At 65.9% G+C, this 135,344-nt stretch overlaps 4 protein-coding genes across 6 annotated transcripts in view; 3 read left to right on the plus strand and 1 right to left on the minus strand.

The window, feature by feature from the left end:
- Nucleotides 1-6,826: 6,826 nt before the first annotated feature.
- Nucleotides 6,827-35,215, minus strand: KCP (kielin cysteine rich BMP regulator). 2 transcript variants are annotated; one of them, XM_089777962.1, is made up of 23 exons: nucleotides 34,996-35,215; nucleotides 32,144-32,226; nucleotides 31,904-31,997; nucleotides 30,908-30,978; nucleotides 29,577-29,661; nucleotides 20,694-20,776; nucleotides 19,781-19,954; nucleotides 19,019-19,112; nucleotides 18,606-18,688; nucleotides 17,998-18,091; nucleotides 16,898-16,980; nucleotides 16,588-16,708; nucleotides 14,986-15,068; nucleotides 14,450-14,549; nucleotides 13,693-13,781; nucleotides 13,278-13,380; nucleotides 12,681-12,823; nucleotides 12,245-12,417; nucleotides 11,900-12,011; nucleotides 10,923-11,024; nucleotides 10,545-10,709; nucleotides 9,153-9,453; nucleotides 6,827-7,532 (listed from the first exon to the last, which is right to left on the minus strand). In XM_089777962.1, the coding sequence occupies exons 1-23, from the start codon at nucleotides 35,105-35,107 to the stop codon at nucleotides 7,315-7,317; spliced, it is 2,766 nt and encodes a 921-aa protein (XP_089634088.1). In that variant the 5' UTR covers nucleotides 35,108-35,215; the 3' UTR covers nucleotides 6,827-7,314. The 2 variants fall into 2 exon arrangements, with proteins under 2 accessions (XP_089634088.1, XP_089634089.1); XM_089777963.1 differs by lacking the exons at nucleotides 19,781-19,954; nucleotides 20,694-20,776; nucleotides 31,904-31,997; nucleotides 32,144-32,226; nucleotides 34,996-35,215 and having other exon boundaries at nucleotides 30,908-31,371.
- Nucleotides 35,216-40,974: 5,759 nt separating this feature from the next.
- LOC142827995 (protocadherin-15-like) lies at nucleotides 40,975-107,959 on the plus strand. Of its 2 annotated transcripts, XM_075924982.2 has the most exons (16): nucleotides 40,975-41,195; nucleotides 73,434-73,559; nucleotides 74,251-74,465; nucleotides 76,406-76,465; nucleotides 80,486-80,578; nucleotides 81,446-81,532; nucleotides 82,094-82,204; nucleotides 87,112-87,282; nucleotides 87,368-87,458; nucleotides 90,922-91,028; nucleotides 91,116-91,316; nucleotides 92,269-92,400; nucleotides 92,982-93,060; nucleotides 93,323-93,516; nucleotides 100,797-100,817; nucleotides 106,033-107,959. In XM_075924982.2, the coding sequence occupies exons 2-16, from the start codon at nucleotides 73,496-73,498 to the stop codon at nucleotides 106,885-106,887; spliced, it is 2,481 nt and encodes an 826-aa protein (XP_075781097.2). In that variant the 5' UTR covers nucleotides 40,975-41,195; nucleotides 73,434-73,495; the 3' UTR covers nucleotides 106,888-107,959. The 2 variants fall into 2 exon arrangements, with proteins under 2 accessions (XP_075781097.2, XP_089634090.1); XM_089777964.1 differs by lacking the exon at nucleotides 100,797-100,817.
- Nucleotides 107,960-116,610: 8,651 nt separating this feature from the next.
- On the plus strand, nucleotides 116,611-121,554 carry LOC102445223 (tubulin alpha chain-like). The gene is made up of 4 exons (XM_075924990.2): nucleotides 116,611-116,629; nucleotides 116,753-116,975; nucleotides 118,268-118,416; nucleotides 119,410-121,554. The coding sequence occupies exons 2-4, from the start codon at nucleotides 116,795-116,797 to the stop codon at nucleotides 120,385-120,387; spliced, it is 1,308 nt and encodes a 435-aa protein (XP_075781105.2). The 5' UTR covers nucleotides 116,611-116,629; nucleotides 116,753-116,794; the 3' UTR covers nucleotides 120,388-121,554.
- A 10,261-nt stretch (nucleotides 121,555-131,815) lies between these two features.
- The window catches only part of LOC102446572 (tubulin alpha chain-like), a 7,032-nt gene continuing 3,503 nt past the window's right edge, over nucleotides 131,816-135,344 (plus strand). The window contains exons 1-2 of the mRNA XM_075925021.2: nucleotides 131,816-131,834; nucleotides 135,166-135,344. The exon at nucleotides 135,166-135,344 is cut by the window's right edge and continues 44 nt beyond it. Of these exons, the coding sequence (XP_075781136.1) occupies nucleotides 131,832-131,834; nucleotides 135,166-135,344 (182 nt within the window). The 5' untranslated portion in view covers nucleotides 131,816-131,831. The remainder of the gene's footprint in view (nucleotides 131,835-135,165) is intronic.

A 135,344-nucleotide genomic window follows, 5' to 3' on the forward strand; every position in this document is an offset into this window, starting at 1 on the left:
GCCGTTATGGGACGGTGCAATGAACCTACACCACACTGTTGCAACCGCTGTTCTACGTCTGCCCCAACGTGGGCGTGGCGTGGGGGGGGGGCTGTCTGCTCTGTATCTCGGGGTCCCCCTGCGCTGCGCGATTCCCACTGACTCGCCCACGTGGTGCGGCAGTGTCAGTACCTGGTCGCTGTGCGTGGGCTGTAGGCCGTGACTGACCCCTACTGGCCCTGCCTGTGCGCACGGCCCGGCAGGGGGGCCGCCTAAGTCAGGCAGGCAAAGACCCAAAGCCAGTGTAGACAGCAGAGATTTCTTTTCCGCAAAAAAGCCTCGATCGCGAAAATGACGATTGGGGCTTTTTTTGCGGAAAACCGCGACTAGATTGGCCACGGACGCTTTTCCACAAAAAGTGCGTTTCCGGAAAAGCGTCCTGCCAATGTAAACGCGCTTTTCCGAAAATACTTTTAACGGAAAACTTTTCCGTTAATAGCATTTCCGAAAATCATGCCAGTGTAGACGTAGCCGAAGGGAACAGCCTGGGCTGAGGGGCGATGGGCCCCTAACCCCAGGCGTCCGTGGCATCCGGGGCCTGGCTCCTGTACCCACGTCCCGTCTGTGCTGGACCCTGGAGGAGCCATAACCCCTCTGTTCTACCGGCTGGCAGAGTCCGGGGTGCAGGGTTTGGGGGACCCCGACTTGCCGCCACAGTGGGCCAAGCGGGGCGTCTCTGGTGCCGTTTCCGCCGCTCCTGCGCCAGTGGGATCGGCGGGTGGGACGCCCTGTTCTTGTATTTCTAACGTTTGCTCCTGGCAGACCCCGGCCACGGGCTTCCCTCCACGTGGGCAAGGGGGGCAAAGGGCCCGGGGGCCCCTCCGACTCTGTCCTCAGGCCAGCTCCGCACGTCTGGCCCCTCTCTGCAGGGAAGGGCCCTTTCCTTTAGCAACAAGCCCTTCCATGGCAGAGGCGAAAGGGCCGGCCCAGCGCGCTCTGTGGGGCCAGAGCTGGGGTGTAAATTGCCCTGGGGCTGGGGCTGCGCCCTTGGGCCTGGGAGAACCTCTTGGGAGGTGGGGGATGGGTTATAACCTCTCCCCTGTGTAAGGGGGGTTGGGGGGGCAGCGAGCACTGGGGTGTCTGAGGGGAGGTGGGGGATGGGTTATAACCTCTCCCCTGTGTGAGGGGGGGCTGGGGGGGCAGCGAGCACTGGGGTGTCTGAGGGGAGGTGGGGGATGGGTTATAACCTCTCCCCTGTATGAGGGGGAGCTGGGGGGTACAGGGAGCACTGGGGTGTCTGAGGGGAGGTGGGGGGATGGGTTATAACCTCTCCCCTGTGTGAGGGGGGGCTGGGGGGCAGGGAGCACTGGGGTGTCTGAGGGGAGGTGGGGGATGGGTTATAACCTCTCCCCTGTGTGAGGGGGGGCTGGGGGGGCAGGGAGCACTGGGGTGTGTGAGGGGAGGTGGGGGATGGGTTATAACCTCTCCCCTGTATGAGGGGTAGCTGGGGGGTACAGGGAGCACTGGGGTGTGTGAGGGGAGGGGGGATGGGTTATAACCTCTCCCTTGTGTGAGGGGGAGCTGGGGGGCACAGGGAGCTCTGGGGTGTCTGAGGGGAGGTGGGGGATGGGTTATAACCTCTCCCCTGTATGAGGGGGAGCTGGGGGGTACAGGGAGCACTGGGGTGTCTGAGGGGAGGTGGGGGGATGGGTTATAACCTCTCCCCTGTGTAAGGGGGAGCTGGGGGGGCACAGGGAGCTCTGGGGTGTCTGAGGGGAGGTGGGGGATGGGTTATAACCTCTCCCCTGTGTGAGGGGGGCCTGGGGGGCAGGGAGCACTGGGGTGTGTGAGGGGAGGGGGGATGGGTTATAACCTCTCCCCTGTATGAGGGGGAGCTGGGGGGTACAGGGAGCACTGGGGTGTGTGAGGGGAGGGGGGGATGGGTTATAACCTCTCCCCTGTATGAGGGGGAGCTGGGGGGTACAGGGAGCACTGGGGTGTCTGAGGGGAGGTGGGGGATGGGTTATAACCTCTCCCCTGTATGAGGGGGAGCTGGGGGGTACAGGGAGCACTGGGGTGTGTGAGGGGAGGGGGGGATGGGTTATAACCTCTCCCCTGTGTGAGGGGGAGCTGGGGGGCACAGGGAGCTCTGGGGTGTCTGAGGGGAGGTGGGGGGATGGGTTATAACCTCTCCCCTGTGTAAGGGGGAGCTGGGGGGGCACAGGGAGCTCTGGGGTGTCTGAGGGGAGGTGGGGGATGGGTTATAACCTCCCCCCTGTGTAAGGGGGGTTTGGGGGGGCAGGGGAGCACTGGGGTGTCTGAGGGGAGGTGGGGGATGGGTGATAACCTCTCCCCTGTGTGAGGGGGGCTGGGGGGCACAGGGAGCACTGGGGTGTCTGAGGGGAGGAGGGGGATGGGTTATAACCTCTCCCCTGTGTGAGGGGGGCTGGGGGGCACAGGGAGCACTGGGGTGTCTGAGGGGAGGTGGGGGATGGGTTATAACCTCTCCCCTGTGTAAGGGGGGGCTGGGGGGGCAGGGAGCACTGGGGTGTCTGAGGGGAGGTGGGGGATGGGTTATAACCTCTCCCCTGGGTAAGGGGGGCTGGGGGGCACAGGGAGCACTGGGGTGTCTGAGGGGAGGAGGGGGATGGGTTATAACCTCTCCCCTGTGTGAGGGGGGGCTGGGGGGGCACAGGGAGCGCTGGGGTGTCTGAGGGGAGGAGGGGGATGGGTTATAACCTCTCCCCTGTGTGAGGGGGGGCTGGGGGGGCAGGGAGCACTGGGGTGTCTGAGGGGAGGTGGGGGATGGGTTATAACCTCCCCCCTGTGTGAGGGGGGGCTGGGGGGCAGGGAGCACTGGGGTGTCTGAGGGGAGGTGGGGGATGGGTTATAACCTCCCCTGTGTGAGGGGTGCTGGGTGGGCAGGGAGTGCTGGGGTGTTTGAGGGGAGGTGGGGGGTGGGTGATAACCTCTCCCCTGTGTAAGGTGGGGCTGGGGGGGGCACAGGGGTGTGTGAGGGGAGGTGGGGGATGGGTTATAACCTCCCCCCTGTGTAAGGGGGGGCTGGGGGGCACAGGGGTGTCTGAGGGGAGGTGGGGGATGGGTTATAACCTCCCCCCTGTGTAAGGGGGGGCTGGGGGGCACTGGGGTGTCTGAGGGGAGGTGGGGGTGGGTTATAACCTCCCCCCTGTGTAAGGGGCGTTTGGGGGGGCAGGGAGCTCTGGGGTGTGTGAGGGGAGGTGGGGGGTGGGTGATAACCTCTCCCCTGTGTGAGGGGGGGCACAGGGAGCTCTGGGGTGTCTGAGGGGAGGCGGGGGGTGGGTGATAACCTCCCCCCTGTGTAAGGGGGCGCTGGGGGGCAGGGAGCTCTGGGGTGTGTGAGGGGAGGTGGGGGGTGGGCGATAACCTCACCTGGGTAAGGAGGGGACCAGGCTGGGGGAGGGCGCGCTGGGCTGCCCGAGGGGGTTGTGTGTGGGACTCCTGGCTGGCCAGGGAGGGGAACAGCCGCGCTCCGGGTCCCTGGCTCCGGGCCTGCTGGCGACGGCCCCCCAGGCTGGGGCTGGAAGTGGCCCCGTCTCTAAGCAGTTCACCCCGATCTGCCCCTCTCCGAGGTGCCCCGGAAACGGCCTGTACTAGAGGAGTGGGAGACGCTGGGGAACCGAGCAGGGGTGGGGGGGGGGGCAGGGGGCCGCTCAGCCCTGGGAGCCACGGAGCCGTGCAGGGGTGGGTGGGTGGGGAGGGGGCCGGCCCACGCTGCCGCTCAGCCCTGGGAGCCACGGAGCCGTGCAGGGGTGGGTGGGTGGGGAGGGGGCCGGCTCACGCTGCCGCTCAGCCCTGGGAGCCACGGAGCCGTGCAGGGGTGGGTGGGTGGGGAGGGGGCCGGCCCACGCTGCCGCTCAGCCCTGGGAGCCACGGAGCCGTGCAGGGGTGGGTGGGTGGGGAGGGGGCCGGCCCACGCTGCCGCTCAGCCCTGGGAGCCACGGAGCCGTGCAGGGGTGGGTGGGTGGGGAGGGGGCCGGCCCACGCTGCCGCTCAGCCCTGAGAGCCACGGAGCCGTGCAGGGGTGGGTGGGTGGGGAGGGGGCCGGCCCACGCTGCCGCTCAGCCCTGGGAGCCACGGAGCCGTGCAGGGGTGGGTGGGTGGGGAGGGGGCCGGCCCACGCTGCCGCTCAGCCCTGGGAGCCACGGAGCCGTGCAGGGGTGGGTGGGTGGGGAGGGGGCCGGCCCACGCTGCCGCTCAGCCCTGGGAGCCACGGAGCCGTGCAGGGGTGGGTGGGTGGGGAGGGGGCCGGCCCACGCTGCCGCTCAGCCCTGGGAGCCACGGAGCCGTGCAGGGGTGGGTGGGTGGGGAGGGGGCCGGCCCACGCTGCCGCTCAGCCCTGGGAGCCACGGAGCCGTGCAGGGGTGGGTGGGTGGGGAGGGGGCCGGCCCACGCTGCCGCTCAGCCCTGGGAGCCACGGAGCCGTGCAGGGGTGGGTGGGTGGGGAGGGGGCCGGCCCACGCTGCCGCTCAGCCCTGGGAGCCACGGAGCCGTGCAGGGGTGGGTGGGTGGGGAGGGGGCCGGCCCACGCTGCCGCTCAGCCCTGGGAGCCACGGAGCCGTGCAGGGGTGGGTGGGTGGGGAGGGGGCCGGCCCACGCTGCCGCTCAGCCCTGGGAGCCACGGAGCCGTGCAGGGGTGGGTGGGTGGGGAGGGGGCCGGCCCACGCTGCCGCTCAGCTCTGGGAGCCACGGAGCCGTGCAGGGGTGGGTGGGTGGGGAGGGGGCCGGCTCACGCTGCCGCTCAGCCCTGGGAGCCACGGAGCCGTGCAGGGCTGGCGCAAGGGGGCAGCCACGGCTGGGCCCTGGCACGGACCCCAGGGCAGTGGGAAGCCGGCGCTCAGCCCGTGCCAGGCAGGGGGGCTCTGTGATGGGGGCCCGGCCCCCAGCCACTGGTGGACACGTGGACAGGCCACGTGACGACGGGCGCTGCCCCCTCTGCACAGGGCTCGGTTCAGCAGCCTGGGCAGCCCCTGGACCCGCCACAGGGGGCTGCCCCTTTCCTCTGGGCCCGCCTGCCCCACAGGCCCGCGCCCCACAGGCCGCCCCAGCCCAGCTCACCTGCACCCGCTGTCGGTGCCGTCGTCCCGCCGCCAGCAGCGTGTCCAGCAGCATCTCCAGCAGCCGCCGTCCTGGGGGGGACGATGGTGCCAGTAGCCCCCGTGACCCACGGCACCAGCCAGCTGCCCAGCCCAGCCCCCCACCAGGGAAGAGCAGCCCAGGCTGCCCCACATGGAACCCGCTGCCCCCGCAGAGCAGCTCCCCCCCCCAACACAACACCCGGGGGTGCCCCAGGCATGCAGCACACAGCCCTGTCCCCCTGGCCAGCAACGGGCTGCAGGGCCCTCCCACGTGGCAGCTGCCCAGATGCAGAGGTGATGGGCACTGAGAGCTGGACAGGCTGCGTGGGGCTGGTCTCACCTGGCACGTGGCCCCCCAAGACAGGATCCCCCTCCCCACCTGGCACCGGGTCCATCTTGGGCAGCGAGTGATCAGCCAGCCTTGGCGGGGGAGGCAGGGTCAAGACCCCAGGACTCCCTGTGTCCGGCACTCCTGGCCCCCGTTCAATGGCCGGGATGGGGTCACGATGGGCCCCCAGAGCTCAGCTCTGGGGGGGGCTGACCCAGGGAGGGACCCCATGGCTGGGAGCTGCCCCAGGCTGGCAGTGGGCTAAGGAGGCCCCCCAGACGGGCAGTGCCTGTGTCCCCTGCTGGGCAGTGATGCACCCAAACTGTGGCCATGAGGAACCAGCCCGGAGCAGGCACTGTGCTTCCCTGTGCCCATCACCCTAGCCTCTGGGCCAGGCCTGGAGGCAGCGGGGGCCTGGGGCGGGGGGATTCTACCTGGTAGCTCCTGGCGACCGAGTGCCTGGTTCCCTGGCTGTGGGCAGCTCCTCAATTATACATGGGCAGCCGGGGTTGGGTTCCCGACACCTGAGCCGCTGTGTGTGGGGGGGGGCTGGGCAGAGGGGCCGGCTCCCTCCCCGTCCCTACATGCGGCTCAGCGGGGCAGGCCAGGGGATCCGACTCACAGCCTGTCCGTTGTGCTGGGGGACGCCAGGCCCCAGGGAGGCCCCCGGGAGTGGGACATGACCCCGCGTCTCTGGTGCTCATGACAGGCCGCCTGCCCCGGCGCGATGGGCCCAGGTTGGCACAGAGCTCTGAGCCTGGCACGCGGGCGATGGCGACGTTGCTCCGAGGGGCTTGGCTTTGTCGGTGCCAGCCTGCAGGCAGCCTCCCGGCCCCGAGGGAAAGGGGGTGATGGAGAGGAAGGGGGGGGTTACAGAGTGGCTGACAAGCCACCATCCAGGCAGGGTGCCCACAGGCCGCCAGGGACACCCACGGACCCGTGGCAGGCGGGCACTGCTCGCCGCCTCACAGCAGCCCGGCCTAGCTTCAGCGTTGGGGGTCAGAGCCGAGCAATACGCGGCCCTGGGCGTGGGCCTTTGGGATCCGCAGGACCGGTCCCGGGGTCCCTGGTTGAAAACCCCCCCAGTCCTGTGAGCCGCAGTGCTGAGGGAACCGCTGGTGTGTTCACGCGCGTGGTGCACGGTGCTGGGCTGATGTGGTGCCTGTTGGGGCCTTTTCACAGGCCTGGCTCTCAGCGGTTCGCCTGCCACGGATATCCCCTCGTGTCCCACGAGCCCACGGCGCTTACACCCCCTGCCCCCGTGCAAGCAGGCCCAGGCAGGGCGGGTCTGGTCACCGCCCTCGCTGCGTGGGCCAGTCTCCCTGCATGGGGAGGCCTGGGCAGCCCAGAGGCCCAGGGGATGGGCCACCCCCCAGCCAGAAGTCAAGGCCTAGACACTTGCCCCTGGGTACGGCTTTTATTGCTGTGGGCGTGGCTGGCCCAGCCGCCACCGCTCTACTGAATACACCGGCCTGCGCCCCATCAGAGGGGGGCGCAGAGGCAGTGCAGTCAACACCTGGTACCTCTCCGGGCCAGGGGGGCACCCGGAGCCCCCCACCCCGGCACAGAGCTCAGCTTCCGGGTGCTGAGCAGGGCTCACATGGGTGCCAGCCTGCGGGCCCAGCAACAGGGGTTCAGGGGCAGCCAGGAGGCCAGGCATGAGGGTGAGGGGCCTGGCCTGCTTCCTCCAGAGGCACTGTGGGGAGAGGGCTCGGCCGGGGGCCCGGTGGGGGGATGCGGGGAGGACAAGGGGAGACAGGGCTTTGCCCCCACCCGTGGCCGGGGGGTGTCTGGACGGTGCCAGGCTCCCGGTGGCTGTGGGGGGCAGGCAGGGCCAGGCGCCCCACGGCCGGGGGGGGTCCAGACTCCCCACGGGGTTAACGCCCGGGTTCAGCGGTTGCCATGGACGACGCGGGGGCAGGCCCGGGGCAGGATGCAGCGGGCATCGTGCTCCACCAGCCCGGCGGGGCACTGGCACCCGGGCACGCAGGCCTTGGAGCAGCGCGACGCGACGGCCCCCAGCGGCTCCTCCTGGTTGTAGCACGTCCTGGGGCAGGGCGGGCCGCACTCGGCGAAGACGTAGCCTCGGTCCTGGGGGCAGCCCACGGCTGGGGGGAGACGGGGGAGTCAGGGCCCGGAGCTGGGGGGAAGAGGGGGAGGGCGGGGACCGACCCCAGCACCCCGGGCTCAGCCCCAGAGTGAGAAGCCACCGCTCCCCCCATGCCCATGGGGCTGCCTCAGTTTATCCAGGGGCCTGCACCTGCCCCTTGCTTCTCCCCATCTGAGCCAGCACAGAGCCTGTCCCGCAGGAACCCCCCGGACCAACAGCCCACTACCCGGCAGCACAGGGAGGACGGGAAAGGGCTGGACCCCCCCGCCCAGCAACCCACCCCCCGGCAGCATGGGGAGGATGGGGCAGGACCGGACCCCCCCGCCCAGCAACCCACCCCCCGGCAGCATGGGGAGGATGGGGCAGGACCGGACCCCCCCGCCCAGCAACCCACCCCCCGGCAGCATGGGGAGGATGGGGCAGGGCCAGACACCCCCACCCAGCAACCCACCCCCCGGCAGCATGGGGAGGACGGGGCAGGGCCGCCCCGCTCCAGCCCAGCAGCCCACCCCCCGGTAGCATGGGGAGGATGGGGCAGGGCCAGACACCCCCCACCCAGCAACCCACCCCCCGGCAGCATGGGGAGGATGGGGCAGGACCGGACCCCCCCACCCAGCAACCCACCCCCCGGCAGCATGGGGAGGATGGGGCAGGACCGGACCCCCCCGCCCAGCAACCCACCCCCCGGTAGCATGGGGAGGATGGGGCAGGACCGGACCCCCCCGCCCAGCAACCCACCCCCCGGCAGCATGGGGAGGATGGGGCAGGGCCAGACACCCCCACCCAGCAACCCACCCCCCGGCAGCATGGGGAGGACGGGGCAGGGCCGCCCCGCTCCAGCCCAGCAGCCCACCCCCCCAGTAGCATGGGGAGGATGGAGCAGGACCGCCTCCCCCCCCAGCCCAGCAACCCACCCCCCAGTAGCATGGGGAGGACGGGGCAGGGCCAGACCTCCCCCCAGCCCAGCAGCCCACCCCCCAGTAGCATGGGGAGGACGGGGCAGGGCCAGACCTCCCCCCAGCCCAGCAGCCCACCCCCCAGTAGCATGGGGAGGACGGGGCAGGGCCAGACCCCCCCCCAGCCCAGCAGCCCACCCCCCAGTAGCATGGGGAGGACGGGGCAGGGCCAGACCCCCCCCCAGCCCAGCAGCCCACCCCCCAGTAGCATGGGGAGGACGGGGCAGGGCCAGACCCCCCCCCAGCCCAGCAGCCCGCCCCCGCAGTAGCATGGGGAGGACGGGGCAGGACCAGACCCCCCCCAGCCGAGCAGCCCGCCCCCCCAGTAGCATGGGGAGGACGGGGCAGGGCTGCCCCCCCAGCCCAGCAGCCCGCCCCCGGTAGCATGGGGAGGACGGGACAGGACCAGACCCCCCCCAGCCCAGCAGCCCGCCCCCCCGGTAGCATGGGGAGGACGGGGCAGGACCAGACCCCCCCCAGCCCAGCAGCCCACCCCCCGGTAGCATGGGGAGGACGGGGCAGGACCAGACCCCCCCCAGCCCAGCAGCCCACCCCCCGGTAGCATGGGGAGGACAGGGCAGGGCCGCCCCGCTCCAGCCCAGCAGCCCGCCCCCCCAGTAGCATGGGGAGGACGGGGCAGGGCCGGCCCCCCAGCCACTCACCGCAGAGCGTGGGCGAACGCCAGTGCAGGGCCAGCCCGGCGCGGCGGCACAGGGCGGCGTAGGCCTCCAGCGCGGCGCACAGGCCCTCCTCGGCGCCAGCCCCACAGGCGCACAGGTCGTAGACGCAGGCGGCGAAGAAGGGCTCCGGGGGCACCAGGGGGTGGCAGGGCTGGAAGGGCCCCGCCGTCAGCACCTTGCAGCGGGCGTTGGCCTCCTTGCGGGCCCGGTAGCCGGCCTCCTTGCAGGGGTCCACGTCCCGCCCCTCGGCACACGGCCCGCCCGTGCCATTGCGGCTCCGCACCTGCCCAGGAGACACCGTCAGCGCGGGCAGGGGGCATCGCCTGCCCGCCCCCACCCTGGAGCTCCCCATGGGCTGTGGGGAGTGGAAGTAGGGGCTGGGAGGCCAGCGCCCCAGGGTGGCACTAGGGGGCGCTCTCCTGTGCTGGCCCCTACGCCTTGGCAGGGCACTAGGGGGCGCTGTGCTGCAGGGCGCAGCAGGGGGCGCTCTCCTGTGCTGGCCCCTACGCCTTGGCTGGGCACTAGGGGGCGCTGTGCTGCAGGGGTCAATGGGGGGGTAGGGGCCTGGCCGGAGGGGTGGGGAGGGAGCTGGCTGGGGTCAATGGGGGGGTAGCGGCCGGAGGGGTGGGGAGGGAGCTGGCTGGGGTCAATGGGGGGCAGGGGCCGGAGGGGTGGGGAGGGAGCTGGTTGGGGTTAATGGGGGGGGTAGGGGCCGGAGGGGTGGGGAGGGAGCTGGCTGGGGTCAATGGGGGGTAGGGGCCAGAGGGGTGGGGAGGGAGCTGGCTGGGGTCAATGGGGGGTAGGGGCCGGAGGGGTGGGGAGGGAGCTGGCTGGGGGTCAATGGGGGGGTTAGGGGCCTGGCCGGAGGGGTGGGGAGGGAGCTGGCTGGGGTCAATGGGGGGGTAGGGGCCTGGCCGGAGAGGTGGGGAGAGAGCTGGCTGGGGTCAATGGGGGGGTAGGGGCCTGGCCGGAGGGGTGGGGAGGGAGCTGGCTGGGGTCAATGGGGGGTAGGGGCCGGAGGGGTGGGGAGGGAGCTGGCTGGGGTCAATGGGGGGGGTAGGGGCCTGGCCGGAGGGGTGGGGAGGGAGCTGGCTGGCGATAATGGGGGGGTAGCGGCCGGAGGGGTGGGGAGGGAGCTGGCTGGCGATAATGGGGGGGTAGCGGCCGGAGGGGTGGGGAGGGAGCTGGCTGGGGTCAATGGGGGGGGGGGGCGTAGGGGCCTGGCTGGAGGGGTGGGGAGGGAGCTGGCTGGGGTCAATGGGGGGGTTAGGGGCCGGAGGGGTGGGGAGGGAGCTGGCTGGGGTCAATGGGGGGCAGGGGCCAGGCCGGGGGGCAGCCGCAGGGCCTGGCTCTCTGCCACCAGCCCCCCCTCACCCTCCAGCTGTTGCCGAAGGCGGCCTCGGAGCGGGCCAGCTGCCCCGCGGGCAGGCGGGTGTCGTCCTCCGGGAGCCCGTTGAAGTTGCCGCACAGGCCACAGGTGCGGCCTCGGTAGGTGCCGGGCACGCTGAGCTCCAGGTGCGAGCGCCCGCTCCACAGGACCTGGGGGGAGAGGGCGGATGGGCAGGGCCCCCAGCGTGCGGGCACAGAGCCCAGCCAGCCACCAGGCACCGAGACCTGCACAGGTGCCCATCACCCTGGCATCTGGCCATTCCCCTGGCCAGGCCAGCGCCGGCTGTGGCTCTGCAGGGAAGGCCTGCCATGCCACGCCCCCCCAGACAGCGACAGGGCGGGGGCCCCAGTCCCGGCGGTTACCTTCACCCCGAGGCGGGTGCTGAGCAGGACGGCGCGGGCCTGGCGCTCCACGTAGAGGTGCGGCTCCCGGAGGAAGGGCAGCGCCACTGCCCGGCCGTCCACCTGGCGGGGGGAGGCAGGGCTGAGAGGCTGGGGTGTGTTTGCCCCGAGCTCTGGGCCCGGGCAGGGGGCCCCTGGGGGCCGGGGCTTTGCCGAGTCGGGTGACGCTGCGCGGGAGCCGGTGGGAAGTTTGTCATTGAGGGACCTAACCTCCATGAATCTAGGCAGGGGGCCGTGGACAGGGGGCCGGGAAGGGGTTGCCGTGGGCAGGGGGCCATGGACAGGGGGCCGGGAAGGGGTTGCCATGGGTAAGGGGCTGGGAAGGGGTTGCCGTGGGCAGGGGGCCGTGGGCAGGGGGCCGGGAAGGGGTTGCCGTGGGCAGGGGGCCGTGGGCAGGGGGCCGGGAAGGGGTTGCCGTGGGCAGGGGGCCGTGGGCAGGGGGCCGGGAAGGGGTTGCCATGGGCAGGGGGCCGTGGGCAGGGAAGGGGTCGCTGACTCGTCCTGACATGGGAGGCGACCTGTAAGCTGGCAGCTAGTTCCCTCCCTGCTCAGAGCCTGCCCCAGGCCCCGTGCGCTCCGCCCAGCCTCCCTAGGACCGCACCCGGGCCCTGCGTACCCCCAGCCAGCCTGGGCCCCAGGCCCCGTGCGCTCCGCTCAGCCTCCCTAGGACTGCACCCGGGCCCTGCGTACCCCCAGCCAGCCTGGGCCCCAGGCCCCGTGCGCTCCGCCCAGCCTCCCTAGGACCGCACCCGGGCCCTGCGTACCCCCAGCCAGCCTGGGCCCCAGGCCCCGTGCGCTCCGCCCAGCCTCCCTAGGACGGCACCCGGGCCCTGCGTACCCCCAGCCAGCCTGGGCCCCAGGCCCGGTTCTGCCCCAGGCAGCGGGGGAAGAGGCTCAGGGGCCGTGGGCATCCGACCCGGCCAAGGTTTCCATCGCACCTTGACCAGCCAGTCCTGCAGCAGCTGCACCACAGTGTCCCCCATCCGCACCGTCACGTCCTTGGTCCAGGCCACGCCCGGGCGGCCACGGTCCTCATTGGTCACATGGATGCTGGGGGCAGGAGACGGGCAGGAGTCAGTAGGCCGGGCGCCGGGGGGAGACTTTCCCCACTAGGCCAGGGACACAGCTAGGATAGGACCCAGGAGTCCTGGCTCTCAGACTTTTTCTGCTCTACCCACTAGGACCCACTCCCCTCCCAGAGCTGGGACCGAACCCAGGAATCCTGGCCCCCAGCTCTTACTCCTGGGCCGCCCTCCCCCCGCGTCTGCCGTGCCCCCTCTCACCTGAAGTCCCCGCCCTGGCAGTCCTGGGCCAGGACGTAGGTGCAGGTGCCCTGGAAGTGCAGCAGCCGCCCGTCGAAGGTGCGGTAGTGCGGGTCGCCGAAGGCCAGGCAGGTGGCGGGGCGGGGCAGGCAGCGAGGGCAGCAGGTGCCCGGCACCAGCGTGGGCATCTCGTCCTGGCCAGAGGGGGCCGTTAAGGAAACCCAGGTGCCCCGTACTGGCTGCCCCCTTCCATCCGCCTGCCTGCCCCCAGCATGGCCATGGGGCGCCGTGGGCCCGCTCCCGGCGCAATAAAACCGACTTTCCCGGCCTGGACCGTGCCCTGATAGGCTGCTCCAAGGACACTAGCGCCCCCCATGGGCCGGAGAGGCAGGTCCGACCAGCGTGGAGGCGGAGCCAGCTGCCAGCCCGGGAGGGGAGGGGCCTCGCCGGGACTCACCGCGGCGCAGGCGGCCGGGGGGCAGCGCTGGCTCCGGCAGTGCACCTCCCCGGAGACGCAGGAGCAGGTCGTGCAGGCGTCCACCGGCCAGTGCGCGCCGGCCTGGTACCGCTGGCCCTGGTAGGAGCAGGAGCCGTCCGGGTCTGGGGCAGAGGATGGAGCCAGCAGTGTGGGGAGCCCCCAGGACCTCAGGACGGTGGCCAGGGCCAGGCAGGATCTGACAAGGTGGCAGGCCAGGCACGGTGCCCGGTCTGCCCACCCTGCTCCGCTTAGATGGCGCGGGAACACAGAAGGCGCCACTGGCTGCTGTGGAGTGTGTGGAGGGCCCCTTCCCCAGCTCTGTGCCTCAGTTTCCCCACTCCGTGCCTCAGTTTCCCCACACTGGCCAGCCTCACGCAGCCGAAGGTGCCAGTCTGTGCACAGCCTGTTTAACCTCCGTCTCAGGGGCCCCCGCTGCAATGCTGGGCCGCCCTCTGGGATCTGCCAGCCAGGGGTTGGCGCCGTGCTGGACACCCCCCTCGTGCCCTAGCCTGGCGTCTCTGAACCCCTGGCCCCTGGGGTCCTGAGCCCAGCGAGCCTGCCGGGAAGAGCTCCTACCTTGGCACTGGTAGCAGCACGAGCCGGGCATCCGCACCCTCCGCAGGCCGCCCTGGCACTGGACGGGCGCGCACTCCGCGATGTGGCACTCCACGTGGCCCCGCTGCGTGGCAGAGACACCGGAGCGGAGTCGCACCCGCCCTCGGGCCGGGCACGGCCCCCTGGTCTGCGCCCCCCGGGCCAGGTGCCACGTGGCCCCGCCAGAGACCCCGGCTTCCCCTCCAGTGTCCATAGGGGGCCCCAAGCAAAGCCCCTCTCTGCCCGGCCCCTGGGAAATCGCAGTGCTGGCTGGCGAGAGAGGGAGGGACACAGACATGCCAGGCCGGGACGGGGGGGGGGGGGGGAGGGGAGCCCCAGGGCAAGACACGCTGAGCCAGGGGTGGGGGCTGGGGGCGCTGGGGGCGCTGGGCCTCACACTGCAGGTGCAGCTGATGCAGTTGTCCTCACTGTCGGTCCAGCTCTCCCCGTCCGCCACACGGCGCTCGCCAGCCTCTATCACGCACCCTGCAAGGGCGGGGGGGGGGGGTCAGCCGCTGCCCCCAGACCTCCCTGCGACCAGGGAGGGAGCAGCATGGTTCCCAGGGAGCCCCACGATGGGCTGGGGGGAGGGTGCGGAGCAATGCTCCCTGTAAGCGCTTCCATCCATGTGTGGAATATTTTTTTTCTACGTGTACTGAAGCATGTGCGGCTGTGCACCGCCAGGAGAAACAAAAAGCCCAGCTAGGGGCGCTCTGGGGGCGCTCTGCCAATCAGCCGGGCGGCCTTGGAATCTCCCCCGAGCGGCCGCCCACGTGCCCAACTTACAGGGACCACTGGTGCTGACTGGTTCCTCGTTGTCACTAGGCTTCAGAGTTATCGGCCCGGGATGGGCAGGGCTCAGAGCTAGCGCTGCGCTGGCGGTCTGCAGGGTGCCTGGACAGACCGCACGGGGGTTCACCCAGCTCCCCTTGGCTCAGCCAGCGTCCCTGCCCTGGGCCCCCCTGGGCCTGGCCTGGGCTATCCCAGAAGGGGAGGCTGCCCAGCTCCGAGCACCCCAGCTGCAGGGCTCCATGCCCAGCTGGTGCTGCCTAGAGCACAGGGATCCCCAGATCCCAACCTCCCACTGCTCGGTGCCCCGCCCCCCAGCAAAGCGTGCCCATCGGCGCGGCGTCTGGGCACTGGCCATACGTCACCGTCGCAGACGGGGCAGCAGGCGCCCTGGGGGGTGAACTGCTCGGCCGGCGGGCAGCTGAGCGGCGGGCAGCCCTGGCGCACGCACACCCAGGTGAGATCCTGCAAGGAGAGGTGAGGGGGCTGGGATGCAGCCAGGGCGTGTGCGCCCGCCTGGCACCCGGCCGCGACACGAGCACACGCCCGCACAGGCACACGGGACGGGCCCTGGCCCACTCCCTCCACACACACGGGGGGCGGCCGTGTGCCTGGAACTGCCTCCCCGATTTTCTCTTGCTGCCGGCAAGGCAAAGGAAGCCTGGGGGGCCAGATAGTCAGCCAGATGGGGCTTGGAGAGGAGGCGAATGGCTTGTTCTATGCTGCCCTGCCCCGCCCCAGAGGTGGCTGCATGGTGGGGCCGAGCAAGGCATCCTGGGCTGCGAAGGGCTGAGAGCAGGTCTGGGGCTTTCCTCCCCGAGGTGCAGGGGCGGGGGGCTGATCACACACCGGGGCCAAGGCTGCTGCCCGGTGAAGGGACGGAGTTGCCCAGGCCTTGTACCTGGCACCGGCAGGTGTGACAGGGGTCGTCAGCCGCTGGCAGCTCCCTCCCGGCCAGCTCGGCCGTGCACTGGGTCAAGGCCTCTGCAAGCACAAAGGTAGCGGGGCGGGGATGGGGGGTGAGATGTGACAGCCCCACCCCGCCCCGCCCCACCCCACCCTGCCTGCCTGGGGGGGCCAGCACCAGACGACTGCGACAGGAACGGACCAGTAGTCCCGTGATCACTCGCTTGTTACAGTCACTGGTTGCTTTGTTGTGCTGTGTGCCGTTCCTACTGTCCTATGCTGCCCTGCAGTGACGCTGTGTGTCCGTGCCTCAGTTTCCCTGGGCACTGCAGCACGAGGAGGGGGAGGCCAGGCATGACTCACTGGGGAAGTCTGTTCAGTCTCTCACGGCAGCCAATTACACCTCGGGCCTGGAAGCAGGACAAGGCAGGAGACGGGGCAGCTTGGGGCGGGGGGAGAAGGGAGCCTAGTTGGCTTGGGGGGCCGGGGCAGGGGCCCTGGGCTGGGGTTCTGGGCCCCCCTTTCCCAGAGGTGGATGGTACTGGCTGCTCCTGGTTCCTGTGACAAGGCATCTGGGTGACGCTGGGTCCCTGGGAACCCACACACCTTCTGTTCTACCTGCCGGCTGAATCTCACCCCTGGGTGCGGGTGGGGGTGCAGGGCCGGGGACTCCCCCACACTCCCTGACACCAACCAGTGAAACGCAGCCCAGCCCTGGCCTCGCACAGCAGGGGGCGCTATGGGGAGGGTTTCCTGGCTATTCCAGTCCAGCCCAGTCCAGCAGGGGGCGCTATGGGGAGGGTTTCCCGGCTATTCCAGTCCAGCCCAGTCCAGCAGGGGGCGCTATGGGGAGGGTTTCCAGGCTATTCCAGTCCAGCCCAGTCCAGCAGGGGGCGCTATGGGGAGGGTTTCCAGGCTATTCCAGTCCAGCCCAGTCCAGCAGGGGGCGCTATGGGGAGGGTTTCCAGGCTATTCCAGTCCAGCCCAGTCCAGCAGGGGGCGCTATGGGGAGGGTTTCCAGGCTATTCCAGTCCAGCCCAGTCCAGCAGGGGGCGCTATGGGGAGGGTTTCCTGGCTATTCCAGTCCAGCAGGGGGCGCTATGGGGAGGGTTTCCTGGCTATTCCAGTCCAGCAGGGGGCGCTATGGGGAGGGTTTCCAGGCTATTCCAGTCCAGCCCAGTCCAGCAGGGGGCGCTATGGGGAGGGTTTCCAGGCTATTCCAGTCCAGCCCAGTCCAGCAGGGGGCGCTATGGGGAGGGTTTCCTGGCTATTCCAGTCCAGCAGGGGGCGCTATGGGGAGGGTTTCCCGGCTATTCCAGTCCAGCCCAGTCCAGCAGGGGCCGCTGTAGGGCAATGGGGGGGGCGGGAATTCCGGGCTGGTCCAGCCTGGCGCTGCTAGTGCAGGATATTGTGGGGGGTGGGGCATGGGCAGGATGTTCCGGGGCAATGCCCGCCCCATGCCGTGCCCTGGTGGAGTGGCCCTGCCAGTAAGGGGCACAGTGGGGGTGTGGGGCTGGGGCAGGGTGTTCCGGGGCAATGCCCTCCCCATGCAGTGCCCTGGCAGACCGGCCCCGGCCCGCGCCAGCAGGGTACTCACGGGCACAGGTGGCGCAGCACTGGTTCTCCCCGGGAGGCTGGACCTGGCTCCGGGGGCAGCCCACCAGGCTGGGGCACGGCCTGCGGTAGCAGCGCACCTGCGGCCCCCCGAACTCCAGCAGCTGCAACAAACGGCAGCAGCCAGGCCGGTTACCGTCCTGCCTCCCACCCCCCCGGTCTTCCCCCCGCAGCCCAGGAATGGACTAATCCTCCCCCAGGTGGGGAGCAGCCCCCCAAAGCCCCGGCGCCCCCAGGCAAGAGGCCCTGAAGAGCCCCTCCGGGGGGGAGGGGAGCAGTGTCCCCCCGCTTACCTCACAGGTGCAGATCTCGCAGGGGTCCAGCGAGGGCTGGAAGGTCTCCCCGGGGCGGTATGGCCGGCCCTGCACCACGCAGCCTGCGGAGAAAACCCACTCAGAGCACTGCGGGGGGGCCTGCTCCCCGAGCCTGGCTCCCACCCCCTCCACTAACCACTAGCCCCCGCTCCCCTCCCAGAGCCAGAACCCAGGAGTCCTGGCTCCCACCCCCTCCACTCTAACCACTAGCCCCCGCTCCCCTCCCAGAGCCAGAACCCAGGAGTCCTGGCTCCCACCCCCTCCACTAACCACTAGCCCCCGCTCCCCTCCCAGAGCCAGAACCCAGGAGTCCTGGCTCCCACCCCTTCCACTCTAACCACTAGCCCCCGCTCCCCTCCCAGAGCCAGAACCCAGGAGTCCTGGCTCCCACCCCTTCCACTCTAACCACTAGCCCCCGCTCCCCTCCCAGAGCCAGAACCCAGGAGTCCTGGCTCCCACCCCCTCCACTCTAACCACTAGCCCCCGCTCCCCTCCCAGAGCCAGAACCCAGGAGTCCTGGCTCCCACCCCCTCCACTCTAACCACTAGCCCCCGATCCCCTCCCAGAGCCAGAACCCAGGAGTCCTGGCTCCCACCCCCTCCACTCTAACCACTAGCCCCCGCTCCCTTCCCAGAGCCAGAACCCAGGAGTCCTGGCTCCCACCCCTTCCACTCTAACCACTAGCCCCCGCTCCCCTGCCAGAGCCAGGGACAGAACCCAGGACCAGACGCTTGGGGGGAGGGGCAGGTCTCCGGCCTGTGCTGAGCGGGGGCAGAGGTTCTGGTCCAACCTCTGGCTCTACGATGCCGCAGCCCCCTGCCCACCGTGCCCCCTCCGGCGTGGGCACCCACCTGTCGGGCATGCGGCCTGCGGGCACCGGGTGAGCAGGGGGTGAGGCTCACGCCGCCGCCACGGTCCTTCCCGCAGGCCGTCCGGCCCCCCGGGCACTAGTCACCCCATATGGACCCACGGGAGTCGCCCGCCCTCCAGGGAGGGAAACGGGCCATTGCTTGGGGGCGGAGTTATGCAGATGACCTCTCTTAAAGGGGCAGGCGCACGGCCCGGGGCGCAGGAGGTACCTTGGCAGCGGGGGCAGCAGTCCCCGGGCTCCGTCACCCGGTGGGCGCAGGTCAGCGGGGGGCAGGGGGCCGTCACGCAACGCACCTCCCCGCCCTGGGAGGAGAGCAGCACAGCTGTCAGCAGCGGGGGAGGGGTCTGATGCCCGCCCCCACCTGGGCACCGGTGACCCAAACCAGCCCCACCCCCAAGCATCAGGGGGTATCTGTCCCCTCCCCAGAGCCAGTTCCCTCTGCCCCTAACGCTGCCCACACTCGGTGGCAGGCCCAAGCAGACCGGGGGGGGGGGGGGACCGGCGGGGGGCAGCGAGGCCCCGGGAGTGAGGGGGGGGCAACAGGGAACACTGGACACAGGGGGATCCACTCTGTCACCCTCCCCCCCTCCCCCCCACTGTGTTCCCCTCCAGCCCTCCCACCCCCGCTCCTTTGCCTCCTCCCCTCCCCTCTGTGCCACCCCCCCCCCCACCCCGCCCCAGCCCCATGGCTCAGGGGGTCTCGGAGCGGGCCCAGCCTGTGTGGGGTGCCCCCCTTGCTGCCCCCTGCCCAGCACTGGGGAGGAGTCGGGGGGCCAGCTGGGGGCCCGGAAACAGGGGGATTCTAGGGGGTCTCACCACACAGGAGCACCGCTGGCAGGGGTCTGTCGGGGACGGCCAGTGTGAGCCCTCGGGGTGCTCCTGCCCCCCGTGCCGGCACTCTGAGAGAGGGGGGGGGTCAGAGCCCTCCTGGCCTGCCACCCCCGGCCCACTGCCCCGGACAGCACCCGCCCCTTTGCTTCCCTGTCCCCTTGGCTGTGCCCTCCTCCAGCCCCCCCTCCCGCTGTGCCCCCCTTCTCCCGTGCCTTTGCCTCCCGACCCCACTCCTGCTGTGCCCCTCCTCCGGCCCTCCCCCCCCCGTACCCCTCCCCTCACACCTTTGCCTCCCCACCCCCTCCCCCCCACTGTGCCCCCTGCCGGTGTGGGGAATAGGTGCCAAGCCCAGAGGCCTGGGTGCTGGGCACAGCCCCACGAGGCAGCGGTCTCCTCACCTGGACACTGGGGGCAGCAGCGGCCCGGGCGCTGGACGGGGCTGGCGCAGGGGGCCGGGGGGCAGAGGCCGGGCACACACGTCACCCTGCCATCCTGCGGGATGAGAGCTGGTGGCATCACACCCAGCCGGGCCAGGGCCGGGGAGGGACGGACACCCCCTGGAGCCAGCAGCCCACCCCCTGGGCCCCCCGCGCAGAGGAAGTCGGTGCCAGGACTGTGAGCCCCCTCCCTGTGCGCCACTGGGCTCCTCCCCAGAGCTAGCTGCTGTCCCGAGGGGCGCAGGGAGCCCCCGGGCCCAGCCCCCCGACCGGCAGGGAGGAGAGTCAGGGGGCGACAGGGACGCAGCGTAGCACAGACGTGTCAGCGCAGGAGCGGCCAGCACTGTCCTGGGGGGGGGGGGGCGCCCCTAGAGCCCTGCCCCTCCCCCTGCACCCCCAAGCCAGCCCAGACACACACACTCTCAGCAGTCCGGCCCCTGCTTCCTGGGTGTCACCTGTTCCCCCCCACCTCAGCCATCTGGTGCAGAGCCCAGGGAAACTGAGGCACGCCCGGGGGTTACTGCAGGGTCGTGGAACGCACATGCCTCGGAACAAAGGGGTAAGCCCCGCTGGGCACAACTGTGTGGGGACCGCTCACCAGGCAGGGGCAGAGCCTGGGGAAACTGAGGCACGCACGGGGTTTACTACAGGGCCGTGGAACGCACACGCCATGGAACAAGGGGGGTAAGCCCCGCTGGGCATGGCTGCGTGGGCAGCGCTCACCAGGCAGGCGCAGCGGCGGCAGGCGGCGCGGGGGTCAGGGAACCGCTCTCCGTTGCCGCACGCTCGCCCGTGGAAGCTGCAGCCATCGCATGTGGGGCAGTCGCAGGGGCCGGCGGCTGGGTGGGGGCAGGTCACCTCGGGGCAGGGCAGGGGCTCGCAGGACACCTCTCCCCGCTGCAAAAGAGGGCACTGCATGTACCCAGCCTCCCCCCCGGCTCCCTGTGCCCCCTGGGACGGTACCCAGCCCCCCCGGCTCCCTGTGCCCCTGGGGCGGTACCCAGCCCCCCCCGGCTCACTGTGCCCCCTGGGGCGGTACCCAGCCCCCCCGGCTCCCTGTGCCCCCTGGGGCGGTACCCAGCCCCCCCGGCTCCCTGTGCCCCTGGGGCGGTTCCCAGCCTCCCCCCCCCCCCCGGCTCCCTGTGCCCCCTGGGGCGGTACCCAGCCCCCCCGGCTCCCTGTGCCCCTGGGGCGGTTCCCAGCCTCCCCGCCCCCCCCGGCTCCCTGTGCCCCCTGGGGCGGTACCCAGCCCCCCCGGCTCCCTGTGCCCCCTGGGGCGGTTCCCAGCCTCCCCGCCCCCCCCGGCTCCCTGTGCCCCCTGGGGCGGTACCCAGCCCCCCCGGCTCCCTGTGCCCCCTGGGGCGGTACCCAGCCCCCCCGGCTCCCTGTGCCCCCTGGGGCGGTACCCAGCCCCCCCCGGCTCCCTGTGCCCCCTGGGGCGGTACCCAGCCCCCCCGGCTCCCTGTGCCCCCTGGGGCGGTTCCCAGCCCCCCCCGGCTCCCTGTGCCCCCTGGGACGGTACCCAGCCCCCCCGGCTCCCTGTGCCCCCTGGGGCGGTACCCAGCCCCCCCGGCTCCCTGTGCCCCCTGGGGCTGTGCCCATCGGCCCTGCCCTACCCCCGCTCGTGGGCACGTACCAGGCAGCGACACTGCTCGCAGCGCCTGCCGGGGGCTGGGAAGGTCTCTCCTTCCGCGGGGTCCCGGCCCTGGAAGTGGCAGCCTGGCACGAGGGGAGGGGAGGGACTGAGTGGGGGAGACCAGCCCCTGGCACTGTGACCCCCAGCGCCACATTCCCCCCAGTCGGACCCCCCCAGATCCCGAGTCACACCCCCTGCCAGGAGCCCCCTGGCACCCGCTGATCCCAACTCCTGCCCCCAGCCCCTGCCCCCACCTCCGGCTCCGCTCTGGGGCAGGCCGGCCCCCCCACGGGCACGGGGACTGGCCAAGCCAGCCCAGCCCGTCAGTACCCAGCCGGGCCCTGCAGCACCCGCGGGCAGTGGAAACGGAGCTGCCAACCGGCTCCCACCCCATGGATCTGCCCAGGGCTGGGCCAGCAGAGGCTGTGGGTCGGGAGCGAGGGGCACTGGGGGCTGTGGGTCGGGAGGGAGGGGCACTGGGGGCTGCGGGTCACGAGCGAGGGGCACTGGGGGCTGCCGGTCGGGAGCGAGGGGCACTGGGGGTCGGGAGCGAGGGGCACTGGGGGCTGTGGGTTGGGAGCGAGGGGCACTGGGGGCTGCCGGTCGGGAGCAAGGGGCACTGGGGGTCGGGAGCGAGGGGCACAGGGGGCTGTGGGTCGGGAGCGAGGGGCACTGGGGGCTGTGGGTCGGGAGTGAGGGGCACTGGGGGTCGGGAGCGAGGGGCACGGGGGGCTGCGGGTCGGGAGCGAGGGGCACTGGGGGCTGGGGGTCGGGAGCGAGGGGCACTGGGGACTGGGGGTCGGGAGCGAGGGGCACGGGGGGCTGCGGGTCGGGAGCGAGGGGCACTGGGGGCTGGGGGTCGGGAGCGAGGGGCACTGGGGGCTGGGGGTCGGGAGCGAGAGGCACTGGGGGTCGGGAGCGAGGGGCACGGGGGACTGGGGGTCGGGAGCGAGGGGCACGGGGGACTGGGGGTCGGGAGCGAGGGGCACGGGGGACTGGGGGTCGGGAGCGAGGGGCACGGGGGACTGGGGGTCGGGAGCGAGGGGCACGGGGGGCTGTGGGTCGGGAGCGAGGGGCATTGGGGGCTGCGGGTCGGGAGCGAGGGGCACGGGGGGTCGGGAGCGAGGGGCACGGGGGGCTGCGGGTCGGGAGCGAGGGGCACTGGGGGCTGTGGGTCGGGAGCGAGGGGCACTGGGGGTCGGGAGCGAGGGGCACGGGGGGCTGTGGGTCGGGAGCGAGAGGCACTGGGGGTCGGGAGCGAGGGGCACTGGGGGCTGCCGGTCGGGAGCGAGAGGCACTGGGGGTCGGGAGCGAGGGGCACTGGGGGCTGCCGGTCGGGAGCGAGAGGCACTGGGGGTCGGGAGCGAGGGGCACGGGGGGCTGTGGGTCGGGAGCGAGGGGCACTGGGGGTTGGGAGCGAGGGGCATTGGGGGCTGCGGGTCGGGAGCGAGGGGCACTGGGGGCTGCGGGTCGGGAGCGAGGGGCACGGGGGGCTGCGGGTCGGGAGCGAGGGGCATTGGGGGCTGCGGGTCGGGAGCGAGGGGCACTGGGGGCTGGGGGTCGGGAGCGAGAGGCACTGGGGGGCTGCGGGTCGGGAGCGAGGGGCACGGGGGGCTGCGGGTCGGGAGCGAGGGGCATTGGGGGCTGCGGGTCGGGAGCGAGGGGCACTGGGGGTCGGGAGCGAGGGGCACTGGGGGTTGGGAGCGAGGGGCACTGGGGGGCTGCGGGTCGGGAGCGAGGGGCATTGGGGGCTGCGGGTCGGGAGCGAGGGGCACTGGGGGTCGGGAGCGAGGGGCACTGCGGGTCGGGAGCGAGGGGCATTGGGGGCTGCGGGTCGGGAGCGAGGGGCACTGGGGGTTGGGAGCGAGGGGCACTGGGGGTCGGGAGCGAGGGGCACTGGGGGTCGGGAGCGAGGGGCACTGGGGGCTGCGGGTCGGGAGCGAGGGGCACGGGGGGCTGCGGGTCGGGAGCGAGGGGCACTGGGGGTTGGGAGCGAGGGGCATTGGGGGCTGCGGGTCGGGAGCGAGGGGCACTGGGGGCTGCGGGTCGGGAGCGAGGGGCACTGGGGGTCGGGAGCGAGGGGCATTGGGGGCTGCGGGTCGGGAGCGAGGGGCACTGGGGGCTGCGGGTCGGGAGCGAGGGGCACTGGGGGTCGGGAGCGAGGGGCACGGGGGGCTGTGGGTCGGGAGCGAGGGGCATTGGGGGCTGCGGGTCGGGAGCGAGGGGCACTGGGGGCTGCGGGTCGGGAGCGAGGGGCATTGGGGGCTGTGGGTCGGGAGTGAGGGGCATTGGGGGCTGTGGGTCGGGAGCGAGCGGCACGGGGGGCTGTGGGTCGGGAGCGAGGGGCACTGGGGGCTGCGGGTCGGGAGCGAGGGGCACGGGGGGCTGTGGGTCGGGAGCGAGGGGCACGGGGGGCTGTGGGTCGGGAGCGAGGGGCACGGGGGGCTGTGGGTCGGGAGCGAGGGGCATTGGGGGCTGCGGGTCGGGAGCGAGGGGCGCTGGGGGTCGGGAGCGAGAGGCACTGGGGGGCTGCGGGTCGGGAGCGAGGGGCACGGGGGGCTGGGGGTCGGGAGCGAGAGGCACTGGGGGGGCTGCGGGTCGGGAGCGAGGGGCATTGGGGGCTGCGGGTCGGGAGCGAGGGGCACTGGGGGTCGGGAGCGAGGGGCACTGGGGGTTGGGAGCGAGGGGCACTGGGGGGCTGCGGGTCGGGAGCGAGGGGCACTGGGGGCTGCGGGTCGGGAGCGAGGGGCATTGGGGGCTGCGGGTCGGGAGCGAGGGGCACTGGGGGTCGGGAGCGAGGGGCACTGCGGGTCGGGAGCGAGGGGCATTGGGGGCTGCGGGTCGGGAGCGAGGGGCACTGGGGGTTGGGAGCGAGGGGCACTGGGGGTCGGGAGCGAGGGGCACTGGGGGCTGCGGGTCGGGAGCGAGGGGCACTGGGGGCTGCGGGTCGGGAGCGAGGGGCACTGGGGGTCGGGAGCGAGGGGCACTGGGGGCTGTGGGTCGGGAGCGAGGGGCACTGGGGGCTGCGGGTCGGGAGCGAGGGGCATGGGGGGCTGTGGGTCGGGAGCGAGGGGCAATGGGGGCTGCGGGTCGGGAGCGAGGGGCATTGGGGGCTGCGGGTCGCGAGCGAGGGGCACTGGGGGCTGCGGGTCGGGAGCGAGGGGCATGGGGGGCTGTGGGTCGGGAGCGAGGGGCATGGGGGGCTGTGGGTCGCGAGCGAGGGGCACTGGGGGCTGTGGGTCGGGAGCGAGGGGCATTGGGGGCTGCGGGTCGGGAGCGAGGGGCATTGGGGGCTGGGGGTCGGGAGCGAGAGGCACTGGGGGTCGGGAGCGAGAGGCACTGGGGGTCGGGAGCGAGGGGCATTGGGGGCTGGGGGTCGGGAGCGAGAGGCACTGGGGGTCGGGAGCGAGAGGCACTGGGGGTCGGGAGCGAGGGGCATTGGGGGCTGCGGGTCGGGAGCGAGGGGCACTGGGGGTCGGGAGCGAGGGGCACTGGGGGTTGGGAGCGAGGGGCACTGGGGGGCTGCGGGTCGGGAGCGAGGGGCACTGGGGGCTGCGGGTCGGGAGCGAGGGGCATTGGGGGCTGCGGGTCGGGAGCGAGGGGCACTGGGGGTCGGGAGCGAGGGGCACTGCGGGTCGGGAGCGAGGGGCATTGGGGGCTGCGGGTCGGGAGCGAGGGGCACTGGGGGTCGGGAGCGAGGGGCACTGGGGGTCGGGAGCGAGGGGCACTGGGGGCTGCGGGTCGGGAGCGAGGGGCACTGGGGGCTGTGGGTCGGGAGCGAGGGGCATTGGGGGCTGTGGGTCGGGAGCGAGGGGCACTGGGGGCTGCGGGTCGGGAGCGAGGGGCACTGGGTGCTGCGGGTCGGGAGCGAGGGGCATGGGGGGCTGTGGGTCGCGAGCGAGGGGCATTGGGGGCTGCGGGTCGGGAGCGAGGGGCACTGGGGGCTGTGGGTCGGGAGCGAGGGGCATTGGGGGCTGCGGGTCGGGAGCGAGGGGCACGGGGGGCTGCGGGTCGGGAGCGAGGGGCACTGGGGGTTGGGAGCGAGGGGCACTGGGGGTCGGGAGCGAGGGGCACTGGGGGCTGCGGGTCGGGAGCGAGGGGCACTGGGGGTCGGGAGCGAGGGGCACTGGGGGCTGTGGGTCGGGAGCGAGGGGCATGGGGGGCTGCGGGTCGGGAGCGAGGGGCATTGGGGGCTGTGGGTCGGGAGCGAGGGGCACTGGGGGCTGCGGGTCGGGAGCGAGGGGCACTGGGGGCTGCGGGTCGGGAGCGAGGGGCATTGGGGGCTGTGGGTCGGGAGCGAGGGGCAATGGGGGCTGTGGGTCGGGAGCGAGGGGCACTGGGGGCTGCGGGTCGGGAGCGAGGGGCATTGGGGGCTGCGGGTCGGGAGCGAGGGGCATTGGGGGCTGGGGGTCGGGAGCGAGAGGCACTGGGGGTCGGGAGCGAGGGGCATTGGGGGCTGCGGGTCGGGAGCGAGAGGCACTGGGGGTCGGGAGCGAGGGGCATTGGGGTCTGCGGGTCGGGAGCGAGGGGCATTGGGGGCTGGGGGTCGGGAGCGAGAGGCACTGGGGGTCGGGAGCGAGGGGCATTGGGGGCTGCGGGTCGGGAGCGAGGGGCACTGGGGGGCTGTGGGTCGGGAGCGAGGGGCACTGGGGGTTGGGAGCGAGGGGCACTGGGGGCTGCGGGTCGGGAGCGAGGGGCACTGGGGGCTGTGGGTCGGGAGCGAGGGGCACTGGGGGGCTGTGGGTCGGGAGCGAGGGGCACTGGGGGCTGCGGGTCGGGAGCGAGGGGCACTGGGGGCTGCGGGTCGGGAGCGAGGGGCACTGGGGGCTGTGGGTCGGGAGCGAGGGGCACTGGGGGCTGCGGGTCGGGAGCGAGAGGCACTGGGGGTCGGGAGCGAGGGGCATTGGGGGCTGCGGGTCGGGAGCGAGAGGCACTGGGGGTCGGGAGCGAGGGGCATTGGGGTCTGCGGGTCGGGAGCGAGGGGCATTGGGGGCTGGGGGTCGGGAGCGAGAGGCACTGGGGGTCGGGAGCGAGGGGCATTGGGGGCTGCGGGTCGGGAGCGAGGGGCACTGGGGGGCTGTGGGTCGGGAGCGAGGGGCACTGGGGGTTGGGAGCGAGGGGCACTGGGGGCTGCGGGTCGGGAGCGAGGGGCACTGGGGGGCTGCGGGTCGGGAGCGAGGGGCATTGGGGGCTGGGGGTCGGGAGCGAGGGGCATTGGGGGCTGCGGGTCGGGAGCGAGGGGCATTGGGGGCTGGGGGTCGGGAGCGAGGGGCACTGGGGGTTGGGAGCGAGGGGCACTGGGGGGCTGCGGGTCGGGAGCGAGGGGCACTGGGGGGCTGCGGGTCGGGAGCGAGGGGCACTGGGGGGCTGTGGGTCGGGAGCGAGGGGCACTGGGGGTTGGGAGCGAGGGGCACTGGGGGCTGCGGGTCGGGAGCGAGGGGCACTGGGGGCTGCGGGTCGGGAGCGAGGGGCACTGGGGGGCTGCGGGTCGGGAGCGAGGGGCATTGGGGGCTGGGGGTCGGGAGCGAGGGGCACTGGGGGTTGGGAGCGAGGGGCACTGGGGGGCTGCGGGTCGGGAGCGAGGGGCACTGGGGGCTGCGGGTCGGGAGCGAGGGGCACTGGGGGGCTGCGGGTCGGGAGCGAGGGGCACTGTGGGTCGGGAGCGAGGGGCACTGGGGGCTGTGGGTCGCGAGCGAGGGGCACTGGGGGGCTGTGGGTCGCGAGCGAGGGGCACTGGAGGCTGTGGGTCGCGAGTGAGGGGCACTGGGGGGCTGTGGGTCGCGAGCGAGGGGCACTGGGGGCTGCGGGTCGGGAGCGAGGGGCACTGGGGGCTGCGGGTCGGGAGCGAGGGGCACTGGGGGCTGTGGGTCGCGAGCGAGGGGCACTGGGGGGCTGTGGGTCGGGAGCGAGGGGCACTGGGGGGCTGCGGGTCGGGAGCGAGGGGCACTGTGGGTCGGGAGCGAGGGGCACTGGGGGCTGTGGGTCGGGAGCGAGGGGCACTGGGGGCTGTGGGTCGCGAGCGAGGGGCACTGGGGGGCTGTGGGTCGGGAGCGAGGGGCACTGGGGGGCTGCGGGTCGGGAGCGAGGGGCACTGTGGGTCGGGAGCGAGGGGCACTGGGGGCTGTGGGTCGGGAGCGAGGGGCACTGGGGGCTGCGGGTCGGGAGCGAGGGGCACTGGGGGCTGCGGGTCGGGAGCGAGGGGCACTGGGGGGCTGGGGGTCGGGAGCGAGGGGCATTGGGGGCTGGGGGTCGGGAGCGAGGGGCACTGGGGGTTGGGAGCGAGGGGCACTGGGGGGCTGCGGGTCGGGAGCGAGGGGCACTGGGGGCTGCGGGTCGGGAGCGAGGGGCACTGTGGGTCGGGAGCGAGGGGCACTGGGGGCTGTGGGTCGGGAGCGAGGGGCACTGGGGGGCTGTGGGTCGGGAGCGAGGGGCACTGGGGGTTGGGAGCGAGGGGCACTGGGGGCTGTGGGTCGGGAGCGAGGGACACTGGGGGGCTGCGGGTCGGGAGCGAGGGGCACTGGGGGTTGGGAGCGAGGGGCATTGGGGGCTGCGGGTCGGGAGCGAGGGGCACTGGGGGGCTGCGGGTCGGGAGCGAGGGGCATTGGGGGCTGGGGGTCGGGAGCGAGGGGCACTGGGGGCTGCGGGTCGGGAGCGAGGGGCACTGGGGGCTGTGGGTCGCGAGCGAGGGGCACTGGGGGCTGCGGGTCGGGAGCGAGGGGCACTGGGGGCTGTGGGTCGGGAGCGAGGGGCACTGGGGGGCTGTGGGTCGGGAGCGAGGGGCACTGGGGGGCTGCGGGTCGGGAGCGAGGGGCACTGTGGGTCGGGAGCGAGGGGCATTGGGGGCTGCGGGTCGGGAGCGAGGGGCACGGGGGGCTGCGGGTCGGGAGCGAGGGGCACTGGGGGTTGGGAGCGAGGGGCACTGGGGGTCGGGAGCGAGGGGCACTGGGGGCTGCGGGTCGGGAGCGAGGGGCACTGGGGGTCGGGAGCGAGGGGCACTGGGGGCTGTGGGTCGGGAGCGAGGGGCATGGGGGGCTGCGGGTCGGGAGCGAGGGGCATTGGGGGCTGTGGGTCGGGAGCGAGGGGCACTGGGGGCTGCGGGTCGGGAGCGAGGGGCACTGGGGGCTGCGGGTCGGGAGCGAGGGGCATTGGGGGCTGTGGGTCGGGAGCGAGGGGCAATGGGGGCTGTGGGTCGGGAGCGAGGGGCACTGGGGGCTGCGGGTCGGGAGCGAGGGGCATTGGGGGCTGCGGGTCGGGAGCGAGGGGCATTGGGGGCTGGGGGTCGGGAGCGAGAGGCACTGGGGGTCGGGAGCGAGGGGCATTGGGGGCTGCGGGTCGGGAGCGAGAGGCACTGGGGGTCGGGAGCGAGGGGCATTGGGGTCTGCGGGTCGGGAGCGAGGGGCATTGGGGGCTGGGGGTCGGGAGCGAGAGGCACTGGGGGTCGGGAGCGAGGGGCATTGGGGGCTGCGGGTCGGGAGCGAGGGGCACTGGGGGGCTGTGGGTCGGGAGCGAGGGGCACTGGGGGTTGGGAGCGAGGGGCACTGGGGGCTGCGGGTCGGGAGCGAGGGGCACTGGGGGCTGTGGGTCGGGAGCGAGGGGCACTGGGGGGCTGTGGGTCGGGAGCGAGGGGCACTGGGGGCTGCGGGTCGGGAGCGAGGGGCACTGGGGGCTGTGGGTCGCGAGCGAGGGGCACTGGGGGGCTGTGGGTCGGGAGCGAGGGGCACTGGGGGGCTGTGGGTCGGGAGCGAGGGGTACTGGGGGCTGTGGGTCGCGAGCGAGGGGCACTGGGGGGCTGTGGGTCGGGAGCGAGGGGCACTGGGGGCTGCGGGTCGGGAGCGAGGGGCACTGGGGGCTGTGGGTCGCGAGTGAGGGGCACTGGGGGGCTGTGGGTCGGGAGCGAGGGGCACTGGGGGCTGCGGGTCGGGAGCGAGGGGCACTGGGGGCTGTGGGTCGCGAGCGAGGGGCACTGGGGGGCTGTGGGTCGGGAGCGAGGGGCACTGGGGGGCTGCGGGTCGGGAGCGAGGGGCACTGGGGGCTGTGGGTCGCGAGCGAGGGGCACTGGGGGGCTGTGGGTCGGGAGCGAGGGGCACTGGGGGGCTGTGGGTCGGGAGCGAGGGGCACTGGGGGCTGTGGGTCGCGAGCGAGGGGCACTGGGGGGCTGTGGGTCGGGAGCGAGGGGCACTGGGGGGCTGCGGGTCGGGAGCGAGGGGCACTGTGGGTCGGGAGCGAGGGGCACTGGGGGCTGTGGGTCGCGAGCGAGGGGCACTGGGGGGCTGTGGGTCGCGAGCGAGAGGCACCAGCAGAGATCAAAGCCAGGCAGGCAGGAGGCCATGGGGATGGGCTCACCCTGCCCTGGGCTGTGGTGGGGGAGGTTTTCAAGGCAGCAGTGGGGTCGGTGAGGGGGGGACGTCCGGGGGGCTCACGGGGCTGTCACCGCCCAGACTCCCCGGAGAGGGGGGACCAGCAGGGATCGGGGCTCCTGCCTCCTGGGCACAGCACCCGCCAGGCAGTAGGACGGAGCCGGGCGGGGCAGCGCGGCGACACCCCACATTGCTCTTCTGCGGGGAGAGACGCGGGTCCCAGCCCGGCACCGCCCGGCTCCCGCCCCCACCCCCGCTCTAATCACTAGACCCCACTCCCCTCCCGGAGCCCGGGCTCCCAGCCCCCCCTCTACCGCCGGCTGTGCTCAGGGCCTTCCGGGGGCCAGCCCCTCACCCTTCCTGGGCAGGGAATGGGGCGTGGGTGTCCCGGTGACACCGTGGCGCGAGGCCCAAGCGCTGGGCACGGCCACGGGGGGGGGGGGGGGACCAAGCTGGGAGCGAATCCTGCCAGGGTAAGGTGGGGGCAAGGCACCGGGAGCCCCCCTCCCCCCCGCAGCACACTCACCCGAACAGCGCTGGCCAGGACACATCGCCAGGGGGGAGCAGCTGGTCGGGGGGCAGGTGACGGGCGAGCACCGCACGGTGCCATCCTGCAGGCAGGGGGCTGGTCACTGCCGAGTGCCCGCGCCCCACCCACGCCCCCCTCCCCCCTGGGGCACGCAGAGCCCCCCCAGCCCTCCCCGGTCCCCCCAGCCTGGGGCGATGGCTGCTACCAGCAAAGGGCTGCGCCAGGCAGGACCAGGGGACTTGGCACGGGACAAACTCCACCCTGGGACGCGCCGTGACCGGCCAGGGGGTCCCTGCTCGGCGCCGAGGAGGCGAAAGGCCCTGCCAAGCCGCGGGCAGACCCCACACGTGGCTCACGCGGGGCCGGAGCCCCACAGGGCGTGGAGGCCAGGAAGGCGGGCGCAGGCCCTGGGGGAGGCTCCGGGGGACGCTGGCCAGGCAGGGCCCTGGGGGGAGGCTCCGGGGGACGCTGGCCAGGCAGGGCCCTGGGGGAGGCTCCGGGGGACGCTGGCCAGGCAGGGCCCTGGGGGAGGCTCCGGGGGACGCTGGCCAGGCAGGGCCCTGGGGGAGGCTCCGGGGGACGCTGGCCAGGCAGGGCCCTGGGGGGAGGCTCCGGGGGACGCTGGCCAGGCAGGGCCCTGGGGGGAGGCTCCGGGGGACGCTGGCCAGGCAGGGCCCTGGGGGAGGCTCCGGGGGACGCTGGCCAGGCAGGGCCCTGGGGGAGGCTCCGGGGGACGCTGGCCAGGCAGGGCCCTGGGGGAGGCTCCGGGGGACGCTGGCCAGGCAGGGCCCTGGGGGAGGCTCCGGGGGACGCTGGCCAGGCAGGGCCCTGGGGGAGGCTCCGGGGGACGCTGGCCAGGCAGGGCCCTGGGGGAGGCTCCGGGGGACGCTGGCCAGGCAGGGCTCCCGCGGCGGGGGGAAGGGGGACCCCGCTGGGATGGGCTGGGCATGGTAAGCGCAGCCCCCGCACCTGGGGTGAGGCACGTGGGGCAGAATCAACCGTCAGGGCACCCCGGCCCCTGGCACGGCCCCTGGGGAGCAGGGATGCCACGGGCACCCCCCAGACTCCCCTGCAAACGGCAGCCTGGGCTGCCCCTCCCCCCCGGCATCATGGGCAGGACCCCCCGCCCAGCTACCTGCCCCTCCCCCAGCCCCACTCCGCGTGGGCACTGCCCCATCCCCTCCCCCTCCCCCCCAGCAGCACCCCATACCCACATCCTCCTTCGGGCCCTGCTCCATCCCCTCCTGAGGTCACTGCCCCGTCCCCTCCCCCTCCTTAGGGTAGCATCCCTCCGCCCCCCCGGCCGTGCCCCTCCCCAGCCCACTCACCACGGGCAGCACCCCCTGGCTCTCAGGACGGGCGCCGGGCAGGCCGTGGGTTCGCACAACACGTTCCCGCTCTGCATGACACAGGCCCCCCTGTTAGCAGCCCCCGCCCCCACCTGCCCCCCACCCTGGGCTCAGCCCCACAGGGAGAGGCCCCTGCCCCCCCATCCGCAGCCAGAGGGGTCTCTCCGCCGGCCAGCGGAGCAGAAGGGGTCTCGCTTCTCGGGTACAGCGCCGGCGCGACGCTCACCTACGAGCCAGGGCAGACGGCCTCGCCCTCTTGGGGGGAGGGGCTCACTGGCCCCTGGCCCCCCTCTGCTTTCCCCACGCTTCCCTCCACCCAGACTGCCCCAGCCCCCCGCAAGCTGTCCCCCAGCCCCCAGGAGGCCGCGCCCCGGCTATGTTCAGATTCCTTCGCCTAGCCCAGGGGCCATGGTCTACGAGCCCCCCTCAGGGTTCCCCCCCAGCTGGGCCCTGCACACACACACACACTGCCCCTTTCCCTCGCTGCCCCCCCCCCACAGAGTCTCTGCAGAGCAGCATAGGGTCTCAAAACAGACAGCCCCCCCACTACGTCATAGCCCCCTCCGGGGGCAGATACGATCCAAGGGGCCCAGCCTGTGGGGAGAGAGCGGTGCAGCCTGGGGGCGCCCGCCCACCCCCCCTCCGGCCGGGCACACAGAGCCTCCCCCGCAGGGCCAGGGGCCCCCGGGAAGGGAGTTGGAGCCGCCCACCGGCCAGGGCAGGCAATGAGTTTGCTGGGCCTCAGCCCAGTGGCCATGTCACCCCCTGCCCCCTGGCAGCCTCCACGCAGAGACCACAGAGCCCCTCGGGGACCCCCGGACAGGGGAGGCTCATGGGACAGACCCACTTCCCCATCGAGCCTGCCCCGCCCCCCCGCCACACGTTCCCCTTGACTCCACCCTCCATGGTGCACAGACACCCCCCCCCCCACCTCTCTGCCCCGGCGCTCCCTGCCCCCATGGGGGCCCCACTCACCGTCACAGATGGGGCAGCAGGTGCCCGGGCGGGGGCTGGCAGGATGCCGGCAGAGCCTGGCACATTGCCTCTTCCTGCACACGGCACGACCCTCCTGTGGGGCAGAGGGGGGTCAGGGCTTCCCGGGGCTGCTTATGAGTAACGGAGTGGGTGGAGCTGTGCCAGGCTGGGGAGGAGCCGGGGGCGGAGCTTGGGCCTGGGGGCGGGGCAGGGGCATGGCACAGGGGGGCGTGGCCTTACCAAGCACCAGCAGCTCCAGCAGGGGTCTACACGTGGGGCCCACTCCTCACCGCGCTCTCGCCGGGCGGCGCCATCCGCACGGCCTGGGTGGGAGAGAACCGGCATGAAAACCCAGGACACGGACCCGAGCCAGTGGGGCCAGGGGGAGCCCAGCCCGGGAGTGAGGGGCACCCAGGGCGGGTGGGGGTTTCCCGCTTGCAGCCAGCAGCCGGGCGCAGAGCAACCGTCCTGCCACCGGGACTAGAGCCGCCCTCACAGGCTCCAAGCCAAGGAGGCAGAGGGGCACCGATCCGGGCCAGCCTGGCTGCCTGGCACAGCGCCCCCTACAGGAGCCCGGGCTCAGGCAGGGCCCCGTCCCCTCTCACCTGGGCACTGGGGCCCATCCCGGCGCAGCGCGGGCGCCGTCCTCCTGCCACGTCCCCTCCCCGGTGCACACCAGCCGCCGGCACCTGTAGCTCTCCAGGGGCTCCCCGCGGGCCAGCCGCTCCCAGCTCTGCGCCAGACAGCGGGAGCCATGAGCTGGGGGGGGGGGCGGGAGCCAGAACGCCTGGGTTCCAGCCCAGCTCCGGGAGGGGAGTAGGGTCTAGTGGTTAGAGCAGAGTGGGGGTGGAGCCAGGACTCCTGGCAGTGCCGCCTTGGCCTGCCAGCCCCCCCTTTGCCCGCGGGCGTTGGCACCAATGGGCCGGCTAACTGCTCGCTCTGCGGATTGCCTCCTGCCCCCCGCAGGGCGGCCCCGGGCCCTACCTGGGCTCTGACCCCGTCCAGCGTGGCACCGAGTCCCCCGGCCAGCTCCTCCAGCTGCCACACTCTGTGCTCCAGGGCGCCCGGGCCGGGCTGCCCCATGCTGGGGGGGAGCTCGGGCTCACGGGGCTGCTGCTGGGAGCTGTGGATGTGGGTGAGGGCTGGAGCCAGGGGGGGCCCTTGGTCAAAGGGGGGCTCGGCCGGGTACCGCTCCTCTGCCAGGATGTAGGGCCCGGGGGAGGGATCTGGAAGACACCGCAGGCAGGCAGGGGGTGTCAATCACACTAGGGCGGGCACCCGCCCGGCCCCTGCCCGGCCCGGCTCTGTGCTACCCATGGCTGCCCGGGGCCCGGATGGGAGCCGTTTGCTGGGTGCTTGGGGAGCCTGCGACTGGCACATCTCCCTGGCTCGGCTGAACGCCTGGCACCGTGCTGCCCCACACCTGCCCCAACGACTCCAGGAGCCCGGCCCCGGGATCCTGGGGGGGAGCAGCTTGGGGGGGCACTGGGGTAAAGGGGGCCCCCTGCTCCATGTCTCCCGGCTGTCACTGCTCCCCCCCCCCCCCTGCTCATCACCTCCTCCAGGCGGTTCCCAGCAGCCACCAGGGCCCCGGGGAGACCGCTGGCGCACTGCCCTGCCCTCTGCTGGATGGAGGCGGAGCTGCCCTGCTGGGTGTCATGGGCTCTAGATTGCTAGGGCTTAGTGGGGATTCTCCTCCCGGAGGAGGCCTTCTGTCTGGGAAGCGGGACCGGTAATGGTGCCTGCTGGCAGGCTGGGCAACACCGGGCCAGGGCTGGCGACATCCCCAGACAGCGGCAGGGAAGGGGGGGGGGCAATCCCTTTCCCCCAGACCTCAGACATCACCTGCACACAGCTGGGGGGGGGGGGCGGCTGATACTCTGGGGCCCTTCCCCCAGGCACCCCTCCCTCATTACCCGCTCACACATGGCATGCACCCCCCAGCTCCCTAGGGCACCCTCACCCAGCGCCAGCCCATCCACCAAAGTGGGGGGGGGGGCACACAGATGGAGCCAGAGGCTGTTAACCCCCCCACATACCCCAGCCTCCATGGGGGCAGTGGAGCAGAGCCTGTACCCAGCAATTCGTGCCGGAGGCCTGGTGTCAGCCTCGCTTGTTAGCAGATGGGGCCAGGGCAGCTGTTGCTCCAGCTGCCAAGGCTGGAATAGAGGCCAGCGGCAGGAGATTGGGGAGGGAGGGGCCCGAGGGCTGGGGGAAAGGGGGTACAGAGACAGCACAGGGAGCTGCTGGCGGGTCACAGGAAAACTGGCCCCGTGGGGTTTGCAGACGAAACCTTGCTCTCTCCTCTACTAATCAGCACCCCTCCAGGCAGGAGACCCTACAATAACAAACCAGCATGGGCCTCTCTATCCACCAGCATACACAGCCCAGTGGGCAAGAGACCCTACACTAACAAACCACCTCCACTGCCCCCCCATTCAGCCTCATGGTCCTTGCCACGCTCTCTGCCCGACTGTGCCACGGTTCCCGACGGCTGCTGAGCCGTGCCCAAGGCAGCCAACTGCGGTCAGTCCCCCAGGCGCTGTAGCTGCAGGAAACCGCAGGGGCCTCCGGGGAGCAAAGTGTGGTCCAGCAGGCCCAAGCTCCTGGCTCCCACAAGGCTCACAACTAGGGCTGATCCTGGTTGGCGCCAGGCCTCTGGCATCCAGCGGCAGGGAGTTCCACAGGCCGGCTGGCCACTGCGGAAATCAGCATTAAAATCTTCTAGGGATGGAGATTCCATCCGCCTCCCTAGGGAACCCAGCCCAGCGCTTCCCCACCCTCCTAGGGAAATAGTTTTTCCTAATCTCCAACCTAGGCCTCCCCCACTGTAACTTGAGCCCATTGCTCCTTGTTCTGCCATCTGCCCCCACTGAGAACAGCCTCTCGCCAGCCTCTTTGAACCCCCCTTCCGGGTGTTCAAGGCTGCTCTCAACCCCCCCACCCCCTCCGCCCTTCTCTTCTGCAGACTAAACAAGCCCCCTCCGCGGCCAGTGCAAACGGCAGCTCAGGGCCAGGTCCTTCCAGAGACCCGACCCCCCTGGCAAGCCAAGGAATCCCTCGGCCCGGCCGTCGGAGCGGGGCTCACTCACCGTTCTCGCCGAAGTGGAGCGGGGGCAGGTCGGGGCCTGGCTCGCCGCCCGGCGGGGCCTGCAGGGACAGCGCCACCAGCCCGAGCCAAAAGGCCAGGGGTAGCCGCGCCATGGGCACAGCACTCGGGGCGCAGGGCGGCCGGATCGGGGCCGGGGGTCCCGCCCGGGAAAGTTCCGCTCCGGGGGAAGCGCGGGGCGCACGGGGTGGAGGGGCGCACGGGGCGGCGCAGGGCGCACGGGGTGGAGGGGCGCACGGGGCGGCGCAGGGCGCACGGGGTGGAGGGGCGCACGGGGCGGCGCAGGGCGCACGGGGTAGAAGGGCGCACGGGGTAGAGGGGCGCAGGGCGCACGGGGTGGAGGGGCGCGGGGCGCACTGGGAGGGAGAAATCCGAGTCACCCCGCACAGCGGAGCCGGGCTCTGCCTTCTCCCAGAGCTGGAGCCGCCTCGTACCGCTTCTGTCCCGTCTGGGGGCAGAGGCGGGGCGGGGGGGCCGCGGGTGCGCTCCAGACTCCGTGCGCCCCTCGGCGCTTGGCGACGGGACCCTCCTCTGGGGGCCGGAGCGAAAACCCGGACCGGAGCAGGCGGGAGCGCGGAAGGGACCCGCAGAGCTGGGCAAAGGGCAGCGGCCCCAGCTCTTGCGCAAATCCTCCAAGCCCGGGGGCCCCGGCTGGCTGCCCGGGGGCGGGGCGGTTAGTTAGCAGGGCCAAATGTCCAGTTTCCTCGGCCTGTCGATGGCGGGGGAGGGGGCTGCGCCAGTCACACCTGGGGCTCTGCAGACAATCACTGTTTGCCTCCCACCTACCTACCGTGAGGCACAGAGGGGGAAACTGAGGCACGCGCGGGAAACTGAGGCACGCGCCATTCCCTCCAACACTCCAGACAATTCCCATTCCCTCTCAGGCCAGGATGGGAGGAGTGACTGGGCCACGATGAGGCCACCTCTCCCCCCTCCCGCAGCTGGCCATGGGGAAGGGAGGGGTAAACACACTAGCCCCATAAATCTGTGGTCCGGCACTCCCCACCCAGCAGGGAGCAGGATCAGGGTCGGGGGGCTTGGCCCTGCTGGGCCCCCCTCCGTGCACTGGGGGGTTGCCTCCTGGCTAGTGCTCCCCGCAGGAATTGGGGTGGGGCTGCGCTGCGGCGACCCCCTGCCCCCGGCAGGGAGTGTGGTCTGGGGCCGGGGCTTGCCCTGGGTGGCCCTGGATCCTCAGTGCAGGGCCACTCAGCCCACCCTTGGCTACATCTTGCCTCAGCGGAAAGGAAACTCCTCTATGACAGCTGAGACTGGGAGATCTCTGGGGTCCGCTATCCCTGTGTCTGTGCAGCGCCTGGCACAAGGGGGCCCTGACCCCCTGGAACCCGCTTACCTGCAAGGCCCTGGGATGGGGGCGGGGTGTGAACACTGAGCTGTGTATGGGGGGAGTGGCCCTTCAGAGCCCCACCACCTCTGTGGCTGAGCTATGGGGTGGAGATGGCAGGGGCCAGTAGCCACTGTACTCACTGGTCAGTTCTCTGTGGCTAATACCCCTCCCCCCATCTCAATTTACTCCAGAAGTGAGAAAGATGGCCTGGTGAGAACAGAGCACTGAGCACGCCTGTGACTCGATTTCCCCATGTGCCCGATGGGGCTAGCAATACGGTAACAACGTGATGGCAGACCTGCATGGGGTCGGTGGGGCAGACTTGGGTCCTCCTGACCCGACCCTTCCGGGGCCCCTTGCTGAGCTAACGGAGAATCTCCAGCAGCAGTAGAGGGCTTAGGACACAGCGGAGCTTTTCTGATTGCAGCCACCAGAGGGCAGCAGGGCGCATGCCTATAAGGGCGGTGGCCGCCATGCCAGGAGCCTAGGGGAGAAAGGGTGACGCCAGTCCCCTGGCGGGACGCGGAAACTAGACAAGCTGCAAACGAGACATACAATGTGAGCAGCGAGGAATTCACCCCGGAGCTGCATAGCAGAGACAGGTTGGGCCCCGTTGCTGACTGCTGGAAATGTTGCTCTAAATGATCTGCCCTGGGATTTGCTGGGGGCCCCATGTCTGGCCTGGGGGGGGTCTGGGGGTCAGAGTCACTGATCACTTGGGGGCCTGCTAGCCTTGAACGCCCCTGCCAAAGCCTTTTCCCCACACTGCACAGAGCCGGCCACACAGTGGACATCAGCCGTGTCCACCCACAGGGGAAACTGAGGCACGGGAGGGGGTGTGCCTTACTCAGGGCCACCTCACCCGTCCGTGGGATGCTCCCGCTCTCGGCGGCGCCTTGAGCGACAGGCAGGGATTGAACCGGGCCACCCCGGCTAGCAGAGCTCGCCTTGGCCGGCAGGGGCTGGGCCGCACAGGGTCACTCTCTGTCAGCAGCTCTCCCCACTAGCCCCCACTTCCCGTGGCCCCCTGCCAGGCTCTGCCCCCCCCGAGCCGCACGGTGAGCGCTCACCTGTTCACCTCCCCGCCGGCTCGCCCACTAACCCCCCGCTGGTCCCCTTGATCCCACCGCCCCGGCCCTGCAGCTGCCGGGAGCCCTAATCCGCTTTGTCCTCAAAGCGCATTAGCCAGGATCAGGGCTAGTCAGAATGGACACAGCTACTAATGCGCTCCCCCCCCCCACCTGGGGTCAAGCCGGCTGCCCCCCGCCACAGATCCACCCCCCCCCCCGCCGAGGTGTGAACGCCAGGCGTGCGCACGGGGGCAGGGACCCCCCAGACCCGAGCGGCTCCCGCAGGGACCCCGGCCTGAGCCCTGCGGCTCTGTCGCCCCCAGAGTTCAGCCACGGTGCCCTTCAGGGGCGCTCCGGATCCGTGGCCGCCCCTCTCCGCAGGGCGGGGTACACTGCCCCACACGGACAGCCGGCAGGGGGCAATCCCAGCTTGCCGGCACCTCCCCCCCCCAGCCCTGGAGCCAGCTGGGACACTGGGGCCTCGTGGGGTCCTGAGCCAGAATCAGCATCTCCTCACTCACTGCATCTTGTTCCCCCCCCCGAGCAGCCCCCCAAGTGCCCCAGAGCCGCCCCCCGGGCCGGGAAGGAGCGGCTGACTCTGGGGGAAGCTCCGGGGAGGTGACGGGGACACAATGGGGAGCCGGTGACTCCGGGCACCTTCCCTCTTGCCCCACCCACTGACCAGGCTTGGGGGGCAGGCTGCACCCCGCAGAGAGAGGCCCCGTCTGACCTGCCCGTACCACGCCTCTTGCCCCCCTGCCTGGGCCCTGCCATGGGGGGGGGCATCCGGCTGAGCCCCCAGATGCTAAAGCACCAGAGCTGGGGGGATCCCGTGGGTGTTGGGGTGTCTCAGCTGGTGGCCTGAAGGGGTCAGGAAGGAACATCAGGTGGGAGGTGGGAATCCCTAGCCCCCCCACCAGGTCAGAAGTCTGCAGTTGGGGGGGGCAGTGGAGGGGATCAGACTTCCAAAGTGTCAAACCCCCCCCCCCCCCCATTGGGCGCTGCGCTCATCTGACCCTAACTCAGGGCCGGGAACCTTTTCTGCTTCGGGGCCGCTGACCCACAGCACAATCCGTCGGGGGCCGCGCACAAGTGAGGAGCAAAAGTGGGCAGGACTGAGACTGGGGCCCCATCTGAGAAGGAGAAAGACCCCCCCCACATTCCCCTCGCACACCAGAGCCTGGGGGGGCTAGTAGATTTTTGGGTGCTCCGGCCCTGCGGGGGGGAAGGATCGGGGGGGGGGTGAAGCACCAGCACGGGCTCCCCAATCCTGGAGGAGGAGCCCTAAGCCTCAGGGGCTGGATCCAGGCAAACTGGGGGCCACATGCAGCCCCCGGACCTGAGGCCCCCACCTCGGCTTTACGGGTCCCAATAAAAGTAGGGGTGTTAAATATCGGTTAACTGAATAGTCGAGTGGCCTCAGGAATTCAACTAGTCTATAGTCCCCGGCATGGGCAGCCCGACTGATGGGGCTTTGCTGGCCCTGCTCTGGCCGTAGAGACGGTCCAGCCCGGTGCCCCCTGCCCTGTGGGGCTCACCAGTTGCTGGTTACGTGGGGGGCCCGGCGGGGTGAACGCCGAGCTGTGCCCGGGGCGGGATTTCGAGCTGCTGGTGGTGCCAGGGAGGCCGATTTGCCTCAAGGCTACGCCAGGAAGAAATAGGGTTCAAATGGCCCCATTCCCTGCCCCATTGCTACCTGGGAAAGGGGGAGAGAAATCCCCCCCCAGGTTCCTGAGATTGCTGGGGGGGGGGGGGCTAGGGCTTGCCCCCTGCGGCAGGACACAGCTGTGCAGCTGGGGGAGCCTGGTCTGTGGGAATGGCTCCTTTAAGGGGTCTGGCTCTGCGCAGACACCAGGGGTATCCTGCATGGCCCTGTCCTACACCCGCAGGCAAGGGGAGTAAACCCACCAGGGGAAGCCAGGAGGGAGCGCTCACGGGCGGGATTTCGGTAGGACCTACACAAACCACGGCCAGCTCTTCCCGGCTGTGCCTCTCACAGCGGAGGGGTGGGAGTTTCAGGCCTGAAGGAGCCGGAACAAAGTCACGTCTGGGCCCCCCCAGCAACCCCCGGCCCAGCTGTACCATCTTCTGGGGTGGGGGGAAGAGTTCCCGCAGCCCTTTGCCACCCTGGCCCCCTCCAGGGGCCAGACGTTTATTCTGCCCCATTTTACAAGGGGGGGAATAGGGGAGAGTTGCCTGCGTGTATTGAGGTGGAGCCTAGAATGGAGCCCAGGAGTCGTGGCGCCTGCCTCCCCTCTAACCACTAGACCCTACTGCCCACCCAGAGCTGGGGATAGAACCCAGCAGCCCTGGCGCCCAGCCCTGCTGCTCTAACCACTAGACCCCACTCTCCCCAGCCCAAGTCAGGGATAGAACCCAGCAGCCCTGGCTCCCAGCCCTGCTGCTCTAACCACTAGACCCCACTCTCCCCAGCCCAAGTCAGGGATAGAACCCAGCAGCCCTGGCTCCCAGCCTTGCTGCTCTAACCACTAGACCCCACTCTCCCCAGCCCAAGTCAGGGATAGAACCCAGCAGTCCTGGCTCCCAGCCCTGCTGCTCTAACCACTAGACCCCACTCTCCCCAGCCCAAGTCAGGGATAGAACCCAGCAGCCCTGGCTCCCAGCCCTGCTGCTCTAACCACTAGACCCCACTCCCCCCAGCCCAAGTCAGGGATAGAACCCAGCAGCCCTGGCTCCCAGCCCTGCTGCTCTAACCACTAGACCCCACTCTCCCCAGCCCAAGTCAGGGATAGAACCCAGCAGTCCTGGCTCCCAGCCCTGCTGCTCTAACCACTAGACCCCACTCTCCCCAGCCCAAGTCAGGGATAGAACCCAGCAGTCCTGGCTCCCAGCCCTGCTGCTCTAACCACTAGACTCCACTCCCCCCAGCCCAAGTCAGGGATAGAACCCAGCAGCCCTGGCTCCCAGCCCTGCTGCTCTAACCACTAGACCCCACTCCCCCCAGCCCAAGTCAGGGATAGAACCCAGCAGCCCTGGCTCCCAGCCCTGCTGCTCTAACCACTAGACCCCACTCTCCCCAGCCCAAGTCAGGGATAGAACCCAGCAGCCCTGGCTCCCAGCCCTGCTGCTCTAACCACTAGACCCCACTCCCCCCAGCCCAAGTCAGGGATAGAACCCAGCAGCCCTGGCTCCCAGCCCTGCTGCTCTAACCACTAGACCCCACTCCCCCCAGCCCAAGTCAGGGATAGAACCCAGCAGCCCTGGCTCCCAGCTGTGCTGCTCTAACCACTAGACCCCACTCCCCCCAGCCCAAGTCAGGGATAGAACCCAGCAGCCCTGGCTCCCAGCCTTGCTGCTCTAGCCACTAGCCCCAGCTGCCTCTCGGCCCAGCCCGCTCCCGGCCCTGCAGGGAGGCGGCGAGGTGCCGCGCGCTGTCCCGCACCCCGCAGCGGCCTGGCGCTGAGGCGCCGGAGCCGGCACATGATGCAAAAGGGATCAAGCCGTCAGTGTCGGGCGAAGCCGAATCCAATTATGGGCCTTAGGGGAGGGGCCAGAGCCGCCCGCCCACCCGCCCAGGCCCCACAGGGTTAACGCCCGGGCTCTGAGCGGTGGCAGCTGGCCCCCGGCGTGATCCTGTCTCTGCCCGGCGCCGCCGATGCCGGGCGTGGGGCGGCGTGGGGCAGCGGCACCCCGGAGCTGGGGGGAGGCGATGGCAGCATGAGGCCCAGCAGCCGGTGGGGGCGCCTGGCTCCCCGCCGTGGGGCGGCGTGTTAGGCAGGAGGTGCCACGTGGGACCCGCGCCCTCAGGTAAGGCGCTCGGGGCTCGTGGGGGGGGGGGCGTGGGGGCCGGTCCCCCTCCCCCTGCCTGCCCGCCCTGCCCCCCATTGCCAGCCGGGCTCCCTGTGCCTGCTGGTCCTTCCCACACTGGCACCGGGACTCCGGTGTGGGCATCGGGGGGGGGGGGTTCTCAGCCCTGGGAGCAGGGGGAGGGCACGGCTGCTGGATGTATGTGTGGGGGGGGGGGACTAGGGGGCCAGGACGCTTGGGCTCTTCTCCTGCCTGCTCCCCCTTTCTGTGCTGCAGCATGGCAGCCCTGTGCCCGCCCGGAGGGTGCCTGCTGGTGTGGAGCCCTTCTGCAGAGGGGTTGGGGGGGGGTCGCTGCTCTGGGGTGTGGGGGATGGGCAGGGTGGGGGGCCCTGCTCTGAGCAGCTGGCGAATGGGGGAGGGGCTGGAGTGAGAGGCTGGGGACGTGCCCCTCTTGTGAGTCCACAGTCCTGCTCCTTTTGGGGGGGGGGCGGCCTGAAAACAGAGCCCCGGCAGGCACTGGAGGGGGGGGTGTCTCCCCACCTCAGGGGCTAAGCCCCAATTCTCACCTAGAGGCTAGTGGTCAGAGCAGGGGGGTGTGCAGCCTAGTGGTTAGAGTGGGAGTGGCAGCAGAGTCCAGTGGTTAGAGCAGGAGGAGGCCAGTGGTCAGGACTCCTGGTTTCTATCCCCAGCACTGGGGGGGGGGGGGTCCCCGCTGTGAGCTGGGACCTCCGGCCCCCCTCTCTGGCCCTTGTGCAGCGCTGCCAGAGCTCTCAGCCTGCTCCCCTCCCTGCAGCTCCCTGGTGCCCCGCTTGCTGGACATGGATCGGGGCGTCTTGCTGACCCCACCGTCCCCCCCTTGTGTCTGGGGTGCCCTGTGCTGGTTCCTGGGGTCAGCGCCCCCTAAGGGTGTGACTGGCTGCGTGGAGGCAACTGGCCTGCATGTCTGTCCCCTCAAACCTGAGCACAGCCTGCTCCCCTGGGGCTAAGGGAGCGGCTCCCTTTGCTGGTAGCAGTAGTAGGCTCTTATCCCCTTATGGCTCCTACGTCCCAACCAAAGACTCGCACTGGAGCAGTCCCAGGGAATTTTGGCTCCGGATCCACCCAACACGGCCCGTTTCCCCATGGGAAGGGCAGTAGCTCCTCACGGGACGCCCGTTAACTGAAGGAACTCAGTGCTGCAGGATGGTCCGCCGGCTGCTGGCCCTGCAGGACAGCGTGTGGGGGGAGCCATTCACCCGGCTCCGAATATCCTCTGCACTGAGACTGGCCGGGAGGAGAGCGACCGGGGCTCTTGCTTTGTGTGCACTAAGCTGATGGGCAGATGGGGTGGAAAAGGAATCCCCCTTCCCCACGATTAACACGGCTAAAGCCCACGCACGGGGGGAGGGGAGGGCATCTGGCACTGTCGGAGCCAGGCTCGGGGGCCCGGGGCCATCTGGCCTCACCTGGGCTGTGTGACTCCCAGCGGGAGAGCCCCGGCGCAGGAAGCAGCTGGCATCCCAATGGGCCCCGGGCATCCCCGATTCCACCCATGCCGAGGGGAGCTCAGATGCCGCGCAGGGCAGGGCCAGGGTGGGGACCCCAGCCGTCTTTCCCCCAGCCCCCCTGGTCTCAGGCAGGGGAGGGCTCGGGCCCTTTTTCCCTCCGATCTCCCTGCTCTCTGACCACCCAGCTGGCACTTTGCTGGTCACCCAGCTCCGCTCGCTCTCGGGACAGCTGGCCCTTTAAATCTAGGGGGAGGCAGCCTGGGAGGAGTGGGGGGGCGCGGGGGAGGGGGCTGTGACTAGCACAATCTCCCCCTCCCTGGGCCTGGCCCCGCTGGCACAGCCCAGTTCTGCCAGGGCGGGCGCAGTGCCCGCTGGGCAGCACGAGCAATTGCTCCCCTAGCAGGGGCCGCGCCAGCCCCCAGGAGACAACGCCCCGCTCGCCAGCTGCGTTTCCTGGTCCCCGGGGCGGTTGTGCTGCGGGGTGTGGATGGTGGAGCTCCGTGCCTCAGTTTCCCCCTCGACCCACAACTAGCTGGGCTGCGGTGGCGCCCTGGGTGGGACCCCAGCAATGGATAATGGAGAGCTCGATGGGCCGGATCCTTCGTTCCTGCCCCTTCCCGGACTGGTCTGCTCCGTGCCTGGCCTCTTGTGCAGGCGTTTGCCCCCGTGCAAAGGGAGCGTGAAACACCCCTAGATCACCACTGCGCTGGTGCACATGACTGCAAGGAGCCACCCACTGAGGCTGGAGCGTGTCTCCTGCGTTGCAGATGCCACGGAGGCGGGGGGCCTGGCTCCTCCGAGCTGGGATTGGCTTGTGACGGCTTTGGGGGCTGAGTGTTGTTGTGGGTTTGCACGGTGCCTGGTACAACGGGACTTCTTGGCGCTGGGAGAGACAGCCGTACCGCGCAGCCCAACGGTCCATCGAGCTCAGTAGCTTGCCTCTGATAACAGCCAAGGCCAGACTCTCGGTCGGGGGTGGGGGTGGGAGGGCGACTGGAACAGGGCGATTTTGAGACCCACTCCGTTGTCCCTCCTTGCTTATGGCAGTCGGAGGTTTGAGCTCACCTCCAGCACAGGGCTGCGTCCCTGCTTATCCTAGCTAACACCGTGGATGGACCCGTCCCTGTCACTTATTCTGATCCCTGCACTAAATCCTGCAGCGAGGAGTTCCACAGGTTCGCTGGGCAGTGTGCAAACAAGTCTTTCCCCTGGCTGGTATTAACGCTGCCCGGGGAGCCCAGAGTTTGGTACTGTGGGAAGCAGTAATGAACCCGTCTCTGGGACAGGAAGAAAAGTGGGGGGCACGGTTCAGATGGGAGGCCCTGGAGAATTTACAGTTTGGGGAGGGGGATGTCCCCAGCTCCCCCGGCGGCTGCTGTTAGCCATTGGGATGGTTTCTGCTCTAGCCTCCGGCCCGGGCCCTGGGTTTGGCTCTGGCTTCAGGCCTGTAACAAGCAGACAAGGATCTCTCGGCTTCTCGGCTCTGCCGCGGGAAACAAAGGCCACGGGCGTGAGAAGTGGGCAGCTCATCCCGGAGCCGGGCTGCCGTTCTGGACGCTGGCCAGGCGGGCCGAGGAGACGCGGGGCAGGCTGGGACTGGTGCCGGGTGACTCCGGGCGGAGGTCGGCTGTGACCTCGTGTGCCCTGCGGTTCTGCGCTGGGCACCCGGATGGGCCTTGGTGCCCGGGTCAGAGCTCCTAGTGCCCGCTGGGCGCTCTAGGTGCCGGAGCGACGAGCGGGCAGCAGTGTGCGATCCGTGGCCTCCGCCCTCTTGCACAAGGCCTTGGGGCACAGTGCCCCCGACACTCGCTGCTGCGGCTTCTGCCTGAAGCTGACGCGCCTGGAGGATAACGGGCTACTGCCGCTACCCGTTCCTGGAGCTCCGCCCGTGAGCCCAGCCCATGCGGAAGGGCCCAAGTTCAAAGCCTGTTCGCGGCTCCTGCCTTTCGGGTCTGCCCTTCACCACGCCGCAGGCCCGCTCCTCCTGTGGACGGGGGGCATGGAAGGACCCTACCCCCCGCCCAGCCAGCTGGTCCCTCCCTTCCCCCTCCTGACTCGCTTTCCCCCTGGGCTGCCTCTGTGGCCGTTTCCCGGGGAACGGCTGCCCCTCGGGGCCCGGTCAGAAGTGGGGGCCGTGGGAGGGAAGGAGGGGTGCAGGCTGTGGGGCGGCTCATCCTTCGTACGTCCCCAGCACACACCAGAGGGCACTTGGTCCCACGCCGGTTCGGGCCCTGCCTCTGAGCGACGCCTGGCCCGCTCCTGGTGGGGTTTCTGTGGGGAGCTCAGGCCTGGACCGCAGGTGGGTTGGTGGCCAGGGGACACGGCTACCCCCCCCCCGGGTCCCTGGGATATGGGCGCAGGGCTGGAAAGTCCCGGCCCCAAGCCTCTGGGGAGCCACAGAGGGGCTGAGCCTTCAGCCTGGGGCGCCAGGCCACATCAGCCAACGGAGCCGGCCTCTCCCGGCGAGGCTCAGCCCACGCCTGGCCCGTGAGCCCTGCCCAGCCCCGGCTGACGCTGGAGCCGCCGGCGACATACACGGTCGGACAGAGGAGATCCCGGAGCGGCCCCTGACCTGAGAAAACCACCAGGGAGGGATGCACGGGGCCCAGAGGCACCCGGAGCCGGGGGGGGGGAGCAGAAGGGGCAGAGAAGGGCACCCATGGGTGCGCTGATGGGGGGGGGCATCTCACAGGCAGCTGCTGGGCCCACAGAGCCCGGCCCGGACAGGACCCGGTTCCTCCCCCAGGCTTGGTGAGCAGAGGAGCTGGGGGGGCGGGAGGGAGGGGCCCGGGGCCCCGCAGGGCTCTGCTCGGGGCGGGTGGCTGGAGGCAGGACCAGGGAGCAGGGGGAGAGGAGCAAACAGCCGTGCCCGGCATGGGAAGTGACCACCTAGGAACCGCTCTGGGGTCACAGGGCAGCACAAGCTGTAGGGGTCCCCCGGCTGGGCTGCGAGGAATTGCAGGGGGCGTGGTTCCGGGTCCCCAGAAGGGGCGGGGCCTTGGTGGAAGGGGCGGGGCCTTGGTGGAAGGGGCGGGGCTGGGGGGCAGACCCTGCATGGCTCCTCCCTGGGAGGCATTCACAGGAGTGTGGCGAGCGAGACCCGAGACGTCGTTCTTCCCCTTGTTCCCCTTGGCCTCTGAGGGTAGGACAAGCAGCAATGGGCTTAGACTGCAGCAAGGAAGGTTGAGGTTGGACGTTAGGAAAAAGTTCCTACCTGCCAGGGTGGTCAAACCCTGGAATAAGTTGCCTGGGGGGGCTGTGGGACCCCCCTCATTTCAGGACACGGGTGTAGACGGACCCCTGGTCTTTGCCAGCTTCACGTCTCCTTGTAAGCTGTGGAGCGGGACGTGGGGTGTCGACCTGCCGCTGCGCTGACGGGAGGGGGCAGTGCGGGGGGTGCGCCCCCTACCGGGCCCCTGCCTGCCGTCCGCAGCACAGCGCCCCCTAGCGCCGCCCTGGGGCATTGGGGTCAGCACCCCACTCTCTGCAGCCCAGCACCCCCAAGGCCAGTCTGGGATGGACTCAGGGAATGGCAGCGGGCCCCGAATCCCTGCACCACGTCAGGCAGCCCCCCGCCCTGGCTCTCAGCCCTCTAGTCTCAGACTGGCTCAGCCTGTCCTTGGGGGCTGTGAGGAGCTGACAGCTCGGGGGGGGAGGGCACTGGTGCCTGAACTTTGACCCCCCGTGCTGCACCCCCCCCACCCTCACCCTGCCTCGCCCCCCCAAGACTCTGCCCCCACCCCTTCCCCATCACTAGCCCTTATAGAGCAGACTTGGAACAGAAAGTAGGGACATCCGGGCCAGTCCCTGTTTTCTGGGGGGGTTGTCGGACCCCCCCCCTGGGATCCCCTCTGCTGTGCAGGGCTCGGCGTGAGCCATCTGGGCGTCCCCCCAGGGCTGATGTCGGCCGAGCGCCGGGGCATCCGGGCACGGGGAAGGAGGGAGCCGGGAGCCGTGTGCTTGTGGCAGGCGCCTGGGGATGCTGAAAAGGGCCCGGGAGAGGACGGACCCCTGTGGAGCCCCACACGCGAGGGCCCTGGTGGGGGAAGGGCCCTTTCCCATCGCTGCTCTTTGGGGGCGTTTCCCCAGGACGGGCTCAGCGCGTTGCCCTGGACGGTGGGGTCACCGGGCCGGCGGTGCCCACGCTGCAGAGAGGCCCAAGGCCGCAGGTCTGGCCTCTACCCACCCATGGCCCGGCTCCCTCCCGGGGCTATTAAACCAGCCCCCGTTCCAGCCCCGTTTCCATGCGGGCTGCAGTGACGGGGGCAGGCAGGGCTGGTCCCAGTGCCCCACTAGGGGGTGCTGTGCCGCAGGGGGTGGGGCTCAGCAGGGGGCACTTTCCCAGGCAGGCAGGGCTGGTCCCAGTGCCCCACTAGGGGGTGCTGTGCCGCAGGGGGCAGTGCTCAGCAGGGGGCGCTCTCCCCGGCAGGCAGGGCTGGTCCCAGTGCCCCACTAGGGGGCGCTGTGCCGCAGGGGGCGGTTCTCAGCAGGGGGCGGTCTCCCTGGCAGGCAGGGCTGGTCCCAGTGCCACACTAGGGGGCGCTGTGCCGCAGGGGGCGGGGCTCAGCAGGGGGCGGTCTCCCCGGCAGGCAGGGCTGGTCCCAGTGCCCCACTAGGGGGCGCTGTGCCGCAGGGGGCGGTGCTCAGCAGGGGGCGCTCTCCCCGGCAGGCAGGCTGGTCCCAGTGCCCCACTAGGGGGCGCTGTGCCACAGGGGGCAGTGCTCAGCAGGGGGCACTCTCCCCGGCAGGCAGGGCTGGTCCCAGTTCCCCACTAGGGGGTGCTGTGCCAGAGGGGGCAGTGCTCAGCAGGGGGCGCTCTCCCCAGCAGGCAGGGCTGGTCCCAGTTCCCCACTAGGGGGCGCTGTGCCACAGGGGGCGGGGCTCAGCAGGGGGCACTCTCCCCGGGCAGGCAGGGCTGGTCCCAGTGCCCCACTAGGGGGCGCTGTGCCACAGGGGGCAGTGCTCAGCAGGGGGTGCTCTCCCGGGCAGGCAGGGCTGGTCCCAGTTCCCCACTAGGGGGCGCTGTGCCACAGGGGGCGGTGCTCAGCAGGGGGCGCTCTCCCCGGCAGGCAGGGCTGGTCCCAGTGCCCCACTAGGGGGCGCTGTGCCACAGGGGGCAGTGCTCAGCAGGGGGCGCTCTCCCAGGCAGGCAGGGCTAGCCCCAAATGCGGTGCTGAGCTATTTTTTTCCTCATCGGGCGTACACGGCCGTCCTGGGTGGACTAATCCCATTACGTTAATTTGCACGGGGCCGTTAGCCTCCCTGCGCTGGCCGCGTTCCAGCCTGGGCAATTCCATTGTTCCCCCGCCCCCCACACCAGACCCTGCCGCCGTCTTCCCTCCCTGCCTGTCGCGGCTCTACGGGGCCCACCCTGGTGTTTGTGCATGTGCCATCGACTCGCCGCGTGCAGAAGGTCTAACGCAGCTGGGATATGGGGCCGCGACATGCGAGCGGCGGGGGCTGGGATACCATGGGGCGGGCTGCATCCCGCTGACCCCCTGGAGACGTAGGCGGGAGCTATTCCCTGCAGCCGGAGCCAGGAGTCAGGGGTCTGCGCTCCTAGGGGTTGCAGCTGGGAGGATGTTTGGGTGCGGGCTGAGACGTGTTTCTGTATGGCACCGTAGTAAAAATCGAAAAGTGTTTCACGACCCCTCGGTTCGATGTCACTCACGGTGCAAAACCCTCGCACGCGGCCCAGTTGGCTGCTCAACGCCTCCGCGAAGCGCTGCGTCTGCCCCCGGCCTGGCGCCTTGGGGGCATTTTGCACAGCTCTTGTTCCCGAACGTCTCCAGTGCAGCCCGGGGCGGGTGGCGCGTGTCCTTCGACGGCGGAGCTCCCGAGTTCCTTGGCATGCCAGGCAGAAGGGGATTCGTTTCCGAACACCAGGCTGTGCCGTGACGACAACGAACGCTCGGCCGGAGGCGTGCCGAGGCGCAGCGAGAGACGACTTCCTGCTTCCTTCGTCCTAGGAAACGGCACAGAGATCGGGAGGAGCCACGAGTGAGGCTAAGAACTTGAAGTCAAAGCGTTATTCCTTCCTCCCCGATATTCCCCCCGGCGTTCTGACCACAGGGCGGTGGGAAAGTCTCCTCATATCCTGCCACTGCTGTGGTTTTAGAGAACAGGCGTCTGGAAAAGCTACGCAGAGGCCGAGCAGAACCCAGAAGTCCCTGGGTTTGCACGTCAAGACCTGTGCACATTTGAAGCTGGCTTAACGAAGGCTTGTTGTGCTCTCCGCTCAATGTCCGTGCCGTCGTTAGTCAACTCCGGACTAAAATCTTTGCTTCTTCTCAAGGGGCATCTCTCTGATTGAGCCCCATGTAGCTTCTGTCAGGCTATGTCTACCCTACGAGTTTTCTCAGCAACAAATATGCTAACGAGGGCCTCCTTTGCATGAGTCGCGATCTCATTTGCATTTTTTCTGCCGCTCCGTTTTTGCACTAGGGGGGTTTTTGCGCAAAAACAAGCAATGGGGCCGTTTTCTTTTTGCGCAAAACCCCCTTTTCCCGCAAGATCCTGATGCCCCAAAAAAGGAGGTTTACCGATCTTGCGGGAAAAGGGGGTTTTGCGCAAAAAGAAAACAGCCCCACTGCTTGTTTTTGCGCAAAACCCCCTAGTGCAAAAACGGCGCGGCAGCAAATATGCAAATGAGATCGCGACTCATGCAAATGAGGCCCTCGTTAGCATATTTTTTGCTGAGAACACTTGTAGTGTAGATGTAGCCTTAGAGAAGAAACAGGTGACCCAGTGGCGGATGGGGTAAATGGATCACTTTATTGCCCTCTCATTTTAACCTCGGAGTGGCCCCAATTATACCCTTTTATTTATTGTAGTATGTTAATTCACATCTTTATTACTCCTTTTTAAAAAACCTTATTTAGAATGTTAACTTCCCTATGACGAATAGTAACAGGCAGGTGACGAAAATTATTATATCCGCCCCTTATTACTAATTTACAAAATTAACACTTTTTGTACCCAACAAACTTTCCAAAGCAATAGATTACAGAGATTACAAGTGCTGTAACCCTGAAAAGATCTTATCCAGCACCAGGGAAGGTAAGTAAAGAACACAACAAAGAAGAGCAGCTGCATATTAATTTATATTTTAGGCTACAAAAGCAAAGGGAAAAAGCCTGTTTATACAGCAGGAAAGCTAATACCTATCTCGGCCAGACTCTTAATCTAGCTCTCCAGACTGTAGAAACAACGGGAAAAAACATATTTAAGGCTCTTAAACTGACTCCCCCCAGGACTGAATCCCATTCCCCCCACCTTTGCTGCCTCTCTCTGATAGAGGCAGCAAAGGGGGGAAGCGACTAGTCACTTACGTCAAACAAATACGGGGGAACTGGTTGAAAATTTGGAAGTGGAAGGCAGCTTGGGTGAAAGTGATCATGAAATCATAGCGTTCATGATTCTAAGGAATGGTAGAAGGGAGACCAGCAAATTAGAGACAATGGATTTCAGGAAGGTGGATTTTGGTAAGCTCAGAGTGCTGGTAGGGAACCCATGGGAGGCAAGACTGAGGGGAAAAACAACTGAGGAGAGTTGGCAGTTTTTCAAAGGGACATTATTAAGGGCCCAAAAGCAAGCTATTCCGCTGCATAGGAGAGAGAGAAAATATGGCAAAAGACCTCCTTGGCTTAACCAGGAGATCTTGCAGGATCTAAAAATAAAAAAGGGGTCATATAAGAAATGGAAAGTAGGACAAATTACAAAGGATGAATATAGGCAAACAGCACGGGAATGCAGGGGCAAGATTAGAAAGGCAAAGGCACAAAATGAGATCAAACTAGTTACAGGCATAAAGGGAAACAAGAAGACCTTTTATAAATACATTAAAAGCAAGAGGAAGACCAAGGACAGGGTAGGCCCGTTGCTCAGTGAGGAGGGAGACACAGTAACAGGAAACTTGGAAATGGCAGAGATGCTCAATGACTTCTTTGTTTCAGTCTTCACCGAAAAGTCGGAAGGAACGCCCAACATAGTGAATGCTAGTGGGAAGGGGGGAGGTTTAGAAGATAAAATAAAAAAAGAACAAGTTAAAAATCACCTAGAAAAGTTAGATGCCTGCACGTCACCGGGGCCTGATGAAATGTATCCTAGAAGGAGCTATCTGAGCCTCTAGCTATCATCTTTGGAAAATCACGGAAGACAGGACAGATTCCAGAGGACTGGGAAAGGGCAAATCTAGTGCCCAGCTACAAAAAGGGGAATAAGAACAACTTAGGAAACTACAGACCAGTCCGTTTAATTTCTGTGCCAGGGAAGATAATGGAGCAAGTAATTAAGGAAAACATCTGCAAACACCTGGAAGATAATCAGGTGATAGGGAACAGCCAGCATGGATTTGTAAAGAACAAATCATGTCAAACCAATCTGATAGCTTTCTTTGATAGGATAACGAGTCTTGTGGATAAGGGAGAAGCGGTGGATGTGGGATACCTAGACTTTAGTAAGGCATTTGATACGGTCTCCCATGATATTCTTATCAATAAACTAGGCAAATACAACAGATGGGGCTACTATAAAGCGGGTGCATAACTGGCTGGATAACCGTTCTCAGAGAGTAGTTATTAACAGGTCACAATCCTGCTGGAAAGGCATAACAAGTGGGGTTCCGCAAGGGCCTGTTTTGGGACTGTCTCTCTTCAATATCTTCATCAACAATTTAAATATCAGCATAGAGAGTATGCTTAGTAAGTTTGCAGATGATACCAAGCTGGGAGGGGTTGCGACTGCTCTGGAGGATAGAGTCATAATTCAAAATGACCTGGACAAATTGGAGAAATGGTCTGAGGTAAACAGGATGAAGTTTAATAAAGACAAATGCAAAGTGCTCCACTTAGGAAGGAACAATCAGTTTCACACATACAGAATGGGAAGCGACTGTCTAGGAAGCAGTACGGCAGAAAGGGATCTAGGGGTCATAGTGGACCACAAGTTGAATATGAGTCAGCAGTGTGATGCTGTTGCAAAGAAAGCAAACATGATTCTGGGATGTATTAACAGGTGTGTTGTGAGCAAAACACGAGAAGTCATTCTTCCACTCTACTCTGCGCTGGTTAGGCCTCAGTTGCAATGTTGTGTCCAGTTGTGGGCACCAAGTTTCAAGAAAGATGTGGAGAAATTGGAGAGGGTCCAGAGAAGAGCAACAAGAATGATGAAAGGTCTAGAGAACATGACCTATAAGGGAAGGCTGAAAGAATTGGGCTTGTTTAGTTTGGAAAGGAGAAGACTGAGGGGGGACATGAGAGCCGTTTTCACGTATCTAAAAGGGTGTCACGAGGAAGAGGGAGAGATATTGTTCTTCCTGGCCTCTGAGGACAGAGCATGGTTATACATCAGGAAGGATAATATCTGTCTTGACCGGACTCTTAATCTATCTGTCCAGACGGTAGAAACAATGGGGGAAAATATATGTAAGGGTAATTCCTACCATGGCTGAATTCTTTAACCACCAGTGTTTAGCCATTCCAGACTCCTATTAAGTCCAACAGCTTCTCTTGCTGGACACAGAGCCACAGCCGGCACCTAGCTCGCACTAGGTATCTGCAAACGGATTGCTTAATGATTGCACCCTGAACGCTTCCCCCGTCCGAGTCCTCGTTAAGCAGCCAGCTCGGCTCCCTGCTGGGCTGCCGGTTTGCATCTCCAGCCTTCTCACCAGCCACACAAAGTGCTTCTAGGGTTGGCGGGGGCAAGGACTGGCGTGCCAGGCTTTCTTCAGGGCGGGGTAGTCCTGAGGCCTTGTTGCACGGTTTTTGCACGGTTTTTGCACGGGTTTTGCACGTTTTTTGCACGTTTTTTGCACAGTTTGCCCCCTTTGGCTTTGCTGGTCTGCCCGGCAAACCGAGCTCCGCCGCTTTTCCCTCTCGCATCAGCGGGAACCGTTGCTTCGCCCTATGCTTGGTGGCAAGAGGCTCACCCGGCACCATCTTTTGGTACGGGACAGTTTGACCAACGTGCTGGGAGCTGCCGTTAGACACTGTTTCACCTGTAGCTGTGTTTGGGCTGTGCAGGGTAAATACACCATTTGAACCTGCAGGTGCTCGGTTGGTGTGTTCTTGGTCTGCTCTTCCTCATGGTTGGAGGACCGAGGGCACAGTACAAAGGGGTTACAGGCAATGTTCCCGTTCAGTTTTCCATCCATGTGTGGAATAAATTTTGTGATGGGCACAAGGCAGGTGCAGATGTGCACCACTAATAGATACACATGTGGCCAGCTGCTGCCGGCGGTGGGCGCTTTGCTAATGGGCTGGGTGGCATTTGAATTTCTCCTGGGTGGCCACCCAAGCTCTCAGCTGACAGGGAAAACTGGTTGTTGGGAAATTGCTAGTGTGGGAGATCCTGGCCTGGCACTTTCCAGTCACTAACCACCAGGGCAAGGCTGTTTTCTGGCAAGATGACCGATGTGTCTACATGGTTGCAACCCCCGTGGCGGAGGAGATGGGCGCAGGCTGGTGGCAGCTGAGCCCGGCTGGGCAGGGACGCTGGGACGGGCAGTGTGGCATAGGGCGGGGCGAGCAGTTGGCGAGGCCTGCAGGAGCAGACAGACTGCAGGTGTGACCCCAAGGGACGGGACATCCGAGCCAGTCTCTCTCCTTCCCAGCCCCGGACGGGTGCCCCCCAGCCTCCTACTGCCGAGGTTGCGTGTGGACTGAGTCGGGGGCGGAACTCCGCCAGCTGGCAGCAGTAGTGAGTTCTTATCCTCCTGTGGCCCAGCTGCAAGGGAGGAGATGGTGCACCCAGCGGGGGAGCTGACAACCATGCCGGGCCACTTCGGGGAGGGGGCGGGTCCATGCTCCTGGAAGGGGTGGGACTTTGGTGTAAGGGGCGGGGCCAGGGCAGTGAATGCACCAAGCCTGCCCCCCACCCAGCCCTCAGCGCCGCCTGGACTGCAGCGCGCTCCCCCAGCCCTTAGAGCCGCCCGGGCGCAATCACTGATAGGAGCAGCAGGGGGCGCTGCACTGAGCAGCATCAGCCTCAGCAGCTCTTGCCCCTTTTGCTCCTCCCATGTGGGGCAAATGCTGGGCCCTGGTCCCAGGGCGGGGCCCGGCGGGAAGCAGATTCCCGGGCCGACGGGGCCCCGCAGGTCCCCCAGGGGTGCAGCGGGTGGTGCCGTGCCGTGTGGCGGCAGCAGCCAGGTGGGGGCCCTGGGCCAGCCCCGCGCCCCCGCGACCCGGCACGTGGCTCGCTAATCGCGGCTCCTGGCTGATCCCAATTAGGAGGCGCCAGGGCGTGGGGCCAATTGGATCAGTCGCTCGGCCGAGCGGGCGCCCCCCTCCAGGCAGAGCGGAGCAGTGTCTTGGGTGCGGGAAGGTGCTGCCAGGGGGCAGGTTCTCAGGGGGGCAGGCTCCCAGGTCTACCGGGTCCCATGGGGGTAGGTTACCACAGGGGGCTATTTCTGCGGGGTAAGTTCCCACTGGGGCAGGTTTCCCTAAGGGGTAGAGTCTCAGGGGGTAGTTCCTGTGGGGGTAATTTCCAATGGGGGAAGGTTACCACTGGCGGGAATTCCTGGGGGGTAAGTTCCCATGGGGGTTAGCAGTTCCCAGGGAGCATGTTCTCCAGACGGGCTCATGGGGGACATGCTCCTACAGGCTGTTCCCAGGGGGTAGGTTCCGGGGGAGCAATTTCCTATGGGCCTGTTCTGGGGACACTTTCCTCCAGGGGGTAGGCTGTGGGGGGCAGGTTCCTAGGGCTGGTTCTGGGAACACTTCCACACGGGTGCCTCCAGGGGGTAGGCTGTGGGGGGCAGGTTCCTGGGGCTGGTTCTGGGGACACTTTCCCATGGGTGCCTCCAGGGGGCAGGCTGTGGGGGGCAGGTTCCTGGGACTGGCTCTGGGAACACTTTCCCACGGGAAATGCAAAGTGCTCCACTTAGGAAGGAACAATCAGTTCCATACATACAAGATGGGAAGCGACTGTCTAGGAAGGAGCATGGCAGAAAGGGATCTAGGGGTCATAGTGGACCACAAGTTGAATGTGAGCCAACAGTGTGATGCTGTTGCAAAAAAAGCAAATATGATTCTAGGTTGTATCAACAGGTGTGTTGTAAGCAAAACTCGTGAAGTCATTCTGCCGCTCTACTCTGCACTAGTTAGGCCTCAGCTGGAGTACTGTGTCCAGTTCTGGGCGCCACATTTCAAGAAAGATGTGGAGAAATTGGAAAGGGTGCAGAGAAGAGCGACAAGAATGATTAACGGTCTAGAGAACATGACCTATGAAGCCAGGCTTCATGAACTGGGCTTGTTTAGTTTGGAAAAAAGAAGATTAAGGGGGGACATGATAGCGGTTTTCAAATATCTAAAAGGGTGTCACAAGGAGGAAGGAGAAAATTTGTTCCTCTTGGTTTCTGAGGACAGGACAAGGAGTAATGGGCTTAAAGTGCAGCAGGGGAGGTTTAGATTGGACATTAGGAAAAAATTCCTAACTGTCAGGGTGGTCAAATATTGGAATAAATTGCCAAGGGAGGTGGTGGAATCTCCCTCTCTGGAGATATTTAAGAACAGGTTAGATAGACATCTGTCAGGGATGGTGTAGACGGAGCTTGATCCTGCCTTGAGGGCGGGGGGCTGGACTCGATGACCTCTCGAGGTCCCTTCCAGTCCTATTATTCTATGATTCTATGATTCTACGGGTGCCTCCAGGGGGCAGGCTGTGGGGGGCAGGTTCCTGGGGCTGGTTCTGGGGACACTTCCCCACGGGTGCCTCCAGGGGGCAGGCTGTAGGGGGCAGGTTCCAGGGACTGGTTCTGGGGACACTTCCCCACGGGTGCTCCAGGGGGCAGGCTGTGGGGGGCAGGTTCCAGGGACTGGTTCTGGGGACACTTCCCCACGGGTGCCTCCAGGGGGCAGGCTGTAGGGGGCAGGTCTCTGGGGCGCTCCATTGTCTCTGCTCTGGCGGGGGAGGAACGGAGAATTCTTTGTACTCTGAAAGGCAGGAGCCCTGATGCAAACCTCAGGGCACCTGCTTGTGGCCATGGGGAGGCAACAGAGCATGATGGGATGAATCAATTCTGGGTGCAGCTGTGAGCACCACCAGCCCGGCACTGTGCGTTGTGTGCCACGGCCCGCCCTGCCCTCCATGCAGAGCTGCCCAGCACGTCCATGTGCCGGACGTGGAGCTGTGCCACTGTAGCTCGAGGGCTCCTCACGGGGAGAGCCAGGCCACTGCCCAAAATGCTGACCTGGGAGGCCGGGCACCGGGCTGTGTTCACAAGAACGTCCACACTGGGTCAGGCCAAATGTCCATCGAGCCGTGTCCTGTCTGCCCACAGTGCCCAGCGCCAGGTGCCCCAGAGGAACCGAACAGGGAATCACCAACTGATTCATCGCCCGTCCCCCATTCCCAGCTTCTGACAAAGAGGCTAGAGACACCATCCTGGCTAATAAGTATGGATGGACCTTCGTGAATCTATCTAGCTCCTTTTTGACCCTTAACATCCTCTGGCAGGGAGTTCCACAGGTTGACTGCGCTGCGTGGAAAAAAATCCTTCCTTTTGTTTGTTTTACGCCTGCTGCCTCTTCCGTTTGCTGACCCCTAGTTCTTGTGTTATGAGAAGGAGTAAACAACACTTCCTTATTTCTTTGCTCCACCCAATCTTGATTTTATAGACCTCGATCCTGCCCCTGCTTAGGTGTCTCTTGTCCAAGCTGAAAACTCCCCGTCTTACTAATCTCTCCTCATACAGAAGCTGTTCCTAACCCCTAAGGCTTTTCCTTCTCCTTTTCGGAATCTTTTCTGTTTCTAATCGATCTTTTTTGAGTGCGGGGCGACCACATCTGTTGGCAGGATTCAAGATGTGGGCGTCCCATGGTTTGATAGAGAACCAGTAAGATATTCTCGTCTTATTCTCGATCCCTTTCCTAATTCTGTTTGCTTTTTTGACTGACGCTGCACACGGAGTGGGTGTTTTTAGAGAACTATCCACAGTGACTCAAGGTCTCTCTCTTAGTGGGAACAGCGACTTTAGACCCCGTCGGGATATATGTGCCGTTGGGTTGTGTCTGCCCGTGTGTGTTATTTTGCATGTATCAGCATTGCATTTTATCTGCCCTTGAGTTGCCCTAGGGAGACCTTTTTGTACCATGTTACAGGCAGCTTTGGACTTAACTATTTTGAGTCATTTGGCAAGTCTGGAAAGTTTGCTGCCTCACTGTTTGCTCCTTTCTCCAGATCAGTGATGAGTATTGTGACGTAGTGGGGGTACCTGGCTGGTTTCTATGCTGCTCGCTCTGGGGGAACCCCCACTGGCTGCCGTGGGTACCACGACCCAGCAAAACAGGATGAGTCACTATGCAAACCAGTGGCCAAACACCCCCCATGGAGAGGAACAAAGGAAGGTGGAATGCTGCCCAGTTAGTTGGTTGCTGGCTGTCTGAGAGCATGGAGGAGAGCCTAGGGGAAGGGGCTGGAGTTTAGGGGCCCAGTCTCCCCCATCTCAAGGGGGCCTGAGGCATCCTAGCCCAGCTCTGGGACCAGATTACATCTGTGCTGTGCTGTATCCTGGAGAGGCAATAAACTTCCTCTATTCCACCGGCTGGTGCAGTCTGTTTGTGCCATTTCGGGGTGCAGGAGACGGGGGACCCCCAACGCGCCGTCACACTGGTGTCAGAAGTGGGATCCACTGCACCCCGTGGATGAAGCTCCCAGCGGCAAGCGACAAGGCGCTGTAGAAGCAAGAGCCTTGGAGCCAGGCGTGCTTGAGGCAGAGCGAAGCGGTTCCTGGGAATCGTGGGGCGCTGCAGCACTAGACTGGTGAGTCTGCACCAAGGGGACCAGCGGGCAGATGGCCTACGCCCGACTCTTGAAGGCAGAGCTGGTGGGGCTGTGCAGAGAGAGGGGCTTGCCTGTGCGGAAAGCAACCAAGGCCCAGCTGATTACCCAGCTGGAAGATAATGACCAGCCACAGGGCCAGGATCTTGTCCCCAGGAGAAGCAGCCAGACCCCCCCTGAGAGTGTGTCAGGCTCAGAGAGGGGGAGGAGCGCTGGAACCCAACGGAGAGATGAGACAGCGTCTCCCGGGAGGCCTGCAAGCCGTAGCCCATCTAGGGCAGGGGCCAGCCCAGCGGAGCTGCGGCGGCTGGAGATCCAGCTGCGGATCAGGGAATTGGAAGTAGAGGACCGAGAGAAGGACCGCCAGGACCGAGAGAGGGACCGCCAGGACCGAGAGAGGCAGCGACAGCATGAGCTGGCCATGGCAGAGCGGAGAACCGGCGGGGCACCGGCTGCGCCAAGTGCGGATGGGCCCCAGGGTCCCAGGACTGCCAGATGCTTGGAGAGGCTCGTGGTGGCCCAATTGAAGGACATGGGCGACATAGACGGGTTCCTCAGCTCCTTTGAGAGGGCCTGTGGACTGCAACGGGTCCCCCCAGCTGACTGGCTGCAGGAGCTCATCCCCGCACTGAACCAGGAGGCGGCCGGAGTGCTCAGTCATCTGGAGGACCTACAGCCAGGGGATTACAACCGAGTCAAGGAGGCCCTGCTGCACAAGTTCGGGCTGACCCCCGAGATGTACAGGAAGAAGTTCCGGGGGGTACAGAAAGGGCCACGGGAGACCTATGTGGACCTGGCCGCCCGCCTGGCGCAATACTGCCGCAAGTGGGTGTCTGGAGTCGGAGCCCAGACCGCAGAGGAGCTGCTCAAGCTGGTCATGATGGAGCAGCTCTATGAAGCGTGCACACCCAAACTGAGGCTGTGGCTCAAGGACCGGAGACCAGAGAACCCCCAGGAGGCCGGGAGGCTGGCGGATGAGTTCACGGAGAGCCGGTCCGGGTGTGAACCAGAGTCCCGGAGAGAGAGGGAACCGCGCAGAGACCGGATCTTGGCTGAGCAACGGAGAGAGACACCTCCGAGGCGAGCCCCAGAGACCAGGACCAGTCATCGTTCCCCCAGAGAACCAGCCAGGCCCTGGACAGAGACAGCCCAAAGCCTAACTTGCCAGCGCTGTGGGCAAAAAGGCCACAAGAGGGCTCAGTGCACCAGGTCCCAGGACCGGGGACTTTCCAGGGTTAAGTGGCTGGGGCGGGAGGAAGGGCAGGCTGCCCCAGAGGCAGGGGCTGGCAGGCAAACCTCAGCTCAGAGAGAGGGGAAGGATGCTCTGTGCACCTCCCCTGGGAGGTCTGATTCTCAGGAGGCGGATTTCTCCGTGTACCGGGTGGGGGCAGGACGGCCCCTGCGGAGCGAGTGCCTCATACCCCTGGAGGTGGATGGGAGGAAGGTGACGGGCTTCTGGGACACGGGGGCAGAGGTGACTCTGGCCCGATCCGACATAGTGGCCCCGGAGCGGATACTACCCCACGCGCAGCTGACCCTGAAGGGCATAGACGGGTCCCCGTTTAAGGTGCCTGTAGCCAGGGTGCATCTGAAATGGGGGGCCAAGGAGGGCCTCAAGGAAGTGGGGGTGCACCCGCACTTGCCCACCGAGGTGCTGATGGGGAATGACCTAGAGGAGTGGCCCCATGAATCCCAGCGGGCTCTAGTCACTACCCGGAGCCAGAGCCAGCGGGGGGCTGACAACGTGGGTCCAGGGAAGGACTCCGGGCAGCGTCCTCAGGGTCCCATCCCAGTGGACACGGGGTCCAGCCAGGCTGGGACTCCGGACCTAGGCAAAGGTGGGGAACAGGTCCCGATCCCTGCCTCAGCAGCTGAATTCCAGGCTGAGGTGCAGGCAGACCCCTCCTTGCAGAGGCTGAGGGACCAGGCTGGCCTCCATGCAGCTCAGCCCCGGGGGAGAGGTGGCCAGGAGAGATTCCTGCGGGGGCGTGGACTCCTGTTCCGTGAATGGCTTCCCCCCAGGAAGGCGAGGGCATGGGGGGTCCAGCGGCAGCTGGTCGTCCCCCGAAAGTATCGCCTCAAGCTGCTGTATTTGGCCCACGATGTCCCCGTTGGGGGCCACCGGGGGATCCGGAGCACCCGGCTGAGGCTGCTCCAGCACTTCTATTGGCCGGGAATCTTTACAGCCGTGCAGCGGTACTGCCGGTCCTGTGACTCCTGCCAGAGGGGCGGGAAGGCCCAAGACAGTAGGAAAGCAGCTTGGGGGTCTCTACCCCAGATAGAGGACCCTCTGGGCTTGCTGAGAGAGCTATGGGAGGGGAAGACCTCCCTGGATGGAGCATTGGGGATGGAAGCCGCCCTGGCTGTCCAGAGAAGGCTCACTGGGCTCATGGCCCCGGCCCGAGAGACCATGGCCAGGGATCAAGGCCAGTGGAAGGGTGGGAGTGACCCCCGAGGACAGGCCTGTGTCGGTCGCCCTGGAGTGGGGCGGCGAGTGGACAGAGGGAAGCCAGCTCATGTGGGTCCTCGCCACGGGCGGCCCGAGTCAAGGGGAGCACCCATGTCCCCAGGGCGGGTTCCCACGCAGAGGACCCGAACTTCCCTAGGTCACGAGCGGAGTGACCCTGCTCAGTTCGCTCTCGGAGGGGGGAGAACTGTGACGTAGTGGGGGTACCTGGCTGGTTTCTATGCTGCTGGCTCTGGGGTGGCCCCACTGGCTGCCGTGGGTACCAGGACCCAGCCAAACAGGATGAGTCACTATGCAAACCAGTGGCCAGACACCCCCCATGGAGAGGAACAAAGGAAGGTGGAATGCTGCCCTGGCTGGGGGGCAGGGCGGGAAGTTAGTGAGTTGGTTGCTGGCTGTCTGTGAGGATGGAGGAGACAGCCTAGGGAGAGGAGCTGGAGTTTAGGGGCCCAGTCTCCCCCCAACTCAAGGGGGCCTGAGGCATCCTAACCCAGCTCTGTGACTAGACTACATCTGTGCTATGCTGTATCCTGGAGAGGCAATAAACTTCCTCTATTCCACCGGCCGGTGCAGTCTGTTTGTGCCATTTCGGGGTGCAGGAGACGGGGAACCCCCAACGCGCCGTCACATCATGATTCTAAGGAAGGAGAGAAGGGAGAACAGCAAATTAGAGACAATGGATTTCAGGAAGGCAGATTTGGGTAAGCTCAGAGCGCTGGTAGGGAACCCATGGGAAGCAAGACTGAGGGGAAAAACAACTGAAGAGAGTTGGCAGTTTTTCAAAGGGACATTATTAAGGGCCCAAAAGCAAGCTATTCCGCTGCATAGGAGAGAGAGAAAATATGGCAAAAGACCGCCTTGGCTTAACCAGGAGATCTTGCAGGATCTAAAAATAAAAAAGGAATCATATAAGAAATGGAAAGTAGGACAAATTACAAAGGATGAATATAGGCAAACAACACAGGAATGCAGGGGCAAGATTAGAAAGGCAAAGGCACAAAATGAGCTCAAACTAGCTACAGGCAAACAAGGGAAACAAGAAGACATTCTATAAATATATTAGAAGCACGAGGAAGACCAAGGACAGGGTAGGCCCATTGCTCAGTGAGGAGGGAGAAACAGTAACAGGAAACTTGGAAATGGCGGAGATGCTCAATGACTTCTTTGTTTCAGTCTTCACCGAGAAGTCGGAAGGAACGCCCAACATAGTGAATGCTAGTGGGAAGGGGGGAGGTTTAGAAGATAAAATAAAAAAAGAACAAGTTAAAAATCACCTAGAAAAGTTAGATGCCTGCACGTCACCGGGGCCTGATGAAATGTATCCTAGAAAGAGCTATCTGAGCCTTTAGCGATCATCTTTGAAAAATCACGGAAGACAGGACAGATTCCAGAAGCCTGGAAAAGGGCAAATCTAGTGCCCAGCTACAAAAAGGGAAATAAGAACAACCCAGGAAACTACAGACCAGTTAGTTTAATTTCTGTGCCAGGGAAGATAATGCAGCAAGTAATTAAGGAAATCGTCTGTAAACACCTGGAAGATAATCAGGTGATAGGGAACAGCCAGCATGGATTTGTAAAGAACAAATCATGTCAAACCAATCTGATAGCTTTCTTTGATAGGATAACGAGTCTTGTGGATAAGGGAGAAGCGGTGGATGTGGGATACCTAGACTTTATAAGGCATTTGATATGATCTCCCATGAAATTCTTATCAATAAACTAGGCAAATACAACAGATGGGGCTACTATAAGGCGGGTGCATAACTGGCTGGATAACCATACTCAGAGAGTAGTTATTAACAGGTCACAATACTGCTGGAAAGGCATAACAAGTGGGGTTCCGCGGGGCCTGTTTTGGGACTGTCTCTCTTCAATATCTTCATCAACAATTTAAATATCAGCATAGAGAGTATGCTTAGTAAGTTTGCAGATGATACCAAGCTGGGAGGGGTTGCGACTGTTCTGGAGGATAGGGTCATAATTCCAAATGACCTGGACAAATTGGAGAAATGGTCTGAGGTAAATAGAATGAAGTTTAATAAAGACAAATGCAAAGTGCTCCACTTAGGAAGGAACAATCAGTTCCATACATACAGAATGGGAAGCGACTGTCTAGGAAGCAGTACGGCAGAAAGGGATCTAGGGGTGATAGTGGACCACAAGTTGAATATGAGTCAGCAGTGTGATGCTGTTGCAAAGAAAGCAAACATGATTCTGGGCTGCATTAACAGGTGTGTTGTGAGCAAGACACGAGAAGTCATTCTTCTGTTCTACTCTGCGCTGGTTAGGCCTCAGTTGCAATGTTGTGTCCAGTTGTGGGCACCGAGTTTCAAGAAAGATGTGAAGAAATTGGAGAGGGTCCAGAGAAGAGCAACAAGAATGATGAAAGGTCTAGAGAACTTGACCTATGAGGGAAGGCTGAAAGAATTGGGCTTGTTTAGTTTGGAAAGGAGAAGACTGAGGGGGGACATGAGAGCCGTTTTCACGTATCTAAAAGGGTGTCACGAGGAAGAGGGAGAGATATTGTTCTTCCTGGCCTCTGAGGACAGAGCATGGTTATACATCAGGAAGGGTAATATCTGTCTTGACCGGACTCTTAATCTATCTGTCCAGACGGTAGAAACAATGGGGGAAAATGTATGTAAGGGTAATTCCTACCATGGCTGAATTCTTTAACCACCAGTGTTTAGCCATTCCAGACTCCTATTAAGTCCAACAGCTTCTCTTGCTGGACACAGAGCCACAGCCGGCACCTAGCTCGCACTAGGTATCTGCAAACGGATTGCTTAATGATTGCACCCTGAACGCTTCCCCCCTCCGAGTCCTCGTTAAGCAGCCAGCCTGGCTCCCTGCTGGGCTGCTGGTTTGCATCTCCAGCCTTCTCACCAGCCACACAAAGTGCTTCTAGGGTTGGCGGGGGCAAGGACTAGCGTGCCAGGCTTTCTTCAGGGCGGGGTAGTCCTGAGGCCTTGTTGCACGGTTTTTGCACGTTTTTTGCACGGTTTTTGCACGGTTTGCCCCCTTTGGCTTTGCTGGTCTGCCCGGCAAACCGAGCTCCGCCGCTTTTCCCTCTCGCGGCAGCGGGAACCGTTGCTTCGCCCTATGCTTGGTGGCAAGAGGCTCACCCGACACCATCTTTTGGTACGGGACAGTTTGACCAACGCGCTGGGAGCTGCCGTTAGACACTGTTTCACCTGTAGCTGTGTTTGGGCTGTGCAGGGTAAATACACCATTTGAACCTGCAGGTGCTCGGTTGGTGTGTTCTTGGTCTGCTCTTCCTCATGGTTGGAGGACCGAGGGCACAGTACAAAGGGGTTACAGGCAATGTTCCCATTCAGTTTTCCATCCATGTGTGGAATAAATTTTGTGATGGGCACAAGGCAGGTGCAGATGTGCACCACTAATAGATACACGTGTGGCCAGCTGCTGCCGGCGGTGGGCGCTTTGCTAATCGGCTGGGTGGCATTTGAATTTCTCCTGGGTGGCCACACAAGCGCTCAGCTGACAGGGAACACTGGTTGTTGGGAAATTGCTAGTCTGGGAGATCCTGGCCTGGCACTTTCCAGTCACTAACCACCAGGGCGAGGCTGTTTTCTGGCAAGATGACCGATGTGTCTACATGGTTGCAACCCCCGTGGCGGAGGAGATGGGCGCAGGCTGGTGGCAGCTGAGCCCGGCTGGGCAGGGACGCTGGGACGGGCAGTGTGGCATAGGGCGGGGCGAGCAGTTGGCGAGGCCTGCAGGAGCAGACAGACTGCAGATGTGACCCCAAGGGACGGGACATCCGAGCCAGTCTCTCTCCTTCCCAGCCCCGGACGGGTGCCCCCCAGCCTCCTGCTGCCGAGGTTGCGTGTGGACTGAGCCGGGGGCGGAACTCCGCCAGCTGGCAGCAGTAGTGAGTTCTTATCCTCCTGTGGCCCAGCCACAAGGGAGGAGATGGTGCACCCAGCGGGGGAGCTGACAACCATACCGGGCCACTTCGGGGAGGGGGCGGGTCCATGCTCCTGGAAGGGGTGGGACTTTGGTGTAAGGGGCGGGGTCAGGGCAGTGAATGCACCAAGCCTGCCCCCCACCCAGCCCTCAGCGCCGCCTGGACTGCAGCGCGCTCCCCCAGCCCTTAGAGCTGCCCGGGCGCAATCACTGATAGGAGCAGCAGGGGGCGCTGCACTGAGCAGCATCAGCCTCAGCAGCTCTTGCCCCTTTTGCTCCTCCCATGTGGGGCAAATGCCGGGGCCTGGTCCCAGGGCGGGGCCCGGCGGGAAGCAGATACTCGGGCCAACAGGGCCCCACAGGTCCCCCAGGGGTGCAGCAGGTGGTGCCGTGCCGTGTGGCGGCAGCAGCCAGGTGGGGGGCATAGGCCAGCCCCCCGCTCCCGCGCCCCGGCACGTGGCTCGCTAATCGCGGCTCCTGGCTGATCCCAATTAGGAGGCGCCAGGGCGTGGGGCCAATTGGATCAGTCGCTCGGCCGAGCGGGCGCCCCCCTCCAGGCAGAGCAGAGCAGTGTCTTGGGTGTGGGAAGGTGCTGCCAGGGGGCAGGTTCTCAGGGGGGCAGGTTCCCAGGTCTACCGGGTCCCATGGGGGTAGGTTACCACAGGGGGGCATTTCTGGGGGGGTAAGTTCCCACTGGGGCAGGTTTCCCTAAGGGGTAGAGTCTCAGGGGGTAGTTCCTGTGGGGGTAATTTCCAATGGGGGAAGGTTACCACTGGCGGGAATTCCTGGGGGGTAAGTTCCCATGGGGGTCAGCAGTTCCCAGGGAGCATGTTCTCCAGACGGGCTCATGGGGGACATGCTCCTACAGGCTGTTCCCAGGGGGTAGGTTCTGGGGGAGCAATTTCCTATGGGCCTGTTCTGGGGACACTTTCCTCCAGGGGGCAGGCTGTGGGGGGCAGGTTCCTGGGGCTGGTTCTGGGGACACTTTCCCACGGGAGCCTCCAGGGGGCAGGTTCCAGGGGCTGGTTCTGGGGACACTTTCCCACGGGTGCCTCCAGGGGGCAGGTTCCAGGGGCTGGTTCTGGGGACACTTTCCCACGGGAGCCTCCAGGGGGCAGGTTCCCGGGGCTGGTTCTGGGGACACTTTCCCACGGGAGCCTCCAGGGGGCAGGTTCCCGGGGCTGGTTCTGGGGACACTTTCCCACGGGAGCCTCCAGGGGGCAGGTTCCCGGGGCTGGTTCTGGGGACACTTTCCCACGGGAGCCTCCAGGGGGCAGGTTCCCGGGGCTGGTTCTGGGGACACTTTCCCACGGGAGCCTCCAGGGGGCAGGTTCCCGGGGCTGGTTCTGGGGACACTTTCCCACGGGAGCCTCCAGGGGGCAGGTTCCCGGGGCTGGTTCTGGGGACACTTTCCCACGGGAGCCTCCAGGGGGCAGGTTCCCGGGGCTGGTTCTGGGGACACTTTCCCACGGGTGCCTCCAGGGGGCAGGTTCCAGGGGCTGGTTCTGGGGACACTTTCCCACGGGTGCCTCCAGGGGGCAGGTTCCAGGGGCTGGTTCTGGGGACACTTTCCCACGGGAGCCTCCAGGGGGCAGGTTCCCGGGGCTGGTTCTGGGGACACTTTCCCACGGGAGCCTCCAGGGGGCAGGTTCCCGGGGCTGGTTCTGGGAACACTTTCCCACGGGAGCCTCCAGGGGGCAGGTTCCAGGGGCTGGTTCTGGGGACACTTTCCCACGGGTGCTCCAGGGGGCAGGTTCCAGGGACTGGTTCTGGGGACACTTCCCCACGGGTGCTCCAGGGGGCAGGCTGTGGGGGGCAGGTTCCAGGGACTGGTTCTGGGGACACTTCCCCACGGGTTTCTAGTGGAGTGCCCCAAGGTTCGGTTCTAGGACCGGTTTTGTTCAATATCTTTATTAATGACCTGGATGAGGGGATAGATTGCACCCTCAGCAAGTTTGCAGATGACACTAAGCTAGGGGGAGAGGTAGATACGCTTAAGGGCAGAGATAGGGTCCAGAGTGACTTAGACAAATTGGAGGATTGGGCCACTAGAAATCTCATGAGATTCAACAAAGACAAGTGTAGAGTCCTGCACTTGGGACGGAAGAATCCCAAGCATAGTTACAAGCTGGGGACCAACTGGCTAAGTAGTAGTTCTGCAGAAAAGGCCCTGGGGGTTACAGTGGATGAGAAGCTGGACATGAGTCAATAGGGCGCCCTTGTAGTCAAGAAGGCTAATGGCATATTAGGATGCATTAAGAGGAGCATTGCCAGCAGATCCAGAGATGTCATCATTCCCCTTTATTCGGCTTTGGTGAGGCCACATCTGAAGTATTGTATCCAGTTCTGGGCCCCCCACTACAAAAAGGATGCGGAAGCATTGGAGAGGGTCCAGCGGAGGGCAACCAAAATGATTAGGGGTCTGGAGCATATGACCTACGAGGAGAGGCTGAGGGACTTGGGTCTGTTTAGTCTGCAGAAGCGAAGAGTGAGGGGGGATTTGAGAGCAGCCTTCAACTTCCTGAAGGGAGGTTCCAAAGAGGCTGGAGAGAGGCTGTTCTCAGTAGTGACAGATGGCAGAACAAGGAGCAATGGTCTCAAGCTGTGGTGGGAGAGGTCCAGGCTGGAGATTAGGAAAAACTATTTCCCTAGGAGGGTGGTGAAGCACTGGAATGGGTTACCTAGGGAAGTAGTGGAGTCTCCATCCCTAGAGGTGTTTAAGTCTCGGCTTGACAAAGCCCTGGCCGGGTTGATTTAGATGGGATTGGTCCTGCCTAGAGCGGAGGGCTGGACTTGACGACCTTCTGAGGTCTCTTCCAGTTCTATGATTCTATGATAAGGGGATGGTTGGATGAAATAACATGATCTTGGTAACTAATTGACCATTCATTATCAGTTGGAAATAGGTCAATGGAGGGATGATAGGAGTTGCTATAGGGAACTTTCTGGGTGTCTGGCTGGTGAGTCTTGCCCACATGCTCAGGGTTTAGCTGATCGCCATATTTGGGGTCAGGAAGGAATTTTCCTCCAGGGTAGATTGGCAGAGGCCCTGGAGGTTTTTCGCCTTCCTCTGTAGCATTGGGCACAGATCACAGCTGAAGGACTCTCTGTATGTTGGGGCCTTCAAAGTATTTGAAGGCTTCCATATCTGAGACATAGGTGAGAGGATTATTTTAAGAGGGGTGGGCGAGATTCTGTGGCCTGCACTGTGCAGGGGGTCAGACTAGATGATCATAATGGTCCCTTCTGACCTTAAAGTCTATGAGTCTATGAGTGCTCCAGGGGGCAGGCTGTGGGGGGCAGGTTCCAGGGACTGGTTCTGGGGACACTTCCCCACGGGTGCTCCAGGGGGCAGGCTGTGGGGGGCAGGTTCCAGGGACTGGTTCTGGGGACACTTTCCCACGGGAGCCTCCAGGGGGCAGGTTTCTGGGGCTGGTTCTGGGAACACTTTCCCACGGGAGCCTCCAGGGGGCAGGCTGTGGGGGGCAGGTTCCTGGGGCTGGTTCTGGGGACACTTCCCCACGGGTGCCTCCAGGGGGCAGGCTGTAGGGGGCAGGTCTCTGGGGCGCTCCATTGTCTCTGCTCTGGCGGGGGAGGAACGGAGAATTCTTTGTACGCTGAAAGGCAGGAGCCCTGATGCAAACCTCAGGGCACCTGCTTGTGGCCATGGGGAGGCAACAGAGCATGATGGGATGAATCAATTCTGGGTGCAGCTGTGAGCACCACCAGCCCGGCACTGTGCGTTGTGTGCCACGGCCCGCCCTGCCCTCCATGCAGAGCTGCCCAGCACGCCCACATGCCGGACGTGGAGCTGTGCCACTGTAGCTCGAGGGCTCCTCACTGGGAGAGGCAGGCCACTGCCCAAAATGCTGACCTGGGAGGCCGGGCACCGGGCTGTGTTCACAAGAACGTCCACACTGGGTCAGGCCAAATGTCCATCGAGCCGTGTCCTGTCTGCCCACAGTTCCCAGCGCCAGGTGCCCCAGAGGAACCGAACAGGGAATCACCAACTGATTCATCGCCCGTCCCCCATTCCCAGCTTCTGACAAAGAGGCTAGAGACACCATCCTGGCTAATAAGTATGGATGGACCTTCGTGAATCTATCTAGCTCCTTTTTGACCCTTAACATCCTCTGGCAGGGAGTTCCACAGGTTGACTGCGCTGCGTGGAAAAAAATCCTTCCTTTTGTTTGTTTTACGCCTGCTGCCTCTTCCGTTTGCTGACCCCTAGTTCTTGTGTTATGAGAAGGAGTAAACAACACTTCCTTATTTCTTTTTGCTCCACCCAATCTTGATTTTATAGACCTCGATCCTGCCCCTGCTTAGGTGTCTCTTGTCCAAGCTGAAAACTCCCCGTCTTACTAATCTCTCCTCATACAGAAGCTGTTCCTAACCCCTAAGGCTTTTCCTTCTCCTTTTCGGAATCTTTTCTGTTTCTAATAGATCTTTTTTGAGTGCGGGGCGACCACATCTGTTGGCAGGATTCAAGATGTGGGCGTCCCATGGTTTGATAGAGAGTCAGTAAGATATTCTCGTCATATTCTCGATCCCTTTCCTAATTCTGTTTGCTTTTTTGACTGACGCTGCACACGGAGTGGGTGTTTTTAGAGAACTCTCCACAGTGACTCAAGGTCTCTCTCTTAGTGGGAACAGCGACTTTAGACCCCGTCGGGATATATGTGCAGTTGGGTTGTGTCTGCCCGTGTGTGTTATTTTGCATTTATCAGCATTGCATTTTATCTGCCCTTGAGTTGCCCTAGGGAGACCTTTTTGTACCATGTTACAGGCAGCTTTGGACTTAACTATTTTGAGTCATTTGGCAAGTCTGGAAAGTTTGCTGCCTCACTGTTTGCTCCTTTCTCCAGATCAGTGATGAGTATGTTGCACATTTCCTGGCTCTGCTGATGGCTCACGGAGTGACCTCCTGGCAAGTCATCCCTCTGCTCTGCCTCAGTTTCCCCAGCTGGGCCAATGGGAACTTTGCAGGAGGTTTTTAACGCCATGGAATGCAAGGCCTGCAAAGGCGGGTAGAAAACAAGGCTCAGGGAACTGATTAACTGGGGGGTCTCTGTGCCCGGAGGTCGGGAAATCCAGAGGGGGGCTCTGGCAGCTACTTGACTTCCCCTCCATCTGTGCCCCCTCCCAGTCCTCCACCGCCGACCTGCCTGGCTTGGTTCTGCTCAGCACAGAGCTCATGTGAGTGCCAGGAGCCCACATCCTGCCCAGAGTGTTGTGCGGGGGTGATGCTCGCCCAGCGAGTCACAGCGCCCTCTGCTGCTTGGTGCCCATGGAGGATAACAGCTTACTACCGCTGCTGGGACTGTTGGCTGCAAGGAGTGCGCCTGGGGTCTGCGGGGCGCAGGTTGGAGCTCGGTGGGTGTTACGGGTTATTACCTGCCATGCATACCCGTAGGAAGGCTTCCTGCCTTGGCAAACAGAGGTGTGGGCAGTTCCTCCGGAGGGCCCACATACTGGTGCCACGGGGCTGCCACTTGAACAGCGGCTTAGCAGAGCGTGGCACGTCCCGGCGCCCTGAGGCTGGGCTGGATGCCAGGACCAAGTCCCTCTCTCCGGCACCGCGGAAGCAAGGGAATAGCCAAGACCAAGCCGCAGGCTGTGCCGGCCGCTAGGGGACAACACGCCCACCTGGACCTGCTGGCCCCCCGCGAGCCGTCCCTCCCCACGTGCAATGCACGCCGCCACGCAGGTGTCACAGCTCACAGGCTGTGTCCACGCTCGGCCCCTCGGCTCCTGGGGGGATCCCCCCTCTCCAGTGCGGCGACCCTCTCTCGGGGGCCCACTCTCAGCTGGGGGGTCTGTCCCTCCACCTCCGGGACGGCGCCTCTCAGGGCCTTCAGCCGCCTGCCTCCGCCATGAGTCCCTTCGGGGGGTCCCCTCCCTCTGGACCCCCGGGGCCTCCCCTCCCAGGAGGAACAGCGCCCCCCTGCTCCCCAGCCCAGAGCGACGATCAGCCAGCAAAACAGGAGGGTCTATGGAGCTTTGAACAGCAACGGCTCTCCCAGGCCTGGCCCTCAGCCCTCACGTCAGTCTCCCCTGCAGCCGGCTGAGTCCTGCCTGCTCCGCTCTGCCCCCCAAAACCAGCCCCCGTCCCCCAGCAGAGCCTCCGATACCCCCAGCCACAGCCCCTCCCCCGTCCAGTGTCTTCTCCCCACCTGGGCCTCTCTTTTTCTCCTCCCTCCTCTGTCCAATGTTCTCCCCTCGCTGGGGGCAGCAGAGCCGGGTCCCTCTCTGCAGCCTCTGGCCACGGCCACGTCCTCCGAGCAGGGTCGGGGTCCCCAGGGTCCCAGACCCCACGGCTCCAGTTCTGGGCTGGTCTCTGCAACAACAAACTCCCCCCCCCCCCTTTGTCACATTAAACCAGTATCCTCCGGGCACCGAGAGCCCCCCCGTGTGCACCCCCCTTGAAACCCCAAAACTCCCCCCTTCCTCACATCAGGGCACCGCGAAACGGGGGCACCAACCTGCACACAGCTCCGTGCTGCGTCCGGCTCTGGCGGCCAGTCTCCTGCCGGTTGCACTCCGCAGGGCCAGCCCTAGGAGGGTGGGGGGCACCCCACCCCCAGTCCGCCTCTCCCCCCAGCTCCCTCCCATGCGACATGGCTGGGGGGCAGCATGTGGCTCGTGTGGTCACACAGCAGTGCTAGGAAGGGGGGTGGGGCTGGCGCTGGCAGCGTGCTCCGCCGTGCCATATTCGCTGAGCCAACCTGCAGCTTTGCCAGGCCGGCCCCGGGCGCACAGGAGACCCCAGGAAGAGACCAGCCCATGGGGACTCCCCCGGAGTTTTCTGCAGAGCCCCGGGTGCCTGTGCCCGGCCCTCGGGGCGTGGCTAGTCCGCCGTGTGTGGATACCTGGTGCCTGGAGGCCCCTGTACCACGCGGGCCCCTGTTTTCAGGTGCCCACCTGTGCCGAGATGCAGCTTGTGCCGAGATGCAGACGTGGCCTGAGTTCTGTGTGTGGGGCGGGCAGCCGGGGGTTGGGCAATGGGGCATCCCTGGACTGAGGGTGCTAAGAGCAGCAGGGCTCTGGGGTAGGGGGTGGGGGCTGGCGGGCCAGGCCGTGGCTGTGGGTAGCTGGTGGGGGCTGTCCTGGGACCAGACCTATTCAACCTATTAAATGATCTATAGAAAGGGGTAAGCAGGGAGGTGGCAAAGTCTGCAGGTGATCCCAAAGTGCTGAAGATAGTTCAGATCAAAGCGGACGGTGACGCACTCCCAAAAGATCTCCCCAAACTGAGTGACTGGGCAACAACATGGCCAATGAAATTGAATGCTGATGAATGTAAAGTAATGCCATTTGGAAAACATCATCCCAGCTCCACACAGGCTACGTCTACACTGGCATGATTTTCCAGAAATGCTTTTAACGGAAAAGTTTTCCGTTAAAAGCATTTTCGGAAAAGCGCGTCTAGATTGGCAGGACACTTTTGCGGAAAAGCACTTTTTCCGGAAAAGCGTCCGTGGCCAACCTAGACGCGCTTTTCCGCAAAAAAGCCCCGATCGTCATTTTCACCATCGGGGCTTTTTTGTGGAAAACAGTCCTGTGCTGTCTACACGGGCCCTTTTGCGCAAAAGTCTTTCGGGAAAAGACTTTTGCCTGATCGGGAGCAGCATCGTATTTCCGTAAAAGCACTGACGATCTTACATGAGAACGTCTGTGTTCTTGCAGAAATTCAAGCGGCCAGTGTAGACAGCTGGCAAGTTTTTCCACAAAATCAAATGATTTTGCGGAAAAACTTGCCAGTCTAGACACAGCCACACAGTACGATGGGGACTAATTTAGCTACAACTACTCAAGAGAGAGACCTTGGAGACACTGTGGAGAGCTCTCTGAAAACATCCACTCGGGCTATGTCTAGACTGCAGGCTTCTTTCGAAAGAGGCTCTTTCGAAAGCATCTTTCGAAAGAGCATCTTTCGAAAGATCGCGTCTAGACTGCAGGCGGATCTTTCGAAAGAGAAATCCGCTTTTTCGAAAGAGAGCACCCAGCGAGTATGGATGCTCTCTTTCGAAGACGGCCTCTTTACATTGAAGAACGCCTTCTTTCGAAAGAGGAACTTTCGAAGGAAGGCGTTCTTCCTCGTGAAACGAGGTTTACCGCCATCGAAAGAAAAGCCGCGTTCTTTCGAAATAATTTCGAAAGAACGCGGCTTGAGTCTGGACGCAGGGGAAGTTTTTTCGGGAAAAGGCTACTTTTCCCGAAAAAACCCCTGAGTCTGGACACTGCCTCAGTGTGCAGCAGCAGGCAAAAAAACAAACACAATGTTAGGAATCATTAAAAGGGATAGAGAATAAGACAGAGAATACCTTATTGCCTCTGTATAAATCCATGGGACGCCCACATCTGGAATACTACGTAGAGACGTGGTCACCTCATCTCCAAAAAGATCTCTTGGCATTGGAAAAGGTTCAGAAACGGGCAACAGAAATGATGAGGGCTTTGGGACAGGTGCCGTATGAAGAGAGATTAAAAAGACGGGAACTTTTCAGTTTAGAAAAGAGGAGACTAAGGGGGGATAGGAGAGAGGTCTATAAAATCATGAGTGGTGTGGAGAAAGTAAATAAGGAAAAGTTATTTACTTATTCCCACAATATAAGAACAAATGAAATGAATGGGCAGCAGGTTTAAAACAAATCAAAGGAAGTTTTTCTTCACTCAGTGCACAGCCAACCTGTGGAACTCCTCGCCAGAGGATGGTGGAAGACCAGGACTTTAATCGGGTTCAAAAAAGAGCTAGAAAGTTTCATAGTGGTTAGGTCCATCAATACTTACTAGCCAGGCTGGTTAGGAATGGTGACCCTTCACTCTGTTTGTCAGGGGCTGGGAATGGGTGACGGGATGAATCAGTTGGTGTTTCCCTGTTCGGTTCACTCCCTCTGGGGCACCTGGCCGCCGTGGGCAGACAGGACACTGGGCTGGACAGACCTTCGGGCTGACCCAGCCTGGCTGTTCTTACGGGCATTTTTATGGCGAGAGTGGCGGGGGAACCCCAGGTCCCGGTCTGATGCCAACCTGGCTAACTCCGTTCTGCCTACGTAACATCCCGGTGGCTCCCGCTGGGCCGGTTCCTGTCCCAAATGGATCGAAGTGGCGCGGCCCCCTGCCAGGCAGCAGCCCTCTTCCTCTCCAGAGGTGGCTGCATGGCTGTGATGGGGGCCTGCCATGAACCCGCTGGGACCATGCACATCTCTCTGCCTGTGCTAGCCCTCCCCTCGGCGGCTCTCGAAACGCTTCGCAAACAGCCACACGCACGCCGCACGGCGCTCCTGCCAGGCGGGCCAGCAACGCTGCCCCCATGTAGCCAGCTGGGGAAACTGAGGCACGATGAGGCGGGGAGGGGACAGCGAGTCAGTGGCAGCGACGGGAATGGAGCCCGGGGGTCCGGATGTCCAATCCCGCGCGGCGCTAGTGGGCCCGTGCGGATGCGTTCGGCGGGGGTGTCGGTCTGTCTGTGTCCGGCAGCCCAGTTTGAGGTGCAGAAGCTGGAGTCCAGGCGCTGGGGGGGAGGGGAGGGGAGGCCCGAGCCGATGGAGTCTCTTCTCTTTCCCCCTCCAGGAGACGGGCCCCGGCCCCCCCACGGCGCCACACGTCAGGACGGAGCTGCTGGGCGGGGCACCATGCCTGCGCCCGCCTGTGGGGCTCTGCTCCTGGCCCTCAGCGTGTCCTTCCACCTCCGCACAGGTAGGCCGCGATGCCGGGAGCGGGGCCGGGACCCCCCAGGGCTGGGACCCCCCAAGCCCTCCAGCATAAGCCCCGCTCAGGCTCCTCCGTGCAGCGTGAGGGGGCCAGGCCAGCTGCCAAGGAATCCCCCTAGCGCCCCGCCCCTCCCTCGCCCACACACGGGCGGCTTGCTCTGAGCCAGCAGGTGCCACCTCCCTGCCGCCCCTCGCCCGCCCTGCTGCCAGCCAGGGGGCTCCGTGGGAGAAGTCCCTGCCCTGGGGAGGGAGGGGCCTGGCCCCCGGAGAGGAGACTCGAGCGGGGGGCATTTCCAGAGGCCGTGGGCACACGCCAGCCTGGGCTGGGGCCGTTCTCCCTTCCAGCGAGGCCAGCCTGGGCCGGGTCGCCGGGCTCGCCAGCTGGCATGACGTGGATCGGCACCGGGGGGGTGTCCTGGGGCTGGGGGCCTCGGCAGTGCCGCCCCGCTGGTGTTAGGGGCTGCAGACCCCTCCCTGGGCCTGGCGTGTCTGACCTCGCCCCGGCCCAGCCCCCCACGTGGGAATCGGCCAGAACCAGCCCTGGGGAGGGTTAGGGTGCCCGGCACAAGGTGTCCGTCCCCCAGGCACGTCCGAGAGGGGCCAGCTGGGCCCCCCAGCCTCCCGCCCCTCTGCCAGGCTGGGCACCCAGACTCTGACCCGCTCTCCTGTGTGCCCAGCGGGGGCCGACCGGTGCGGCGGGGGCAGCAACGTCTTCACGGAGCTGCCGGAGAACAGCCCCCACGGCACCTTGGTGGCCAACCTGACGCTCTCCGGGGAGCCGGGGGGCAGCAGCCTGCAGCTGGCGCTCAGCGGCTCCGACGCCGGGTGGTTCTTCCTGGAGGGGAGGACGGTCCGGCTCAGCGTCTCGTCCGGGGCGGCGCTGGACCGAGAGGTACGGTGCGGCATCAGCCCCCTCGCCCCAGCGCTTCTCCCCCATGGCCCTGGCGAGATGCCCGCCCTGCCGGGCACGGTGGCTGCCCGGGGGTGCCCAGGAGCTTGGAAACTCTTCCCAAGGGGCGCACAGAGACGTCCAGCCGTGGGGCTGACCCTTGAGTGTGGCCTCGCCAGGGGAATCCGGCCCCTGCCCTGCTCAGCCACCTACCGGAGAGGGGCCCTGCGGCTCGCCCGCAAGTGGGGATGTGATGACTCAGGAACGGAACAGGGCTGCTGCCTGTGCCAGGGCTGTCTCTCCGCCTGTGTCCTAGGCAGCAACCTCCACCAGGTGTCCTACCGCCTGTGCCAGGGCTGTCTCTCCGCCTGTGTCCTAGGTAGCAACCCCCACCAGGTGTCCTACCGCCTGTGCCGGGGCTGTCTCTCCGCCTGTGTCCTAGGGAGCAACCCCCACCAGGTGTCCTACCGCCTGTGCCGGGGCTGTCTCTCCGCCTGTGTCCTAGGTAGCAACCCCCACCAGGTGTCCTACCGCCTATGCCGGGGCTGTCTCTCCGCCTGTGTCCTAGGTAGCAACCCCCACCAGGTGTCCTACCGCCTGTGCCGGGGCTGTCTCTCCGCCTGTGTCCTAGGGAGCAACCCCCACCAGGTGTCCTACCGCCTGTGCCGGGGCTGTCTCTCCGCCTGTGTCCTAGGTAGCAACCCCCACCAGGTGTCCTACCGCCTATGCCGGGGCTGTCTCTCCGCCTGTGTCCTAGGTAGCAACCCCCACCAGGTGTCCTACCGCCTGTGCCGGGGCTGTCTCTCCGCCTGTGTCCTAGGGAGCAACCCCCACCAGGTGTCCTACCACCTGTGCCAGGGCTGTCTCTCCGCCTGTGTCCTAGGCAGCAACCCCCACCAGGTGTCCTACCACCTGTGCCGGGGCTGTCTCTCCGCCTGTGTCCTAGGCAGCAACCCCCACCAGGTGTCCTACCACCTGTGCCAGGGCTGTCTCTCCGCCTGTGTCCTAGGCAGCAACCCCCACCAGGTGTCCTACCACCTGTGCCGGGGCGGTCTCTCCACCTGTGTCCAAGGTAGCACCCCCCAGGTGTCCTACCCCCTGTGCCAGGGCTGTCTCTCCGCCTGTGTCCTAGGTAGCAACCCCTACCAGGTGTCCTACCGCCTGTGCCGGGGCTGTCTCTCCGCCTGTGTCCAAGGTAGCACCCCCCCACCAGGTGTCCAAGGTAACACCCCCCACCAGGTGTCTTGTCGCCTGTGCCTGGGTTGTCCCTCTGCCTGTGTCCAACGTAGCACCACCCCACCAGGTGTCCTACCGCCTGTGCCGGGGCCGTCTCTCCGCCTGTGTCCTAGGCAGCAACCCCTACCAGGTGTCCTACCGCCTGTGCCAGGGCTGTCTCTCCGCCTGTGTCCTAGGTAGCAACCCCTACCAGGTGTCCTACCGCCTGTGCTGGGGCTGTCTCTCCGCCTGTGTCCTAGGTAGCAACCCCTACCAGGTGTCCTACCGCCTGTGCCGGGGCTGTCTCTCCGCCTGTGTCCAAGGTAGCACCCCCCCACCAGGTGTCCAAGGTAACACCCCCCACCAGGTGTCTTGTCGCCTGTGCCTGGGTTGTCCCTCTGCCTGTGTCCAACGTAGCACCACCCCACCAGGTGTCCTACCGCCTGTGCCAGGGCTGTCCCTCCACCTGTGTCCAGGGTACCACCACCCCTTCGGGTGTCCTGCTGCCTGTGCCTGGAGCAGCGGCAGTGCCAAGTGCGTGGGCCCCATCCCTGCACCCTACGGGCAGGCAGTTGCTGGCGCCCTGGCTCTGGTTCTTGTGCAGAGCCCTCGCTGACACCAGGGCCTTGGGGTGCCCCAGCCTGGCAGGGTGGGCGCAGGGTGGGCAGGTGGGAGCAGCCGGCCCATCGCTTCTAAGGACTCTCCCCCCGGCCCCCCGTGTCTTGCAGGCGCTGGAGTCCCCTGTGCTGATGGTGGCGCTCACCTGCACGGAGGACGGCTTCTCTCCGGTACGGGCCCCCCTGGGCGGGACAGGGCACCCAGGGCTTCCCCTGGGATTTCGGAGCCCTGGGGTCAAGCCCCTGCTCTGCAGCAGGCACCATGCGGGGGCCCTGGGCAAGTCACCCAGTTGCTCTGTGCCTCAGTTCCCATCTGCCCTCCCTCGGGTGTGTGGGGCTCGGTGGTTATGGGATGGGGTCAGATGGACAGGCCAGCAGAGCCGCTCCAGGCCCGCCACTCCCAGCAGGGGGCGCTGTGAGGAGGCATTTGGGGTAGGGGATGCTGGGAGGAGGTGGGGGGCCCTCAGCAGGGGGCGCTGTGAGGAGGCGGTGGGGGCTCTGGGGGCGCAGGGCAGGGGCACTGTGAGGAGGAGGCGGGGAGATATTGGGGGCGCAGGGCAGGGGCGCTGTGAGGAGGCGGAGGAGTATTGGGGGCGCAGGGCACGGGTGCTGTGAGGAAAGGAGGGGTATTGGGGGCGCAGGGCACGGGTGCTGTGAGGAGGCGGGGGGGTATTGGGGGCGCAGGGCTGGGGTGCTGTGAGGAGGCGGGGGGGTATTGGGGGCGCAGGGCTGGGGTGCTGTGAGGAGGCAGGGGGGTATTGGGGGCGCAGGGCTGGGGTGCTGTGAGGAGGCGGAGGAGTATTGGGGGCGCAGGGCACGGGTGCTGTGAGGAGGCGGAGGGGTATTGGGGGCGCAGGGCACGGGTGCTGTGAGGAGGCGGGGGGGTATTGGGGGCGCAGGGCTGGGGAGCTGTGAGGAGGCGGGGGCTATTGGGGGCGCAGGGCAGGGGTGCTGTGAGGAGGCGGGGGGCTATTGGGGGCGCAGGGCAGGGGTGCTGTGAGGAGGCGGAGGAGTATTGGGGGCACAGGGCAGGGGCGCTGTGAAGAGGTGGGGGGTTTTGGGGGCGCAGGGCAGGGGTGCTGTGAGGAGGCGGGGGGGTATTGGGGGCGCAGGGCTGGGGAGCTGTGAGGAGGCAGGGGGGTATTGGGGGAGCAGGGTAGGGGCGCTGTGAGGAGGCGGGGGGTATTGGGGGAGCAGGGCAGGGGTGCTGTGAGGAGGCGGGGGGTATTGGGGGAGCAGGGCAGGGGCGCTGTGAGGAGGCAGAGGGGTATTGGGGTGCAGGGCAGGGGGTATTGGGGGCGCAGGGCAGGGGTGCTGTGAGGAGGCGGGGGGTATTGGGGGTGCAGGGCAGGGGTGCTGTGAGGAGGCGGGGGGGTATTGGGGGTGCAGGGCAGGGGCGCTGTGAGGAGGTGGGGGGTATTGGGGCGCAGGGCAGGGGTCCTGTGAGGAGGCAGAGGGGTATTGGGGGCGCAGGGCAGGGGTGCTGTGAGGAGGTGGGGGGTATTGGGGCGCAGGGCAGGGGCGCTGTGAGGAGGCAGAGGGGTATTGGGGGAGCAGGGCAGGGGCGCTGTGAGGAGGCAGAGGGGTATTGGGGGCGCAGGGCAGGGGTGCTGTGACGAGGCGGGGGGTATTGGGGGCGCAGGGCAGGGGCGCTGTGAGGAGGCGGGGAGGATTGGGGGTGCAGGGCAGGGGTGCTGTGAGGAGGCGGGGTGTATTGGGGGTGCAGGGCAGGGGCACTGTGAGGAGGTGGGGGGTATTGGGGCGCAGAGTAGGGGCGCTGTGAGGATGCAGGGGGGTATTGGGGACGCAGAGCAGGGGCGCTGTGAGGAGGTGGGGGGTATTGGGATGCAGGGCAGGGGCGCTGTCAGGAGGCAGGGGGGTATTGGGGGAGCAGGGCAGGGGTGCTGTGAGGAGGCTGGGGGGTATTGGGGGAGCAGGGCAGGGGTGCTGTGAGGAGGCTGGGGGGTATTGGGGGAGCAGGGCAGGGGCGCTGTGAGGAGGCGTGGGGGTATTGGGGGAACAGGGCAGGGGCGCTGTGAGGAGGCGGGGGGGTATTGGGGGAGCAGGGCAGGGGCGCTGTGAGGAGGTGGGGGGGTATTGGGGGCGCAGGGCAGGGGCGCTGTGAGGAGGTGGGGGTATTGGGGGCGCAGGGCAGGGGCGCTGTGAGGAGGCTGGGGGTATTGGGGGAGCAGGGCAGGGGCGCTGTGAGGAGGTGGGGGTATTGGGGGCGCAGGGCAGGGGCGCTGTGAGGAGGCGGGGGGGTATTGGGGGAGCAGGGCAGGGGCGCTGTGAGGAGGCGGGGGGGTATTGGGGGAGCAGGGCAGGGGTGCTGTGAGGAGGTGGGGGAGTATTGGGGGCGCAGGGCAGGGGTGCTGTGAGGAGGTGGGGGGGTATTGGGGGCGCAGGGCAGGGGCGCTGTGAGGAGGTGGGGGTGCTGGGGGCACAGGGCAGGGGCGCTGTGAGGAGGTGGGGGTATTGGGGGCGCAGGGCAGGGGCGCTGTGAGGAGGCGGGGGGGTATTGGGGGAGCAGGGCAGGGGCGCTGTGAGGAGGCGGGGGGGTATTGGGGGAGCAGGGCAGGGGTGCTGTGAGGAGGTGGGGGAGTATTGGGGGCGCAGGGCAGGGGTGCTGTGAGGAGGTGGGGGGGTATTGGGGGCGCAGGGCAGGGGCGCTGTGAGGAGGTGGGGGTGCTGGGGGCACAGGGCAGGGGCGCTGTGAGGAGGTGGGGGTATTGGGGGCGCAGGGCAGGGGCGCTGTGAGGAGGTGGGGGTATTGGGGGAGCAGGGCAGGGGTGCTGTGAGGAGGTGGGGGAGTATTGGGGGCGCAGGGCAGGGGTGCTGTGAGGAGGTGGGGGGGTATTGGGGGCGCAGGGCAGGGGCGCTGTGAGGAGGTGGGGGTATTGGGGGCGCAGGGCAGGGGCGCTGTGAGGAGGTGGGGGTATTGGGGGTGCAGGGCAGGGGCGCTGTGAGGAGGTGGGGGTGCTGGGGGCACAGGGCAGGGGCGCTGTGAGGAGGTGGGGGTGGGGGGTGGGGGCGCAGGGCAGGGGTGCTGTGAGGAGGTGGGGGGGTATTGGGGGCGCAGGGCAGGGGCGCTGTGAGGAGGTGGGGGTGCTGGGGGCACAGGGCAGGGGCGCTGTGAGGAGGTGGGGGGGTATTGGGGGCGCAGGGCAGGGGCGCTGTGAGGAGGTGGGGGTATTGGGGGTGCAGGGCAGGGGCGCTGTGAGGAGGTGGGGGTATTGGGGGCGCAGGGCAGGGGCGCTGTGAGGAGGTGGGGGGGTATTGGGGGCGCAGGGCAGGGGCGCTGTGAGGAGGTGGGGGTATTGGGGGTGCAGGGCAGGGGCGCTGTGAGGAGGTGGGGGGGTATTGGGGGCGCAGGGCAGGGGTGCTGTGAGGAGGCGGGGGGGTATTGGGGGAACAGGGCAGGGGCGCTGTGAGGAGGCGGGGGGGTATTGGGGGAGCAGGGCAGGGGTGCTGTGAGGAGGAGGTGGGGGGTATTGGGGGCGCAGGGCAGGGGCGCTGTGAGGAGGTGGGGGGGTATTGGGGGAGCAGGGCAGGGGCGCTGTGAGGAGGTGGGGGTATTGGGGGTGCAGGGCAGGGGCGCTGTGAGGAGGTGGGGGTATTGGGGGAGCAGGGCAGGGGCGCTGTGAGGAGGTGGGGGTATTGGGGGTGCAGGGCAGGGGCGCTGTGAGGAGGTGGGGGTATTGGGGGCACAGGGCAGGGGCGCTGTGAGGAGGTGGGGGGGGATTGGGGGCGCAGGGCAGGGGCGCTGTGAGGAGGTGGGGGTGCTGGGGGAGCAGGGGAGGGGCGCTGTGAGGAGGTGGGGGGGTACTGGGAGCGCAGGGCAGGGGCGCTGTGAGGAGGTGGGGGTATTGGGGGCGCAGGGCAGGGGCGCTGTGAGGAGGTGGGGGTGCTGGGGGCACAGGGCAGGGGCGCTGTGAGGAGGTGGGGGTGCTGGGGGCACAGGGCAGGGGCGCTGTGAGGAGGTGGGGGGGTATTGGGGGCGCAGGGCAGGGGTGCTGTGAGGAGGTGGGGGGGTATTGGGGGCGCAGGGCAGGGGCTCTGTCTGCAGCATCCCCCTGGCACATCGAGCGGTTTGTCTATGGGGCGTCACTCTGGGGTGCCTCAGTCTCTTGCCCCCTTGGAGGCCGCCTGTGCCCCGGGGCCCAGCACCCATCTCCCGGCCTGGCCCCCCAGGTCGAGTACCGGATCATCGTGCAGGTGCTGAACGAGAACGACAACCGGCCCCGGTTCCTGGAGGACTCCGTCCTGGCCCAGAACATCAGTGAGGTGCGGGGGGAGGGGGGCAGGGAGGGCGGATCCCGCCTGGGGCAGAGCTGGGCCTTGCACCCCGCGATCCCAGCCCAGCCCAGAGCGTGGGGACTGCGCAGGGTGTGGGAGGGGTGGAGCCCTGTGACTAGGGGCCCAGAGGCTAAGGGGATGGGCAGGAGGGGGAGGGGAGCCCTGTGCGGCGGGGGGCAGGCGTGGGGCCCAGCCGGGGGGCAGGAGGCCCGTGCGGCGGGGGGCAGGCGTGGGGCACAGCCGGGGGCAGGAGGCCCGTGCGGCGGGGGGCAGGCGTGGGGCCCAGCCGGGGGGCAGGAGGCCCGTGCGGCGGGGGGCAGGCGTGGGGCCCAGCCGGGGGGCAGGAGGCCCGTGCGGCGGGGGGCAGGTGTGGGGCACAGCCTGGGGGCAGGAGGCCCGTGCGGCGGGGGGCAGGCGTGGGGCACAGCCTGGGGGCAGGAGGCCCGTGCGGCGGGGGGCAGGCGTGGGGCACAGCCGGGGGCAGGAGGCCCGTGCGGCGGGGGGCAGGCGTGGGGCACAGCCGGGGGGCAGGCGGCCCATGCAGCGGGGGGCAGGCGTGGGGCACAGCCGGGGGCAGGAGGCCCGTGCGGCGGGGGGCAGGCGTGGGGCACAGCCGGGGGCAGGAGGCCCGTGCGGCGGGGGGCAGGCGTGGGGCACAGCCGGGGGCAGGAGGCCCGTGCGGCGGGGGGCAGGCGTGGGGCACAGCCGGGGGGCAGGCGGCCCATGCAGCGGGGGGCAGGCGTGGGGCACAGCCGGGGGCAGGAGGCCCGTGCGGCGGGGGGCAGGCGTGGGGCACAGCCGGGGGCAGGAGGCCCGTGCGGCGGGGGGCAGGCCCCTAACCAGCGTCCCCTGCAGCTGGCGGCGGTGCACTCCGTGGTGTTCAGCGCCCAGGCGGAGGACAAGGACGGAGACACCCTCATGTACGTGATTGACAGCGCCTCGGTGAGTCCCGCCCCTCGCCCCGGGGGGGGGGGGGGGGGGGGGGTGCCTGGGGATGCAGTTCCCACTGCTCAGCACTAGGGGGAGCCGGGCAGGCCGGGGGGGGGGGGGGGGACAGCCAGGGCCCCTCTGTGCGCCAGCCTCCTGTCACATGGCAAGCTGGGACCCTGCCTGGCCAGCACTGGCCCCTTGAGGGGGTTGGGCCGGCCCCGTGGCCCTGGGCTGAGCCGGCTCCATGCCCGGCTGGCTCCGGGACGCTCCCTTCCCGCGGGCCATGCAGCCGCGCCGGCTATGCCCCCGCCCCGCCCCGCGGCCTGGCCAGGGGAGCTGGGCTGAGCCGGTCCGGGCGGCCCCTGGCGTGGGCGTGGATTATCCAGCGGCGCGAGGACGCCGGGCGTGGGCGTGGGCGGGCAGGGATCAGGCCTGCACGTGTCGTGCGGGGGCGGGGGGATTACGGGGCGGGCAGTGCCGGGGGGCAGGGTCCCGTGTGGCCGGCGACCAGGCTGCGGGCGGCACAGCGCCAAGCGGCCGGGCACCCAGCCTCATCCCCCCTTTGCCACCCAGGCCGACAGCAAGTACTTCCGGATCGACCTGCCCAACAGCGGGAAGATCGTGCTGGCCAAAGCGCTGGATTTTGAGACCAAGCGCCACCTGGAGGTGGTGGTCCACGCCGTGGTAAGGGGGCACCGCCGCACTTGCCCACCTCCCCGCCCCCTCTGCCCACGTGGGCTCCTCAGCATGGTCCCAGAGTCTCTCCTCTCTGTTAGAGCCAGAGGGAGCCAGCCAGCCAGGGGGCCTTGTCCACAGAGACGGGGTAGCTGCGGAGGCCCAGGTGTCATGCCAGCTTCTCCAGTCAGTGTGTTGGGCTTCATCTGCGGAACTCCCTGCTGCAGTGGATTATTGGGTGTGATACTGAGGGCTGGGGAAGCCCATGGCCAAAGCATTCTAGATGGGCATGGGGAACTGGGGCAGTTCCCCTGCTCACGGGCCCCACCAGACCAGCACGAGGTCTACAAGGAATTCCCAGCCATTTCTCCTCCCATGGCAGGTATTAGGAGAGTTTTGCCCTCCTCACAGCATTATGCATTGGTTGGAGCTGAAGCCCAGATACCGGGTGCGATGGGCCTTCCATCTGAGCTGGGGGCCAGCTTCCAGGGAGGGACGTGTGTTGGGCTTAGGAACATGGGAATTGCTCGATGGGGGGGTGTCGGTCGAATCCAGTGTCCTGTCAGGCTGGCCAGGAGCAGCTGATGGAGAGGATGGAGAGGTGCAGGGGACACTGTGGTGACAGAGATGGGGCAAAATGCCCATAGGGGATGTCCCCTTGGGCCCCCCAGCAGCGAGAGTCTGGCTAAGGCTTGTGACCCACCCACAACGCTTTAATGCCTTGCTGTGCCACTGCTGGATGTTCAGATTATCCATGCAAATGGGTAGCCCCACTCAGCCCTTTGATTCTATGACTTCCAGCGGCGGTGAGTTCCACAGGTTTCCGGGAGGCGTGTGCGAAAACCCATTTCCTTCCAGTGCTAGTGAATGTGCCCCTTCTGGCGGGAGTGGCCTTCCTCGCCCTGGCTTCCACCCCGCCGGCGCCCAGGCTCCAGGTCTCTCCAGCCCACCCCCTTTTCGCCTTCGCTTTCACCCTCTTCCTTTGTCCTGTGTGGTTCTCCTTAACTCTGCCCATTTCCTTCTGCTCTGCCTCAGGGCTCCCGCCCGCCCTGGGGGGTCTTGGGTCTGCCCCGGTTCCCCCTGCGCCGCCCTCCCAGCGTTTCTAGAGGCACCGGAGCCACTGGCTGGATTTCCCCTCCCCCTGGAAGCCTGTCAGTTTCTCTTTGCCCAGCCCCATCTATCAGGGCTGTGGCCGGACTCTGCCGCCTACGGAACAGCTGTGGCAGGAGCCAGCAGGCCACCTTGGCCCCCACCCCGCCCTTTAACCATCCCCTCGTTAGCTCGCTAATCACCCAGGCCTAAGCAATTAGCTCCCAATCTGCCTTGTGCCAGATGCTTCTGGAGTGCACAGTGGTGAGTGAATCCTCGGCTGCCCCCACGCCATCACACATGGTCCCTGGAGTGATGGGTGCTGGGGTCCCTGAGGGAGATGGGGTGCTGAGGTCCCCGTGGGAGGTGGGTGCTGGGGACCCCGGAGATGGGTGCTGGGGTCCCTGCGGGACATGGTTTCCAAGGGGGCAAGATGCACACGCTAAACGGTACCTAGCTTGTGCTAATGCAGCTCTGCTTGGAGTGGGGTGCAGGGATCAGTGTGTATGTGTGTGTGAGTGTGAGAGAGAGAGAGTGCGACAGACATCCGCATGTCTGTGTGTGAGACACACCGAGATCCGTGTGAGGTGTGTGCGTGTGTTGGGGGGCTGGAGCCGGTGAGTGTGACAGACACACAGATCTGTGCATTTGTGTGTGCGTGTGTGGAAAGATGCAGAGAAATTTGTCTGTGGGTGACAGAGCTCTCTGGGCATGAGGGGTGTGAGGGAGACGGAGAGATCAGGGTGAGCTGTGAATGCAATGGACACACAGAGATTGGCATCAGAGGGGTCGCTGTGTTAGTCTGAATCTGCAATAGCGGCGAGGAGTCCTGTGGCACCTTAGAGACTAACTGAAGTGTAGGAGCATAAGCTTTCGTGGGCAAAGACCCACTTCGTCAGATGCATGTAGTGGAAATTTCCAGAGGCAGGTATAAATATGCAGGCCAGAATCAGGCTGTGACAGAGATCTGGGGTAGGTTTTACAGAGCTCAGCGTGCGACAGAGATCAGAGGTGAGAGAGCTCAGTGTGCACCAGAGATCTGGGGTGGGTGTGACAGAGAGCAGTGTGCAACAGATCAGTGGTGAAAGAGCTCAGTGTGCGACACAGATCAGCGGTGAGAGAGATCTGAGGTAGGTGCGACAGAGATCAGTGGTGAGAGAGTTCAGCGTGCACCAGAGCTCTGGGGTGGGTGTGACAGAGATCTGAGGTAGATGTGACAGAGAGCAGTGTGCGACAGATCAACGGTGAGAGAGTTCAGCATGCACCAGAGATCTGAGGTAGGTGCGACAGATATCAGTGGTGAGAGAGTTCAGCATGCAACACAGATCAGCAGTGAGAGATCAGCGTGCGACAGAGATCAGTGGTGAGAGAGATCAGCAAGCACCAGAGATCTGGATTGGGTGTGACAGAGAGCCGTGTGCGACACAGATCAGCGGTGAGAGAGATCAGTGTGCGACAGAGATCTGAGGTAGGTGTGACAGAGAGCAGTGTGCGACAGATCAGCAGTGAGAGAGATCAGCGTGCGACAGAGATCAGTGGTGAGAGATCAGCGTGCGACAGATCTGGGGTGGGTGTGACAAAGAGCAGTGTGCGACAGATCAGTGGTGAGAGAGCTCAGTGTGCAACACAGATCAGCAGTGAGAGATCAGCGTGCGACAGAGATCAGCGGTGAGAGAGATCAGCATGCACCAGAGATCTGGGTTGGGTGTGACAGAGAGCCGTGTGCGACACAGATCAGCGGTGAGAGAGATCAGCGTGCGACAGAGATCTGAGGTAGGTGTGACAGAGAGCAGTGTGACAGATCAGCGGTGAGAGAGATCAGCGTGCAACAGATCTGAGGTAGGTGTGACAGAGCAGTGTGCGACAGATCAGCAGTGAGAGAGATCAGCGTGCGACAGAGATCTGAGGTAGGTGTGACAGAGAGCAGTGTGCGACAGATCAGCGGTGAGAGAGATCAGCGTGCGACAGAGATCTGAGGTAGGTGTGACAGAGAGCCGTGTGCGACAGATCAGTGGTGAGAGAGATCAGCGTGCAACAGAGATCTGAGGTAGGTGTGACAGAGAGCAGTGTGCGACAGATCAGCAGTGAGAGAGATCAGCGTGCGACAGAGATCTGAGGTAGGTGTGACAGAGAGCAGTGTGCGACAGATCAGCGGTGAGAGAGATCAGCGTGCGACAGAGATCTGAGGTAGGTGTGACAGAGAGCCGTGTGCGACAGATCAGCGGTGAGAGAGCTCAGCGTGCGACAGATCAGTGGTGAGAGAGATCAGCGTGCGACAGAGATCTGAGGTAGGTGTGACAGAGAGCCGTGTGCGACAGATCGGCAGTGAGAGAGATCAGCGTGTGACAGAGATCTGTGGTAGGTGTGACAGAGAGCAGTGTGTGACAGATCAGCGGTGAGAGAGATCAGCGTGCGACAGAGATCTGAGGTAGGTGTGACAGAGAGCCGTGTGCGACAGATCAGCGGTGAGAGAGCTCAGCGTGCGACAGATCAGTGGTGAGAGAGATCAGCGTGCGACAGAGATCTGAGGTAGGTGTGACAGAGAGCCGTGTGCGACAGATCGGCAGTGAGAGAGATCAGCGTGCGACAGAGATCAGTGGTGAGAGAGCTCAGCTTGTGAGCGTGCGACGCACGGATCCGTGGGTGTGTCATTTCCATTCCCCATTGTTGCCCGTGTCCCTGCCCTCCAGCTGGTCCTGTCCCTGCCCGACCGTGCTAAGCCGGCCTTCCCCCGGCTAATTGGGGGCGACGTGATCCTGTCAGCTCCCCTTTGGACGTGAGTGTCCTAAATCCTAGTTTTTAATTTCCCTAATAGGGCGAGCGCTGAGCGGCTCTGCGCGCCGGCCCGGCCATGCGCCACGGCGTGGGAGACAGGCTGGACGGTTAGGGACTGGCCTGACGTGTGTGCCAGACCCCAGGCTGTGCCCATCTCCAGAGCATCCCCTGCCTCCGGCGCCTCCCCCCGCTCTGGCTGGGGATTTGGCGCTGCTCCAGATGGCGGGAAAGGCAGCACAGCCTGCTTTGCCGCACGTTGCCTCCCACCGCCGTTGTTTTCTTCCTCAGCAGGCGCGGCTCCCCCCCATGCAGCCCCCATCCGCCCCACGGGACTGGTGCTTTTTTTGCTCCTTCCTGATGGACGGCCCGTGGGACTCCTGCTTGCACTGCTCCCCGGCTAGACAGGAGCAGGACGTTGTGTGGCCCCAGGCTGGGGGGAGGAGAAACCAGCCCTTTAACAAAGAGAGGTTTTTGTCAGACTGTTTGTTGGGCGTTTGAGTCAAAGAGGCACCCAAGGTTGCTCAAGAAAGGTGCATACAGAAAGGCCCTTCCCTCCCCTCCCCATGTGCCAGCGGATGCCTCTTTCCTCAATCTGCCAGATCCCCAGTCCTCCGCAGAGTCTCCCAAGTGGCAAGCCCTCAGCAGGACAGGCATGTCCCCAGCCGCTCCCTCCTTCGGCAGGGAGGCTGCGGAGTGCGCCGGGGCAGAACGCAGCCCCTGGGTGCATCGGAACAGTCCGGCGGAGCAGCGCCGTGACCGGGGCCGGTTCGAAGTGGCGGCTTAGTAGCTCTTCAGGCTACACAGATGCGTCCTTTTTTGTAGTCCTAATGCCATGCACCCCGCGCTGCTGGGGAATCACCAGGAGAGCAGGCGGGGAATGATGTCCCTGGAAGGGGTGCTGGCCACACCGCGGCTTTACAGGAGGCCTTTGAGTTTCTAGCCCTGGGGCTTATGGGTTTGAGGACGAGACCCCGGCACAAGGCGGGCGGGGCAGGCGACCCTGGGGCGGCCGGAGCGTGCTGATGGGCCACGGTGCTTCGTTCCCCCCCCAGGAGATGAACACGAAGGAGAGGTACAACTCCTCCGCCCGGATCCGCATCACTGTGCTGGACGGGGACGACCAGTACCCCCAGTTCCTGCCGTGCACCTTCCTGGCGCACGAGGGCACCCGCGTGTGCGTCAGCCCCGTCTACACAGCCAATGTCACCGAGGGCGAGGTCACGGTAGGCGCCGGGCCGGGGAGGGGGGCGGGAGACGGAGGCTCCTGGGCTTGTGGGGGTCTCACCGGCCTTTCTGGGTCTCCCCCAGGAGGGCCCTTTGCACTTCCTCCCCGGCTCGGTGTACGCGGAAGACGGCGACCGGGAGCTGAAGGCTGCTGTCACCTACTCCATCCTCGCAGGTAGGGGCCGGGCAGCCTGGGACGGACGCCGGAGCTGCCGGCGAGAGGGGAACCAGCCCCTCCTGGGGCGCCTCCGAGCCAGAACCCGCGGCTCCGGCACATGGGCTGCGCCGTGGCGCACTGGCCGGATGCGGCGCGTTGCTGGAGGGACCCTGGAGCCTCAGGATCGGGCCCCGTGAGGGCACCGGGCCCATCGCCACGGCCACGCCGGCACCCTCGTGCCCAGCCTGCTCGCACGCTCGCTGCCGGGCCCTGCGACCCGCACGAAATCCCCCGCCACCCTCCCCCTCCCTGGGGCCCAGGCGTCGCCTGACAGGCCGCCGGCCGGGTTCCCTCTAAGGTCGTCCGTCTTGTGCGCCCAGGTTGAGGCCCTGGGCCCTTGTTCGGAGGGGTGGCACCCCGAGAGACCCAGCCCGGCCCCCCTTGCTAGGGCCCCCAGCCCTGCTCCAGGCCACGCCCCCCCATGGGGAGAAGGGGAGACCTGCCCCCCCAGGGAGCACTGCACTGAGGTCAGGGGCTCTGGGAGGCGGGGGGGGGCAGGACGGGGATAGGGGGATCTGGCTCCAAGAGCAGCTGCCCGCCATGCAGCGCCCCCCCCAGCCCCCACCAGCTGACATTCCCTGGGCAGCAGGAGGGTGAGGGCCGCGTGGCTCCGCGGAGGAGGTGGGGGGTTAACCCCCTTGGGGCGCCCCCGAGAGGGCACTTGGGTCTTTGACGGGCGAAAGCGCCTCCCGCCGCCGGATCCTGCTGCATTTATTCGCGCTCCCCCCGACCCGGCGGGCTCCCGGTGAGACGGAGGAACGGGGCCCGTCAGGAGCCGGGCCAGCCGGGGGGCGCCGGTTCTGCGCGGCGGCACTGGCCCAGCGCTGAGATCGGGCCCTACGATGGGGCTCTGGCCTGGAGCTGCCTCCTCTGGGTGCCCCACGTGGACCGTGTCCTGGCTCTCAGGTGGTGCCCGTCTGTCCCCGGGACCCCCCTCTCCAGGTCGGCGACCCTCTCTCGGGGGCCCACTCTCACCCGGGGAGTCCGCCCCTCCGCCTTCCGGACGGCGCCTCTTGGCCTCCAGCCACCTGCCTCCGCCGTGAGCCCCCTCGGGGGGTCCTCTCCCTCCGGACCCCCGGGGCCTCCCCTCCCAGGAGGAATAACACCCCCCTGTTCCCCAGCCCAGAGCGACTGTCAGCCAGCAAAACAGGAGGGTCTGTTGAGCTTCGAACGCCGCAAACGATCCCCCAGAGCTGTAGGCAGGGCCGCGTTATGACTTTCGTGGGCGCTAGGCACTTTTTCCTTCGTGGGCCCCTCCGGGGCTCGACAAATAATTCAATCTCCTTGCCCGTGGCGAGTCGCTTGCAACCCGGAGGAGCCGGGTTCGGGAGATCTGCGCATGCGCCGAACCACCTGCGCCGATGCAGCTCGCCGGACAGCGCGGCTGGTGAGCGGGGTCGCTGCGGTTCGGTGAGCCCTGCAATATCCATATTACACATTATTTTGGGTATCGCTTTCAATTCTTCAACATTTAATTTTTTTTAGGCAAAATGTAATAGATTTGCGTGGGCCCTGAAAGTTTCGTTTTTTTCTGAAGCGAGAAAAAAATTAAAACATCGTCTTCCAGCCTCAACGTTCATGTTTTCTTTCTGATTTTAAAGGAAACGAAAACATTTTCGTGGGCCCCTAAAAGTATCGTGGGCCCTAGGCACTGGGCCTAATGGATAAGTCGGCCCTGCCTGTAGGCCTGGGCCCTCAGCCCCACACGGCAGTGGGCTGGCGAGTCCTGCCTTCTCTGCCCTCAGTCACCCCAAAAAAACAGCCTCAGTTTCCCAGCAGAGCCTCCAATACCGCCAGCAACAGCCCTTCCCCCCCAGGTAAGAGGGCGGCCTGGGTCTCTTCTCCACCTCCCTCCCTGTCCGATGTTCTCCCCTCGCATGGGACCCGCTGGCTCAGCCGCTGGGGTCTCCCCTCTGCAGCCCCTCGTCTGTCGACCGGCCGTGTCCTCTGAGCAGGGCCGGGGGCGCAGGGTACCGGACACGTTGGTTGCAGTTCTGGGCTGTTCTCTGCAACAACATGCTCCCCTCCTTTGTCACATTGAACCAGTAACCTCCGGGCACCGAGCGCCCCCCTGTGCAACCCCCCTTCGAACTCCCCCCTTCCTCCCACCCCGGGGCTCCGCAGCACTGGCCCCCACCCCGGAATTGACTGACCCCCGACAGTGCACGGACAGACAGACAGACAGCAGGGAAGTGGGGACCGTGGTCCGGCGGGAGGCCCTGGGGTTCAGGCCTTCCCATCTGGTGACAGAAAAAGGCCAGCGCGTGGCTGTCACCCCGGTCTCGTAAGAGGCAGCCATTCTTTCCGGTCTCCCTGGCGTGGGCTCTGTGTGGCACCATGTGGGGGGACCCAGAGTCTGGGGCAGCCTGGAAACTCCCTCTTATTGCAGCAGGGCTGTGTATGGCCAGTCAACGCTGCTCCCGTGTGTCATTGGCCCTATAGGGCTAATGGCAAAAGGGGATTCTCCTAGGGCATAACCAGGAGGGTCCGGGGCTCAGAGGGCAGGAGGAGCTGAGTGCTGTCCCTGCTGTCCCCGTGAGCAGACGCTCTTGTGGGGTTCCTGGAGGCCGCATGGCTGTTCCCCCGGGTGGCCTCTGGCTCTCTGGGCAGCCACCTGGTTCTTCGTCTGTCAGCGCATCACCCCAGAGCTGGGCGCAGAGTTAGTGTTTGTGTCAGGCCAGGCTGCCGGAGCACAACAGAGCCCTGAGCGCCAGCAGCAGTGAGGGGGCGGGGTGCTCTGCTGGGGCCAGGGCTGCTAAAAATGCCACCGAGCCTTAGTATGCGGGGTGGGGTGGGGTAGGGTGGGGTGGGGCACGATACTGGCCAATGGGTGCACTTGTGAGGGATCAAGAGTCCCAGCATGCACTGCAACCCATGCGCCAGCGGTGTGGCATTGCATTACGCTGCCCTGCTGAGAGCAGCACCTGGGTTCTGGGGACACCTGTGCTCCGTGGCTCTGCGTGGCACTCACATTCCATGGCTCGGCATGGCACCTATGGCTCCTGCATCAAATGGCTCTGGGTGGCGCCTGCACTCTGTGGCTCTGGGTGGCACCCTGTGGGTTGGGGCAGTACCTGTGGCTCTGCATGGCACCCCACGACTCGGCATGGCACCTCATGGCTTGGTGTGGCACCCCGTGGGCTGGGGCAGTACCGTGGCTCTGTGTGGCACCCTATCGCGTGGCATGGCATGGCACTCTGTGGGCTGGGGCAGTACCTGTGGCTCTGTGTGTCACTCCATGGCTCTGTGTGGCACCCCATAGTTTGGGTCGGTACCGTGGCCCTGCGTGGTACCCCAGGGTTCTGTGTGGCACCCTGTATTTTGGGCTGGTATCCGTGGCTCTGAGCAGCCACATACCCTCCAGCAGGCAGGCCATGATCCAGAGCCACCCCCTGCCCTGGCCACGTTCTTCTCCCCCCAGGCACGGACCACGGCAGGTTCCACATCGACAACGTGACGGGCGCCATCACCATGCTGCGGCCAGCAGAGAGCCGCACCCACACGCCCGTCTTCAGCCTCAGCGTCATGGTAGGTGCGGCCGGGCCGGGCTCGGGCGCCCGCGGGGCCCGGGAGAGACGCCCCGGCTCTGAGCCTGCGCCCGTCTGTGCCCCCCAGGCCTGGCAGGTCAACGACGCCAGCAAGTACGCGGTGACGGAGGCGCGGGTGAGGGTCCTGGCGGCCAACGCGCACCCGCCGCACTTCGGCCGGGCCCAGTACCAGGCCTTCGCGCGGGAGGAGCCCGGCCCGGCCACGCTGCTGCTGACCTACGGCGGCCGGGCCCTGGTGCTGCAGGCCGACGACGCCGACTTTCCCGACGTGAGTCACGTCTCCTGCTTCTCTCTGCCCAGGGCCCGTGCCCCCCGCCCCCTCTCTGCACCCTGCCCCCCACCCGGAGCCTGTGCCCTCTGCCCCCCTCCTCTCTGCCCAGGGCCCATGTCCCCCGCCCCCTCTCTGCACCCTGCCCCCCACCCGGAGCCTGTGCCCTCTGCCCCCCTCCTCTCTGCCCAGGGCCCATGTCCCCCGCCACTCTGCACCCAGCCTGGGGCCTGCCCCTCCTGACCCCCACCTGGAGCCTGTGCCCTCTGCCCCTCCTCCTCTCTGGCCAGGGCCTGTGCCCCCCACCACTCTGCACCCAGCCTGGGGCCTGCCCCTCCTGCCCCCCACCCGGAGCCTGTGCCCTCTGCCCCTCCTCCTCTCTGCCCAGGGCCCATGTCCCCCGCCCCTTCCTAATCTCTGCCCAGGGCCTTTGCTCCCTGCCCCCTCTCTGCGCCCTGTCTGGGGCCCACACCCCCTGCCCCTTCCTGATCCCTGCCCAGGGCCTGCCCCCCCCCTGCCCTTCCTCCTTCCCACCTGGGACCCATGCCCCCCGCCCACTCTCTGTGCCCTGCCTGGGACCTGTTCCCCCTGCCCCGCCCCTGCCCTGCCCATGACTGAGCCTTCTCCTCACCCCCCTCCCCCAGCCGAGTGGTGATGCCCACTAGCACATGTGCTCTGTGGGGCCCTGTCGGTGCCAGTCTATGGAAGACCCCCCCCCATGGCTGTCTGTGCCAGGTGCCCAGCTGGCAACTGCCTGGCCCCGCTTCACGGCCAAGGCGCAGGCCCGGTGGGTGCCCCTGGTGCTTGGCACGCTGCCCCTCCGCCGGGTGCCAGGTGGCGCCAGGAGGGTGGCAGTGCCCGTGCGTCTCTGCCCGACGAGGTCCTGGGCGGGGGGGCTCCACCTCTCTCCGCCCGCCCGCCCGCCGCGCTCACCCGCCTGCTGCTCCCGCAGGGCTTCAACCCGCAAGTGCAGTACAGCCTGGCGCCCCAGGGCAACCACAGCCAGCTCTTCCGCATCGCGCCGGGCGGGCTCCTGGTGGCCCGAGCCGACCGGCTCCGCGCCCTCCAGCGCTACGCCCTGCAGGTAAGGCCCGGCTGGGCCCCCGCCCCCCGCCTCGGGCGTCTCGCCGTGGGGCCCGGCAGCAGCACCCTGGGGGCTGGAGACTTTTCCTCCTCCTCCAGGCACTTCTCGGCTCTGGCTAAGGCCGTGACCCCCTGGCTCCTGGAAGACCTCTGGGTGCCCGCGGGCTCCTGACACTGAAGTGTTCCGGTGCCTGCTCCCGGAAGCCCTGAGCCGCTGGTACGGCTGTTCCCCCGGTGCGTGGGTCGGACCCGCCAGTGGGCACCGCAGGCTCACCGGCTCTCCGGAGCACCCCCGGGGCCCTGGTGCCTCCCTCTGCCAGCTGCCTCCCGGGGACTGTGCCCACGGACTCCGTGCCCCTCCGGTGGAAGAGAACCCAGGGTCCTGATGCTCAGCTCCTGCGCTAACCACTAGCCCCCGCTCTCCTGCCAGAGCTGGGAACAGAACTCAAACCCACCCTGCAACAGCGCTTTTAGGCAGCGGGGGCCTGGTCCGGGGGTGTGCGGCCGCGAGGGCCGTTCCCAGGCGCCGGCTCCCCGGGGTGCTCTCCGCGCTGGGGGTCTGAGCGCAGCTTCTCTGCCTAGGTCATCGCCCGCGATGCGGAATCCGGGGAGACCACGGACACCACGGTCGGCGTGGAGGTGCTGTGGCCAGGCCAGGCAGGTGCGGAGCCGGGGGGCGCTCTGGGGGATGGGGCTGTCTCTGGGGGTGCCGACCGGTCCCGGGGGCTCAGCCCGACCCCTGTGCTCCTGGAGGCGATCCCGGAAGGGCGTCCTCCCTCGGCGGCCAGGGAACCGAGTGGGCCGGTCCCCGCGGGGGCTGGCACCCGACCGCCAGCCGGGCTGTGGCCGCGAGAGCCTGCCAGGGCTGGGCGCCCCTGTTCGCCGGGACGCCCCCTGACCGGGTCCCTGCCCTTCCCCCGCAGCCCCCGCGGACCCCGCCGAGGGCGGACAGGGCCAGGGCCCGCTGGACCCGGGGGTCCTCGCCGGCAGCCTGGGGGCCCTGCTGCTGCTCACCGCCGCCACCCTGGGCCTGGTCGTGCGCGCCATGAGGCGCCGGCAGCGCCACCAGCAGGCCGTGGAGAGGGCCGCCCTGGCCATCGAGAAGCACCCCAACGTGGTAAGGAGCCCCTCCCCCGCGGGCTCTGGGCTGGGGGGCCCTGGGCTTCCACTGGGGCAGGGGGTGCGTCCGGCTGGCTCAACCCCCCCCACTCCGCTCCTGACTCCAGCGCACGCCTGGCGGACGGGCCGGGGGCAGCAGAGTCCTGGGGGGATCGCTGGGGCGGCCGAGGGAGGACCGTGGGAAGCCTGCCCCGTGGAGGGTGTCCTGTGGGGCGGGGGGGATTCACCCCGGGCAGGGCACTGACTGATGTAGAGAGGGGCCCCCAGACACGTCGCACTGGGCAGCAGGCCTGGGGCCCCGTGGGCGTGTAGGGGGACCTGACACACGCATGGGGGGCCAGCGGGATGGCCCCTGACGACTGGCCGGGGCAGCCCGCCCGGCCCATCCTGCACCTGGTTGCTTACATCGGTGGGTTTCAGCGTGGGCCCCCGGCTCTGCCACTCCCGGGGGGGTCCCGCGTGCATGGGGTGGCTCAGTCCCGGGGGGATGCTCGGGGCAGCTGGCTGGCAGGACGGGGGGAGGGCAGGTCTCCTGCTGCGTAGAGGTTGGGAGGGGGCAGGCCGGGCAGCAGGAGACCCCAGGCCGGCAGGTGCTACAGATGCGCCTCTCCCCGGCTGGATCATCGTCCCTACCCCCGGCTGCCGGGAGTCGGGCGGCTGGAGGAATGCCGAGGGGCAGGTCCCACGTCTCCGGGGTGTTGGGAGCGGGCCCAGGGCTGCTTCTGTCCCCTCACACCAGCCCCTGAACCCTCCAAGACTCTACTCAGTCTGTTCTCCGCATGCTTGCCCAGCCGAGACTGCCCCTCTCTCCGCCACCGGCCACCCCCCCGTCCTTTGTTCACACCCCTTCCCCTGGCCAGGTGAGACGTGTCTGGGCCGTGGCCTATGTGCCTGCCCCCAGGAACCCCCCCGGCTGGGCAGTGCGCACAGACACGCACCAGGGTCACCGGGGTGGACCCAGGGTCCCAAGAGTGGACAGCTCCCCCCACTACGTCACCCCCCCAAACGGGCTGACCACGTGGTCCCCAAGCCCTTCGTAGGCCTGGAGCCACGGGGTCCCCAGCTGTGTCCTCTGCGGGCCGGGCCCGTTGTGTGGCCCTCAGCTGGCCTCCCCTCAGGGCCACTGTCCGTGCGGCGCTGGCTCCGGCCCTCTCCGTGGGCGGGTGACGCCTGCCGCTGGCTCCGGGGCAGAAGACGTGAAATACGAGCCCGGAGCCGTGACTTCACGCAGGCGCCCGAGCAGCCCAGGCAGACGGAGCCCCGCACGCTAGACGCCCCGTGCGGCCCCTCGGCGCCGAATCTGGGGCAAAGCCCCCCCCGCTGGGCCGCATTTCCCCACCCAAATCCAGTCGCGTCACACCCTGCGCCGGCGGGTTGTAGCTCACAAGGGGAGCGACCCTGACTGGCCAGAGCTCCAGTCTCCGTAACGGGGCCGTGTTAACCCCCCGCTGGCAGGAAGGCTGGGCCCAGTGCCCAGGGCCGGGGGGGGGCGGTGGCTGGGTTTCTGTCCCGCGTTCGGCCCCCCCGCTGGACGACGCCGTCAGCGCTGGCGCTGGGCACAGGGCAGCACGAGCCGGGGGCGGCCTTGTGGGCGCTCAGCTCCCCTATTTGAATGCTTGAGGGACGTCGCCACCTCGCTGTAAACCCCCTTGTGAACCGGTGTGCAAGCACATGTGTGTGTGACCCTGCTGCAGTGTGAACTGGGCGCACAACGGCCACCCCGGGGCTCACACACGTGCGAACACGCCCCCCTCCTTCCCGCAGTGTGAACTGGGCGCACAATGGCCGCCCCTGGGGCTCCCAGCCGTACAAACACCCTCCCCCCCCCCACAGTGTGAACTGGGCACACAACGGCCACCCCGGGGCTCACACACGTGCGAACACGCCCCCCCTCCTCCCCTCAGTGTGAACTGGGCACACAACGGCCACCCCAGGGCTCACACACGTGCGAACACGCCCCCCTCCTCCCCTCAGTGTGAACTGGGCGCACAACGGCCACCCCAGGGCTCACACACGTGCAATCACGCCCCCCTCCTCCCCTCAGTGTGAACTGGGCGCACAACGGCCACCCCGGGCTCACACACGTGCAAACACGCCCCCCTCCTTCCCGCAGTGTGAACTGGGCGCACAATGGCCGCCCCCGGGGCTCCCAGCTGTACAAACACCCTCCCCCCCCCACAGTGTGAACTGGGCACACAACGGCCACCCCGGGACTCACACACGTGCGAACACGACCCCCTCCTCCCCGCTGTGTGAACTGGGCACACAATGGCCACACACGTGCGAACACGCCCCCCTCCTCCCCGCAGTGTGAACTGGGCGCACAACGGCCACACACGTGCGAACACGCCCCCCTCCTCCCCTCAGTGTGAACTGGGCACACAACGGCCACCCCAGGGCTCACACACGTGCGAACACGCCCCCCTCCTCCCCTCAGTGTGAACTGGGCGCACAACGGCCACCCCAGGGCTCACACACGTGCGAACACGCCCCCCTCCTCCCCTCAGTGTGAACTGGGCGCACAACGGCCACCCCAGGGCTCACACACGTGCGAACACGCCCCCCTCCTCCTCTCAGTGTGAACTGGGCGCACAACGGCCACCCCAGGGCTCACACACGTGCGAACACGCCCCCCTCCTCCCCGCAGTGTGAACTGGGCGCACAACGGCCACACACGTGCGAACACGCCCCCCTCCTTCCCGCAGTGTGAACTGGGCACACAACGGCCACCCCAGGGCTCACACACGTGCGAACACGCCCCCCCTCCTCCCCTCAGTGTGAACTGGGCACACAACGGCCACCCCAGGGCTCACACACGTGCGAACACGCCCCCCTCCTCCCCTCAGTGTGAACTGGGTGCACAACGGCCACCCCGGGCTCACACACGTGCAAACACGCCCCCCTCCTTCCCGCAGTGTGAACTGGGCGTACAATGGCCGCCCCCGGGGCTCCCAGCCATACAAACACCCTCCCCCCCCCCACAGTGTGAACTGGGCACACAACGGCCACCCCGGGACTCACGTGCGAACACGACCCCCTCCTCCCCGCTGTGTGAACTGGGCACACAATGGCCACACACGTGCGAACACGCCCCCCTCCTCCCCGCAGTGTGAACTGGGCGCACAACGGCCACACACGTGCGAACACGCCCCCCTCCTCCCCTCAGTGTGAACTGGGCACACAACGGCCACCCCAGGGCTCTCACACGTGCGAACACGCCCCCCTCCTCCCCTCAGTGTGAACTGGGCGCACAACGGCCACCCCAGGGCTCACACGCGTGCGAACACGCCCCCCTCCTCCCCGCAGTGTGAACTGGGCGCACAACGGCCACACACGTGCGAACACGCCCCCCTCCTCCCCGCAGTGTGAACTGGGCGCACAATAGCCACACACGTGCGAACACGCCCCCCTCCTCCCCGCAGTGTGTACTGGGCGCACAACGGCCACCCCGGGACTCACACACGTGCGAACACGCCCCCCTCCTCCCCTCAGTGTGAACTGGGCGCACAACGGCCACCCCAGGGCTCACACACGTGCGAACACGCCCCCCTCCTCCCCTCAGTGTGAACTGGGCGCACAACGGCCACCCCGGGCTCACACACGTGCAAACACGCCCCCCTCCTTCCCGCAGTGTGAACTGGGCGTACAATGGCCGCCCCCGGGGCTCCCAGCCATACAAACACCCTCCCCCCCCACAGTGTGAACTGGGCACACAACGGCCACCCCGGGACTCACACACGTGCGAACACGACCCCCTCCTCCCCGCTGTGTGAACTGGGCACACAATGGCCACACACGTGCGAACACGCCCCCCTCCTCCCCGCAGTGTGAACTGGGCGCACAACGGCCACACACGTGCGAACACGCCCCCCTCCTCCCCTCAGTGTGAACTGGGCACACAACGGCCACCCCAGGGCTCTCACACGTGCGAACACGCCCCCCTCCTCCCCTCAGTGTGAACTGGGCGCACAACGGCCACCCCAGGGCTCACACACGTGCGAACACGCCCCCCTCCTCCCCGCAGTGTGAACTGGGCGCACAACGGCCACACACGTGCGAACACGCCCCCCTCCTCCCCGCAGTGTGAACTGGGCACACAATGGCCACACACGTGCGAACACGCCCCCCTCCTCCCCACAGTGTGAACTGGGCGCACAACGGCCACACACGTGCGAACACGCCCCCCTCCTCCCCGCAGTGTGAACTGGGCACACAACGGCCACACACGTGCGAACACGCCCCCCTCCTCCCCGCAGTGTGAACTGGGCGCACAACGGCCATCCCGGGGCTCACACACGTGCGAACACGCCCCCCTCCTCCCCTCAGTGTGAACTGGGCACACAACGGCCACCCCAGGGCTCTCACACGTGCGAACACGCCCCCCTCCTCCCCTCAGTGTGAACTGGGCACACAACGGCCACCCCAGGGCTCTCACACGTGCGAACACGCCCCCCTCCTCCCCTCAGTGTGAACTGGGCGCACAACGGCCACCCCAGGGCTCACACACGTGCGAACACGCCCCCCTCCTCCCCTCAGTGTGAACTGGGCGCACAACGGCCACCCCAGGGCTCACACACGTGCGAACACGCCCCCCTCCTCCCCGCAGTTTGAACTGGGTGCACAACGGCCACACACGTGCGAACACGCCCCCCTCCTCCCCTCAGTGTGAACTGGGCACACAACGGCCACCCCAGGGCTCTCACACGTGCGAACACGCCCCCCTCCTCCCCTCAGTGTGAACTGGGCGCACAACGGCCACCCCAGGGCTCACACACATGCGAACACGCCCCCCTCCTCCCCTCAGTGTGAACTGGGTGCACAACGGCCACCCCGGGCTCACACACGTGCAAACACGCCCCCCTCCTTCCCGCAGTGTGAACTGGGCGTACAATGGCCGCCCCCGGGGCTCCCAGCCATACAAACACCCTCCCCCCCCCACAGTGTGAACTGGGCACACAACGGCCACCCCGGGACTCACACACGTGCGAACACGACCCCCTCCTCCCCGCTGTGTGAACTGGGCACACAATGGCCACACACGTGCGAACACGCCCCCCTCCTCCCCGCAGTGTGAACTGGGCGCACAACGGCCACACACGTGCGAACACGCCCCCCTCCTCCCCACAGTGTGAACTGGGCGCACAACGGCCACCCCGGGCTCACACACGTGCAAACACGCCTCCCTCCTCCCCGCAGTGTGAACTGGGCGCACAACGGCCACCCCGGGCTCACACACGTGCAAACACGCCCCCCTCCTCCCTGCAGTGTGAACTGGGCGCACAACGGCCACACACGTGCGAACACGCCCCCCTCCTCCCCGCAGTGTGAACTGGGCACACAATGGCCACACACGTGCGAACACGCCCCCCTCCTCCCCACAGTGTGAACTGGGCGCACAACGGCCATCCCGGGGCTCACACACGTGCGAACACGCCCCCCTCCTCCCCTCAGTGTGAACTGGGCACTCAACGGCCACCCCAGGGCTCTCACACGTGCGAACACGCCCCCCTCCTCCCTGCAGTGTGAACTGGGCGCACAACGGCCACACACGTGCGAACACGCCCCCCTCCTCCCCGCAGTGTGAACTGGGCTCACAATGGCCACACACGTGCGAACACGCCCCCCTCCTCCCCACAGTGTGAACTGGGCGCACAACGGCCATCCCGGGGCTCACACACGTGCGAACACGCCCCCCTCCTCCCCTCAGTGTGAACTGGGCACTCAACGGCCACCCCAGGGCTCTCACACGTGCGAACACGCCCCCCTCCTCCCCTCAGTGTGAACTGGGCGCACAACGGCCACCCCAGGGCTCACACACGTGCGAACACGCCCCCCTCCTCCCCGCAGTGTGAACTGGGCGCACAACGGCCACACACGTGCGAACATGCCCCCCTCCTCCCCGCAGTGTGAACTGGGCACACAGTGGCCACACACGTGCGAACACGCCCCCCTCCTCCCCACAGTGTGAACTGGGCGCACAACGGCCACACACGTGCGAACACGCCCCCCTCCTCCCCACAGTGTGAACTGGGCGCACAACGGCCACACACGTGCGAACACGCCCCCCTCCTCCCCGCAGTGTGAACTGGGCGCACAACGGCCACCCCGGGGCTCACACACGTGCGAACACGCCCCCCTCCTCCCCGCAGTGTGAACTGGGCGCACAACTGCCACCCTCAGGGCTCAAACCTGTCATGGCCCTGGCTGAGCGTGCAGTGTGGACACACCCGTAGCGAGCCGCAAGCAGGGGTGTGAATCCACACACACCCTGCCAGCCCGTCTGACCCCGCACGGCCTGTCCCTCGTGCCGGAGCCGCCCCGCTGGGCAATGGTGCGAGGGGCCGGTGAGCAAGCCGCAGGCTGGATTCACACCCAGCGCAGCGCTCGTGTGGCCGAGTCCCTGGCCGGTTGCGTTCACTCCCAGCTGCCCAGCCGAAGGTCCCGGGGACGCCCCTTGGGGGGGACAAGACAGGCCCAGCCCTGGTGTGAACGTGCTGCAGGCCTTGGAGGGGGAGCAGTGGGGAGAAGAGGGGCCGGGGGGGCCGGGGTCAGGTTCAGCCCCGCGCTCCCTGGAAGCCGGCCCTCGCCATAGCTTTTCTCCATAGGCGCCCCAGTTATTGTCCCACCCTTGCTCCGCCCCCACTCCATCCCTTCCCCCATGGCTCTGGCTTTGCTCCGCCCCTTCCCACCTGCCCCGCCCCTTTCCTGAGGCCCCGCCCTCCTTCCAGTGCTTCCCACCCCCATTCCGCTCCCTCCCCGAGGCCCTCGCCCGCCTGCCGCTCGCTGCCCTTCTCCCTCCCCGTGTGGCCAAACAGCTGTGACTGGCCACCCCTCTTCATTCCGTGGGGGCGCCGGCGCCAGGGCGTGATCACTCTCCCTTCTCCTCCCCTGGGTTCTATCCCCACCTCCGGAAGGGGAGTGGGGTCTAGTGGTTAGATCCCAGGGGACTCTGGGAGCCAGGACAGCTGGCTTCTGGCCCCAGCCCCCAGCGTGGACCAGAATGAGCTCTGCTACGGACTTACTTTGTGATCCTGGGCCAAATCACAGCCTGGCCTTGTGCCTCAGTTTCTCCACCTATGAAGTGGAGTTAATTCCCCCCCCCCCCAGAGTGTGCTGACCAGCAAACGCATCAGCTCCCTCCCCTTGGCCCCCCACGCAGCCGCCCACGGCCCCGGCATCGCAGCCAGAGGCCCTGGCGTGGGACAGCCGGCCTGCGTCCGTCTCATGCCTTGTGCTTCTCTCTCTCTCTCGCCCTCCGCTCGCCCTGCCGCCCGACAGAGCCTAAAGTGGTTCCAGCCGGTGAGTGCGTCGCGGGGAGCAGGGGCAGCAAGGGGACCCCCCCGGGTACCCGCCCCAAACTCACACATTCCAGGGGCACCCATCATCCGTCCGTCTGTTCCTCGGGCGTAGGCATCACCTGACACGGGGGGGGCCCCCGCCCGCTCCCCTTGGGGGGGCCACATTTGCGCCCGGCCCGGTGGCTGGGGTCAGCCAGCTCTGGACCTTCCGCCTCCGTGGATTGACAACCCACGAAACCCCAGGAGGGGGCTGAACAGCAGCCACAGGCGGGTTGCATAGCCCCCACGGTGGATGGGAGATTCCCTGCCCTCGCCCGACAGTTTCTTTCCCCCTCTGGGGCTGGCGGGGGCCGGGGGCTTTGAACCGCCCCGTGGTACAGGGTGTGCGTGGCATGTGGGGCTGCGACCTTCTGCAGCACAGAGGCCTGCCCCCTTACAAGACGGCTGCAGGAAAAGGCCTTATGGGGGAGGTTAGCCCCCCCAGCCCCGCCCCTTCTGCTTGAGGCCACGCCCCTTCTGCTTGAGGCCACGCCCCTTCTCTCCAAGGCCCCGCCCCCTTTGCCTCTGTCCCCACCTCTACCCTGCTCCTTACCTCATTTTGCCCCTCCCGAGCCCCGACCCCCCCCTGCCCTTCATGCCGGAGGAGCTCGGTCGTGCCGCCCGGTCCGCTGGCCTTGCCCGAGCCGCCCTGGGCTGCCTGCTGGCCCAGGCCCCGAGCTCCAGGCTGCTGGTCTGAGCCGGGACCCTGCCGGCTTTGGGGGAGGGGCGGCGAGGGCAGGGTCCAGCCCCGGGCTGCAGGCACCGGGCAGTGTAGACGCGCCTCAGAGCAGCCGCCCGGGACCTCGGTGCCTCCGCCTGGCCACTGCCCACAAGGGCGGGGAGGCGAGGGGGGGGGCAGGGCCTTGTGCCCGGCTCCAAGAGCAGCCCATGGGATGGCCAGGGCCTCGGAGCCCCGCGAAGCCTGGGGTGGCCCTGCTGCAGGGGGCTGCTGCCTCTCGGGGTGACTCCGGGGGGCTCACCAGGCACTGGGCAGGAGATGTGGGGGGGTGCTCCCCCATGTGCCGGTACCCCCCCCCCAGCCGCTTCCTCCGGCTCCCTCACAGCCCTGGGGGGGCAGCCTCCTAGCACCCCCACCCCAACCTCTGCAGCCCCGCTCAGCCCCCCATCACAGCCCTGGGGGGGCAGCCTCCTAGCACCCCCACCCCAACCTCCGCAGCCCCGCTCAGCCCCCCATCACAGCCCTGGGGGGGCAGCCGCCTAGCACCCCCACCCCAACCTCTGCAGCCCCGCTCAGCCCCCCATCACAGCCCTGGGGGGGCAGCCTCCTAGCACCCCCACCCCAACCTCCGCAGCCCCGCTCAGCCCCCCATCACAGCCCTGAGGGGGGCAGCCTCCTAGCACCCCCACCCCAACCTCTGCAGCCCCGCTCAGCCCCCCATCACAGCCCTGGGGGGGCAGCCTCCTAGCACCCCCACCCCAACCTCCGCAGCCCCGCTCAGCCCCCCATCACAGCCTTGGGGGGGGGCAGCCTCCTAGCACCCCCACCCCAACCTCTGCAGCCCCGCTCAGCCCCCCATCACAGCCCTGGGGGGGGGCAGCCTCCTAGCACCCCCACCCCAACCTCCGCAGCCCCGCTCAGCCCCCCATCACAGCCCTGGGGGGGCAGCCGCCTAGCACCCCCACCCCAACCTCTGCAGCCCCGCTCAGCCCCCCATCACAGCCCTGGGGGGGCAGCCTCCTAGCACCCCCACCCCAACCTCCGCAGCCCCGCTCAGCCCCCCATCACAGCCCTGGGGGGGCAGCCTCCTAGCACCCCCACCCCAACCTCCGCAGCCCCGCTCAGCCCCCCATCACAGCCCTGGGGGGCAGCCTCCTAGCACCCCCACCCCAACCTCCGCAGCCCCGCTCAGCCCCCCATCACAGCCCTGGGGGGGGCAGCCTCCTAGCACCCCCACCCCAACCTCTGCAGCCCCGCTCAGCCCCCCATCACAGCCCTGGGGGGGCAGCCACCTAGCACCCCCACCCCAACCTCTGCAGCCCCGCTCAGCCCCCCATCACAGCCCTGGGGGGGCAGCCTCCTAGCACCCCCACCCCAACCTCCGCAGCCCCGCTCAGCCCCCCATCACAGCCCTGGGGGGGCAGCCGCCTAGCACCCCCACCCCAACCTCCGCAGCCCCGCTCAGCCCCCCATCACAGCCCTGGGGGGGGGCAGCCTCCTAGCACCCCCACCCCAACCTCCGCAGCCCCGCTCAGCCCCCCATCACAGCCCTGGGGGGGCAGCCGCCTAGCACCCCCACCCCAACCTCCGCAGCCCCGCTCAGCCCCCCATCACAGCCCTGGGGGGGGGCAGCCTCCTAGCACCCCCACCCCAACCTCCGCAGCCCCGCTCAGCCCCCCATCACAGCCCTGGGGGGGGGCAGCCTCCTAGCACCCCCACCCCAACCTCTGCAGCCCCACTCAGCCCCCCATCACAGCCCTGGGGGGGGCAGCCTCCTAGCACCCCCACCCCAACCTCCGCAGCCCCGCTCAGCCCCCCATCACAGCCCTGGGGGGGCAGCCGCCTAGCACCCCCACCCCAACCTCCGCAGCCCCGCTCAGCCCCCCATCACAGCCCTGGGGGGGGGCAGCCTCCTAGCACCCCCACCCCAACCTCCGCAGCCCCGCTCAGCCCCCCATCACAGCCCTGGGGGGGGGCAGCCTCCTAGCACCCCCACCCCAACCTCTGCAGCCCCACTCAGCCCCCCATCACAGCCCTGGGGGGGGCAGCCTCCTAGCACCCCCACCCCAACCTCCGCAGCCCCGCTCAGCCCCCCATCACAGCCCTGGGGGGGCAGCCTCCTAGCACCCCCACCCCAACCTCCGCAGCCCCGCTCAGCCCCCCATCACAGCCCTGGGGGGCAGCCTCCTAGCACCCCCACCCCAACCTCCACAGCCCCGCTCAGCCCCCCATCACAGCCCTGGGGGCAGCCTCCTAGCACCCCCACCCCAACCTCTGCAGCCCCGCTCAGCCCCCCATCACAGCCCTGGGGGGCAGCCTCCTAGCACCCCCACCCCAACCTCTGCAGCCCCGCTCAGCCCCCCATCACAGCCCGGGGGGGCAGCCTCCTAGCACCCCCACCCCAACCTCTGCAGCCCCGCTCAGCCCCCCATCACAGCCCTGGGGGCAGCCTCCTAGCACCCCCACCCCAACCTCCGCAGCCCCGCTCAGCCCCCCATCACAGCCCTGGGGGGGCAGCCTCCTAGCACCCCCACCCCAACCTCCGCAGCCCCGCTCAGCCCCCCATCACAGCCCTGGGGGGCAGCCTCCTAGCACCCCCACCCCAACCTCCGCAGCCCCGCTCAGCCCCCCATCACAGCCCTGGGGGGGCAGCCTCCTAGCACCCCCACCCCAACCTCCGCAGCCCCGCTCAGCCCCCCCATCACAGCCCTGGGGGGCAGCCTCCTAGCACCCCCACCCCAACCTCCGCAGCCCCGCTCAGCCCCCCATCACAGCCCTGGGGGGGCAGCCGCCTAGCACCCCCACCCCAACCTCCGCAGCCCCGCTCAGCCCCCCATCACAGCCCTGGGGGGGCAGCCTCCTAGCACCCCCACCCCAACCTCCGCAGCCCCGCTCAGCCCCCCATCACAGCCCGGGGGGGCAGCCTCCTAGCACCCCCACCCCAACCTCTGCAGCCCCGCTCAGCCCCCCATCACAGCCCTGGGGGGGGGCAGCCTCCTAGCACCCCCACCCCAACCTCCGCAGCCCCGCTCAGCCCCCCATCACAGCCAGGAGGGGCTGGGGGCAGGCTTTGAGGCAAGGCCTGCTCAGCCCCTTCTGCCCGGAGAGGGGGCACAGCGGAGGTTGTAGGGCGCCCGATGGATGTGGGGGTAGATTGGGGACTGTGGGGGGAGGGAGGCAGAGCCGGGCCAATGGACGTGGGGGTAGATTGGGGGCTGTGGGGGGAGGGAGGCAGAGCCGGGCCAATGGACGTGGGGGTAGATTGGGGGCTGTGGGGAGAGGGAGGCAGAGCTGGGCCGATGGACGTGGGGGTAGATTGGGGGCTGTGGGGGAAGGGAGGCAGAGCCGGGCCGATGGACGTGGGGGTAGATTGGGGGCTGTGGGGGAAGGGAGGCAGAGCCGGGCCGATGGACGTGGGGGTAGATTGGGGGCTGTGGGGGAAGGGAGGCAGAGCCGGGCCGATGGACGTGGGGGTAGATTGGGGGCTGTGGGGGGAGGGAGGCAGAGCCGGGCCGATGGACGGGGGGTAGATTGGGGGCTGTGGGAGAGGGAGGCAGAGCCAGGCCGATGGACGGGGGGTAGATTGGGGGCTGTGGGAGAGGGAGGCAGAGCCAGGCCGATGGACGGGGGGTAGATTGGGGGCTGTGGGAGAGGGAGGCAGAGCCAGGCCGATGGACGGGGGGTAGATTGGGGGCCGTGGGGCAAACACTGGGGAAGCCCCGGGGCTCCACGCTGCCCCCTGCAGGTGACTGTGTGGCTCACACCCTACGTGGCTCCCGCCCGGGCAGACACAGTCATGGGGCGCATGGGGCTGGGAGCTGCCCTGGTAGCAGCTGAAGGGGGACCCGGCCCAAGCCCCTCTGTCTGGCCCGGGCTGTGTCCATTGCCCGGCGGTCGGTCGGTCGGGGAGGCTGACGTGTTTCCCGCCTGGTGGCTGGGCCCCAAGTCGGCTCAGCCCAGCCCGCTGGCTCCGGGGCCCGGCTCTGCTCCCACCCTGGCCGCCGGGGGCTCTGCCGGCGCCACCCTGGCAGCAGGGCAGGGAAGATCCGTCCCCCGGGGCTCCCTGTCGCCCTCCCCCAGGGCCTAGCGTGACCGGCAAAGCAGACGTGCCCGTCGGCCGGGCCTTGGCACCGTCTCCCCAGCCGCGACGGGACGGGGGCAGGCTGGTGAAGTCAGTCGTGTTGCACGGGGTCCCCGTGCCGGGGCCGAGAGGGAGCCGGCGTGAACGGCCTCTGCTCTGGCCGTGGGGTTAGTGCCCTGGCCCGGTGGGCTCCACTCCTGCCCCAGACTCACTTCCCCCTGGCGCCACCCCCCCACCTCTTCCTGCCCCACTGCACCCCTCCCCCATCCCGGGTGAGCGGGGGGACCAGACCCTGCGCCAGGCCCCCCAGGAATCTGCCAGGCCGCCCGTCCCAGCGAGGGTCAGAGTGGGGGCGGGGGGGTGGTCCTTGGGGTCCCCTGGCCAGTCAGGGGCTGATCTGTGCCCTCCCTCCCACAGGTCAACGCCGGGAAGTCGGCCCCCTGCCCCGGCCACGTTTACTTCCAGAACGAAGGCTACAGCGAGCTGGGGGACACGCCGCCGGAGAGCGCGGGGGGCTGGGGGGCCCACGCCGCGCCGCCGGGGAAGACCGAGCCGGCGGAGGCCCACACGACGCGCCCCCTGGCGAATTCCATGGGGAAGGCCCGCAGCTCGCCGGCAGCGCCGCGCGGGGCGGGGTCAGCGCCCCCGGAGAAGGGTGCCGGCGCCGCGACAACACTCCCCAACGGGCAGACGCTGGAGCAGCCGGGGCATACCGAGGCCTGCCAGGAAGACAAGGCGCCGGCTGAGAGGAGCAGCGCGGAGCCGGGCACCGCGGCGTCCCAGCCCGCAGGGGAGATGAAGGAAGAGTCCCCTCGGCCAGGCAGCCCGGAGAAGCAGGCAGAGGCCGGGGCAGCAAGCCGGGAGCCGGAGCCGGGACTGAGCCAACCTGGGCAAGACAAGCCGCAGGCAGCTGCAGGCCAGGGGGGCGCCGGCGTGAGGGCGCCGGAGCCACTTGCTGCCAGCCAGGCCCTGCCTAACTGCACGGCCGGCGAGGGGAGCTCCCCGGTGCGCAGCCAGAGCCCCGCTCACCCTGGGGCTGGCCTCGAGGACAGCAGCACGCCCACCGGCCTCCCGCCTCCAGCGCAGAGCAGGCAGCCGGAGCCCCTGCCCACGCTGCCAGTGCTGGAGGAGGGGCGTGAGGAGACGCCGGAGGAGGATGCCCCCAAGCCCAGAGCACCCACGGCCCAAGACCCGCTGGCGCCCTTGCCGGTCAGCGACGTCCGGCTGCCGGCCACGTTGATTCAGCTGCTGGAGGATTCGATTGAGTGTTAACGCCCCCGGGAGGGGCAGGCGTGGAGCCAGACCTCCCGTAACGCCTGGGCCCGTTCCACAGGGCCCCACGTGGTACCTAGGCCTGGCGCCGAACCGGGCAGCGCTTCCTGGGGCTTGGCCCCAAGTCTGTGGCCACTGAGCCCCCGGCGTGGCTACACCGGAGCCTCGGGCCTCTCTGGTTTGGAAAGAGACGGTTTGTAACGCAGGGCCCCGGGGGTCACTCGTGCGAGGCTCGCAGGCCACCGAGGGTTAACCAGCCCGCCGGGACGGGCCTGGAGTCTCCGGGAATTAAAGATTCACCTTTCATGAAAGAGAAACCTTCAAGCCTACGCCCCCCTCCCCAATTGGCCACCGTAGATTAATCCGAACCACCTGCTCTGCAAACAGAAAGCAGAGCAGCCACCCTGCCCGCCTGGGCTCTGCCGGCACCGAGCCGCTGCCCGGTCTGTGTGTACAGCACCTTGCGCCTGGCACCACTCTCCTCTACCTAGAGTCCCCCAAACCCATCCCACTGCTGCCACCAGCGTCAGCCCCATTCACAAGGTTCAGCTTGGGGGAAAATCCAGCCGCTCTCCCCCTTGGGGAAGCCCCCTTTGCTCCCGTAGGTGCAGAACCTCGATTCCTTGGGCAGCACAGCGTTGAAACCCAACGAGGCGCCGGCTGGGAGCTTGGCGCTCGCTAACGAGGGGCAGGCTGGCGAGATGCTGGAGGGCAGAACCGCCGTGAGCCCCTGCTGTTACCCCGGGTCGTTGTAAATACCCCCCGGCATTAGAAACACCCTCTCAGGGGCTGGTCAATGTCCCATCTTCCCTTGCGCTCAGCAATAGCCCCATCTGCTCTCCAAGGCACCGCGCCGCACTGCGGGAGGGGGCAGAAAGCAGGGGCACGACCCAACCCCAGCTAAGCGGGGTGGCTCGGAGGCAGGCCAGCGGGCGGCGAGGGGGAGCCAGGCTGGGGGTTTTAAAGTCACAGGCCCCAGCCTTCACCAGTTATGACCTAACCTACAGCCCTGCCCAGAGCCTCGCTGGCGCGCCGGCCAGCCCCCGGCTCCAGTGTGCGGCGCCGCGGGTCTGCCAGCGTTCTGCAATTAAAGCCCTTGTCAGAAACCACCCTGGCTTTGGATTTTTTCACATTCAATTCACATGTGGCCGCCCCAGTGGGAGCCCTGGGTTCGGCTTCTGCCGGGGGGACGGGGGGGTGCCCCCTTGCCCTGGCTGCCTGGGACCCAGCGGGCATGAAGCAGGCACAGAAAACACTGAGGTGCTGTTGGGGGGGGGGGGGGGCTGCCAGCCGCGGGAGATTTGTTACAACAGCAGCGTTAGCCCAGCAAGCTAGTCCCTGCCCAGCTAGGCTCCCTTCTGCCTCAGCCAGCCAAAAACTAACTCACCGCCCCCAGCCACACCGGGCTCAGCCCTCTAGGCAGCCCTGGCCTCTCCTCTGTCCTGCCCTCCCCCTCCAAAGTGTTATCTGCTGTCACCTGGTCCTCACAAGGTGAACTGACACCTCCCCCTCCTCATCCACATAGTGTTGCAGTCTTGAGGGAAACTGAGGCACACGCCCCCCACTACAGAATAGCACAGGACAGTCGCATCTCACACAACACAGCAAAGCAAAGAGAGTGAACCGAGGGACTACAGGAGTAAATAGAGTCCCACTATGTACCGGGGGGGGGGTTATATGGCTGGTGCCCCCCCCCCCCCACTCCCTGTGTTCCTCCTCACCCATCACCCCGCCAGGAAGCAACGAGCCAAGGTTACTGCCAGACGGATGCAGAGGGCAGGGTGGGAGAGCAGCACTGGGTCCCGGGATCCTGCCCCACTGCCAGGGAAACCAGCCAGCAGCATGGAGGGGTTAAGGAGCCTCTGGGCCCAGCTAGCCCTGCCCTGCTCTCCCAGGCCTGAGAAAAGGGGGGAGCCGGGCTCAGGCTGGGGCAGAGACGAGCCAGCTGCCCTCCCCGCTGAGGGAAGGGAGGGTCCCGCACTGACCCCCCAAGGCAGCCCCCATGAGCCCAGCCCTGGCTCTGGGTCCCCGCAGGGGGCAATAGGCCTAGGAGCCCCCCGCCGGAGTGGAACCCAGGTCAGAGGCCTTGTGGGGTTCTGACCCCCCCCAAGGGACCGGGGCAGGATGTGCCAGCCAACGACCGCCCAGCAGCAAGAACGGCCCCCCGCCCCCCCCCCCCGCCGCAGCGCCCCTGACCGGGGAGGGAGGACGCACATGGCCTGCTCCCGCTGCAGAAGCCAGGCCCAGGCAGACACCAGCCACCCGCGGGCACAGACAGGCAGAGAGGAAAACACTGTCCCTCGGCGAGCTTGGCAAGCAAGCGGAAAAGCTGAGAACCGGCTGTCCGGGGGGGTCCCTTTAAGCACGAGCCTCAGATAGCCTCAGACAGCAGCCACACAAAGCAACTACTGACCTGATGCCCTGCCAGAACCAGTTTCAACCGCCCTTAAGTGCGCCCCAGCGTCCAATTGGTGTGGGCGCGCTAGTTCGAATGAGCAAAACGCTAATTCAAATTAATTTTTGTGTCTAGATGCGCTAATTCAAATTAGCTTAGTTCGAATTAACTAATTCCAATTAAGTTAGTTCAAATTAGTGCTGTAGTGTAGACATACCCAGCTAGAGCAGCACATAGCCTGGAGACCCCCCCAAATAAAGCTACAGGGACACATGCCAGCAGTTGCAGGGAACGAGCAGCCAGAAGCCACCTTAGCCCCACTGCACTGATGGGGAAGGGGTGGGGCCTTGGCAGAAGGGGCAGGGCCTTGGGGAAGAGGTGGGGAAGGGACGGGGCCTGGGGGAGGAGGTGGGGAAGGGGCGGAGCCTAGGGGTAGAGGTGGGGAAGGGGCGGGGCCTAGGGGTAGAGCTGGGGAAGGGGTGGGGCTTGGGGGAGGAGGTGGGGAAGGGGCGGGGCCTGGGGGTAGAGGTGGGGAAGGGGCGGGGCCTAGGGGAGGAGGTGGGGAAGGGGCGGGGCTTGGGGGAAGAGGTGGGGAAGGGGCAGGGCCTAGGGGTAGAGGTGGGGAAGGGGCGGGGCCTAGGGGGTAGAGGTGGGCAAGGGGCGGGGCCTAGCGGTAGAGGTGGGGAAGGGGCGGGGCCTAGGGGAGGTGGGGAAGGGGCGGGGCTTGGGGGAGGAGGTGGGGAAGGGGCAGGGCCTAGGGGAGGAGGCAGGCTGGGACACCGGGTCTGGGGTCTGGGTACCAGGCGTTAGAAGGGTTCGGGCCTGCGTGGAGGAGGGGAGAAGGCTCAGGCTCCTCCCTTATTGGCCCAGGGGGTTGGGTTTCCAGCTGCCAGGTGGGACTTGCCCCCCTCCTGGCATGGGCAGTGGGCGACCCCCGGCTGGGGAACCAACCCCCAGACCCGCCCCTTCTGGACAAGGCCCCCCACTCCCAGCGGGGGGGCACAGCCCCGGCCTTCCCCGCCCTGGAGTTCTGGGGCCACGCTCTCCCCCATCGCCCCTTTCCCTTTCTCCTTCTCCCAACGGGGCCACTCGGCTCCCCCAGGGACGTGGCTCGCTGCCCCCTCCGCCGCACGACTCGTCCATCCGATAGCCCTGAGGGGAGCCCCACGCCCCAGGGGCCCCTTGCCCGGTGGGGAGTGAATTGCCAAGCCCGGGGCCCCTAGTGCCAGCAGCCCCCCCCTTGTATCCCCAGGGGACTCCGGGGCCCTCTGTTGCAGGGGCACACAGGCCGGGGGGGGTCCTTCAGCCCCAATCCCGCAGGCGATTTCGAGGCGCTGCGGGGAGGCTCTGAGCTCGGCCTTGTCAGAGAGGAGGGGGCCCCGGGCGCCTGTCCACAAGGCGTCGCTTATGAGACGTCCCGAGCCCCCGAAGACTGGCCCGTGGCCGTCCAGTGGGCGTGGACGCCGGAGGGATCCCGAGGGAATCCTGGGCCAGCCACGAAAGCGTCCGCGCCCCGTTTTGGCAATTCTGCCCTCGCGCTTTGGCAAGAAATGAACGGGGCGGCTCCAGCCTGGCGGGGAGCCGGCGCAGGGGCAGGCCAGCGGCTGCAGGGAGGCGGGAGGTCACCCCACAGCCTCCCCCGTTCCCCCGGGGACAGAGACTCAGCGATGAGCCTGCACCCGACCCGGCTCACGGCTCACGGGACCTGGGCGATTGAAATGTCCGGGGCTGAGCTTGGATGCCTGCTCTTTCTGGGAGGGCAGGAACTCGGAACCCGGCCCTTGGAGAAGTTTCATGGAGGTGCCTGCGTGTCTCTGCCCCCTGCAGAGGGAGGGTCCGACTGGCCGGGCCTGATGGGCACGGCGGGCCGGGAGCCGCGCTGCCAGGACACGGGGCCCGTCGCCTGGGCCGAGAGATCCTCAGGGACGATGGAGTCGCGCCGGGCGCGAGCCAGCGGGGCGGAGGGGAGGCCGTGACGTGGCCCTGTCGGTGCCGGTCCGGGAGGACAGCTGGAAACTCGGAGACCCAGCAGCTGGAGCTCAGGGCCGCCCATTGAAACCGGGCCTGGACCAGCCCTTCGGCAGACCTGCCCGGAGCACGCCCTGGACGATTGTGCAGCGCACGGGGAGGCGCCAGCGCGTTGCCCCCTGGGAGGAAACCCGGCCTGGCACCTGCCGCTCACTGATCCACCCGAGCGGGTCGGCCCTGGCAGGGGGGTGCCAATAACTGCGCCCAGGGCCACCCCAGCACGGGGAAGGGCATCGCCCGCTCGGGCCCTGATGGGACTGGGGGGCAGGGGTGGGACGCCCGGCTGGGAAAGTAGCAATAGGAAAGAGGAGCCCCGGCCGCATTAGGGCCTGGCCGACTTTGTTCCTGTTAAGACATTAACTAGAGTACGTGGGAGAGACGCCCCCTCCTGCCGCCCCCCACCGCCCCGGCCGGACTCCCTGCCCCCAGCCTGCTCCCGCAATAGCCGTGTGGACGGAAATGAAGTTTGCAAAAATGGCTGGTTTTCCGAAAAACGTCTCCCCCCTTTCCTGCCCAGCACTCCAGGGTGTGGGAGGCCGGGGCCGACTGGCGTTGGGGCTGGCGCGGGAGGCCGGGGCTGCGCCCCCCCCGGGAGTGGGGAGTTTGGGGGCACTAGCTTGGGGTGGGGGCCAGCTGTTGCGGTGGGGGTGGGGTTGTGGAAGGGCGGGGCCTCAGGCAGAAGGGGCAGGTCTGGGGGTTGGCTTCCCCAGCTGGGGGTTCGCCCACTGCCCATGCCAGGAGGGGGGCATGTCCCACCTGGCAGCTGGAAACCCAACCCCCTGGGCTGATAAGGGAGGAGCCTTCTCCCCTCCTCCACCACAGGCCCGAACCCTTCTAACGCCTGGTACCCAGACCCCTAAGACCCAGTGTCCCAGCCTGCCTCCTCCCCAAGCCCCGCCCCTTCCCCACCTCCTCCCCCAGGCCCCGCCCCCTCCCCACCTCCTCCCCCAAGGCCCCGCCCCTTCCCCACCTCCTCCCCAAGCCCCGCCCCTTCCCCACCTCCTCCCCCAAGGCCCCGCCCCTTCCCACCTCCCCCAAGGCTCTGCCCCAGCTCAATTGCTTCTCTCAAGTCCCTGCTACCTGCGCCGCCTTGTTCTTAGACCCCCCCCTTTTCACCTCTTCTGCTGCAGCCGCCCCCCCACCCCTCCCGCTCCTCCTCTTCCCCCAAACCGTCCCCTCCGCGGTTCACTCCTCTGCCCCCCTCCTCCTGACACTCTGGGCCATCTCACGGAGCCCGCCTGTGGCACCGAGGCGGCCCCGCCTGAATAAGGCCTGGTGCAGATTCGTGACCCAGCATCTCCCCAGGCCCTTGGCAACTCATGACCCCCCCAGACACAGAAACCAAAAGCTGGGTACAACCCTAAGCCCTCACCGCCCTGTGCCTCAGTTTCCCCTCCCATACCACTGCCGGGGGGGCGGAGAATAAACACGTGAACGGGCATGGGATGCTCAGGCGCTGTGTTAATGGAGCCAACGCGGCTCCTCAGGCAGACACACAGCTGGCCAGGTAACACCAGGGGCTGCAGCCAGGCATGTAACAGGCAGACCTGTAGCAGCCTGGAGGCGCATTTTAGGCACAATCTCTCCTTGCGGTGCCGCTCGCAGCGTGGACACGAAATCTCCCTTCCCCCGCAGCTGGGGACACGCCAGCCGCTCTCGGGCAGAGTTAGGGGCTTCTCTGTGGCGCCCCTTTGGAACCACACACTGTGAGCCAAGGTCTGGCCAAGCCGGGCTGTCCTTTTAAGACACGCCCCTCCCCTCTGCACAGCTGGGACTGTTTGCCCCGGGGCTATAAAGCAGCTGGGAGGGGGCCAGGGTAGGTTGCCTTCAAGCTTGTTTGGGCAGCAGAGATGGTGAGTGAGGGGGTGGTGATGCAGGCACATAGAGCTGCACCTTTGGAGGGGTTGGGTGGGGAGCCAGGGGGAGTTTTCTGGTCCCTGACAGCGGGTCTGGAGCCAGGCCTGTTTTGAAACCTGCTTCTTGTGCTGGGTTTGTCCTGCCCCAGTGCCAGGGGCTGTGGGCCTGTGAGCTCCTCTTGGTGCATCCCCTGGCTCTGCCTGCTGCCCTCCAGGTGACCTGGCATATGGGGAGAGACACCCCAGAGCAGTGGGGTGAAAGTGGCTTTTGGTTACTAGTTCCCTGCAACTGCTGGCATGTGTCCCTGTAGCTTTATTTTTTTTGGGGGGGGCTCCAGGCTATATGCTGCTTTAGCTGCTGGCAGATTCCTCCCCCCCCCCCTGCCAAGCACCATTCCCAGAGGTGGGTGCTTGAGGTGAATGTGGTAACCCCTCCCTCTCCCACCCTTGTGTACCCCACTCTCCCCAGAGCCTGCACCCCAATCCCCTGCCCCAGCCAGGAGCCTGCATCCTCATTGCCTTACAGATCTCATCTCCTCTCCCCCCTGCCCCACACCCCTGCATCCAAACTCTCTCCCAGAGCCTTAGGCAGATGGGGGGGCAGTGGGGGCCCTGGGCCTCCCCCAAAAGTCTGCCAGCCTGCCCCTGGCAGTGGGGGAGGGCTGGTTTTTCCAGCAAGCTCTGTTCAAGCTCTTTTGAAAACCTGGCCACGTCCCCAATGCCTGTGGGGGTCTGAGCTCCCTGGGGACACTGGCCTGGGGGTGGGACCACTGCCAGGAAGGGGAATGGATTCCCCAAAGAGGGGAGTTGTTGCCTTACCCCCCCCCCCCCCCATGGTAGCTAGAGCCTGTGAACCAGCTGGGCTGTTAGCTGTGTGGGGGAGAGGGGGTTAGCCCTGTCCTGCCTTACTGCCTCTCTGTGGGGAGGGCCCTGGGGGTGCATATGGCCTGGGCTGGGGCTGTGAGTGAAAGCCGGGTGCAAATGCCCCCCCAGCTCCAGTCTGCGGCAGGTGCATGTTTCCGGGGGGCAGGACGGTGACTCTGGAGTGAGCTGGGCTGGATTCCCAGCTGCAGAGCTAGCATTCAATGCTGATGTTGGCGGCTGTAAGGCCTAGTGGCTAGAGCACTGGCCTGGCGCTCAGGCTGTCGGGATTCTCACCCGGGCTCTGCTCCAGGCCTGCCAGGGAATGCTGAGCCAGTCCCCTCTCTCCTTACAATGGGGAGAGATGGCTTCTTGGACTGCCCTTGGGGGGGAGGCTTGTGGCCTGTCGAGGGTCTGAGCAGGGGGTCCCGCTGGCCCCTTCTGCCCTTGGAATCCAGCTGGACTCGGCGCCCGTGTTCAGTCTCTTTCCGTAAAACGAAGCTGTTCGGGAGCACCAGGGAGCCTGGCACGTCCTAGCCCGGCCCCTGCGCTGATCCGCGCCCGTCCTGCGAGGTGCCTTCTGGCTGGGGGCCGTGGGGCTGCTTAAAACGGCTCCATGTGCTGGTCTATCCGGAGTGACGAGCCCCGATTATCGGTGCTGCTTCTCCTGCGGTCCCAGTCCTAGCCCTGCCTCAGTTTCCCTAAACGGTGCCTGTGGTGTCAAGAATAGTGATAGAAATGTAGCCGTGTTAGTCTGGGGTAGTTGAAGCAAAATGCAGGACAATGTAGCACTTTAAAGACTAACAAGATGGTTTATTAGATGATGAGCTTTCGTGGGCCAGACCCACTTCCTCAGATCAAATAGTCACATGTCTCCTTCCCGCTGGTCCCTCCACTGGGAAAAGCCTAAATGCTGCTTTGATTAGAAGTCGGGCAGTAGCATGGCCAGGAAGGGTTGGGCTAGGGATGGGCGGAGCTTGGCTCCAGGGGTGGGGCCTTTGGTGGAAGGGGCGTGGCCTTTCCCAGCTGGGCTTTCACCCAGGGCCCATGGTTAGTAGCTTGGTGGATCCCTGGAGAGAAGCTGATGTAGCTTCTACGTGATGAGGTGGTTCCCCCCCCCCCCAGGCCCTGTTCACTTCTCCTGCTCGGCATGGCTGAGCAGCATAGAGGCTACCGCAGGGCGGGCGTTAGCAGAGCTGCCGGCAGGGGTAGGTGCCCTGGGTGGCTGGCGGAGCGGGCAGCTTGCATGGCCGGAGCTGTGACCCCTAGGGTCCCGCAGCCCGGCCTGCGGATGAAGCAAGGAGAGCCCCGGCCGTGGTGCCAGGTGAGAGTTCACGTCTCTCCGGAGCTGCCGGCCCTGCAGGGCTCCGTGTCCCCAGCAGCCCGAGCGACCTGGGAGAGGCTCCGTAGCCCGGGGAGCAGGCTATGGCGCCGCTTTGGGGCTGGACTGGTGCAGGCCATCTGAGCCCTCGGCTCCGGCTGTGTGCGGTGTCCAGGGTCATGCACTGCCGTCCTAGGGCGTGTATGGGGGGGGCCCTGCGGCCTGTGGGTCAGGTGCAGCCCACAGCTTGGCTTGATCCTGCTGGTGGTTTCTCCCCCCCTGCATGTACGCCCCCCCCACTGCCACCTCTGCAGCGGGGGAGAGGGGCTGAGCCTTGTGGGCTGGATTGAGGCAAACCAGGATCAGCATCGGCCTGTGGGCTGTGCCTGGCAGGGGGAGGATGCGACACTGCATGTTGCTGTTCTTCTCCTCTCTCTCTCTCTCTCTCTCCTTCCCCCCCCCCTTGCATCCCTCCGGGCTGGGGAACCTCAGCACAGGGAAGCTCCGCCCCTCAGCTGCATGCAGACTCCGCCCCATCATTCCCATTGGCCAGGATTCCAAGCTGCACCAGATACCTGCTCCCTCTGGCCCAGATGTTCCACCTTCCGCCAGCCCTGGCACCCCACCTCTGCCCAGATGTTCCACCCTCCGCCAGCCCTGGCACCCCACCTCTGCCCAGATGTTCCACCCTCCGCCAGCCCTGGCACCCCACCTCTGCCCAGATGTTCCACCCTCCGCCAGCCCTGGCACCCCACCTCTGCCCAGATGTTCCACCCTCCGCCAGCCCCGGCACCCCACCTCTGCCCAGATGTTCGACCCTCAGCCAGCCCTGGCACCCCACTTCCTGCCCAGACTCTGCCCCCCATCCTGCTCTTCAGCAGACCCTTAACATACACTGAACCCCTTATGGCTGGCCCCACCCCAGAGCCTGAGGGGGCCCACAATCGACTAGCCCTGGGGTACTGTGTGCGGGGTGCCCTGGGTTGCATGACTGCAGTTAGGGTCTTTTTCTGCTTCTCAGCGGGGGGCCGTATCTCCAAGGCTGGTGGTTTTGCATCTCACTGGCAGGTGCCCCCACCCTTGATTTAACACATTGGGCCAGGTCCCCAAGCTAAAGCTGGCCCAGGCTCGGGACACGCCCCCGGCTCTTGCAGATCCCTCCTAAAAATCGCCGGGTCTTGGGCCGTGTCTATGCCAGCCGCCGCCCTCGTCTACATCGCGTCGGCCATGCGAAGAGCGTTGCTGAAGTCGGCGTGCACAGACCGCGGCGGCTGGTGGGCGGTAAGGTTCCCCGGAGGAGGGCGGGGGGGGCTGCTCTCGTGTCCACGCCGGCACCTCGTTTCGACGTGACCGTGGGGGGAGCTGACTGTAACGCCCCCGTCTCGCTGTGCCCCTCCCCCGCAGCGGGAGTGCATTTCCGTCCACATCGGCCAGGCGGGCGTGCAGATGGGCAACGCCTGCTGGGAGCTCTACTGCCTGGAGCACGGCATCCAGCCCGACGGCATCGTCTGCGTGGAGCCCTCCTCCGGCCAGGCCGACTCCTCCTTCGAGACCTTCTTCCGCGAGACGGGGGCGGGGAAGCACGTGCCCAGAGCCCTGTTCGTGGACCTGGAGCCCACCGTCATCGGTAAGACGCTGGTGACCCTGCTGCCGGGGAGCGCCAGCTGCCGGGGCCGGGTTGGGTCCCCGGGGGCTCCCCTCCTGCCCCCCGCCTGGCAACTTGGGACACTCACACCCCACCCAGGGCACCTCTGGGGGTCACACTCCCCCCTCGCATGCAGTCTGGGGGGGAAGGCACCTCTCCTAATGGGGGGATGGATGCTGCATGGCACTGATGTGGGAAACCCCCCAAAGCAGGGTTCATAACGAAACTCAGTCACACCCCACGGATGCCGGGCAGGGCCCTTCCCCTCAGTGCAGCCGTGTAATGTCCCAGTCACCTGCCCAGCCCTCCTCTGCCCCCCACTCAGTTGCCGGTCTCGGTCGGGGCGGGCCCAGAGTTCAGAGGTGCGGCCGCAGAGTTCACCTCCCCTCCTCGCTGTGGGGTCTCTCTCACTGCGCCTCTCTGCCACCTCCCGCCTGGCCGTCAGTCCCGGTCGGCTGCCACCCACCTCTTCCGTGACGTCTGCCCAGCGTCTCCAAGGCCCGTGGCTCCCAGCGGTTTTGTTCCTGGCAAGCAGGGGAGAAGAAACCCCCAACTAACACGAAGGCTCTTCAGGGTGCGTCTGGAGCTCGGCTCTTTGACCTGCCTGGGTGGGAGGCCAGAGCAGTCGGGGCAAGAAGGGCCACCCAGCCTCCAGTCCCCACTTGGTCTCTAAGTCGAACCCCTACTTAGCCAAGTTCTTTCTGCTGATGGGGAGCGCCCCTCCCTCTTTGGAGCCAAGTAGCGCAGTCCTGCTCATCTGGATTCCCCCACCAGTACAACCCTTGGTCGCCCTATTTGAGCCCTCCCTGAATTTAACCCACGGAGCTGGTGTTGGGTCTCACATTGAGTGAGCAAAATCCCTGGCCATCTGCTGAATAGCTAGCATGCTGGAGCAAAGCCTATTTGCATAGACACGCCCCCAGTCCCTCCTCCCCTTCCTGCCAGCTGTGAGGGAAGCACCCCTTCAGACCTGACATCTGCACAGGCCATGTTGATCTCGGTGTTGATCACTGGCCCGCTGGGACAAGAGAAGGCGCCTTCCCTCCCATTTCTCAATGGCCTCTGGTATGGCGCTCCTACCGCAGGTAACCAGGCGCTGGCCAGCCTGTCCCAGCCCAGATCCACTGAGTTATCGGTGCTCCTAACGGCAGGCGACTTGCAGGGGAGTGAGGAGCCCGACGACCTGGCATCAGGGCCGTGGTGCCGGGCGGACGGTGGGTATCACGGACTCCTGGTGCAAGCTTGGACTTCATCCCGGCTCTGCTCCCTCACAGACGAGATCCGGACTGGGGCCTACCGCTCGCTCTTCCACCCGGAGCAGCTGATCAGCGGCAAGGAGGACGCGGCCAACAACTACGCCCGGGGCCACTACACCATCGGGAAGGAGATCATCGACGCCGTGGTGGACCGGACTCGCAAAATGGTGAGTGGGGGACCCGCCTCTTCCCCCTTCCCCGGAGCAGGAACCTCTTGGCCTGAGGCAGCGAAGCCTCGACTGGCTCTGCCCACAGCTGGGACACAAAGTGCCCTGGGTGAGCCTGGCATGGGTGCGTTACGGACAGGAGCCCTATAGCGCGCTCGGGCCCCGGTCTTGGCCGGCCTAGACAGCTGAGCTCCGAGTCAAGGAATCGGCTCCCATTGTGTTGGGGTTTTGTAGCTGAGACTTGCTGAAAGAGCAACCCAAGAACAGACCCCGTGCTATCACCCGGGAACGGCGTTAGCCTGCCCAGCTGTTGTAGGGGCATCTAGCCCCACATCTGTACCTCCATGAAAGCTCTGACCCGCCCAACCATCCGTCTTGGGATGGGACGAAATCCTCACACTGACTCATGAACCAGCATCTTGCTTGGTGCCGAGGTTGGGTTCTACACAGTGCACTTCTTTTGTTGGTTTTTGTTAAAAAAAAATGGTGCCGGTACTCTGGGGGGAAAAATTATTGAGGAGGTTTGGGGGGGAGGGGAGGGGGGAAGATGAGGTGGGGCTGACATCACCCTTTTAAGAGACATGCCAGTATAAGACGTGCGGCCCAGCAGACTCCTGGACACTTGCGTCGAGAGGTGCCGGTATGCTCAATTGTTTCCAGGGAAGCTCCGACTGGAGGTGCCAGTAGGGTGTACCGAGCAGTACCATCGCAAAAAAGCACAGGTTCTATATATACCGGTTGACTTAATTGGTCTTCCAAGGTGAACAGGTGGCTGCTACCTGTTTTGGGGGGTGGTCTATTGAGCTACATCAGTGGATCTTCAGGTCAGTACTGACTATGTCCACACAATTACAATGTGTCCCTACAACTCAACATCCCTTGGATCCCGTCATGGTCACACATGGAGCTGATGTCTGGAGGGTGATGGAAGAGAGGGGGGGGCCTGTAGGCGCAGCATGACCAAGGCTAGTTCAGTGTCCTTCATTTGTGCAGGCTGACCAGTGCAGCGGCCTTCAGGGGTTCCTGGTCTTCCACAGCTTCGGTGGCGGCACGGGCTCGGGATTCACGTCGCTCTTGATGGAGCGTCTCTCGGTGGAGTTCGGGAAGAAATCCAAGCTGGAGTTCTCAGTGTACCCTGCCCCGCGGGTCTCCACGGCGGTGGTGGAGCCCTACAACTCCATTCTGACCACCCACACCACGCTGGAGCACTCGGACTGCTCCTTCATGGTGGACAACGAGGCCATTTATGACATCTGCAACCGGAACCTCAACGTCGAACGCCCCTCCTACCTCAACCTGAACCGGCTGATCGCCCAGATCGTCTCGTCCATCACGGCCTCCCTGAGGTTCGATGGCGCCTTGAACGTGGACCTCACGGAGTTCCAGACCAACCTGGTGCCCTATCCCCGCATCCACTTCCCCCTCACCACCTACGCGCCCATCGTCTCGGCGGAGAGGGCCTACCACGAACAGCTCTCGGTGCCGGAGATCACCAACGCCTGCTTTGAGTTCTCCAACCAGATGGTGAAGTGCGACCCGCGCCGGGGCAAGTACATGGCCTGCTGCCTGCTCTACCGGGGGGACGTGGTGCCCAAGGACGTCAACGCTGCCATTGCCACCATCAAAACCCGGCGCTCCATCCAGTTCGTGGACTGGTGCCCCACCGGCTTCAAGGTGGGCATCAACTACCAGCCGCCCACGGTGGTGCCGGGCGGGGACCTGGCCAAGGTGCAGCGGGCCGTCTGCATGCTGAGCAACACCACGGCCATCGCGGAGGCCTGGGCCCGGCTGGACCACAAGTTCGACCTGATGTACGCCAAGCGGGCCTTCGTGCACTGGTACGTGGGGGAGGGCATGGAGGAGGGGGAGTTCTCCGAGGCCCGGGAGGACATGGCTGCGCTGGAGAAGGATTACGAGGAGGTGGGCAGGGACTCGGCCGATGGGGAGGAGGTGGAAGAGGACGAGTACTGACTGATGCATGTGGAGGCGGATGCGGCCGACTCTCCCTGCCCAGGAGGGCGGAGTTCCAGCAAGTAGGGATGTAAAATCCCGCTGCTTCAGGGAGCGGGTTACACGGTAGTTTTGACCTAACTTGTAACCGATTCGCAGCATAAGCAGCATCCGGGCTGGGGATCACTCCAACCCGGCTGGAGAATGCTGCATGGCTTCCCCCCCAACCCACCCACATGGGCCGAATTACGTGTGCTGGCCTTCACCTCTGTATGTCTCTTGTGTATCGCAATAAAAATAACACAGCTTTAACATGTCCCCTGCAATTGGCGGCTGTATGGGTTTCCAGAGGTTGCCTTTAAACCGGATCCCGGTTTTAGGAGTGGCTTCGTAACGGAGGCTACATGCCTAGACTTCCTGCTGGGCTCATGGGCTCTGGCTACAAAGCGCACTGCAGGCGGCAGAAATGATTCCTTCCGGGAATGCAATTTCCAGCCGGCGGTGACCCTCGCTGCAAACAGTTCTCTCTAGCGGATGCAAAAGTGAACGTCTTAACACAAGGCAAGGCCCTGCAGGAAACCGACTGTTAGGCTGTTGATCACAGACCATTCTTTCCTGGGGGTCTGGTGGGGGGGATACAGGCCCATTTTGGGGAAGGAATTTGGCCCGGAGCTTGGTTTTTTCTCTTCCTCTGCAGTATGGGAGCACAAGTCCCTGGCCAGTCCGTAGTGGAGGAAATGGGAGCGTCAGTGCCACTTGGTGTGAAATCACAACTTGAGGATTTTAAGTCCCTGAGGGAGAACTCTTGAGGCTCCACTCGATACACCGGCCTTCAAAATGCTAGGCCTCAGCTGTCACCTTGCGCTGCATGAAGGCAGGCAAATGGGGTGGCTTCTGGAAAGGCTCCGGAAGAGCCTCCAGGCTAGTGGTCACCAACCAGTCGATCGGGATCTACCGGTCGATCTTGAAGCCTCTGACGGGGGATCCTGACTGGTTTGGCCAAGAGGTTACCAAGTGCCTGTGCTTCAGCTGCCCCTTCCCCCACTGCTGCCCATCTCCTGCCCTTTACCTTGAAGCTGCCCCTCAGGAGCCTCCAGCTTGCTCTGCAGGGCAGAGGGGGCTGATGTCCGGGTGCCCCCTCCCCCACTCTCTATTGTTTCTCCACAGAGCAGGGTGGGAGCATGACAGGACTTGGGGTGGAGTTTGCTGGCTGCTTTAGGGAGTGGGCCAGGGCAGGGGGATTCTGTCTGCTCCACCACCCAGGAGCCACCTGAGGTAAGCAGGCCTAGTGGGAGCCCACCTCCTGAAACCCTACCCCAGTCACGAACCCCCTCCTGCAGCCCAACCTCCTGCCCTAGCCCTGAGACCCTACATCCACACACCCACCAAGAGCCTGCACCTACATGCGCCCCATGTCCCAAACGGCCTTCCATCAGGCACCTGAGCTGGTCCTTGAAAAAACCAATTACTAGACATTTTAGATGTCTAGTATTTTCTGAATTTTTCTTGCCAGATAGAAGGTGCAAATACCAGACTGTCTGGTTTAATACCAAACACCTGGCAACCCTATTGAGTTTAAGGCCAGCCCCTGGTTGGCAGTGTTTGGAAGATCTCAGTTGGTTGGCGATTACAGAACAGAAGCGGGACCAACTTTCCCAGCCAGGTGTGGAGGACCCTCCAGCTCCACCAAGCCCAGGTCTGGGGCCCTAGCTCCTCCTGGGTCTCTTGACTCTGCTCCCATTTTAGCCCCAAAATAAGTCCGTTCTCTTTCAGAAGCCCTATCCAACATGGGGCTGGGCGTGGGGCCAGCCTGAGCCCCCGTCAAAGTCCTTGTTGTAGCGGCAGGTTGCTAGTGAATTTCCAGAGCTCTCATTGGTGGGTTTGCCTTTTGGCACGCAGCCGTCAGGTTTTGGTGTGCTCTGCTGCCTTTGAATTGCTTCCCCTTGCATCCCTCCTCCGCCGGCCTCTTGGCCTGCATCTGCACCGCACGCTCATTTCAGAATAAGCGATTCTGGAAGAAATCCTCCGAAATAGCTTATTTTGAAATAGCACGTCTGCACTGCAGGGAAGCCTCGAAATGAGTCCGAGGCAGGCTTCCCTAATGTGGACCCGCTACTTTGTTTTAGAGACCAGAGAGGCACTGGGGAATCCTTACTCTGCATGGTCCTGGGGGAGGAACTATTTCCAAATAGCAGCAATGGAGCATCCGAAATAGCTATTTCGGAAGAGGCGTTATTCCTCGTGGAATGAGGCCTACAGAATCTGGAATAAGCCACCCGTTACTTCGATATTATTTCCAAATAACAGAATTGCTGCATAGACGCCCGCCTGGTTCTTTCAGAATAACGGCCTTTACTCTGAAATATCGTGGCTTTGTATACGCACCCGTGGAGATGTTATCGTACAGGTGAGGAGTCCAGAGGCGCTCCCCCGACAACACCCCTGTTCTAATACAGTGGATGGGCAGAAAAGAGCAGGCCCTCTCGGGTTCCCATGCAACTAGGTCTGTATAAAGCAATGGTCAGAAAAGGGAAATACACTCCCGGGGAATTGTGGGAAGGCTTTGGAGGACTAGGAGAATCCAAGGTGTGTAACCTAGGTTTCAGGTTATGTTCATGCAACAAAGCAGGCCCCCTAGAACTCTCGTTAAGGTGACCACCTCGTTAAGGTCCTAGCCAAGCACTAGCCTATACCCTGTGAGTAAGTGTCTCGGTTGAAAGCGTGCACGCACACTGAGGGTATGCCTACGCTACGGAGTTCTGGTTTTTTTGGAAAAACGGCCATTTTTCCGAATAAACGTCACTTCCGTCCACACTGCTAGCGCGTTCTTTCAACAGGAAGTCAAAAGAACGGAGGAGGTTTTCTGACATTAGTAAATCTCTTCCTACGAGGAAGAAGCCTGTTTCGGAAAAAGGCGTGGGTGGGTAGGGAAGAAGGCTTTTTTTTTTTCCTCAAAATAAGAGGTCTCTAGGAAAAAGCACAGGTGCCCAACTGCCATGCAAAATAGCATCCAATCAATATGGACACTCTCTCGGAAAAGCAGATGTGCCTTAGCGGTGTGGATGCTCTTTCAGAAGTTTTTTTTCAGAAGATCTCTTCCGGAAAAGCTTCTTCTGAAAGAAGCCTACAGTCCAGACATAGCCTCAGGCACAAGCTTCCGCGTGTGGGCGGCGGAAGGTTTGGGTTAAAAGCCAGGCAAGCGCCTGAGCTAACGCTGTTGTGAAGACCCCTCTAGACCACCCAGGTGCTTGCTCACTTGGGGAACAGGGCGAAACTAGAGCCGGGCAGCAGATGGTTTGTCTATCCCCGTGGTCCCCAACACGGTGCCCGCGGGCACCATGGCGCCCGCGGGGGCATTTGCATGCGCCCGCCAGGTGCTCGGGGCTGGCCTGGCCCCAGGCACATGGCGCATGGGGAGCACCGGCCCCGGGCGCGCGGCGCTTGGGAGGGAGCGCCGGCCCCGGGTGCGCGGCACTCCTGGGCATGCAGCTATGGGGGGCCCCGCCCCCGGGCGCACAAGTGTCCCCGCCCCCTGGCGCCCGGCGGGCGAACAGCCACGCCCCCTGGCACCCGACAACCTCAAAAGGTTGGGGACTACTGGTCTATCCCATCAGTATTTTGAAGCTGATGTTTTGTTCCTGTCCCAAAGGCCAAAATCCCAACTTTTCACAAATGGAAGAAATAAGAGTTTGGAACCCAACAGCTGGCTCTGCTCATGCTGATAGGTGTCTCCTTTCCCCCCTCCCCCCCCCGAAAGGTTTGTATTGAGATTGATCTGCTAGAGGGGGCTTGGTCATGCTGGGAGGGCAGGGGCCTGCAGTTGGTAACCGTGCCAGGTCCTGGCCAAGTCTACTGTGCTATGATTCTCCCTCTCTCCCATCTAACAAGCTGCCCTTCCCAAAGAGCAAGTGGCTGCCAACAGCAGGCAGTGGCTTTTTCCACTCCGAACACGTGGCCAGGAAGTGTAGAGAATTTTAAAACTTCCTCCAACTTTTTTTTGTTTTGTTTTGGTCACTTCAGAACAGGTGTCAAAAGGAGAGTGGCTTTCCGCGCAGGCTGCCGTAGGCTTACCAGGTGTCCAGTTTTTCACCTGGACAGTCTGTTATTTTTGGCCCAGGCTGGTTTAAAAAAAAAAAAAAAAAAACAACAAAAAAGAACCAAAATGTTCTTCCCCTGCTGCATCTGCTGAGGGCAGGGGGAGTGGGGAGCACAGTAACTTTTTTGGCGGGGAGGGGGGGTGAAAGTATCTGGCAAACCTAGGCTGCTGTAGACAAGTTTGAGTTTTGAGGCGCACCCTCCCCCCAAAAAAACCCCCAGGTTTTGTCAAAATACCCGAACCACCACCCTCAGACTTGAGCAGGGAGGTTTCTTCTCCTGGCAGTAAGTGCCACCAGCACCCCCTGCAATGATTAGCGCTGGCTGCGCAGGACGGAAGCGTGTTAGCTGCTGAATTTCATGGGCGGGAAGGGAGTTATATGCTGGTCCCCTGGCTCATTAGCTCTTGTGGTAGGATGAGAGCCTAGTGGTCATAAGCCTGGGGACCACAGGCCTGGCGTGAGACCTGGCCAAGCAGGGGCCCGACTTGCTCCTATAAAGCACAGCGAAGCTGGGAGGGGGAGGCAGGTGCTGCTCCCAGAACTGGGCCCGGATGACAGGGCAGAGACGCTAAGGGCTGTAGGCCCCGGCGGGAAGCACGTTCCGGGGGAGGGAACCAGCCCCCCACAGATGATGGGGCCGTACCGACCCTGCTCCGGGCCGGGTCTGACCCAGAGGCTGGCAGGGGTCCCAAAGCAACAGGCCAACCACATGGCAATGCCGAAGGAGCGGTCAGCAAAGAGCCCCACCCGGATGCTCCTTTGCCTGACTGGAAAGAGGCACCCGGATATTCCTGCCGACGGACCTGGGGGTTACTAACAGCATCCGGGAAGCATTGAACTCGCCCACTTTGTTTAATGGCACTTCTGCTGCGGCATCTTTGATGTCGTAACGGGTCACAGCCAGGTTCCCGCGCAGTCGGGCTGCCTTCTGTCAGTCTGATGGCGGGGGGCTGGGAGTGTGGGGGGTGGAGGAGTCTGGGAGCATGGGGGGCTCAGGGTAGGGGGTCCAGATCTATGATGGGCTCAGGGTTGGAGCGTGGGGGTTGCAGGGGTGTTAGGTAGGGAACTGGAGGGCTGTGTCTAGACTGGCAAGTTTTTCTGCAAAAGCAGCTGCTTTTGCGGAAAAGCTTGCCAGCTGTCTACACTGGCCGCTTGAATTTCCGCAAGAACGCTGACTTCCTACTGTAAGAAATCAGTGCTTCTTGCAGAAATGCTATGCTGCTCCCGTTCGGGCAAAAGTCCTTTTGCGCAAAAGGGCCAGTGTAGACAGCTCAGATTTGTTTTGCACAAAAAAACCCCGATGGCAAAAATGGCGATGGGGGCTTTTTTGTGGAAAAGCGCGTTTAGATTGGCACGGGTGCTTTTGTGGAAAAGCGTCCGGGCCAATCCAGACGCTCTTTTCCGCAAATGCTTTTAACGGAAAACTTTTCCGTTAAAAACATTTGTGGAAAATTGTGCCAGTCTAGACGTAGCTGAGGTGGGGGGGTGCAGGAGTCTGGGTTGGGGTGTATGAGGGGCTCAGGGCACAGGCTTGGGTGTATGATGGACACAGGGTTGGGGTGTATTGGGTGTTAGGGGTGTTAGGTTGGGGGGTGGAGGAGTGGGGATGGGGGGGTATGAGGGACTCAGGGCAGGGTTTCAGGTATATGAGGTGCACAGGGTTGGGGCATATGGGGGTGCAGGAGTGTTAGTAGGGTTGCCAGCTGGTTGAAACAAAAATACCAAATTTCTCTCTCTTCCCCCCTCCCCCCCCAAAAAAAAACAACCCCGGGAAAAAATTCTGTTGAAGGAAAAAAAAGCTGGGGGGGGGGGGGGAACCAAAGTTGTTAAGCAAAAAAAAAAATTAAAAATAAAAGCCCTTGGTCGGTAGCTATTTTGTGCCGCCAGCCTTGCTCCCGTGTCTGGAATTCTCAATTTTTTTTTTTTTTTAACTGGACAGGAGGTGAAATTACCGGACACCTGGCAACCCAAAGTGTCAGGCAGGGGGCTGGCAATGTGGGGGATGCAGGTGTCTGGGGGCGTGGGGGTATGAGGCGCTCAGGACAGGGGGTTCAGGTGTAGGCTGGGCTCAGGGTCGGGGTGCGTGCAGGTGCAGGAGCGTTACGACGCTGTGACCTGCTGGAGGCTGGGCCCCAGCTAAGGTTGCCAGGTGTCCGGTATTCACCCGGGCAGTCCGGTATTCTCGCCCCGGCCGGTAAAAAGTTTCAGAAAATACCAGACACTTAAAATGTCCGGTATTCTTTGATTCTCCCCCCCTACCCCCCCCAAAGCCAGGAGGCAAAAAGGCCGGGCACCTGGCAACCCTACAAACACTCAGTGCCTGGCCACCCCCCCAAACCCCTCCTGGCTCCCAACACCTCCAGCCCCCCGACCTTAGCCCCCACACTTACCTGGTTCCGCAAGGCTACTGGCACAAAATGGCTGGGGACCAAGGGGAAGCCTGGGTCTTAGTGCTCAACCTCTCCCCTGTGCCTATCCCTGCACTCACTCTTAAAGGGGACATGCTGTTTTATTTTATTATTATTATTTTTTTTGCTTAAGTCTTGGTCTCTCCTCCTCCCCCCCCCCCCCCCACTTTTTTCCCCCTGTCAACAGAATTTTTCCCGGTGTTTTTTTGGGGGGGGGAGGGCGTGGCGGTGTTCAGCATTTTTGTTTCAACCATCTGGTAACCCTAGCCCCCACTGGGGCCTTGCGGGCCAGGCTTCATTTTGAAACAAAGTAAAAGACGTCCAACACAAAACGGTGTCACGTGGTCTTTCTTGATGGCAGGGGTGCGGAACCTTTTTTGGGCCGGGGGCCACTGACCCACCGACAAATCAATTGGGGCCCACACAAGTGAGAAGCAAAACCCCCAACCCTCACTGGGGTGGCCCCAACTGCACCACCGCACTCGCCTGGTGAGTGGGAGGAAGGGCAGGGAGGACTGAGGTTCGAGGCCTCCGGCCAGATTTACTCTTCTGGGGTTCTGTGGCTAGTGGGTTCCCCTGGGCTCTGGGGTGGGGCAGAACTGAGGGGCTCAGGATGCAGAGCAGGGCTGCCAGGGAGTGGGAGGGGGATGCAGGATCAGGATGGGAGGTGGGCTGCTGGAGGGGGGGAGCATGCGAGGTCTGTAGGGTGTCAGGGAGGGAAGGGGGCAGAGTGTCTGGGTGCAGGGGGAGAGGGACAAGGGGAGGGTGCAGGAGCAGGCTGGAGGCAGGGTGTCTGCTGGGAGGGGAGGGGGCTTCTCTCCCACGTACTCTAGTTAATGTTTTAACAGGAACAAAGTCGGCCGGGCCCTAATGCGGCCGGGGCTCCTCTTTCCTATTGCTACTTTCCCAGCCGGGCGTCCCACCCCTGCCCCCCAGTCCCATCAGGGCCCGAGCGGGCGATGCCCTTCCCCGTGCTGGGGTGGCCCTGGGCGCAGTTATTGGCACCCCCCTGCCAGGGCCGACCCGCTCGGGTGGATCAGTGAGCGGCAGGTGCCAGGCCGGGTTTCCTCCGCGGGGGCCAACGCGCTGGCGCCTCCCCGTGCGCTGCACAATCGTTCAGGGCGTGCTCCGGGCAGGTCTGCCGAAGGGCTGGTCCAGGGCCGGTTTCAATGGGTGGCCCTGAGCTCCAGCTGCTGGGTCTCCGAGTTTCCAGCTGTCCTCCCGGACCGGCACCGACAGGGCCGCGTCACGGCCTCCCCTCTGCCCCGCTGGCTCGCGCCCGGCGCGACTCCACCGTCCCTGAGGATCTCTCGGCCCAGGCGACGGGCCCCGTGTCCTGGCAGCGCGGCTCCCGGCCCGCCGTGCCCATCAGGCCCGGCCAGTCGGACCCTCCCTCTGCAGGGGGCAGAGACACGCAGGCACCTCCACGAAACTTCTCCAAGGGCCGGGTTCCGAGTTCCTGCCCTCCCAGAAAGAGCAGGCATCCAAGCTCAGCCCCGGACATTTCAATCGCCCAGGTCCCGAGAGCCACGCCCTCGGGGGCAACAAAGAGATTTCCGGTGCCGACAGCTGCCGGCACGCTGTTCCCAGCAGGCGGCGAGGGAGGCTCCTGAGACACCGTCTCGGCACCCCAGAGCGGAACCTGACCCGTGCGTCTGGCGTGTTGGCGTTTGCAGGATCAGCCATTGCCCCAGGCAATCTTTGCAGCTGCCGGGACGTTCCCTGCGAGGGGCGATGTCGCTGGCGGCGAGCGAAGGGCAAAGCCAGGCTGAAGTTTCTAAGTGGTCTCTGTTGCATGGGTGTAGCGCCGACAGGCGGGACCGAACCCTCGACCGCTGGAGCTTAGTGCATGAGCCGCTACCGCAGGGGTGGGCAAGAATTTTCAGAGGGGGGCCACTTAATGAATTTTGGCACATGGTCCCGGGTTGGCTTCACTCCTAGAAGGGGCAGAGCTTGGGGGAAGGGGTGGAGCTTTGGGGAAAGGGGTGGGGCTTGGGGGAAGGGGTGGAGCTTTGGGGAGAGGTGTGGCTTTGGGGAAAGGGGCGGGGCTTGGGGGAAGGGGTGGGGCTCGGGACTAGCCTCCTCCCAGAGCTTTCTGAGGCTGGAGGCTTTGAATTAAAAACCCAGCGAAGGGCTCGCAGCTTCCAGCCCCACTGCTACCCTGTTGCCTGGCAGCTGTGTGGGGCTGCTGCAGCTATTTGAAGGGCTCACGGCTCTGTCCCCTGCTTGGGCAGCGCCGTGACCGGGAGCCATTTAAACAGGATCCTGCTGCCTGAGCCACCGCCTGGAAATTCGGTGCTGGCGGCCAGGTGCTGTCCGTGGGCCGGATCCGGCCCCAGGGCCACATCTGGCCCCCATTTTGAAATCTGTCGTTCTCCGTGGCACACCTCCGACTGCCTCTGTGCCGTGGAACTCAGTTTAAGAAACACTGCGCTAGGGGCTGAGCCGGAGCCTCGTCCGGAGGGCTCCGATCCAGGGCAGGTTTCTTCTCTTGCCAGGGCCAGGGCAGGCTGGGGAGCGCCTGGCACCGGGCACTTTCCACCTGCAATGACTGCAGGAAAACCCTGGCCATCCAGGCCCCCCAAGCCGGCTAGGCCCCCCACTCCCTCAGCCAGCTGAAAAACGAAACTCACACCCAGCCACTGGGCTCAGCCCCCTAGGCAGCCCTGCCCCCTCCTTTTCAGTTTAGAAAAGAGGAGACGGAGGGGGGATATGATAGAGGTCTATAAAATCATGAGTGGTGTGGAGAGGGCTGATAAAGAAAAGTTATTTATTAGTTCCCTAAATAGAAGAACTAGAGGACACCAAATGAAATTAATGGGGAGCAGGTTTAAAACTAATAAAAGAAAGTTCTTTTTCACACAGCGTGTAGTCAACCTGTGGAACTCCTTGCCAGAGGAGGCTGTGAAGGCTGGGACTATAATAGAGTTTAAAGAGAAGCTAGATAATTTCATGGAGGTTAGGTCCATAAAAGGCTATTAGCCAGGGGATAAAATGGTGTCCCTGGCCTCTGTTTGTCAGAGGCTGGAGAGGGATGGCAGGAGACAAATTGCTTGATCATTGTCTTCGGTCCACCCTCTCTGGGGCACCTGGTGCTGGCCACTGTCGGCAGACAGGCTACTGGGCTAGATGGACCTTTGGTCTGACCCAGTACGGCCGTTCTTATGTTCTCCTCTATCCTGCCTCTGGGGCCCAAGGTGTTATCTGCTGTCAGCTGGTCCTCAGGACCTGAGAGATTGCACATACTTCATGTCCAGCCTCCCCCTCCTCCCCCAGATAGTGTTGCCATGCCCAGGGAAACTGAGGCACGCACACACAGAGTCACTGCTGACCAGCACAAGCCAGTAGAATCACACACAACACAACAAAGCAAAGGGAGTGAACACTGGGACGACAAGAGTGATTACTGCCCCCTCCACGGCATGCCCTTCAGTGCCCTGCCCCATAGAGCTCAGTGCAAGGGGACTACTAGAGCGGAGCCGCTGGATGCTAACTGAGCGTTTGTTTCCCTAGAGACAGGGTCCGATGCGTGTTCGCAATAGGCGAGGGCAACAGCCGGAGGTCAGTGTCATGCCAGCCTGACCTACAACCCCCCACCCGACGCTAGCAGGCTGTACGTGGGGGGTAAATCCATGAAATCAGGCCGCCCCCCGGGAAACACGGGTTTGGATTGGAGCCGGAGGCCAATGCTGCTTTTGTTCTGTTGCGCACCCGCAGAGCGGCTTGGGAAACGGGCCGGGAAAGTAACAGACTTTGGGACTTGCACCCCTAAGTCCAAAGCCTGGATCCTCTGCTCCCCTAGGGTTGGTCCTGGTGCCGGTCTGTCTACACGGCAAGGAGCCAGCAGGCTGGGACCAGCTCGCGGGGTTTGTTGCTGCATAGACGCACCCTAAAGTGCCTAGCTTCCTTGGGGGGGCAGGTGGGGGAACTTTTTGGGGGTGGGGGCTGCTGACCCACAGAAAAATCAGTCGGGGGTGCACTACAGTGAGCAGCCCTAGACTCTGGGGTGGGGCCAAAAATGAGGGGCCTGGTGTGGGAGGGGGCTGCTGGGAAGAGGGTTTGGGGTGCAGGGGGTTGGTGGGCCTGGGAGGTACAGGGGCGGGGTGGGGGTGGGGGGGGAGGGTGCAGTAGCAGCGGGCTGGGGCTGAGGGGGCTGTTGGGCTGGGCACCAACACCAGCTCCCTGATACTGGGGGGAGGAGCGCCGGGGCCAGTTCAGGCAAGCCAGGGACCTGTTCCGGTTCCCCACTGCTGGCTTAGGCCACGTCCCTCTTCTCAGGGTTTCTATTAGCTGGGTTACACAGCTCCCCCTCGGCACTTCGGCAGGCAGCTCTCCCCTGCTCAGGCTGTGGGTGCCACTGGGCCGTCGGGCGCCTCTCCGCGGCGGACCCAGCCCGTAGCTTCTGTCCAACTCACGGCTGTCACAACCCAGCCAGCTGTGTACACTGTGTGGGAGGCAGCAGGGCCTAGCAGGTAGAGGGCAGCCGGTCAAACAAACCCTACACCTTCGTGGCCCCGTGCCTCAGTTTCCCCTCCCATAGCACTGCCAGGGGGGTGGAGAATAAACACGTGAACGGGCGTGGGATGCTCAGGCGCTGTGTTAATGGAGCCAACGCGGTTCCTCAGGCAGACACACAGCTGGCCAGGTAACACCAGGGGCTACAGCCAGGCACGTAACAGGCAGACCCGTAGCAGCCTGGGGGCTCACAGCGCGGATGCGAAACCTCCCTTTCCCCTGCAGCTGGGGACACGCCAGCAGCTGGCGGGCAGAGTTAGGGGCTTCTCTGTAGCACCCCTTCAAACCCACGGGCTGTGAGCCGAGGTCTGGCCTACCCGCTGTCCTTTTAAGACACGCCCCTCCCCTCGGCACAGCTGGGACTGTTTGCCCCGGGGCTATAAAGCAGCTGGGAGCGTCACCTTGGCCAGGTCATATTGGAATCAAACTTGTTTAGGCAGCAGAGATGGTGAGTGTGAGGGGGCTAGTGATGTGTGGACATGGAGGGGGGGGCTCTGCTGAGGGGGGAGCCAGGGGGAGTTTTCTGGTCCCCGACAGCGGGTCTGGAGCCAGGCCTGTTTTGAAACCTGCTTCTTGTGCTGGGTTTGTCCTGCCCCAGTGCCAGGGGCTGTGGGCCTGTGAGCTCCCCTTGGGGCAGCCCCTGGCTCTGCCTGCTGCCCCCCAGGTGACCTGGTATGCCTGGGGGGATACCCCAGTGCAGTGGGGCTAAACAGCCTTCTGGCTGCTAGTTCCCTGCAACTACTGGTGTGTGTCCCTGTAACTTTATTGGGGGGGGGGGGGAAGTGTCTGTGCTGTGCTGCGCTGCTCTAGCTGCTGGCAATCCCCCCCCCCCCGGTGCCTTTGCCAGAGGTGGGTGCTTGAGGTGAATGTGGTAACCCCTCCCTCCTCCACCCTTGTGTACCCCACTCTCCCCAGAGCCTGCACCCCAATCCCCTGCCCCAGCCTGGAGCCTGCATCCTCATTGCCTCCCAGATCTCTTCTCCTCTCCCCCCCCCCACACCCCTGCATCCAAACTCTCTCCCAGAGCCTTAGGCGGGGGGGGGGGCAGTGGGGGCCCTGGGCCTCCCCCAAAAGTCTGCCAGCCTGGCAGCGGGGGAGGGGCTGGTTTTTCCAGCGAGCTCTGTTCAAGCTCTCTTGAAAACCTGGCCATGTCCCCCAATGCCTGTGGGGGTCTGAGCTCCCTGGGGACACTGGCCTGGGGGTGGGACCCCTGCCAGGAGCGGGGATGGATTCCCCAAAGGGTGGGGTCGGTGCCTGGGGGGGTTATCGCCTTACCCTCCCACAGTAGCTAGAGCCTGTGAACCAGCTGGGCTGTTAGCTGTGTGGGGGAGGGGAGGTTAGCCCTGTCCTGCCTTACCGCCTCTCTGTGGGGAGGGCCCTGGGGGTGCATATGGCCTGGGCTGGGGCTGCATGTGAAAGCTGGGTGCAAATGCCCCCACAGCCCCGTTCTGAGGCAGGTGCATGTTCCTGGGGGGTAGGACGGTGACTCTGGAGTGAGCTCGGCTGGATTCCCCGCTGCAGAGCTAGCATTCCATGCCAACCTTGGCGGCTGTAAGGCCTAGTGGCTAGAGCACTGGCCTGGCGCTCAGGCTGTCGGGATTCTCACCTGGGCTCTGCTCCAGGCCTGCCGGGGAACGCTGAGCCAGTCCCCTCCCTCCTTACAATGGGGAGAGATGGCTTCTTGGACTGCCCTTGGGGGGGGGGGGGGGAGGCTTGTGGCCTGTCGAGGGTCCGAGCAGGGGGTCCCGCTGGCCCCTTCTGCCCTTGGAATCCAGCTGGACTCGGCGCCCGTGTTCAGTCTCTTTCCGTAAAACGAAGCCGTTCGGGAGCACCAGGGAGCCTGGCGCGTCCTAGCCCGGCCCCTGCACTGATCCGCGCCCGTCCTGCGAGGTGCCTTCTGGCTGGGGGCTGTGGGGCTGCTTAAAACGGCTCCATGTGCTGGTCTATCCAGAGTGACGGCCCCGATTATTGGTGCTGCTTCTCCTGCCGGCCCAGTCCTAGCCCTGCCTCAGTTTCCCTAAACGGTGCCTGTGCCTGTAGTGTCAAGTGTCTCCTTCCCGCTGGTTCCTCCACTGGGAAAAGCCTAAATGCTGCTTTGATTAGAAGTCGGGCAGTAGCACGGCCAGGAAGGGTTGGGCTGGGGATGGGCGGAGCTTGGCTCTGGGGGCGGGGCCTTTAGGCTTGATATAAGGCGTGGATCTCTCCTTCCTTCCCCTCTCCCCATAGGCTCTGCTCGCGCCTCCTGCTTGGCATGACTTGCCGCTGAGCGGGCCGTGCTTACGGCAGCACGGAGAGGCTACCGCAGGGCGGGCGTTAGCAGAGCTGCCGGCAGGGGTAGATGCCCTGGGTGGCTGGTGAAGGGGGCCGCTTGCATGGCCGGAGCTGTGACCCCTACGGCCAGGCCCCCACCCACTCGGCCCAGCAACAGGCCTCCGGATACGGCAGGGAGCCTCCAGAGAGCCCCGGCCGTGGTGATGCTCGCGATGCCAGGCGAGTTCATGTCTCTCCTGGAGCTGCTGGCCCTGCAGGGCTCCCCCCCACCCCGTTGCCCCAGCCAGGCGGGAGAGGCTCTGTAGCCAGCGGGCAGGCTGTGGGGCTGCTTTGGGGTTGTACCGGTGCAGGCCGTCTCTGATGCTGTGTCTGGGATCGTGCACTGCCGTCGTAGGGTGTGTATTGAAGGGGGGGCCCTGTGGGTCGGGGCTGGCCTGCAGCTTCCCTTGATCCAGCTGGCGGGGGGCTGAGCCTTGTGGGCTGCATTGAGGCAAACCAGGATCAGCATCGGGCTGTGCTTGGCAGGGGGAGGACGCGATGTTGCTGTTCTCCCTCCCCCCCCCCCCACATATGCACACACCCCTCTTCTAGTCTCCCCTCCCCTCCCAAGGGCTGGGGGAACGGCAGCACACGGAAGCTCCGCCCCAAGCTGCATGCAGACTCCGCCCCGTCACTCCCATTGGCCAGGAATTCCTGGCCAATCGGAGGTGGGGAGCAGTGCCTGGCCATGTGGAGCACTAAGTTGCACCCCTCCCAAGCTGCACCAGATAACAGCTCCCTCTGGTCCAGTACCCCACCCTCAGCCTGCACCTGCACCCCACCTCCTGCCCAGATGTTCCCCTCTCAGCCTGCCCTGGCACTGCCCAGATGCTGCACCCCCATCCCCAGCCTGCCCCTCAGTAGACCCCCTAACACACTGAACCCTTCATTGTTGGCCCCACCCCAGAGCCTGGGGGTGTCCCACAACCTACTAGCCCTGGACCCCCAGAAGAGTTAATCCGGCTGTGGGGAGCCCTGAGCCTTGGCACCTCTCCCCCATGGGGCTGGAGTGACAGGTGCCCTGGGTTGCATGACTGAAGTTAGGGTTGCTCAAGTCGCTGTGCACAGACCGCGGCGGCTGGTGGGCGGTAAGGTCAGTGGGGGTGGGGGGCTGCTCTCCTGTCCACGCCGGTGCCTCTTCTCGTCCCAACGTGTCGGCAGGAGAGCGCTTGACTAATCTGTCTGCACCTGCCACCTCTCCTGTGGTGGACTCGACCTTGCCCTGCACAGCACCGGGGGGGACGGAGAGGGTCCCCTCCATCAGCCCTTCTGCGGCCCAGCGGACAGGGCTCCATGCAAGCGGGTAGCTGGCAGGAGCCGCACGGCAGCCCCGCTGGGGCCCTGATCCCGTGGGCCTGGCGGATCGCGGCTGTTTGCGGGGCCAGGTGTCCCAGCTGGGAAACCGGCCCTGGAGTCTGTAGGGGGAGCGTACGGTAACACCCCCGTCTCGCTGTGTCCCTCCCCCGCAGCGGGAGTGCATTTCCGTCCACATCGGCCAGGCGGGCGTGCAGATGGGCAACGCCTGCTGGGAGCTGTACTGCCTGGAGCACGGCATCCAGCCCGACGGCATCGTCTGCGTGGAGCCCTCCTCCGGCCAGGCCGACTCCTCCTTCGGGACCTTCTTCAGCGAGACGGGGGCGGGGAAGCA

The sequence above is a fragment of the Pelodiscus sinensis genome, chromosome 1, assembly GCF_052426305.1.
Source record: "Pelodiscus sinensis isolate ZL-2025 chromosome 1, ASM5242630v1, whole genome shotgun sequence".
NCBI classification, from domain to species: Eukaryota; Metazoa; Chordata; order Testudines; family Trionychidae; genus Pelodiscus; species Pelodiscus sinensis.

Bases quoted from the DNA above. Each gene is read 5' to 3' on its own strand.
- KCP (XM_089777962.1), bottom strand. From the start codon at position 35,107: ATGGCGCGGCTACCCCTGGCCTTTTGGCTCGGGCTGGTGGCGCTGTCC. The intron at 30,979-31,903 runs GTGAGTGGGGCC...TGTGTCATGCAG, and splicing joins CTGCTGCCCCATCTGTGACG to AGCGGGAACGTGTTGTGCGA. The intron at 19,113-19,780 runs GTGAGCGCTGCC...CTCATCCCGCAG, and splicing joins GCCGCCGCTGCGCCTGCCTG to GATGGCAGGGTGACGTGTGT.
- LOC142827995 (XM_075924982.2), top strand. From the start codon at position 73,496: ATGCCTGCGCCCGCCTGTGGGGCTCTGCTCCTGGCCCTCAGCGTGTCC. The intron at 73,560-74,250 runs GTAGGCCGCGAT...CTGTGTGCCCAG, and splicing joins GTCCTTCCACCTCCGCACAG to CGGGGGCCGACCGGTGCGGC. The intron at 91,317-92,268 runs GTGAGTCACGTC...CTGCTCCCGCAG, and splicing joins ACGACGCCGACTTTCCCGAC to GGCTTCAACCCGCAAGTGCA.
- LOC102445223 (XM_075924990.2), top strand. From the start codon at position 116,795: ATGGGCAACGCCTGCTGGGAGCTCTACTGCCTGGAGCACGGCATCCAG. The intron at 116,976-118,267 runs GTAAGACGCTGG...GCTCCCTCACAG, and splicing joins CCTGGAGCCCACCGTCATCG to ACGAGATCCGGACTGGGGCC. The intron at 118,417-119,409 runs GTGAGTGGGGGA...TCATTTGTGCAG, and splicing joins TGGACCGGACTCGCAAAATG to GCTGACCAGTGCAGCGGCCT.